This window comes from Callospermophilus lateralis, unplaced genomic scaffold (genome assembly GCF_048772815.1).
Source record: "Callospermophilus lateralis isolate mCalLat2 unplaced genomic scaffold, mCalLat2.hap1 Scaffold_63, whole genome shotgun sequence".
In the NCBI taxonomy this organism is placed as follows: domain Eukaryota; kingdom Metazoa; phylum Chordata; class Mammalia; order Rodentia; family Sciuridae; genus Callospermophilus; species Callospermophilus lateralis.
In genome coordinates, this window is record NW_027514713.1 from 7,438,589 (window position 1) to 7,582,767 (window position 144,179).

Consider the following 144,179-nt stretch of genomic DNA (forward strand, 5'->3'; position numbering starts at 1 on the left):
TCTCTTGAATATAGGCATTGTGTGAAACTGTTCAGTTTTAAGTTGTGCCAACAATGATCCTGGTAGAAACAATATCAAGTTGTGGAATGGGTAAAAATTTAATAAAAGAACTATTATGAGACAATTAAGCATGTGAGGAATAGCAAGAGCAAGGAAACAAAACTATTCCTAGCTTGAGGAAGAAAAGGGAAGGAGTTTATATAAGGAATCTCAAGTGAGTAGAAGCAGCTATAGGAGAGGATTACTGAACAGAGATCTAGCTATCAGTAGAACAGAGGTAACAACAGCTGAGTGAAAAAAAGGAGCTGATCTCACTAAGAACCCTGACCTGACTCTCTACCTTTCTGGTCTTTCCACAGTCTCTCACCGGCTGAACCCAGCTGGAAGCCAGGACTCAGGTTACCCACTTTTGGAGGCTATAAAGCTCAGCTTCCAAGAACACAAAACAGGACGAAGAAGGTTCAGACTAGAATCAGAGGGGTAAATGGGTATGTGCAAAATTTATATATTATACAATTCCATCTTGTTTTCCAAATTGTTTGTACCAATTTATACTTCCACCAGCAGTGTGCAAGAGATTAGACTGATTCAAATCCACGTCCATATTTGGCATCATTAGACTTGTGAATTCTGACAACAGCTGCAAATGATACCTCCTGTGGTCTTCCTTTGCATCCCTTCAATTAAAGGGTAAAGCTATTCTTCATGTTTACTAAACAGACACATTAACAAAGTTCCCAGTCACACATTATAGAACTTAAGTTTATTTTAAAACTTATATGGAAGAGCAAATACCCAAGCTAGTTCTGAAGGAGAAGGAAAAGGAGTGACTTTCTTTTAAGATATAAAGGTTTATTATAAGGCTATAATAATATATTGACCAAAGAACTAGAAAAAGTAGCCCCTCAAACAAACATACACATGTAGGGATTTATTTAAAAATTATAGAGTTAATGGGCCAGGTCACTGAGGAAAGGCACAGATGTCTACATAACAAGCTGAAAAGAATAACTATTCATCTATAAGTAAAAAGGAAAGCATATGGCTATTTCATACCATACAAAAAAAAAAACCTCTTCAGATGATTTAAGACCTTGAATTTTAGAAACAAAATCTTAGAATGGTGAGAATAAAATATCCATGAATACCCCTTCTGACCTCAACTAAAGAAGGGTTTCTTAAATATGATACAAAAAATATTAACCATGAAAGACTACACTGATGTGTTCAATTACTTTAATAAGACTTTTTCACTTAAAGAACAGGAAACAATTAACAAGGCCCTAAGCAACTTAGTGAAACCCTGTTTCAAAATAAAAACTAAAAAAGGGCTGGGGATGTGGGTCAATGGTTAAGTGCCTCTGTCTTCAATGTAAGAAATTACAGGGTATTATCAAGAAAATATGAAGATCTTTAAAAAACAAAACAAAACAAAACAAAAAATCTAATGGGAAAATGGACAACTTACCTTTCTTGTATATTGTTATGACCTCATTTCATGAATTATCACCAGCCCATAATTCTTGGAGGACTAGAATTATGTCTTAGTCATCTTTGTTTCCTTATCACCCAGCATTCTGCCTGGTAGAAAGAAAATGTTCAGTGTATGTTTTAGTAAACTTTTTCACTGATATGACCAAAAGACTTGACAAGAAAAATTTTAGAGGAAGAAAAGTTTGTTTTGGAGCTCATGGTTCACAGATCTCAGTCCATAGATGGCTGACTCCATTGCTCTGGGCCCCATATGAGGCAGAATATCAGGGCAAAAGGGCATGGTAGAGGAAAGCAGTACAGGAAATCAGAGAGAGACTAAACTAAACTCTCAAAATATAACCTCGAAGACACATCTCTAGTGACCAGCTATACCCTGTCTGCCTACATTCACCACCCAGTTAATCCCTCTCAGGTATTAGGTAAAGGCTCTTCATAACCTAATTATTTTTCTTTAAGCTTTCTTGCATTATCTCACACATGTGATTTGGAGGGACACCTCATATCTAAACCATAGCAGTGCATGTTTATCAAATAAACATTTCAACTTAAATACTTCACCTCTTATATTCACATTACTAACTTCTACCCACTCATCCTTGGAAGTCCTGCTTACTCTTTTACCTTGCACCATAAAAGTGTTTGCAACCCCTCACATTTATCAGTTATTTCTTTGGAAATATCAAATTGTATTACTCCATATTCCTACATCCTTTTCCTGATTCTTAACTGTTTGAGAGCATGGCCATACTATATACTACCTGGTAAAACTTTATGAGATGCTGAACCAATATTGAGGATTTGGCATAATATGTGGTATAAATTTCCAGCATCCATCATGTTTAAAAATTGCAGAATGATCTGAGAAATATTGGTTTCCTAGTCCATTTATAGCAGATAGCACAGGCTGGTCAATTTATAAATAGAAGTTTTTATGGTTCATGGTTCTGGATATTGAGAAGTTCAATAGCATGACACTGGAATTTGGAGAGGGCCTTCATCCTGTGTCATTCCTTTGTGGAAAGCAGAAGTCAAGCAAACATATGAGAAAGAAAGGGGGTCAAACTAGCCCTTTTATTGGGGACTCACTCTTGATAATGGCATTAAGCCATTCATGAGAGTGGAGCCCTATGATAGAATCACCAAAGTAATACTGTTTCAATGGAAATTATATTTCAACATGAGCATTAGAGGGAACATTCAAATCATAGCAATTGGTCACTACATTATGATCTTTCCTAGGTTAGGCAACTAAGATGAGGTTGAAAAGGTTGGGAATGTACTCTGTAAGATATACTCATTGCACAGAAGGAAAAATAGTTTTGAAGACTAACTGTTCAAGAACACACTCGATATCTGGAACAAAGCAGCAGACTTTGGGGCCATGGTATCAAATGTCTTGAAACCCAGCACCACTCTGAGTGAGTTACTTAGCTACTCTAAGTCTCTTGAATCAGATGGATGATAAAACTTAACTAAATGGTCACATACAGAGTAAAGGGTGCATAGGTCGTACTTGATTTTTTTTTTTTTTTACTTCTTTGCCCAGCTTAAAAATGATGCTATGATAGATAGATCTAGGAGAGTGTGTTTTGAAGATGGAACAATAACACCCTTCAATAAACACTCTTAACTTTGAGATACTTTTGCCAAATTGTTACTTGTTTCACATCATCCATACTGTTTTGAATAACATTCTTAGTTGGTGGAAGAGAAACAAATGGACACAAATTAAATCTGCTACCATTCACTTGAATAGTGTAATTTACACTAAAAAGTGGCTCAATAATTTATTAGATTTATTATGAATAATATCAAACGTAAAGAGTTAAAAATCATGTACCCACCACCTAGATTTAGCAACTTTTATAATTATCATGATAATGCTGAGGTTAATGATGACATCAATAGTATTTATGAATATGATTTTGTGAAGGCTTGAAGGTGTATGAAAACCACCAAGGGAATTCACCAAGAGTTTCTTCTCTGAATTCTCAACGAACATTATATTGGATTGCTCTGATGGTGAAGTATCAGAGACCACAAAGATTGAGCCACTTTTCTGCATAATGCCACCTCTCAGTTTGACACAGCTGGGCCTGGGCTTGCTCTCTTTTTCTTATGTGACAGATGCTAATTCTTGCTTCCTTTTATTCTTTCCAGATTTTCTATGTCATAGTAGTGTTGCCAGATTTAGCAAAGTAAAATATAGCATGTCTAGTTAAAATTGAATTTCAGATAAATAATTTTTAATATAAATGTATCCCAAGGATTGCACAGGGCATACTTATACTAATGAATAATTCATTGATTATCTGAAATTCAAATTAACTAGTCCTATTGTATTTTATCTGGCAACCTTATGAAATAGACAAGTCAAAAACTTCTGAGGAGGCTGTAGATAACTTTGGGGCTGTCAAGTTTCCAGGTCTGAAGGCAAAATGAAAAAGTAGGATAAAGAGAAAGGAAATATTTCTGTACCACAAATAAGAACATTTAGAATTACTTTTAAGAAAATATTTCTGTACCACAAATAAGAATATTTAGGATTACTTTTAACTTGTTGGAAGCTAGACATGAGTGTCTGTGGTGTATTTGTGTCGGATTTAGTAAGTACTCTAGGGACTCTGGGGAGATAGGGTGTGTGAACTTGAACAGGTTGAAGGCATTTTTTTAATTAGGGTTGTGTTTAACAGGGAGTACTGTACCTATTACCACATTAATGCTCTATACCAACAAATGATGAAATCTCAGAGTTGTAGCAAGGGTGTGGGCCTGTGGCTAAGTTGATCTTGGATGGTCTGGCTCCTATCTGGGGGTTTGGCTACTGAATGACCTAGGTTGGCTTCAGTTGTGAGTCCTGCTTTCTGTTGAACTACTCAACTATCCCAGAGATGTCTTTCTCAGTGTAACATTTAATGTATGTTGAAAACAAGCAGAAACACGCAAACCATTGAGTTAGTCTCAGAACCTGTACAGTGTCATTTTCATCTCATTCTATTAGGCATAAAACCAGCTTCTCTATGTGGGAGGAAATCAGCTTTACCTCTTTAAAGAGAGGAAATTCAAAGTCCCAGGGCAAAGTGTGTGGGTTGATGAATAAGAGAGAATTCTCTATGACAAGGGGTATGCAGGAATGTAAGTATAAATTGGGGTGTAGTTGCTTGTTTTGTAAATTTGTTTTCACATGGAGTACCTTTTTTTCTCTAAGTAATGTACTGGATTTTAAAAAGAATTTTTCTAGTTTGTGAAGTAGCAATACCAACATTCCTATAAAAATTACAACAATGTTCCACAATTCCTAAAATGCTACCAGAAAAGTCCCTTTGAGTGCATGGTGGCACTTTTTCTTGCATTAAGCAAAATGCATCCAAATCAAGAGTCTATGATAATAAGGATGGAGATTTGTAGAAGAGTCGGTAGCACTGAGAGAAAAGGAAGATTGAAGATCCAGAACAAGTAGGTTACTGTTTTGGTGTCCTTTGAAATACAGCACCATTTTCTTCACCATCATTTGCTACGTTTAGTCATTAGAAAGAGCAGACTGGAAATCAGATGTGGGATTCTGAGACTTGCCTGGTTGTGTAGCCTTTTTAAACCTGCAACGTCTTTGGGCAATTTTTTTTTGTTCCAAATGTGGATTGAATAAAAATTCTGTATAAACTCTAAAACACCAAATAAATGAGTAACTTTTATACCAAAGATAATCTCGAAGAAACCATTTTAATTATGGATCTTTATTGTGTCCTCTACTTGCAAGTTTCCTTTTATTGAAATTAATAGTAAAAATATGGGTTTGGTTCTTAGGTCTATTTATTCTAACAATTGTGGGTAGAAAATGAACTGGCATTAGACAATTTTATCAGTTAGGACTCTTAGTTTTCAGATACGATCAACTTTAAGACTTAAGAAAAAACTGGTCTCATTTTTGGGACTTAGATTGAGGAGCGGAGTGAGGCTTCTCCTGCCAATGCCTGGTGACCCAGGCCTGATCTGGCAGTACAAATTAGGTAAGATGTGAGGGAGGATCACTCCTCAGAACAATTCCTGTTCACTAATAGTATTAAAAACAAGTACATTTTAAAAGGGAATTGCATGTGAAACAATTTCTTGCAACCACCCCCATAGGTATGTTAATTCAAGTTGCAGAGAAAATAATTTGCCCAAGAATCCCAGGATTTACAAGTGGTAGACCAGAGATTTCAACTCAATATCTTGGCTTCAGCAAGTATTGTGTAGTGCTATAAGAAAAATAACAGGAGGACTGTTAACTGAAATATGAAGACTGTGGGGGCAAAATCTTTCAGAACCTTGTTGGAATAAAAGGCAAGTTGTTAGAATATCAGTGCATGACTCTATGTCAAGAAAACACACAAATGCAAATGTTTGTCCCAAACAAACCTGTGTACATATATTGGATATAAATGCATCTATCTAGGGATTCATATCAAAATATTAACAGCCATTATAATCAGAGAGGGATGTGAGATGATGGGGACAAAAAAAGAGTGTTTCATACTTTATTACATGTTACATATAAACTGTAATTTTAAACTGTTCTAAATAACCTCATTGAGGGAGGAAAGGCAAAACACAATGTCTAGATGCCAAAAATTAAATATGAAACTCAAAAAAGTTTGATTCTAGACCATTCCTGTTTCTCACTTTTACTGTGACTTGAGGAAATGATAGGTGAAAACTGTTCTCAAACTTCTCAAAGAATAGAGATGGTAACATATTCTAAAATGGTGTGGACAGGAAAACTTTTTAGATCATGTGTGTATTAATGCCTCATATCCTCCCAAGTCCCACATGACCTTTAAAACATTAAACTGCTTCTAGAATATACAGAACCTACAGTTGAAACAAACACTTGTTTTCACAGTTTATAAAATAAAATACAATTGATACCTCCTATAAATTTCATCTTTCTTTGTTGGTTCCTAAAGTAACCACTAGCAAATAAATGTGTGCATATTTTATTTTTTTCTATCTACACAGCCACAATATATGCCATTTAGCATATTTTATGCTTTATATAAATGGTATCATAAAACATACCTTTTCTGAGTTACTTTTAACTGTCTTTGCTGACCCATGACTCTAGCTTGTTGGCTCTGTTACACAAAAGCCTCTCATGGGAGTGTTTCCAATGTTGAACACTCATTAGGATCACCTTCTGTTGTATACAGGCTGCCATGAATGTTTTTGCAGATGTGTCCTTACACACACTCACAAGCAATTTTCTGAAGTGACAAGAGAACTTAGTTTACTAGATACAGTAAGACTGATTATTGTGCCACCAATAGTAAGAGTTCCCACTGCTTCATGTACTTAACACTTGATATTTTGAAACTTGCATTTTTTGCTAATTTGATGTAGCAATTTGTGTTTAGTTACTATTTCCCCAACATCAATGAAGAATATTTTTTTCTATTGGTTTATCAGCCTTTTAGATTTTCTTTGCATTTTTGTTTTATAAAATAACCCTTTATTTTGAAAATATCTTTTGGCGTTTTGACTTTGTAGTACTTAGTGTACATACAATTTCACATTTTAATGGACTTAAATTTATCGTATTTTTAAAATATCTTTATTTTTATGTGGTGCTGAGAATTGAATCCAGTGCCTCACGCATGTCAGGTGAGCGCACTACCATATAAGCCACATCCTTTGCCCCTGGTGTCTTTCTTTAATGGTTATGCCTTTTCATTTTATCTCAACATTTTTCTTCATATGCTCAGGTCTGAAAGTAGTGAATATGTTCTTTTTAAGTTTTAAAATATGACTTTTAAATGATAAATCTTTAACTCAAACATATGATTTTTTGAATTAGGGATCCAATTTTTTTCCCCAAGCAAATAACCAATTAGACAAACACAATTTTTCAAAAATTAACTCATTTTATCTACTGATTTACTTATGAGGGTCTCATTCCAAGTCTGATTCAGGGAAAAGAACAGCAAAATTTGGCCCTTCAGATGTCCTTGCCATGTATCAGGAGTGATGCTAAACATTTTATATGTTCAGTCCCTGGTTTTGCAGTAAGAATGTCAGGGCTTAAATGTGTACTCAGGAGCCCCAATGAATGGTAGACCATATAGTAATTGTTTGTTTATTGGCCAACAGAGATGTGTTTCATCAGGTGAGGCACACATATATGCTGATTGGCACAAATTACATTTTTAACAAAAGGCACCCCCAATATATAACTTGCTTTCATTAAATAGGAAAAAAAATCAGTACCTTTTAAAGAGTCACATATCCCAACAGCTTTTGTGAAAACCAACATAATGTCAGCTTGTTTGAACAAAGCTTTTAGAATGAGCAATTCTTTAAGCAGGGAAAAGACACCAAAAGGCTCTAGTCCCCAGGCTCTGTTTTGCTTTACCATTTTAGTATTCATGTAAATATATATTATTATTTAGAATATTAGCATGTGAATTAAATAATGACCTATTTTAATTAAAACCAGGATGTTTGGAACTTCCAAATAGTCTGAAGTTTTCCAATATGGACATAAACTATATATATATATATATATATATATATATATATATATATATATATATATATTACTTTATGTATTTATAAAATGCATTTCCATTAGGAAGGAGGGAGGGAGGTCTCGTATGTATGAGTGTGTGTAAAAAATTTCTGGAAATTCTTCAAATAACAAAAATAAAGAAAACTAGGTTTTAAAAAAATTGAAAGGAACCTGCAACCACTAGACAAATGGCTAGCCCCAAACAACAGGCACAGTTTTCCTGCTAAGTGCATATGTGATCGAGAGACTGATTAGGACTGCCCTTTCTTTCTTCATAAGTGAGATGGAATCCATGCAGATAGTGCATGTAGCAACAAAAGAGTGAAGCAAGTTTTGTTATCCTAGTTCTCATCCTGCCCTTTACCAACATGAAGGTAAAGGGCAGGATGAGAAGTCCATTAAACTGTTAACAGTTCCGAAGCAACTTCTTCATGGATCTTCAATATTTTGTTTGTGAGAACACAAAGGATTATCTAATTTTCATGTAATAAATTTAAAATAAATTCAATTATATGATTATTCATGCTTAAGAGTTTTACATGCTAATAGATACAGCAGTTGACAGCACATCAACTCTTTATCTTCTCATCCATGTAGCTAAAAGAAGGATGGAAATGAATTAAGACTTCCAGTGAAATACAAGTGAAACTGTTTTTGCTCTTTCCTGGAAATTCTTGTGGGAAGCTGCTGTTCATTAATAGCAATAACTACAACTGAAGTCACTGAACTAGAACAAGGTAAATTTCCTTTTGTATTTTCCCTTGGGCATTCTAATACATACCTCAGAAACCCAGACCAATATTGCCATACTTTAGAACCAAATGAAAAGGTATTGATATAAATGTACTATTGGTGAATAAAGATAGAAAACATCATTTATAACAGAAATACTGATGTAACATGAGGGAATGAATGAAAAAAATCTAGATTTCCAAGTTGCTTACTAGTTGACTATTAATCAATAAGATAAATACAATCCTTGAGAATTGATGACTAATATTTCAAAATATTTTTAATAAAGTAACTGAGGTAAATGTAAGATACCATATTGTCACCTAGTATGGGCTAACTATTTAAGAGACAAGATAACTACTAAAATGGGTCAGAAAATAATAGTTTTACTAGAAAATAACACCCACAAATAGAGATGATATAATCCACTCATTCCTATATTAAAGTGAGTTTGTACTTTTTCCATGACAATGTTTGGTTCATGGAATACAGGGTGGCCAAGACTGACCCAGGACATTATAACATACTGTGAAAAACAGTTATGAATCTAGTATGCAAACACCTTGTACAACAGAGTATTTGCACAGATATTTAATTGGCTTTAATATATTGAATCTAATCATACAAATCCAGGAAAGAGGATTTAAAAAAAATAATTCCAGACCCTTTAAATATCTTTTATAGCAAATGTGAATTTGGTCTACATGATTCCAGAGAGAGGAACAACAAAATTCAAAGGCACAGAGAGACAAAAGAAGTTGGTACTTAGTTTCTTAGTGTTCTTGGGTCAAGTCTCAGTAATGTCATTTAATGGATTTTCAACAGTGAATTTAAGAATAAGCTTTTTGTTTTACATAGACAAATCAGTATCTAAATTTGAAGTATATTCAAATACTGCTTATAATTATGAAATAATTATTCTTAAAAGGTTATTATAAATGCATAATGGGGACATTACCTGGTGGGTTTAAAGGTAGAGATTTAAAGATGGTCTAATAATGTTTCTCAGAGCTATGAAAAAATCTGCAGAAGGCTGGGGAAGAAATGAAGAAATTAAGCTTAAGCATTTGGATAAGGTGGACAAATACTGATGTATTTGGGACAGGAAAGAAAAAAGAGTGGAACTGCTATGGCAGAGAATCTGAGAGTTTGAATAAGGAGCCTCTGGGGTTCTAAAACTTCAGCGTCTGCTAGGTCAAAACTATACTAATAAGGCATTATCTGCCTTTTTGCTCTTACTTACTTGCACCTGACAATCAAGTTTATCAGAGGTACATGCTTTGTAATAGTCTGAGTGTAGGCTAGATATGAGAATCAAGCTATCTTTTGTTAAGTCAGATAAAAAGTATTTGGAAAAATGTAAACCAATTTTATTTTCTTAATATTTTTGTAAAAGTTATTTTTGATTTGGCTGGGGATGTGGCTCAAGCGGTAGCACACTCGCCTGGCATGTGCGGGACACTGGGTTCGATCCTCAGCACCACATAAAATAAATAAATAAATAAATAAATAAATAAAGATGTTGTGTCCACCGAAAACTAAAAAATAAATATTAAAAAATTCTCTCTTTTAAAAAATTATTTTTCATAAATTTATGAAAATGTATTTTTCCTAAATGTGCTATTATGATAATATAAAATTATTATTGTAATTTTAAGTGAATTTCTAAGTAAATATTTTAAGATTTTTCTCAGATATATCTAATATTATAAATATGGAATTAAATCACATACTACAACTCTTTGAGCTTTTATTAATTTTTTAGGAGTTTACAGGGAGGGATCCTTAGCTTGTGAACCCAAGATAGATCACAGGGAGGAGATGAACTTGGAGCAATGCTGGAGAGAGGGATGGAGTCTGAGGATAAGAAGCCTTGCTGTACATGGGAAAATATAATATGTCAAGTCAGGACCTAACATGGACTCAAAATAGGGTCCATAGGCTGGGGATATAGCTCAGTTGGTAGAGTACCTGCCTTGCTTGCATAAGGCCCTGGGTTCAATCCTCAGTACCACAAAAAAAAAAAATAGAGCCCATACCAAAGCAGACATAAGAAATGAAACAATGGAAGATATATTTGGTAGGAAATGTGGTAAGTGATAAGAAATAGTGGGTGACGGGTGGGGTTCTGGAGGACTAGCAACCAGTGTTGACATATATCCAGGGGGTAGGTGGTTCCTGTACAGTGGAGAAAATCACCGGGTGAGGTAACTCAGGGGAAAAGACAGATGAGAATATTTGTCACTGTACGCAGGAAGACTGGCTTGTCTGTGAGGGCAGGTAGACAGAAGAGAATACAGGTCAAAGCTGAGAAGAAGGATGAAAACTCTAGATCAAAGGTGAGAGTTTTCTTCTAAGAGGTACTTTAACCCATAGGAATCTGCTGCCCACTCCAAACCAATCCCTGATCAAACTAATATTCTACAGTTGGCATTTTATTTCTACAAAATAGTGTCATAAAGAAGACTGCAACCTATTCTTTTTCATCTAAGTTTAGACAACAGCAGCGTCTGTGCAATTATCAGCAGTTATCATTAGGCTGGTTATTATATAGTAAAAACTAATTATGCTATTTTAACATCTCTATTGAAGTATGAATATTATAAAATAAGAAACATATTTAAAATGTACTATTTGATGAGTTTTGACATTCATGTGAAACCATCATCATGATCAGGAAAACCAACATGTAGATCACCATCAAAAGTCTCTTTTAGTTTCTTTGTATTTCATTGCTAACACTTTCCCACCCTCATCCCTGAGTCCCCAGGCAAACACTAATCTGCTTTATATTGCTGTAGATTAGTGTCTGTTTTCTATAAATTTATTTAAATGGAATTATATGTCCTTTTTTTGCCTGGCATTGTTCAATCAGCACAATTATACTGGGATTCAATTTTATTTTACTCTGTAGCAATAGTTCATTCCTTTTCATCACTAAATGTTATTCCATTGCATGTGCATATATTGGTGGATATTTGGGCTGTGCACATGTTGGTGGATATTTGGGCTGCTTCTAGTTTTTGGACAGCCTTTAACATTTCATGCAGTGCCAGTGTACCAAAGATAAATCTTTCAACCTTTGCATGTCTGAAGAGTTCTTTTTCTTGCCTTCACATTCAGGAGATATTTTATGTACATTGAAAAATGTAACATACAAACTTGAACTGAGTCTAGGACCACCACGAGTTGACAGTGGATCTCCACTCCACTTCCCTCTTCTGGTATTTTCAAGATGTTACTCTTCACATTCTTTTTACCCAGACATCTTCATTTCTTTCTTTGTTCCTCTACGTGTAAGGTGTCTCTTTTTCACTGTCTGATTTTAGGAGTTCTCTCTTTATTACTCATTTGATCGATTTCATTAGATTATGCCTTGGGGTAGTTTCCTTCATGTTTTTCTGTTATTGGGATTCATTGAGCTTCTTCCATTTGTGAGTTTGTATAATTTCCACCAAATTATGAAAGGCATCATTCTTTGTCTCTTCCCCTCTCAAGGGAGTTGGATTACATATACAAAAGGCCATTTGTAGTTGCCTCACACACTCACTAATGTTCTGTTCACTTAAACTTTATTTTTTTCCTCTGAGTTTCACTATACATTGTTTCTATTACTATGACCTAAAGCTAACTATTTTTCTTTCCTTTAGTAAAATCTAATCCAATGTTAATTTCAAGTTTATTTTTCTTCTCACATATTATAGTTTTGATGTCTAGAAGTTCAATCTGGATTTTATTAAAAATATCTTCCATGTGTCAACTTTTGGGCACAAGTTAAGGAGTAGAGTTATAATAACTGCTTTAATATTCTCATTTGCTAAATCTAACAACTGTGTCATTTTTGGATGAGGTTAAATATATTGAATTTTCTCCTCATTATGAGTAGTGTTTTTCAGCTCTTTTTCATGCTTGGTAATTTTTTTTAATGGGTGCCAGACATTTATGAATTTTACCTTGTTGGGTACTGGATATTTCTGTATTCTAATAAATATTATTGAGTTTTGTTGTGGAAAGCAGTTAACTCACTTAGAAACAATTTGATCCTTTCAGATGTTCCTTTTTAAGATTTGTTAAGCAGAACCATAACACAGTTCAGTCCAGGGTTGATTATTTCCTACCACTAAGGCAAAATGCTTTTGAGTACTCACTCTATCCAGTGCCCTGTGAAATATGAGGTTTTCCAGTGTGGCTGAGGCTAGAGAATTAGGCAGTTCTGCCAGCCCTTCCTGAGCAAGAATTATTCTTTCTAATCTTTTGGGCTGATTCTTCCCAGCCCCCAAAGTTACTTTAAAGCAAGGTGCAGAACAGATCAGTTCTCAACAGCATTCTCAAGGGGAACATCCTAGAGACCTCTTTTGTTTTCTCTTTGCAGATTTCTCCTCTCTGGTATTCTGACCTGTGAACTCTAGGAAAGTTGATCTCCCTGAATGCTCAGCTCCACTCCTTAACTTGACCCAGCTCAACCTAGGTTTTACCATCTGAAGAATGTGGTTGGACTTTCTCAGGGTTGAACAGTCAAAGATAAGGCTAGGCTCATTTGTCTCCCAACTTTTCAGCCCCTGATGGCTAGTGATTCATAAATCATTGTTTCATAGACTTTGCCCAATTTTTTTTTGATGATTTTGAGGTATATACTTTTTCATGTGTCAAAGTGGGAGGAATAAATTAGGAGCCTTTTACTTTATCTTTGACCAATATCCCTCAACTTTATAATCTTACAACAACCCTTGAGTTGGCTATTATCATCTATATTTTACTTGTGAGTACATTGAGGCACACAAAGATGCAGCTTGTTCAAATTTACACATCCTGTAAGTGACACAGCTCTAATCTTTAAGCACTTGTTCTAAAGTTCTCACATATAGCCATGATGACATCCTGCCCCTAGAAGAAGTAAGAAAGTAGCCAAAGAAATATTCAACACTGAGAAAGTTTGTAAAATTGACCAGAGTTTTAACTTTGTTGGTTTAGAAACAGTCCTCCTGTGAAAGATGAATGAATAAATTATGAGTATTAAAAGTTACATAGAGTAACATATATAAGGCTTAAAGATTTTTTTAATAACTTTGGTCAACCACAAAGTTGGGAGTTTTCATTCCCTCCATAACAAAAGCAATATCTAGAAATCCGACCCAATGCCAAAAAGTCAGAGGCACTCAGTAACTTTTTAAATGACCTGATCTATCTCTGAGAAAGGTCCCTTTATGTTCAACTAAATAAACGTTTTTAAAATAATAAAATAAGTCTCTTCCTTTTAGCGTCTACCAACTCATGCAAAATATAAAAACAGCAAATGGCAGAACTCATAAAACATGCCATTCCATAGCAACACACTCACATCCTCCCCATTAAGATGGTCTGATGGAAGTTTTCTGATTACATTTCTGGTAATGTTCAATTCTTTTAATCTTAGAACATAATCAAATTTTCCTGGATCTTTTGGAAAAAAACACATTTAATGGTAAGATTCGTTATAACAAATAATGAAGAAATAAGATATTATAACTGATATAAAGTGTGTATAAATTCAGACTATGCCATATATGGGTTACAATTTTTGTAATGATTAAATATCACAAATGGCATTGAACAGTGAAATTATTATAATCATCACCTAATCAATTTTGAATCAATAAAATCATCAACTGCCTATTCAGGTTTACTCCAGATATGACTCTGCTCAGGACTGATACAGCCATTTCATGGTGCACATTATTTCTTTTTGGTTTGGAATACAAAACATGTTAACAATGGAAGTGGATCCTGCTATTCTTACTGAAAAGCTGGAAGTTAATTCTCACTTCTATTGACTTGGTGAGGAGTCTGGGCTTTAGATCCAGCTCACCTGCTTTGATTCCCACTACTCCACTTCAATGCTTCATACCAAAGTGGCCTAGGCAAGTTCCTTACCCTCCTTGGGCCTCAGATTACTGAGTTGTGAAAGAGAAATAATAGTGCTAATTCATAAGATTATACTGAAAATTAAATGTATTGACATATATATTTAGAACACTCTTAGGCATGTAGTGTTCAACCATTGTTAATTGCATTATTACTATTAAAATAAGGCATAGAAATAAATTCCAAGGTGTTTCCATTTTATGGTTCTCATGAGGTACCCCCCAAAAGCTCATGTGTGAAACAATGCAGGAATGTTCAGAGGTGAAATTATTAGATTATGAGATCTTAAAACCTAATCAACGAATTAATCCAATGATATGGATTAACTGGTAAATTTGGCAGGCAGGGTGTAGCTGGAGGAAGTAAATTCTTTGGGGCATGTCTTTGGGATTTATATTTTGTCCCTGCTTGGCAAATCTTTCTCTGCTTGCTTGCTATGTCCTGAGGCACTTCCCTCCGCCACACCCTTACACTGTGATGTTCTGCCTCACCTTGGGCCCAGAACTATAGACCTGAAGACAGAACCTCTGAAACTGTCAGCTAAAATAAACTTTTCTTCCTCTAAGTTGTTCTTGTCAGATCAGGTCTTTTGTTCATAGTTACAAAAAATTGACTAACACCCTGGTCACACAGATGTTTTTCTAACTAGATTTAAGGTCAGAATGTAGTTGTTTCTAGACTGCTGGTTATCAGAGGGACTGCAAGAACTGTAGCACCCACCTATCTTGCCATTTTGGCCTCAGTGCTGCCATTATATAAATGCTTCAAACAAGCAGTGGAGATCATGTATCTATTATATAAATGCTCCAAGCAAGGCAAAGGCTTCTTAAAAATCTTCTTGGATCTCCCATGGAGCAAACAACCTTACTCAATCCATCATACAGGAACAAAGCATAAGCTATATGAGCAGAGCAGCTACAGTGTTAGAAACACCCAAACCTCTAGAAAAGATTTTAGCCATAACTAGCAGTACTCTTGACTTTAAGTTGTTTCTCAGTTGCATACAAACCACTCGTTGTGTAAGTTACTTGAATTTATTCTACTTTATTCATAATGAAAGAGGAAGGTGTCTATATGTGATTTCTCATAAAATTTTCACAACGTCTAAGCCTGGGGTCTCACAATGTACCTAAAATATGAAATCCCTCAAGACCCCAACTAGAAGAAAAAGTAGGATCATGAGAAGACACCGCCTGGCTATTGTTTTAAAGAGAAATGAATGCACAGACATTAGAAATTCAAAATAAAAGCAAATATTTAATCATTATAAGCCAGTATAAACCAATAGCACAAGGTAGGAATTCAACTGTGAAAAGTTCATATGGAAGAATGTTGCCACTGGCATCTGTCAGAGTCAGACTGTATCAGCTGCATGCAGAGGCATGTGGCTGCATTTCATTGATGTCACATCATGTGCATGCAATTTGGGGGCATGAAATGGAAATCTGTCACACTTGATGGAAGTGTCCAGCTTCTGCTTAGAATAGGGCAGTGTATTCTGCCTTCACTTAAGATGTCTAAAACAATACTTACTGTAGTTACTTGTGTTTGATTGGTCATTTGAACAAATCACTCTAACAACCATTTCTCCTGGGAACATCTGTTTGTGGGGACATAATTTATTTCATTTATCCATATTTCACTTAACTAACTAGATTTAAAAAGCTAAAAAAATGTGAATGGTGCTTGTGAGTAGGTTATAGTCTTTCTTAATTAAATGCTGGCATGCCCTAATACATTAGCAAATATTGTTTTATATCCTTCTCCTTCCACCATATAATAATTATATATAGTAATATATACGTGTGTGTGTATATATATATATATATATATATATATATATATATATATATATATATAATAATCTATTCAGCTGGAAACATTTCTGAGTTTCTGTTTAAATTAACTATACAGTTTCATATTTAAAATAATTTCAAATATATATTTAAAAGAATAGGTAAAAATGTATTTTAAAATCTGCTTTCACTGCAAAGTATTCATTAATAAGATCCTAGTTAGGCTGGGGATGTGGCTCAAGCGGTAATGCACTTGCCTGGTATGCGCGGGGCGCTGGATTCGATCCTCAGCACCACACAAAATAAAATAAAGATTTTGTGTCCACTAAAAACTGAAAAATAAATATTTTTTAATTGAAAAATACATATTTTTTTTAAAAAAGATCCTAGTATGCGTTAAAAAATACTTTAATTTTCATAAGTTGTTTAAGTTGAAATTTTGAGCAGTGTGTAGTGGTATACACCCTGTGATTCCAGTGACTTGAGAGGCTGAGGCAGGAGGATTACAAGTTTGAGGTCAGTTTCAGCAACTTAGTGAGATGTTCAGCAACTTAGCAAAATTTTGTCTCAAAATAAAAATAAATAAATAAATAAAAGTACTGTATTGTAGTTATATAGTAAAGCAGCTCTGGTTTCAATCCCCAGTGTCAAAGTAAAATAATAGAAAAATAAATTAAAATAAAATAAAATTAGATTTTTGCTACACATAATCTAAAAAGTATTTTCACGTTAAATTTATCTCACCTCAAATTTGTGAGACCATCATCATTTCATTAGTTGTTTTAATTTAAATAGGAAAACCTGAAGCAAGTGATAAACTCATGCAAATATATAGTTTCTCAGCTATTCCACACATAAAAACATGAGAAATGTATTTCAATTCTGTGTCATAATACTCTGTATCATATTGCCATGCTCAGAACTTTTTACCCCATAGAAGTGATAAATTTCCTTCTTAGTTCATCAAACATGTAATTACTGGCATTACGTGGCTCTCAGTAAACCCAGATCACATCTTAAATCATGAAATATATGTTCAATGATTTCTTCAAAGGTCTCTATGATTGACTATGAGTCATTTTAAGACATCTGATTGCACCTGGCATCCTTGATTTTAAACCTAGTTCTTTCAAGCCATTAGAATCCTTAATAAACAGCTCAATAGCTCCCTCTAGCATCTTTTTATATACTACACCCAGAGGTCACATTTAATCAAAGGTTAAGGGCTACAGAAGACTACTTTTGACTCTCTTGGCTAAACTCCTGCTATATGGCTCATCCAGATATTTCACTAATCCAAACCAAAAATGCACAATGCCAAATGATTGTGGTGAAATATTAAGACAAAGAATATGTATTCTGAGTGCTAAATGACAGGAAGCAAAAATCAAATATGGTTTTAAGAGTAACCTCAAAATCTATAAATAACATTACCAAGAAAAAGCAAATGAAGACAAAAGAAAATCTATTTGCAACACATATGATTTATCCTCTTAGCATGGAATTTTTCATTGTTCATATAAGCTGCATATTTTATAAAACAAATGCAATCTAATTTTTTCACATTCAAAATAAAATGTGTGGTTAGGAACAAAAATAACTGTGGAAGAGCATGTGCCAAAATTATTTTCCACAATAGGCAAACGGAGCATACAGTATGAGTGCTTCATTTCACTATAAAATAAGAATATATTTGGATAGATAGAAAGATAGATTTGAATTATGAGACACTCTCCCACAAAAAAATTCAGCTAAAACTCAGATTTTGAACTTATTCCAGCTTGCCTTTTTATGACTAAAGTACCACTTGTATATGATTTTTTTTCAAAATAACATTAAGCCATGTTTTTAACATTAAATTTTAAAAGTTTGCTACCTTGGCCAAAAATTGATTTTAAACTTACATATCATTTTCTGCCAGTGTTTTTACTATTCAGCAGAAAGCTAGGATTATTTCCAAAATGAAACACCCTTTTTCACTACAGGTGATAACACATGTTAGATATGTTATATATCCTATATTTCTTCATGACATTCATTTCTGGGGTGTGTGTGTGGTGGGGGTGACTATCTACCTTTGTGATCTAAGTTGTTCCCAAATTTAGAGGGTAAATATTCATATACATCTCCAGCCACATAAAATAAAGTTTAGAGGATAAGCACTATAAAATTTCAAATTTGCAAATGAACTTAGTGTCAACTTAGTTCAGTATTCACTTTGTCAGATGAAGGGATTAAAGAAATTACTAGTCCAAGTAATTTAACAAGCTATATTAGTGCAAAACCTAGAGTTGAAACTCATGTTCTTTGACTTATATGCATTACAGGATCTTCCTAGCTATCTTGTCATTCCCACTGTTACATGGATGTGATTTTTTAAAATTCCTCTGTCATTGTAGGAAACAATTTGCAATTTCATCCCTCCTCTACAAATTAAAAACAAGAACAAGGATATAACAGACTTGGCCTAAATCATGTATTGAATCCTATCCCTGCTATAGAGAGGAAGTACTTGGGACATGAGCCAGTTAAAATAAACAGGCCCATTGAATCATAAAGACCTATTTATTTTCTATGGTATTAGAAAAGACGAACAGATTTCAACAAACCCAGACTTGTAATAGAAGGTGTTAACTAAACTTGACATTCTCTGATAGTAACAGATGACAAGACAAAATGTGAAAAATCACATTCCTGAACTAAACTGTCTAAGAAAAACCATGGGAAGAAAATGTACTGATGTTAGATAAGCATGGCTGAGTTTCAGTACATTACAATTTTTTAAAAAAATGAAAAACATACTAAAGTAAAAATCTCCCTAGACCAGTGGGTATGTCCTAACCTGATAGACTTTTTATGTAATTAGATGTTATGTCAACTACATCTGCATCAACATTTATTTTCTATTAAAAATAATGACACTGAAAAAGGATTGAGTATTTAAAGAGGTGAAGACAAGTTCTAAGTTCTGTATATACAAATACATATGTACATATGATATACATATATCAATTTAATTATCAAAACAACCTGATAAAACAAAGTACACTCAATAACCACATCTTACAGATATGTAAACTGAGAGTCACAGAATTAATTAATCTGCAAGTAAAAGGGATGGGATTAGAACCCATGCAGTCTAGTTTCCAGAATGTACTCTTTATTACTACACTTCTCATAATGAAAAATAAACTTTATATATATAATTTCATTCACAGATACTTAAATTGAAATGGAAAAGTTAAATGAAGAATAATTTTCTCCATTTGAAATACACATGCTGAAGGGTCAGAAAGCTTCCAAAGGAGCATGAAGAAATAAATCTTCCTCTTCTAACAGTGAATAAATTTGACTCATTGATTCAAACATTCCATGGATTTTGTTGTTGTTGTTGTTCTGAAAAAATTCCAAGTCATCATCTACCAATTGTCCTAAAATGGGTACATTTTGAATAGTTGGAGTAGGTCAGTGAGTAAAATGAATATTCAGTAATTGAATAATCCAGCTTCAGAGAAAAGAGTTATGCCTTTGAACAAGTACATTAAATGCTTCTTGTGTTAATAACTAAATATCATAAATAAGAAAACATAGTAACTTTAGATCTACCACTTTTAACTTGGCTCCAGAGATAGGAAAGCTGCATTGAACCCAACTTGATCCTTACTTGCTGGGGAGAAGAAACAAAAAGAAGAGCCAGCTATATAGAGAGGGGAAGATACTTGACCTGTGTTTTCTGTGGATTTTTCCGGGGCAGGGGGTGGGGATTGATCACTGGAGAAGTGTACCTCACCAGCACATGTGTACCTGCAAGGGTTTCTTGAATAACTCTAGATCTGGTAAGACCTGTCCAGACAACTCTGAATAGACAAAGGCATGGCCAAGTGGGGGTATGCAGGAGAAGCTGGAAAACCTCAGGACCATCAAGACATCTGATGCACATATTATAATTTTTGGCCCTTAAAAACATTTTAAACTTTCAGCATAGTTGGGATGTTTTGTTAAGCCTGCAGTCTTTCTGCAGATAAGAACCTTTATGAATTAGTCACACAGCTCCTGTTGTTGATCAGTAAATAAGGGTTACAGTGGAGAATTGAGGGTATCAGTCAGGAAAGTCCCTGAGACAGAAAGAGGTATGGTGTTACCATATTTCCATGAGCAAATAAAATAAAGCTTTTTTTTTTCTTTTTTCTTTTTGTAATCCTGGTGATTGAACCCCAGGGCTTTGCACATGCTAGGCAAGAGCACTATCATAGAGGTACGTCCCTAATCTGAAATAATGATATTTATTAAGCAAGTAGAGAACAAGTGATAAGAGAAAATAGTGTCTCAATATAAAACATTTTAAAATCTCTAAAGTATATGTTTATCTCTGAAATATCTCATGATCAATTACTGCCAAGTTTATATGCAATACAAAGCTATACCCCAAACAAGCAAGCTCTGATCTTCTGGGTAGATTCAGAGAAACCTGATGAAAGCCAAAAAATCCTAATCAATTATGAAAACATATTTTAAGAAAAAAAAATTATGAGATGGTTAACACTCACAATTCATAATATATTTCATAAAAGATCCATTTGGAATCCACAATCTCTCTTCTTCCTTTAATTAGGAATAACAGAATCAACTTTTACTTCATCAAGATTCCTTTGTGCAGAGCATTATCAACTTCATACTTTGATACATGCTTCATCCAGGTTTTCACCTGTTTTCATTTCAACCTCTAATTAGACATTAAATAATTTTCGTCACTGTGAATGTGTGCTGTTGTTTAAAAATCAATAATGTTCAATGTTGTTCTCAGAGTGAACATTAGACAAACTATCAAAGTTGATGGCAGTTGTTACTATTATTATGACATAGTCATGACAAAAACATTTGCAATTTCCAAAAAAAACCCCAGAATCATGAAAATCCCAGTGCAAAGTAACTATTTTAAAGATAAAATGATTTGTAGTTCTTTGTTAATAATTTAGCTGCTTCTGACCAATGAATACCTCTAATCAGACTGCTGTCCAATGACAGCAGTTTTTGACTTTTAGTTAATATTAGCAATATGAATCCCTTGCATCATGCTACTAATAAGACATTGGAAGAACCACTCCCCAAAAAAGGAGTCCAGTGATATATAAAAACATTTATCTACATAAGTATATACTGAAAACTTAATGCTTAAAGAGGCTTCCACTTAAAACACAGTTAGAGAAATGAATGAATATGTTCTAAAGTACTACTCTAACCCTTTCTGCTGTTAGAAATGTTCCTTTTTGTTTTTTTTAAATCACAAAGAATCCAAATACCCTCTTTCTCTATAACAGGCTTTCATAAGCATATCAACGTTTTTCTCCCACTCTGATAACTAAAAATTCTAAATGTTTATTGTTTTAAAAATCAGACAGGAAAGTGTTAACATGAATACCTCTATATAATGTCCCCAAGGGGAAAATACAGGGTTAAACCCCAAATCATAGAGATGAGAAGTATGGGGGTACCACAAATTGTTAAGTTGAGGGATGAATAAAACACTATAATTTTAGCAGTCAGCATAAAAAGCCTCTCTCAGAAGCTTTGTTCCAACTGTAATAACTTGGTGTACTTACCAGAAAAAAATTATGATCATATGGACTTCATGCATGATTGATACCGTTACTGTTTATTTTAAGACTGTCCTTGAGAATCAATCAAATAAAGCATTCCCACTGTGTATGTTTTGCAACCAAGAATGAGGAACACAATATAAGTGCCTCTTATGAAGAGGAAGTAATGGAATATTCTCTCCATTAGTGTTTTCCACCAAAAAGAAACATCTAATAAAAGTGAATCAGGCAGAAACTCATATCAGAAAACTTCCTGTCATCCTATGTTCTTTATAATATTTGGATATTTCTAGTAGCTATTTTAATAATGGAAAAAAAGTTATCAAAATACACACAAAAGCTTATCAATCCAACCAAGGAAGGGCCCAAGAGCTTAAAAAACTACTTGGGAATAATACAAACTATGCAACATAATCACCCATAAATCATTAGAATACTCCCTTTGTGTCAAGTAAGCTTTTTAAGGTCCCAGAGGGCACATGAATCTTATCTGTCATTCCTTAAATCTTTGCATTTGTAATAAACATGGGTGAAATAACAGAAATACTTTAAAATGGAAAAATAACTCTTCTCCACGAACCATTTTTTTTTCACATGCACCTTGAAAAGGAAGATATAGCTGGAATTAAAAATCATCATTTTTAGTAACATAACTTTTTTGTATAATAATATCTGATTGAGGATTACAATACAAAGAAACTCAATATATGTTTAGCCTCAGTAAGGAAACTTAATAATAATTAAGACAATGATGTTATTCCAATCTCAAAAGCAAATCAAAGACTTTGCCAGGGCAGGTAGACATCCATCTCTCCTTTCATTCCCATAGTGAGCAAGACACAACCTAGCACTTAAGTTGTAACCACCTCTCCCACGCCCCACCTCACCACCATCTCCAGCACCACCAACCTGACAATAAGCCCTTCTGTTTATAAATTATAAATAACAAATTGCCATTCTCATTCCTCCATTCTATGAACTAATTATTTCACTTCAACATTAAACTCTTGGTTTAAATTTTAGGTACACAAATCCATTTGTATCACACAACTCCAAAAGTTCAAATGTGTCATCAAGAAAAGTTTAGACTTTCAGCCCTTTTCCATTTCTCTTTCTCTCTCTCTTTTTTATACAAAACAAAACAAAAAACACAGTTTTTCAAAGGGTTAAAATCTTAGTTTTCAAATTTGTATTTTTGTGGAATATACTGATGCTTAACATCTGCAAATTTAACTAATGTATAATGACTATTACTCTTTAAAATACTTTGTTTCTGTACTATCACTTATTATGTGGAGTCCCAAGAACAGTTTATATAAACATAGTTATATTCAGAATGTGCCTCCACACCTGGCATTTATTATGCACACTTTGTGTATAAATCAGTTACATGAAGCATGTTCAAATACTGTGCAACAGGTCCTGCTATTGTGTAAACACATGCTTCCAACAAAATGACAGGAAGCTTTATTATATCAACAATATAAGGGAAAATCACATTATTCCTTGTAGATTTAACCATAATTCTTTGGAAAGTCAGAAGGTATCAGATCTAATCAAAAGGAGGAAATTTTACTAAAACCCCCTTGCTGGCTTTGCATCCTACCGAACATGTAATAAATTTGTGTCACAGCCCAGGTGTGTTCACGTTCCCAATGATTTATTGCACGTTGCTGGCTGGCTTTAGTGCTGAGTTGATGACAGGAAGAGTACTTTGGCAGAGGTCTGACAAATCCTTATCCTTAAGTTCCCTTTTGCTTTGTGCCTTCTGTTTCCAAAGCTATCACAGTAAAACAGATGACAGTCTAAGACCTCTCCGTTTTTGCCATGAGAGTGTGAAATAAAATTTAAAACACACCTCAGAACTATTACATGGGGCCTCGTTTATTTTCAATCGGCGGGGGAGGGGGAGAGAAGACACTTCAAAAGAGATGGATTTCACGTCCTCTGTGCAGCCAGATCTAGTAACAGTGTATTAACTTTTGTCTAAATGAGAAAAAGACTCTGTCTACTCAAGTGTTTTATCACAAAGTAATGTTATTAAACATATCAAGTATTCCCACGTTCTCCTTTAGATTCTTTTATTTTTAACCTCCTTTGTTAGGCACCAACCACTGGGAGGAAGGTTTCAGGAACAATAAAAAGGCAGCCCAGGATGCCAAGCAATCAATTTTGTTTCCCGAGCTGTTTATCCATCATAAACTCAAGCTTCCTGGTTAAGCCACACGTTTGCTATAAGTAGGGCTTCACCTCTTCCCCGGGTAAGAAGCATGGACCGGCTACAATTGTGTCTTTGAGCGCGCAGCATCATGCTTTGTGCTGCTGGGGATAAGGGATTCTCGGTCTCACATGCATCCATCACCTAAGGCACAGGGAAACTCAACAAGGGTTTCAGCGGCTAGAAGGGAAACAATATGTTGAGACCTGGCTGCTCTGAGCTACAAGGATCCAAAGAGTGAAGGAAATGTTTCTAGGATCAGTCCAGGCAGGGGAAGAGGAAGAAGCCCTTGTACTCTTACCTCCACATTGAAATACTGCTCCGTTCCGCAGACTGTAGCACATAAAATCCAAATCAAGGTTTGCAAGAAAAACACCCCCGAAAGATGCACGAAATCCGACCGTCTTCCAGTGCTGATTGTGAGTAAGATCATAGTGAACTGTGCTTCAATGGATGGACGAGCTCCCCTTCTTTTTCTCCCTCTTTCCCTCTCCCTCCCTCCCTCGTTTCCTTTCAAAAAAAAGTCCTCCGGGTGGGTTAGGAGCCTGCAGGTTCACCCACAGCCGGGCAAGGGGAGGAGAAAGGGGGCCCAGGCGCTCAGCAGCCGGGAGAAGGAGCGGCAGAGGCAGGGTCAGCAGCAGCTCGCGTTCACCATCCTCTGGGGTCCGTCACCTGGAACGTGGCGCCCAAGTTCACCGGCGGTTCCAACTCAAAGCTCCCAGTCGCAGCCGCAGCAGCAGCCGCCGCCGCCGCTGCCGCCGCCTCCAGTCCGTGCGTCCTCCACCTCCTCCTCCTTCTCCTCCTTCTCCACCGCCTACTCCGCCACCGCCGCCGCCACCGCCCCGAGCTCCTGCGGGAAGGGCCTCCGCCGCTCCTCGCTATCTAGCCTCTGCTTCTCCTTCCCTCCTCTCCTCCCTCCCCACCAGAATGTTCATCCGTAATCTACATAACTCCTCCTTCCTGGCTCTCAGGGCCCCAGGCGCGCGCGCGCACACACACACACACACACAGTCCAACACACACACACACAAACACAAGGCATACACAGCCCGAATCACACGTACACGCGCTTCTTAAAGGAGACGGCTCGTAAAGGCTTCCCGGCTACTGGATGGCGCCTTGGGGGTATCCATCCTGTGAGAAGGGCCCGGGTTTGAGGAGAGCTATCAGTTTTACCCACCCCTCGTCCCCCGGCAGACACTTAGGAACCTGGGCGGCTCCATCCTTTGATCTAGTATCATGATCGCGCATCTAGAAGCAAGTGCGCCCCTCTCCAGCCCGGGTTTGGGTGGGGCTCAGGCTGTGTGCCCTGGTGGAGCCTGAGAAGAGGCTCAGGCCTGGTCCAGAAGAACGATCTGCATCCTCAGTGGAGCGGCTCTGGAAGATTAGGGACGCTCGGAATCAGAGAGGGAGAGGGAGAGAGAGAGAGAGAGAGAGAGAGAGAGAGAGAGAGAGAGAGAGAGAGAGAGAGAGAGAGAGAGAGAGATCGCCCCGGTTACTGTGCACTCCTTGGGGACTTGGGTCAGTTGCCAGGCTGACCAAGTTTGGGAGGCTTGAGATGGCAAGTCCTGAACGTCCAAAACTTTACTGGGGTCCTCCGATCCAGTGTCCTGTTGTCTCCCTGAATTCTGTCTACCATCGTGGCATTCCGCCTTCCAAGCTAGGGGAGTAGGCACTGGGTTTTGGTGGGGTACTCATCAGATAACAAAAGCGGGAATGAGAATTCGCTTTTCCAGGAGAACGGTGGACAGACACACACTGGCACTGGTGGTCCTGAGTGTTAACAAAACATCCGACCAAAGGGGTGGGGGCGTTGGAAAGAAACCGGCTGCGGGAGGTGGAGGAAGAGCTGGGTAAAGAAAAAGAGGGAGCAGCCTGAGGAAAGGCGAGTAAAGCAGCTGGCAAGGGCGGGAGGAAGAGGCTGCGCGCAGACGGAGCTGGGGAGAAGCTGGCGGGAGCGAGGAAACCTGCAGGCGAGAGGGGGAGGTTTCTGGCAAGAGGCGCAGGCGAACACGGGCAGGGGAACTTCAGAAGAGGCTGCCAAAAAGGACTGGAGCTGCAGCAATGTGAGGCAGTGGACAGGGGAGGCAGCAACCACCAGCCCTTGGCAGGTGATGGTTTGGCTGGAACAGAAAGGGGGAAGGGAGAGAGGCAGGCATCTGTTTGGGGGCAATGCCAATAAATGTGCTTCTCCTTGGCAGCCAGCAGAGGGGAAGAGGAGCCCACGGAAAAGAAAAGCAGGGAGGCGAGGTTAAGAATAAAGCGTGTTCCAGGTATGACAGCTACCTCGGTGGGGTTGAAGAGAGGATTGACAAGGTATAGTTCATGTTTTAGTTGGTAAAGCAGGAAGTAGGACTATAAGAGGTCATGATTGATAAGCAGATGGAAAACGCTGAAAAATAGTTTGCCAAAAATGTATTGGATGGTAATAATTTGTATCCTAAAGAGAAAAATGAAAAATGTGAGGAATGAGACTTTACAGCTGTTGCTAAAATTAGAAAAGAGATTATATATATATATATATATATATATATATATATATATATATATATATATATATAATCTCCAACTGGACCCAAGACTCTCAGGTGTCTTTTCTGATAGTTTTCCCTGTACACAGCATGAGCCACCCACAAAATTATTTTGATGATGTAATAAAAAGCTATACATTATATTGCATAACATTAAAATTTGCAGAATATTTCTAGACATAGTATTTCATTTAATTTCTACAACATCCCTGAAGGTTTTGTTTTCAACTTCCAGATGAAGACAATGATGGAAATAAAAGATAACTTTCCACCTCATCATACAAGTGACAGAGCTCAGGTGTTTTCTGACTTCCAATCATTGTATTTCTTACTATGTTCCACTGACTTTCTACATAAAAAAAAAAATCATTCCTGATCTTGATTTGTGCACACAGGTTGAGATGATTCATATAAAAGAAATAGAAAACAACATGAAAACAAGGTCATTTTGTAGAAATTGTCCAGTGTTCTGTGCCAATGTAAAGTAACAAAATGTGATGTGGCATATTTGTCAATAAGTCAAGAAATTATTTTTTGTGTGTATTATATCTAGCAAGGTGCAAAATTAGAAAAGAGAATGCCAAAAAATGTTGAAATTCTGTTCCAGTCCTTGAGACAGTATCAAAGAGGAAGTGAAATAAATTTATACAAGATATACATGAGAAATCAATTATAAACAATTATAAATGGCGAAGTCCTTGCTAAATGAGCCAGTATATAAGACTTCATTAAGGAAGTGTGACACAGACTGAGTATTGCTAGGCTGTCAACAAGAAGGGATTTCTCACTGTAAGAAACTTGTCAAAAATTAAACACAAGGGCTGGGTTTGTGGCTCAGTGGCAGAGAGCTTGCCTGGCACATGTGAGGCACTGGGTTCAATCCTCAGCACCACATAAAAATAGATAAACAAAATAAAGATATTGTGTCCATGTATAACTAAAAAAATTCTTTTAATAATAAGTAAATACAAAACATAGATGCATTAACAGTACATGTGGAGTACAAAGTGAGAGGGGGGCTTGCAATAAAATATTAAGTTAAACCTTGTTGCAATAGGCAAACAAGGGTTACTAAACCATTTAAGACATCTATTGAATAGGTATCTAGTGAATATTATCTTCAAAATTATGCATGGGATTGTCTAGGAGAAGGAATTGGGAACAAAGAGATAATGAGATTTTTATCCAGCCACAAAACCATTAGACCTACACTAGGGTGATGTCTTTGGACACCTATGCTTTTAAATGGCATTCCTATGAAGAAAAACTCCATTGAAAACAGGAAATTCTAAATTCAAAAGATAATGTCAAATTTGTGATTAGTAAGAAAGATAAAATTTTTAACTTATTTACAATCATTTTGTAAAACTTACCACTGGACATTCACTGATGAGCAAAGAACGAGTAAGTATTCAAGGTTCTAGAAGTAAAATACTGTTTTACTTCAATGATGGGGCTCAGAAGGATTCATAGTCCAATGAGGGAGACAGACATGTAATAATTTTTATAATGCTGTAGGACTCAGGCACTTGGACTCAGGCACTTATCTTATGGAAGAAGTAGTTGATTTTCCATGAGGTCCTTGGAGAAAGTATCACAAAATAAGTGATTCTTTGAGTAGAATCTTGAATAATGAGTGGAAATTTATTGAGGTAGTGGAGGAATAAATATGCAAAAGTGCACTTGTGGAACTACAAATCGTTTGTCAAGCTAAAGGCTAGGGTATGTTTAAATCAAGGTCAAGCTCAGAGGTTGCCTGGATGAGTGTGCAAGCATAAGATCAGCTAAGGTCTTTTGTGCCATATTTCTGGCTTTAGACTTTACCTTGAAGGAAATTTTAGGAGGAAATAAATTTTCCTCCTAAATATTGTTGAATATTTGCTGACTTCTGGGGAACAGTTGCCTTCTAGAAGTTCTCATGTGTTTTGCCTCATTTGTTACACTAAGTGTTTAGTATCTGTGGTCAGTGTAGATCTTTTATCTGTGTTTGTCTAATAAACCTGATGCAACATTGCCCCACATGGACTTAGCTGGTTACCTACAGAAATGTGATCACTTTCTTTGTTGGGTGACTTTGCTCTTCCATCACTCATCTGTTATCTATGCTTACCTCTTAACAGGCCCAGAATTATCAGGAAGTTCCTAGTCTCATCTCAGCAATTGTGAGCTTTTCCTACCCATGTAAGTTAAAATATAAAGTATCATCCTTCCCTTTAGGGTGTTAATGAAATCTTTCCTCACAAATCTTGCCTCTTGCTGTGTGTGCTTTTGATACGATACCTTTTCTCTTCTCAGAATTTTTAAAGATAATGAACAATCTCAGAATTACATGTGACTAGAGAAAACTGAACCCAAAAGAGAAAAGGAATTAAAAAAATGGAGTAATTTCCCAAGGCAAAGGTTAATGGCAAGTCAATAAAATATTACAGGGGGGATAAAGGGATCTGAGGAAGTAAATGATACCTGTACCTCTCAAAGGGCAAATGACAGATACTTAAAAGTGAGTATTCTGGGATATGAGAATGATTATAGCTACCTAAAATACATTAGAGGCAAAATTATGTATTATAACTATCATTGAAACAGATTTCTCAGTAAACTAGAACCTTCTAAATGAATTCCATAGTGTGGGAAGTTACATAAATTGCTCATTCCTCCATCATATCAATTTATGTGCTATCTTCCCTATTTGCATCAGTTGAAACTGCAGTGCTCTTTTATTTATTTTTTTTCAATTCAGAGAATATTGAATTAGTGCCAAGCCATTGGCATCCTTTCTTCCTACAGGGGGACCGTATATATAGATAAGGTCCCTAGAGTCTTGTTATTTAAGATGTGTTGTCTGAGAGGATCTTAAGTCCTGGGAGTTTATAAGAAATGCAGAATCTTTGATTCCCTGTTGATTCATTTGCATGGGAATATTGAGATGCACTGTTGTAGAATATGCACACAGTAGAGCTACTTCTATTGTATCCACTACCTTAAGGTTATGCTGTAACAAAAGTTGCTGGCCCATTTCAATCAGGAGAATCTATGGTACTGAAATATTGTATCCTCAAAAATATCATTTCATGGCCTGAATTTATTGACATTATTTCTAATTTGGTGTGAAATGATGTTTCTTGACAATTTATTTTGTCCAAAAACTCTCCTGCTTGATAAATAATAAAAATAGTTTGCTATGATTAGTGGCAATGAAGATAGCATGATTTTTTTTAAAGATAGAGAAAGAGAGAGAGAGAGAGAATTTTTAAATATTTATTTTTCAGTTTTCGGTGGACACAACATCTTTATTTTATTTTTATGTGGTGCTGAGGATCGAACCTGTGCCCTGCGCATGCCAGGCGAGCGCATTACCGCTTGAGCCACATCCCCAGCCCCAATAGCATGATTTTTTTCTTCCTTTTTAAAAATTGATTTACAGTCTCTTTTCACCTCCAAAATTATGAGTATTTCCCCAAATTTATTCTCCTGCTGGTTGGTTTATTCATTTATTCTTCCACCAAACATTCATTAACAAGTATAAAATACCAAGCAACTGAAGATGTAACAAGAAACATGTGAAGTGAGTTAAGATAGACTAACTTAGTATGGTCAAGTTCTAAGATAGATGAGAATGAAGTCTTGGACTAAAAGTTGTTTGCACTTGGAATTACTATTGAAATAAACAAGAGCTAGCAGCACAAAAGAGAAAAACATTATTTTGATAACAGTGGCTGGTAATGGCCTCTAGTTCATCATTGTTTTCATCACAGAGCACTTGAAGTTTGGAAGTCCAAGATGGCTGAGATGTATGAGGAACCCCCCAGAGAAGAAAAAGAACAATAGGCTTATAACCTTATAACATTAGGCCAGAGGTGGAGTCTTGCATGTGCCCATAGTTATGTCCATCCATCAGATGGACTGATAGCACTTCAGAAACCACCTTCTTCCCAGTGACCAGGCTCTTTATAGCACATGCTGGGATTTGTGGAAGCTCAAACTCTAACTTGACATTTCTCCTGCTCCACTATCTTCCTAAGAGAGATTGTTCTGTCTTAAGTTTTAATATTTACTTCTACTCTGTTGACTTTCAGATCTGCATCCCCAGGCTTAAATTCAGTTCTATGATCTACAATTATGATTCTCACCTTTACCTAAAACTCAGCATGTCCGGAATCAAGTTCATCACTTTTCACCTTAGATGTTATATTCCTCAGTTTCCCCCATTTATTAAAGACCCTCTATTCTACCAAGACTTGAATAGCTTTAACTCTAATATTAAGTTGTGCTCAGTATTCATTCAGTCACCAGTGGTTGTTTTGTCTCTTCGTCCAGCACCACTCTGATTTATTCCATTACCCGCATTGCAGTTAATCACTATCCTTTATAAATTCATACATTTGTCATTTAGTGGCTAACTGCTGCAGTTGTGTATCCTTATATTTAATTTTTATCCAATTAATCTTCAGAGCACTCCATTGAAATCTCCTCCTTTTAATTTCTTACATATTTTCAACATAGATATTGTATTTATAATTGGAAAGATATTTTAGGTTCTTCTTCATCAAACTCTCTATTCAGAAAAATAAGTGGAGGTTCACAAAGATTAAGTAAGTCATATGACTAATTGGTAAAGTTTTAAAAACTCACATATAGCTTGATTTACAGTTGATTGCTTCCCTAAAGGAAAGAGATTTATTGTAAACTATTTTACACTTGGAAGAAAACACAATGAACAAACAGTGTAGTTTAAGAACTGGTTTCATTGCTATTTTATTAGTTCCATGTAAATAACTGTGTTAAGCTAAAATCAAATAGTTATCTGGGTTATTGGTTATGTCATGGTTTGCCAAAGGGATTAAAAATCTAATGAAAAAAGACATTCCATTAGTTGACAGGTAAAATGGAGAAGAGTATCCCATAAGACACTTCCAAAGCATTAGGAAACTCATTCTTTTTTTTTTTCATCCTCTTCATCTTTACAATGAAGTTTCATATTCTTTGAATAGTTGTGAAGATTAACTGAGATATAATATGTGGAAGCTTCTGGAAATTTGTAAATGCTGAGCAACTTACTGTAGAATGTGGCTATTGCATACTATCAAACAAAAGCAGGCAACAAAGACTCAAGGCACTCTGATTAACATTCAGAGTGAAGACTCTCTCAGAACATTCCTCACGAGTTATGTTGGGAAGTACTAGCTCAGTACTAGCTATGTGTCTAACTATTATTAATAGAAATGATAAAGTATTTCATTTTGTAGCAAAAGAAAAGTAGCTACAGAATGACAGACTTTACCATTGTTATCAAAATATAATTAGCCCCTTTTGAACTACTGCAATGTATAAAATTTGCTTTTTATTACTTCTCAGGCAAAAAAAAATTGGAAGACAGAATGGAAATTATATTAGTATTCATTAAAATCCATAAGATCACAATGAAAATATATTTTCTAAAAGTGAATATTTTATATTCAATTAGAAACATTAAATTGGAATCAAAACATATAGAGTTTGGGAAAACTTTTATGAGCTAATTTCCAAGGGTAATGAGAAAACAAAAATTCAAGTGAAATGTCCTTTTTTCTACATATTAGAACAAAAGTAAAAGTTAATTAACCCATTCAGTACAGTGATCATTAGAGGAAGAACAGTGTTTTAGTTAGCTTTTTCACTGTGTGACTAAATGGACCCAACCAGAACAATTGCAGAGGAGGAAAAGTCTATTTGAAAACTCTATGGTTTCAGAGGTCTTAGTTCATAAAAGGCTGGCTCCATTCCTCAAGGCTCAAGGTGAGGCAGAACATCATGGAAGAAAAGTATGGCAGAGGGAAGCAGCTCATATGATAATCAGGAAGCAGAGAGGTTTCCACTTGCCAGATACAATATGCCCCAAAAGCTGGGCCCCAGTTCCCAGCTCCTTGAGCCACACCCTACCACTTCAGTTACCACTCAGTGAATTTCTATCAGGGGAATAATTCACTAATTGGGTTAAGACTCCTACAACCCAATCATTTCTCTTTTGAACTTTCCTGCATTATATCACACATGAGCTTTTGGGGAACACCTCACATCCAAACCATAACAGACAATATTAAAATGATAAAATGTCAGATAATTAGTTCCAGTATATTTTGTGTTTTCATTGTATATATCATCATTTTGAAAGTATTTAATCTCAAATTTAATTCCTTCAATGCTGGAATAGGCAGAATTGTCTTATGTTGATGCTTAAGAAACTTAACATGTTAATGAAAGTTAATTTCCTTTTATATCCTTCACTATCCAATAGTTTCTCCATTTGTTGAGGGGTGGGATGTTCTAATAGCCCAAGAGTCCAGTAAAGAGTTACTCATACATAGGTATAAAATACCCCCACTATAATCAACTTCTGTATCATATGTGTTAGACTTTGTCATTGTTGTATAATATCGTTAAGACGTATGTTTCTGTTTACATTGGATGGTTGTGCTTTTATGTCATCATTCACAAAGCCATTGTAAATTACAAAGTAACCAATGTCTACAAATCCAGATGTTTATGTTCTAAGAATGTATTTCTTTAAAATTATGAAAGTCATTTTAAATGAGCTAGGATTTGAAAAAATTTTGTTCATATAATCAAAAGGGAACTAGTGTAATTTTAATAAAGGATTGTATTTAAGTGTCAACAAATTCTAACTTGACAATGGTCATTATTTATTTAAATCTTTTATTAAAATGCTATTTGTAAGATTAAAACTCACCAATATTAACAAAAATTAAAAAGGTGTCTAAAAATGAGTTAGAAAAATTTGTCACATGTATTTAAACACAAGATCAGTATCACATATCAATATATATTTCAAAGTAAAAGCATCATCACATTAGCCAGAGAAACCAGAAAAATATGATAGGCTTTTACAATCTTATAGTTTCTATAGGACAGTCAAATATACTACAGATTGTCCACAGATACAACTTAAGTGTTACTGTAAAAATATTCTGCAACTGGAATATATGCACATGATAATGCTTTTGGCATTTTAATTTATCCTTAATAAAGGTACATCTGTACTTAGTCATTTTTTATTATTTTTACATTTTAAGAATTCTTACTATGGTTATATAAAAGTTATACTTTACTTTCTACCTTTAAAGATCTTGCTAAGATTACTTTTATTTTATAAGAAAATGAATTAAATTGGAAATTGTTTAAATGAAATTTCCCCTCAAGTTCATGGAGACCAGACATATGGCTGTGAAGACACAAATGTTATTCCAAAAATTATAGAAATAACTAATTGTGGGGTGGAAAGGCTGCAGATGCCTCACTTCATGCTTTTACCCAGTGAAAACGTCTCATTCTGTTCTAGTCAGTTTGGTCTGCTGTAATAAGAATGCCATAGACTGTGTGGTTTCAACAGTAGATCCTATTTCTGACAGTCTGGAGGCTGTGAGGTTCAAGTTCAAGACACTGGCAGACCCAGTGTCTGTCACGACCTGCTTCCTGCCTGTAGATAGCCACCTTTTTTCTTCATTTTCACATGCAGAACAAAGAGATAAATAATCTCCGTAGTGTCTCTTCTTATAAGAAGGGTACTGATCTCATTTATGACCTCATGACCTAATTACATCACAGAGGCCCTGCCTCCACGCACGTCCTGTTGAGAATTTAGGCTTCAATATATGAAATTGGTGGTGGGGAGGGGAGATGCACAAACTTAGTCCATATCATTATTTCTAAAAAGGTGGTAATTCTGCTACTTCTTAAGGAAACCAGAAATGAAAATTTGATGTTACAAGGCCAAATATTCAGGCTGAGAGTTTCCAAATACATGTGACCTTTAATTAATTTGTTCATATTGAGATTATATACTGTTTTCATAGCTGTATGTGTGTATCAGTTATTTTAAAAGCTTCAATTCACATATGTATGAAAATTTAATTCTTATCATATTCTGTATGTTATTTCTCAGCCAGTTATTTTATAGTTCGAGACAATATTATTGTCCCTAACATTATCAGCAGAGTTATTCAAGTATCTCCATTATAATGTGAAATTAAAAACATGAAAACTTAAGATTTGGGATAGCAGGAGAAGAAAGATATATTTTAAACCTGCTTGCTACCCTAAAATTGGTATAAATAAAATAATGCATAAATACAGTTGCTATAAAATGTTGAATCTCAAGGTTTCTGGAGTTTGTTCTAAAGATTAACTACTCCATTTTCCTTTCCTTTTTTTTAATTAAAAAATTCCATTGTTAGTTCACAATTATTTAGATATTTATGAACTCTAACTAAAATTCCATATTGGAATTAAATGTAAAATGTTCTCTATGAGGTGGAATCTATATTTTCAAAGTATTATGTGGTGATATTACTTGGTCCTTTGTTGAAACATAATCCTTATGGCTATTAAATTCTATTTGGAATTATAAGTTTTATTTGTCATTGATATACGTACTTAGTTGTACCCTAACATTAATCATAATTTAGAACCTTATTTCTTGCCTTTTATTAGGTTGAATGTATTCCACAGAGAATAAGATTAACACCCTTCTTCAAGAAAGTTATTATAGAACTTCCTTAATAAGTACTAAGTCTCTATACACAACTACAAATTCCTGCTGTTTTTGCCTCTTGTAGTAAATTGAAGGACCTTTCAGTAAGGAGACACTACTGAATGTTGGAAGTTGCATTGAAACCATAGTCTGGAGACTTTCATTTCTGGCTCTGTCAGTATATAGCTGATTGACTTGGCACACGCCTGTCAACCATCCTAGGCTCTATGTATTTCTCTTGCAAACTGAAGAATTTGAATCAGATGAATTCTGAAGTATTGGGAAGTTCTCAAACTGTGTGTATGTATAAATTGACGTTAACTCAAAAGTCATAATCTACACCTGTATTGCTAAGAGGTCTGAATTTAAAATATTGGGTTAGATATAAATTTAAGTTAACCTAAAAATGCTTCCATTAGTTCAGTAAGTTTCAATATCTTGCCTGTACTAGGAAAATGACAGCATTTTCTTAGGTTATCCTGAATTAAATTCAGATGATATCAGTCGTTGGTAAGTTTTGATGTGCACATTTGGCTTCCTGATTAAAAGCTGTTCCCAGTGTATATTTGGGTGTCTGCAATGTGTGGCACTTTTTGCCTGGCTTTCCCACTAGGGGTCATTGTACTGTGTGTGACTGAAAGGAAGAAAGCTTTCCATAAGGTCTATGCTTTTAATTTTTATTTTGGATAGGCACAGAGCTATGCGATAATCAGATTTTATTTATTTTTTCATGAATTAAACAACTTAAAAGTGAAATTTTATGTAAAAATAGCTTTTTATATTAATAAACACGTGAAATTGTCCTAAGATTTTTTCTGCTAAGAGAATTCAGCTCCCGGTTCTCATCACAAATTTCTTAGTTTTACTTCTATATTAGCAATTGTTAGATAAAATGCCCAAGTATTTTTTAAAAGTCAGTGTATTGATTGATGTATAGTGGAATGAAAATAGGTAGTTTTATGGTGACAAATCATAAGTCAACCATTTGATCACATTTTAATTCGCAATTTCTCGTCATAGTAAATGCTGCTCAGCATCACCTTGGTGGACAATTAACAGCATTTTATTATTTAAAATTCTAAAATGATAGTTAATACTGCTTATTTGAAAAACAATTACTTACCATTCCTGTAAAAATTTACTCACTTTAGGTTGCCAGATTAGCAAATGAAATCAGAGGTTTATTATTATATAATCACAGTTAAATTTGAGTTTCAGATAAACCACAAATGCCTTTTTAGTATAAAATATCCAAGGCAATATTTGGGACATATACTAAGGAATTATCTGTTGCTTATCTGAAAATCAAATTTAATCATGTTTTATATGGTAAAAATGTTTTATATGGTATACATATAAACTATAGGTAATCTATTCCTTAGCAATAGGAAGAAAGATAGGTATAGATTGATAGATGATATGGCCTCATCTCTGTTATCTAAAAGTCAGACTCTAGACTTCCTTAAGGTCAAAGAATGAGATTACAAGCAGAATTACTGAAAGATGCAGAGGTAAGAATGTGAACACGGGAGGGAAAAAACGAAAAAGAAAATCGTAAATGCCTCTGGCACTGTAAAAGTGACCTGTGAACATCTAGGGACTGTGAAAATAGCCAAGCACAAGAAGGATTCAGCTCGATGCTCTGAAATTGGTATATTTCCCACAAGGTGAAAAGCAACACTCCCATAAGCAAGCAATTGCACAAAAACTGAGAACAGTATGGGAGAAAGACCAGGAAAACAAAAAGAACAAAAGAATGATGGGGAAGATAAAAGAGAATCACAGAGAGCCAAAGTAATGAGAATAGGAGTCGAAGTCTTAACAGAAAAGGAGATGTGGAGACTTTCATCAGTTCTGCTCTATAGTAAGATAATGGAGAGGATCAGTCCTCTATTCTCAGGAACAACCAAGAGTATCAGGGTGCCATGTTAAAGCCACGTTATCATTAGGCAATCTCTATACATGCAACAAATAGAAATTAGGAATGTCATGGCAAAACCAATTTTGGTTCAAGTATTAAACCATTTTGACTCAGTAAGAACCCAAATAGGCCTTGCAGCAAATCTGTAAATTTCAATGATATGAGAGAAGTTAGTTAACTTGCCAAAAGTCACAGCATTAGTAGAGGTGTAGGGTTAGGACTCAACCCCATATTTTAAACCAATAAAGTCCCTATTTATCTCATTTAGCAATATTGCCACAGCAACCAGCAGATTTATTTATTTATTTATTTATTTGTTTGTTTGTTTGTTTGTTTATTACAAGGAGAGTCACTATGATAGAGATGAGTTGAAACATAGTGTAGTGTGGGTACATGACTTAACTGGTAGTAAGTTCATGGAGAGCAAAACAAAGTTAATGGTCTTTGTTAACTAGCAAAGCCAGAATACCCTTTTTGGGATTTCACTCTAAAGAAAAAGACAAAAACTTTTTTTTTTGAAAGTACTTAGTAATGAGTCATGTGACATTTCAAACTAAAAGGAAGATTAGCTCTAAGTGATGAGAAACTACTCCCAACCTGTAACAGTGCTCCTAAGAAGAGTTCAGGAAGAATTTAATGTAGAAAGTGCACATTGTTGATGAGTCAGGCCATTTCCACTTACGCTAATGCTGCAATCTGTATCCTCACCATACTGGTTACCTCCTTAAAAAAATAGTTTTTCTAAAAATTTATCCAAAATACTTTCCCACCCTATTCCTTTGTCCATTGCTGTGATCTCACTTGTCTACTTAGTGTTCTGTTTTCTTCTTCGTTTTTTAAGTTACTGTTTTATTCCCCAAACTATTCATTGCAAATGTATAAGCCCATGAGATCCAGGACTTCCTCCAAGCTGTTTGGTACTGTTTCACCAGGGCCCAGCATATTGCCTGGCTCAGAAACAAAGAATGCTAAATCTTTTCTTAAAGAATTAGAGAATGAAAGGTTGATCGTTGTATGAGTCAATCCAATGCATGTGTTATGGTTTGGATATGTGGTCTCCCTTGTTTTAGTCAGCTTTTCCCTGCTGTGACCAAAAGAGCTGACAAGAACAATTTTAAGGAGGAAATAAATTTATTTATTCGGGGGCTCACTATTTCGGAGGTCTTAGTTCATAGATGGATGATTCCATTTCTTGGGCAAGGTGAGGCAGAATGTAATATATACCCCAGAGGCACACCCTCAGGGATCCACCTCCTCCAGCCACAACCCACCTGATCACAATTACTACCCAGTTAATCCATATCTGGGGATTAACACACTGATTAGGTCAAGATTCATAATCCAATCAATTCACCTCTAAACTTCCCTGCACTGTCCTCCACATGAAATTTTGGTGGGTATCCAAACCATAACACCCCTGAAACTCATATATGTGAGAATGCAGCAATATTCAGAGGTAAAATTATTATGGGAACTGTAAACTAATCAGTGGCCTAATATACATGGTGGATTAATCATTTGAAAGGCTACTGTATTGGCTGAGAACTGTAGGCATGTAGGGTGTGGCTGGAGGAAGTAGGTCACTGGCGTGTGTCCTTGAGATTTATATATTGTCACTGGCTCTTTGCCCTAGTCCTGCTTCCTGGCTTCCTGTCCTGAGATGTTTTCCTCCAGCACACTCTTCTGCCATGATGTGCTGCCTCACCTCTGGCCTAAAGCCATGAAGTCAGCTGACCATGGACTGAACCTCTGAGACTGTGAACCAAAATAAACTTTTCTTCCTCAGACTACCATTGTAAGGTATTTTAGGCATAACAACAAAAAGTTGACTAAAACAGAATGTAACAAAATATAATTTTTCTTAGTCTTATGCTCTGAATTTTATCATAGACTAGTTGTTTTGAGATGCATTCATGGTTCTTATAGTCTCTGATTTCTTTTGGCTTTTAAAATTCGTCTCCTGCTTTTGATGAGCAACAAAATGACTTAGTATAAAATTGATACATCACTCTTTCTCAAAAATAAAAAGGTTTTCTAGGTCTGGTATGTGATTATTTAATGTGATTTGGATTTTGAAAGACTACTGACAAAAGTCAATTTCCGTAGCATGTGTTACCCTGGCTTAATCTGGTAAAATTCAAGGGTATCATTATTTTAATAAATTTTCTTTTGTCAAATATGAATGATTTACATGTTAATTTATTTCCTCTGTATTTCACAATACACACATAATGGGTTTCCTTTATCTTCCATACATAATACTTTTAATAATTCTCAACAATTTGTTGCTTTCCATTTTAATTTTCCTCAGTTTTTGAAAATTTAAAGCCTATCTTCTGTAGTATCATGATATTCATTCTCTTTTAAAATGATTATAATATGACATCTATTGGTAAGAGGGTCATTTTCATTTTTTGTTAAGTAGGCAAATGAGAGTAAATTAAACTATTCCTAAATAAAATATGGAATATATGTGTCCTATTCTTCATAAAATTATGTAGGTATTCTATTTTTAAAAGCTATTTCCCATACTTATTACAAGTTAAACATGTCACAATGTTCTGGATTATGTGTCCAATCAATTTTTTTTTTGAAAGTACTTAGTAATGAGTCATGTGACATTTCAAACTAAAAGGAAGATTAGCTCTAAGTGATGAGAAACTACTCCCAACCTGTAACAGTGCTCCTAAGAAGAGTTCAGGAAGAATTTAATGTAGAAAGTGCACATTGTTGATGAGTCAGGCCATTTCCACTTACGCTAATGCTGCAATCTGTATCCTCACCATACTGGTTACCTCCTTAAAAAAATAGTTTTTCTAAAAATTTATCCAAAATACTTTCATTGTAGTTTGTAACTAACAATAAGTAAACTACTATGGAGTACCAGTTTTGAGGAGAAAGCACTGTTTTAATGCTCAAAAATTGTGTTAATGTGTAATTTTTGTGAAGCAACTCTTCCCACTCCATATAGAACATTAAATCACTAGTACAATTAAATATAAGAAGATTGTAATAGTACTTGTTAGGTCTCTTATCTACACATGTTATTACATAGTAAATATGCATTAACATACCAGACAGAATTTAAGGCCCTCTGAACATCCTTTCAATGTCACTGACATATATCAAGCAGAAAATTTCAAGCTTCTCTTGAAACTCTCCTGCACACATACAATGCCCCATGATTTGTTTACATCCTTTCTCATTCAAGAAGCATTTTAGCACTATTTCTGAGATCACATAGTTGCTGGGGAACCATGATGCTACTAGCTAATCAGAGGAATGGAAAAAAGTATTTCAACTTCAATAAAATATTGTGCACATTTAGGGTTGATTGTATGAAATTAATACATGAAACACTGAATCATTCATTTTAACTTTATAGATAATAAGACTGAATTGGTATGGGAAGCATTTGTTCATTATGAAACAGGTTCTTAACTCCACTTCTCTAAAACGACCTGTGATTTTTTTTAAGTGAAAACTCTGTTTAGTGATAATTTTATATTACTATTATGTTGAGACAATTTTCAGTAGGTTTCTTCTGTGTATGCATGTCTTGTGAGTGAGGCATTGGCTAATCTTTGTTCTAGACTCTTTTTTTCAAGAATATTTGCATAACAACCAAATTTGGAAGATAGAGTGTTTAATTCTGAAGCAAAGAGTAGGTTTCCTTGCTTCCTGGCATAATAAAGAAAAGGACTCCAATGAAAGAAATGCTTACTTTCTCTTACAAGAGATTTAATTTCCCATGCTTAAAGTTCCTCTTCTGCAACCCATTATATTTACAGGGGTCCTCTGGGCTGAGAAGTGAAGGAAGTCCATTTGATCTATGAAGTCTATTTGATCTGGCTAATTTTACAGCCATGAAAAATAGTGTTCTTTATCTGAACCTAGGATTCTAGTGTCTCCTTCTAGCATTCACGAATCTGTGGCAGGCTAACTTATTGTCTTGCAAGTTAGGTAAAAATTTCAGATTCTATGTAGTTATTCAAAGATATTTTGGCAACAAATGTAGGACATAGACAAAGATAAGGATTTCTGGGAGTATGAGAGTCACAGAGGCTGATAACACAATTTAAGGGAAGTCTCTGAGATTGGTAGTAGTAAGCATGTCAATCAGATTGTTTGGTCATCAGGAGATAAACTGTATGGTTAGCCAGAATGTAAGTGGACCTTCACTATATTGTCTATTAATAAGAAGAAATTGGGGAGGTGGCTGCATGCTCACAACCAGAAAGTAGGTTCAAAGACCACAGTCTCTACATTGTGCCATAGCTGCTCATCCTCCAGGTATGGGCTGGACCAGGGACACATCAGAAAGGATGGAAGGAGAGTTCCTCACCAGTGTGGGGAGGAACCTGAGGTCCACTCAATTGAAACAACCGGTACTGAGACTTGTTCTGGAATGGAAGAAGAAATTCTACTTGCTTCTTTTCACATAGCAGTTAAAGGGATGAGAGTATATACAAGCATGAAAAGAGTAAAATTCACAAGAGGATGGGCAGAAAGCAGGTGCATCTTAAAAACTTTTGGTTAGTTCACTTTGGAAAAAAGAGAAGTGGACTGTAATTCTCACTGGGAAGAATGAAAATAATAGCTGTTTTATAGTTCTGTTCACCCATGCTGATCTCACGTTGATTCAAAGAATATACTAGAACATCTGAGTTTTTTCTTTGTTATTGTTTTCTTATAAAGGGTCCTTATATGCTATAAGGTATTTTTGATTCTTTGGAGAAAAATTCTCTGAGAAAAAGCTCTTGTAGAAAACCATAGATGAGTCATTGACTAAAATTAAGGCTCTTACTGCTTCATATAATTTACAAAGCTGACAATGATGTCTCATTGGAGAGTGAAGAACAAAAAAAATTTAGATAAATCCTTGTGAAACAAATATAGACAAAGTATTGTGATCAGGTGCAACACCTCCTGAAATCTGAAACAAATGGACTTTTCCTTTTGATGTGCAGCTCTTCTCTCTCTCAGTCCCCACTGATCTCTGCTTTTCTGTTATGCCAACCTCAGCAGCTTTAAAGGGAAAGGTTATTAATGGTGGGTGCAGATCTTCTTGTCTCTGAGAGGGAGCAAAGGCCATAAATACAAGCATCTTTGAGAACTGTGGGGAGAAGAGGGATACAAAATGTATGGTTCTTTGGATGGTTATCCAAGTAACCATCTTAGTTGGTCCCATGGAATGAGAAATACCCAAGAATAACAGATGGTTTTTGGACAGTGTTCATTGTGGGAAGGGAGATCTAAGTGATTTTATGGGTGTGGTCTATTACGTCAATTCAATGTACTGTTGTTGTGGCTTCTACTATGAAAAATATATTTAATTGTAGTGATAGTTTACATGCTTGTAGTGTGAATGATCATAAGTGTTAGAGGGAATTCTCTTGGGTGGGATGAGTCCCTCATAAGGCAATGGCAATAGAGGGCTGCATATCCCTGAGATCTCATTTGAACCACAAGTGTTAATGGCTGATGATTTTCTACAGGAGCCTCTGACAATGAGAAGCAGCCTCCACATTATGGTTCCCTCTGGGACTTCCCATGACATAGCTATGAGGTGTATCCTTTTGTGAAACAGCTATTAATTTGTCTCTTATTGAAAATGAATCCCTGAACCATGGAGACATGTGTCTCTCCATCATGATATACCTATTTTGAGGTGGGTCACTTCAAACTCAACAAACAACAAGATAAGGGAATTTAACATGCCATGTTTGTCCAATGGAAGATATCCAAAACTATATCAGGCAAGACCCCACAGCATCCCAGAGAGACATAAAGAAAATAGCAGCTATGTTTTAGAAGAAACTTAATCTCTTCTCTGCCTCCAGAATCAAAACAATTTTAGGAGGGTCCTCATTTCTGAGAGATTTCTCCAATTTTTTTTTATTCTCAGTCCTGGTTACTGATGTTTTAGTTGAGCCAACACTTGATGGTGCCCACTGGACTATTTATTCAGTGCCAGCTATGAAGAATTTAAAATTCTTAAATTATATTTACTTTCCAATGTTTATATTGATAACTTTATCTAATGAAATTTAAAAATAATAATCCTGGACTTTGTTTTAAGTTTCTAACTTTTAAAATTACATTGCATTCCCCATAATCCATCTGTTTAAAATTCCATCTGTTTCCCAGTATGCAAAATTTGGTTATGTTCAATAAAATAGCATTGTTCCACAATATATGATAATGTTCTCTTTTGTAAGGAATCAGAAGTTAATATACAACACGTAAAGGTTAATTCCAAAATATTTCCAAATTATAAAACAAAAGAGAACACTTTCATGACACAAGAATGTCACAATGGATTATAGGGATTTAGATAAAAAAAGTAATTTTACCACTTTGGTAAAAATCACTTAGACTCCATGAATAAAGCAAAAGTTGTTGTCAGATTTAAAGACAGGTAATACTTTATTATCAAATATACGGTAAGAGGACATCTTTATGTATCCATTTCTTTCTCTGTTTACTGAACACATGTCAAGAATGGTACAATGTATAAGAAACAAAACATTTAATTTATTTACTTCCACCATGAAAATGAAGATGAAATAAAAATAAAATCTTAAATTTAACATGTTCTATGTGAACAAAGGAAGACAACTCTAAAAAAGGTATCACTTAAGAATGAGTAAAATTTTCACCATGGAGAATTTGAGATGGGATCATAGAAAAGACAGTTATCCGGTTTAACATGAAAATACTTGATAATAATATAATAATAATATATGTTATATATGGAAAAAGAATAGAGAAGAAGAAAGAAGGGGAGGGACAGAAGAACTATCTATGGAACATTCTTATAAGGCTATTTCCACATTCAATCCTTTTTAGAAGCTGGGGCTATTGCATTTTATAAATAAAAGTAGTTTTATTATAGAAAACATTATATAAAATTTTTAATATAAAAATGACTTAGAAAATATATTGGGGTTCATGCCTTGGAGCAATCTGAAATAAACAAAATCAATCAACTAATTTTAAGAATTTAAATTAAATTTATTTCGTGATTGTAACTACTGAAGACATATTACCCAAATTTGAATTTCAACACCCCTATTTCCTGAGATTTTTGACCAAGATATTTAACCTCTTAGTGTCTCAATCTTCTAACCTTTAATAGATAAAGCAATCATGAAATTCATATGGAAAAATAAAAGACCCAGAATAGCAAAAACAACTCTAAGCAGGAAGTGTGAATCAGGCGGCATAGCGATACCAGAATTCAAACTATACTACAGAGCAATAATAACAAAAACAGCATGATACTGGTACCAAAACAGGCAGGTGGACCAATGGTACAGAATAGAGGACACAGAGACTAATCCAGAAAGTTACAACTATCTTATATTTGATAAAGGGGCTAAAAGCATGCAATGGAGGAAGGATAGCATCTTCAACAAATGGTGCTGGGAAAACTGGAAATCCATATGCAACAAAATGAAACTGAATCCCCTTCTCTCGCCATGCACAAAATTTAACTCAAAATGGATCAAGGAGCTTGATAGTAAATCAGAGACTCTGCGTCTGATAGAAGAAAAAGTTGGCTCCGATCTACATACTGTGGGGTCAGGCTCCAAATTCCTTAATAGGACACCCATAGCACAAGAGTTAATAACTAGAATCAACAAATGAGACTTACTTAAACTAAAAAGTTTTTTTCTCAGCAAGAGAAACAACAAGAGGGGTAAATAGGGAGCCTACATCATGGGAACAAATTTTACTCCTCACACTTCAGATAAAGCCCTAATATCCAAAGTATACAAAGAACTCAAAAATTAAACAATAAGATAACAAATAACCCAATCAACAAATGGGCCAAGGACCTGAACAAACACTTCTCAGAGGAGGACATACAATCAATCAACAAGTACATGAAAAAATGCTCACCATCTCTAGCAGTCAGAGAAATGCAAATCAAAACCACCCTAAGATACCATCTCACTCCAGTAAGATTGGCAGCCATTAGGAAGTCAAACAACAACAAGTGCTGGCGAGGATGTGGGGAAAAGGGTACTCTTGTACATTGCTGGTGGGACTGCAAATTGGTGTGGCCAATTTGGAAAGAAGTATGGAGATTCCTGGGAAAGCTGGGAATGGAACCACCATTTGACCCAGCTATTTCCCTTCTTGGACTATTCCCTGAAGACCTTAAAAGAGCGTACTACAGGAATACTGCCACATCGATGTTCATAGCAGCACAATTCACAATAGCTAGACTGTGGAACCAACCCAGGTGCCCCTCAATAGATGAATGGATTAAAAAAACGTGGCATTTATACACAATGGAGTATTACTATGCACTAAAAAATGACAAAATCATGGAATTTGCAGGGAAATGGATGGCATTAGAGCAGATTATGCTAAGTGAAGCTAGCCAATCCCTAAAAAACAAATACCAAATGTCTTCTTTGATATAATGAGAGCAACTAAGAACTGAGCAGGGAGAAAGAGTAGGAGGAAAAGATTAACATTAAACAGAGACATGAGGTGGGAGGGAAAGGGAGAGAAAAGGGAAATTGCATGGAAATAGAAGGAGACCCTCATTGCTAATCTTTAAATAGGGAACAATAGAACCTACCTCATAAAGTGATAGTTAAGTACAAGATACACACAACATTACTTGAAGCAAACTCTACACACACATTGTAACTTCATTTTTATTACATTATAAATTTTTAAATTACATTTTTAAACCAAGAGAATGGCATAATAAGAGCTACCTTTTACAAAGATTAATCTAACAATGTTGAATCTAAATGAGGAATAAGGATATATTAAAGTATGGATGTCAGTGAAAAACATAAAGTGGTTCAGGAAAAATAAGATAAAAGTAACCACTATGAGAGAATAGAGAGGAATGTTAAAAAATACTTTCTGGTATCCTCAGTAATATTCACACACTTACATTAGAATAAAAACATTGGTTCTCTTGCCAGTGAATATGATGTTTGCTGTGGGTATTTCATAGATGCCACTCATTAGCTTGAGGAAGTTCTTTTTGTTCTAAGTTTTCTGAGATTTTTTTAATCAAGTATAGATTTTGAACTTTGCCAAATACTTTTTTAAATATATTGAGATGAACGTACTTTTTTCTTTTGCAATCCGTTAAAATGGTGACTTAAATATTGATTATTTTAAAAGTATTAAATCAGCCTTATAGTACTGGGAAAACCCACACCTAGTCATCATATAGTGTCCATTTAGTATATTACTGGGATCACATTGATAACATTTTGGAGAGAATTTGGGCAAATATATCATGAAGGATATCTATCTGAACTACTGTGTGTTTGTAGTATGTCCTGTTGGTTTTGTTTCAAAGTATTGGTAGCTTCATAGAAAAAATGGTAAAGCAATCCCCCCTCCTCACTTTTATGAAGGATTTTGTATGTGAATCATTTTTTTTCATAAATATTTGGTAGAATTCACCAATAAAGTCATCTGAAACTGTAATTTTCCCTGTGGCAAAGTTTTTAACTAAAAATTCTGTCTTATTTTTAGACATACAATTATCTATTTCTAAATGAGTGTGTTTGATATTTTGGACCTTTAAAGACAGATTGTCTAATTTTTAAAAATTTATAAGCATAAGTTCATACTGTTTTGTTATTATTCTTTCAGATAATAGAATTCTGTAGAATCCAGATGATGTTGCCTCCTCCAGTCCCAATATTAGTAATTCAGATCCTGTGCCTTAAAAGTTGCCACCTCTTTCCTCTCTTCTTCAGGAACTTCAGTTGTAAACACGGTGGGATCTTCCAACAGTCAACAATACTATTTTGTTTCCTTGTTTTGGATTTTGGGTGCTGCTGCTATTGTCTGTATTTCTCTTTTCTGTTTCATTTGGATAATTTCTAATCCTTTGTCCTTAAGTTTATTAGTTGCTTATTTTCATTGTTGTCTAATGTATTAATTCCATTCAGTGATTTTTCAAATCAGACATTATATATTGCATCTCTAAAACTCTGAGAAGAAACATATTTTCTACAAGTTTCTACTTCACATAACTATTTTTTCTTCTCTCTACACAAATATATATAAAATGCAGACAAGAAAAACAATTACATAATCAAGTTAGTGTCTATGGGTTAACTTTCTCTTCACTAAAGGCCATGTTCATCTCCACGCCTGCTAATTTTTGATGGATTTCAGACATTGTAAATTCTATATTGGGAGGTACTAGATATTTTTGTATTCTCAAAAATACAGAAATACAATTGATTTTTTTTTTAGTGACAAGGCTATGCCTGGCTCAGTTGACCTATTTTAATGGGATGTAATTAAGTTACTTAGAGATGGTTTGATCCTTTCCACACTTCCCTGTTAGTCAGAAGCAGAGTAGGAATAGTTTAGGATTAATTTTGCCCTGTTACTGAGGCAATCACTTTTACTGTTCTACCTGATATCTTCCAAATTATGAAGATTTCCAGACAGTTAAGGGATATATACAACATTTCCTGTCCAAGTGTGAGCCTCAAGGATAATTCCCTTTTCCTTTGTCAGAGAATCTTCTTCCTGGCCTCTCATAGTTACATCGAATGTATTCCTGATCAGTACTTGAATGAAGAACCAAGGAGACCTTCTGAAATATTCATTAATTTTCTATCATTGCATCTCTCTTACAATCTTCTTTGTAAATTCTTGCCTCTTTTGCTTTCTCCGATTCCTAGCTCTTTTTCTTCAACTTAGAAAGTTTATTGGGCTCAGCCAGGGTGCACAGCTTTATAGTGCAACCTGGTAGTTCACTACAAGCCATCAGTGGTATCATTCATAAGGCGATATCATTTGTTTTTCTCTTTCAAGTCTTAAATTATCCAAAGTCCAATATCTGAAAAGCATTGCTTGTATTTTTCCATTTTTAATTGTATTCAGTGGCCCAGTAACATTTATTCCCCGTTGTTCCATTTTGTCTGGTGTTTTGTGACCACATAGCACTTGCATTCATAATTTTCTCTAGGAAATTAATTTTAGGACTTTAATAACCCCTCTCATGAAATATGAATTTGTCTTCTGTTTTTTTATTCTTCTTGTCACTTAGTAGCGATTTCTTTTGTTTTGTTTCTGTGGCTCTGAGGATAAAACCCAGGCCTAGCTCATGCTAAACAAATGTTTTACCACTGAGCTCTACCCTAGCCTTTAGCCATGATTTCTGATAAATAGAAAAGAGGATGTACTTTTTACTTTGCCAGTTTTAAACCTGAAGTTTGAGGAGGGATGTTCTTATTTTGCTTATGTTTGTGCCCCTGGTAGGCACAAACAAACATGCTCTTTTAATACAAATTTATATTAAACCCCTTTTCATTAATGGAACATAATAAATAACATCAATTTCTCTTAATTTGTAAGGGGAATTTGATAATTCCTGGATTCTGTCAATTCTAAAGTATCTAGTCTACATGGTGCATACATTAAATTATTGGTCAGTCCAAAACACAATATCAAAATAAGAGGTATAGTACTTCTGGAAGATTATGAAGGTGAAATGGAGATACAGGAAGTTATGGACAATACAGAATTGCTGATTTAAGATTATATTATATTAATTGTTATCTATTGCTGCTTTTTTATTTTTTATAAACTGACACATTAAAAATTGAACACATTTATGGGGTACCCTGTAGTATTTGGGTGCATGTATACATTATATAATGCTCAAATATAGGTAAGCATATTTATTTCTCAAACATTTATAATTTCTTTGTAGTGAAAACATTAAAAAATCTTTTTCTAGCTTTTTATTTGAAATACACAGTGCATTATTGTTACATCTAGTTACTCTACTTTGCAATAGAACAGCAGAAATTATTTTTCCTCCCTTAACTATATCCCTTCTCCAGTGGGGCTTTAAATACTGTGTGTCTTTCAAGGAATTTATGCATTTCATCTTGTCAAAATTAAAACATCCCAAATGTTTTCTTATTGTCCTTCTAATATCTGTCTGTAAATCTTCATCAATTCCTCTTCTATCATTTTCAATATTTGTAATATTGAAAATAGATTCCATTACTCCCAATATTTTTTAAAAAATTGTTGTCAATGGACATTTATTTATTTATTTATTTATTTATTTATTTATTTATTTATATGTAAGGCTGAGAACTGAACCCAGTGCATCACAGATGCGAGGCAAATGCTCTACCTTTGAGCCACAACCCCAGCCCCTTTTGTGTTTCTCTTTGTCATAATCAGGTCACATATCATTTTATCAACTTTGTTCATCTTGATAAATGTTTCATACACACCTGAAATAAATAGGCATTTTGTTTTTGTTGGGTAGAGGGTTCTACAAATAAGCTGATAGTGTTCAGTCTCTCTCTTGTATCAATTAAAGGAAGAAAAACATTGTAATCACCTACTAAATGTGTATTTCTCTATTCTCTATTCTCCTTATGAGTCTATCAATTTTTGCTTCCTGAATTTTGAAGCTCATTCTAGGTACATACACATTAGAAACATATATTCTTGAAAACTTGATTTCTTTATCACGGCAAATGCGCCTGCATTGTGTCCGATAAATATTCCTTCTTCGGAATTCCATTTCTCTCATTAATATCACCCATTTACCTTTCTCATGATGAGTATTAGCATGCTAAATTATCTCCATGATTTTATTTTAGCCTATGTATGTCTTTTAATTTAAAATGGGTTTTGTACATACAAAATATACTTGTGTTTTGGTTTTTCATCCATTTAATATTTTCTGCCACTCAATTGGATTGTTTAAATCATTTATATTTTCTGTAATTATTTATATGGTTGGGCTTAATTAAATCATCATTTAAACTTCCTATTCATTTCATCTGTTCAGTTTTGTGAAGCAATCTTACAAGATATAACTCACATAGCAAACACATTGAATTAAATGGAGTAATTCAATGAATGGCTTTTAGTATATTCACAGAGTTGCATATCCATTACCACAATCATTTTTAGAATGATTCCATTACTCCCAAAGAAACCAGGCTTCTTATTCCACCCCTCATCCACCTCCCTCAACACTAAGCAAACAGTAGTCTATCTTCCATTTCCATGGATTTGCTTATTCTGGACATCTCTTATAAACGGAATCATTCAGTATGTACTCCTTTTGTAATTGTTTTATTTCATTTAGCATAATATTTTCAAGATTCATTCAGATGGTAGAATGCCTCCGTATTCCATTTTATTTATTGCTAAATAGTATTTCATTATTTATATATAGCATCAGTTGACAGACATTTGGGCTGCTTCCACTTTTTGACTTATGAATACTGCTGCCATAAACATTTGTGTACAAGTTTTTGCATGCACATATGTTTTAATTTCTCTTCATGTATATTTAGGAGCAGAAGTGGTAAATCTTATGGTATTTCCATGCTACACCACTTGAGAAACTGCTACAGTATTTTGCAAAGCAGTTGTGGAAGGCTCCCGTTTCTCTACATTCATTCCAACAGTTGCTGTTATCTATTCTTTTCCTGGGAATAACCATCCTAGTGGTAGGAAGGGGTATCTAATTTTGGTTTTGATTTGCATTTCCCTGATGGCTAATGATGTTGAACAATTTTCAGTGTGATTTTTAGTCATGTATATATCTTTGGAGAAATGCCTCTTTGGATTTTTTGCCCATTTTAGACTGGAAATTTCCCTTCTTACACTGAGCCATCTGTTATTTATTCCCTTTTCTACTTTTCTCATTAATGAGTTGAATAGGCATGTAGAATCCATCTTCACTGTTGGATTGTTAATCATACATTAGACAAATGTAACTCATCACTCTTCCTCCAAATATCAAACCAGCCATATATTGCATAAGAACATAGACACAGTATATTTCTCATTTCTCTCTCATTTGCTTTTGTTATTTTATCATGTTTTAATCTACATATGTCACAGATCCTACATTTTTAAACTGGTTTTTAAAAGTAATGAGAACTTTTTAAGAAATTCATCACATTCACCCATATATTTATCATATCTTGTGGATTTTATTTCTTTGTTGAGTACAATTTAATCTGGTATCATTCTCAGAGTTCCTGAAGATCTCCCTTATAGGAAAAGATTTCCAACTCTGAATTCTTTTAGACATTTTTATCAAAAACAATCTTTCCATGGCTTTCTATATATTTGGCTTTATTATTCTATATTTTCTAGAAATTTAAATATGCAATTTCAATGGCTTCTGTTCCCATGGCTCTGACAAGAAGACTTCTCTCACTACTGTCTGTCCTGCATGTTGGCTGCTTCTACTATTTTCATTCAACTTCTGGCTTAATTTTATTTGCATTTTGTTTGTTTAGTTGATTTTTGTATTGTTCTGTTTTTTTCCTTTGGTGAATGGTGGTCCTTTCATCCAGGAATTTGTAGATATTAAATTTGGAAAAATTTAAACATTATTTATTCAAATATTTTCTGCTCCCTCTTCTACCTTCTCTTTGTAGATCTCTATAAATACCTAAGTTAGACCATTTGCCATTTTTTTCTGTGCTTTACTGAGGTGCTATTTATCCTTTTTTCCTTCAATTTCTTTGTACTTCATTTTTAATTGCTTATATTGCCGTGTCTTCAAGTTAACTTAACTTTTCTACAGTGTTTAAATTGTAATAACCTTCTTCCTATGTATTTTTCATTTCACATATCTTTCATCAATGAAATTTCCATTTGGATCTTTATTAGTATGTTTCATTTCTCATTATTCTGTTCATTTTACTTTCAATATATTTTAGCATTTATAACAGTTATTTTAACATTCTTTATAATTAATATCTTCCATTTCTGTATCTATGTCTATTGATTTTTTTTCTTCCAGTTAATTTTTCTCCTATATTTTCCTGAATGTTCACATAGCTGGTACCTTTTCCTTGGCTACTGCCATGGTTGTGTGTTTTGTTTTGTTTAATTTTTTTTTAAATAAAATGTAGGATTTTTCTCTGGTTCATATTTGAATCTTTAAAAGCTTTCCTTTAACTTTGTTAGATGGGTTAAAAGCAGCTTTTATTCTGGAACTAATTTGAGAAACATACTATTGCCTAGGCATTCTGATGGCAATAATGAATGCCTAGTAAATTTTAGCTCCTTTCATTCTAGCTAGTGGACATGAGCTGTCACCATCATTGTGGGAGCACAGAGAATTATACCTTTCTTTCCAGTAGTTCTTTAATTAATCCTCAGTTTTGGTGATGTTTATTTCTGCACAAACACAAAATTACTTTGCCTGAGCATCACAGAAACTCCTAAGACTTTTTTTCGACCCCCACCTTGAGCACGCGTGCATGTGTGTGTGTGTGTGTGTGTGTGTGTGTGTGTGTATGTGTGTGTGTGTGTACAATCTGTCTCCCTCCACTCTAATCTCCCTTCTTTCTTCCTTTCCTACTCTGGCCTATATATTATTGCTGCCTCAGCCACAGGGAACTCCAATCTCTATTATCTTAAATCAGTAAGGACTTTTGGCTCTCCTTTGGATCCGTCTCTCTGCTTTCAAATTATTTCTTTTTCTTTTTAAACTTCTCTTAGAGATAATTGTTCTGCACTATCTGTCCTCCAATATACAAAGCAGTACTTTCACATATTTCATCTGTGTAACAAAGCAATTTCTGCTGCAGTTCAACTCTTATGAATGATAGTGAAGACCAATATATTAATTTTAAGTCGACCTCCTCCAAAAGCCCCCACCTTTATGTTTCCCCTTTTCATTTTCCCAGTTTAAATCTCCATTACTACTCAGCTACATTCTATTCATTTTCAGGAGATCTGACGCTGCCAGTCTTATCCTTATATTAGTAACTTCCATACTGCTTCTAGAATTATCTTTTCAGTATGAAAATCTTGAAAGTTAATTTTTTTTCCAACCACTTGTTAATAACATCTTTGAGGACTATGTCTAGCAATTAATAAGAAGGATGATGAAAAAATAAGCTCTCAGGGAAAAACAAAAATCCATATATCCAATCTCCTCATTACTGTGGTGTAAATAGTCCTATCACAACTTCTTGCAAATTGCTAATATAATGTTAGTGAACATAGTCGTGTGCACAGACGAACACATTCAGCTTTCGTGAGACAGAATAATTCAGTTCCAGGACATTTAGTATATTTTCTTCTGTAGATTCTTTATACATGTTTCTTGAATTAAAAACTTATTACTGCTGGGCATGGTGGTGCATACCTGTAATTCAAGTCAAGGGATGCCAAAGCAAGGGATCACAAGTTCAAGGCCAGCCTCAGCAACTTAGTGAGGCCCTAAAAAACTTAGCAAGAACCTGTCTTAAAATAAAATAAATAAGAAAGGCTGAGAATGTGGCTCAATGACTGAGCACCCATGCGTTCGATACCTAGTACAAAACAAAAACAAAAACAAAACCCAAACAACAAAGAACCTTTTTATATGTGCTAATGTATAAGAACATAAGGAGAATTAGGGACAACGTACTAACCAATTCATTTATCCTCCCCAAACACTAATAATATGTATGTATCTAATTAATTAGGCAGAGAAGTTCTAATAAAAGAATATAAACATATTAATAATTTGCATGTTTTAATATGATTCTTAGTTGAAATTATGCAGAACCTTTTTGAAAAGTATGAAAACAAAAACTAACTGCATCACTTTGGGATAATTATTCTATATTATCAATGAGAATTTGAGGCATTTTATAAAATTACCATCATTGTGGGAGCACAGAGAATTATATCTTAAATGAGACTGTGCATGTATGACTCTACTTTCCCATTCATGGCATTTCATAGCTAGAAGGCATTCAAAGCAAAAAGCATTAGGTCTGAGAATGATAAACCCCTTACTAATAAATATATAATACAACACATAATATAGTAGTAATGTTGTAAGATGGTGTACATTAAGAATCTAAGATAACCAAAGCTACAAAGTTGAGTTGAAAACTATAATTGCAAGATAATGAAGATGCATAAGCAAATTATCTGCACTCACAAGTCTTTCTAATTTTGATTATTAACATTATTAACATTATATGGTCCCATTTTACCTCACTCACTCAATTCCATAGTATTCTTATTACAAGTATCTATTGATTTAGGTGTGTGGTAACTGAGACCCCCTGAGAAGTACATACATTTTGTTATATACTATACATATTAAGTTTCTGCATTTGGTTTCCACATATATAGAAAAATTCTTGAATATGCCAATAGATAATACTCATAATCTCAACAAGAAAGTAAACAGGAAATAGTTCTGATTGGGGAGAGCATGATGTATATGGGTCCAGAGACAATGGTTAGAGACCTAATCCAATATCTAACCAGGCAACCTTACCTAAAAGAGGGAATATAATCAGCAAAAAGTTCAACGAGAGTCCTAAAAGCATGATTCACCTTTTCTGTGTACTTCCTTTTAGTTTGCTTTTTGTTGAAACCAATTATGAATGCAGTTATATATTCAATGCTTACTTTATATAATAGTAGAGAAGTGAGAAAAAGAGAACAGGTAATATACAATATGTAGCTTAAATCACATTGATATCATTTTAAAATATGAATACCCTATCTTCCATCTAGTATCCAGAAGGCATCCATTAAGAGTTGTGTGGGGTATGATGTCAGTACCAGTTACAGAGGCAAGCCCCTACTGCATTGCATGAGTGCTGAATATGAGTAGTATCCTACTCCAAATCTTTATCTATGACATAGGTTAATACTTTGTTGTCACACAACTGTTTTTAGAAAACAAATAATATTATTATCTTTTAGAGAATGCCATTTCGATGCTATTTTATACTCATGTGGAATGCAGCAGCATAGATCTGGTCTCCTCAAATAGAGGTCATGGTCAATCTCCATGGGATTTTAGATTTTGGAATTGCTTTGCAATAAAAACTATTTAGAATTTTTTTCTATTTCTATTGTCACTGTTTTTTTAATTCCTTATTTTTTACTTAGAAAAGTATGCAGTAAGTGAATAATATACATTTTTCTTGACACTGTATTATCAGCTCATTTATTACTTAGTTCTCCAAATTGACTACCTCTCCTAAGAGAAATAAAAGAAGTGCATTGACCATAGTATTATATTTAAAGTATTATAGAATAACTAATAACATTGTAAAAAGGGAATTGAAGAAGAATTTGGTAAAAAAAATAGGTATGACAATTTTCTTTATGTTAATAGAATAAAAATGCTTGGATGTCAGCAACATAGGACCACATGAGAGTATACATAAATGTGTGACAGGTGAAGAGGGGTAGGGATGGGATTTCATTTTTAGGTAAATAACTTATTTAATTGCTGCAATTTAAACAGATTTTATTTTAAAAGTACAGAATGGTTGAAGTATAGCTTCCTTCTTATGCAAGGTAGACACAGCTGAGGTTCACAATTAAAGTTGCATGGAAGGCCTATATGGCAGAGCCAGAAATGCACCTCCTTTTCATTTATTGTTATTTAATGAGCATATGCTTGCATATCCTCTCTAATGCTACTCTCACATAGTAAATATTTTCAACTTTTTACTTTTGAATTATCTCAGTTTTATTCCACCTTTGTTTTAGATAGCTTTTCATCACTATGACCAAAATAACTAACAAGAACAGCTTAAAGGAGGAATTTTATTTGGGGCTCATAATCTCAGAGGTCTCAGTTCATAGGGTCTACTTCATTGCTCTGCACCCAAGTGGTGGAGCACATCATGGGGGAAGGATTCAGTGGAGGACAGCTGCTCAGGTCATGGCAAGGTCAGAAGCAGAGACAGAGATGGGAAATAGCCTCAGGGAAGATGCAACCTTCTTCAGGGCATGCTCCCAGAGGACCTACCTCCTCCAGCTACCCCCCACGTGCCTATAGTAACCATGCAGTTAGTGCTTTTGTGGTAGGATGGACTGATTAGGTTGAAGCTCTCATACTCCAATCATTTTGCTTCTGAATCTCCCTGCATTAACTGGAATTTTTGGGAGATACCTTATACCCAAACCATAGCAACATTGATGTTTCTCAAATTCTCCTACATAAAACAAAAGACCTAAAGTACTTGTTCAAAATGTACATTCTGAGCCACTTGCATCAGAATTGCTGGGAGTAGGTTCAGATATTTTAACAAGCACCTGTTATGAATCTTATAGACATTTGGATTCTAAAATTGCCAATATTGGTCTTTGGATGAATCAGCAATAATCCCAACATCCTCCACATTGTGAGTTAAACTTGTTCTGGGAAAAAAATTATAATAATAATAAGAAGAAAATAAGCAACAAATGAATTGGAATATGACAATTGGCTCACAATAAACTGCTCTAAAATCTGGCAAGGTCAAGATGTGTGGGAGACCCCTGGGTTTGTAAAAATGTTAAGATCATCTCTTATTTTCTCTGTTTGATATGAAGCAAGAAAATTAACTGAAGATATATTTTTTTTCTCAAACAGGATCAAGACATTTTATAATTTTTACAGAAATCGTGTTTAGTGTAAATTCTATGAATCATGTGAAATTTCCCAAAGTTCACTGAATTTTTTTCTACTTTTAAAATGATGATTAAAACATATTGGAAAGCAGATTGTGCCCTTTAAGCTACCTGAGACGGGAAACCTACAAAAAAGAAAGAAGAAAGAAAAGAACAAAGGAAGATGAAAGTGGGGTGGGGGAAGGGCAGGCAGGAAGGAAGGGGAAAGGGATAAAAGTAGAAAATGGGAAAATAATATTTACAAAGTTAATTATGTTCCTTTTCAAATGTTTTTTCATTCAATAGTTTCTCCTTATTTATGGTGGACCATCCTTTCATAATATTTCATTATTTTAATCTTAAAAGTTTTTTGAACCACAACCTATTTTAGAACATGAATCAAAATGATCAGGTTCAGACTACAAACTGAGAAACAAAATAAGCCCACATTTATTTAAAAACACAATCTCCATAATTTCTATGAAAAAGCAAATGGAAAAACATATTTCTGTTTCAAACAAAAATTGTACCAAAGTTACAAGAAAGACTCTTCAGCATTACTGTAATAGGGGAAAGTGATTAAACTCAAATCTGTTGAAATAAAAGATGGGAGACTTTTTATGCATGGAGGTAAGCTAGTGCAAAATCAATGGAGGAAGTTACTGAGGGTCTGTTTGTTAATTTTGTGTTTGCTGATTTGCATTTGAAGAAGGCTGGTGCTTTACCTTCCTACAGAGACTGGGATATAGGGGCACTATTTTTCCTGATGATAACATTTCAAAAGGATGGTTCCTAATCTTTCAGAAAAGACATGACTGAGCTTGGACAATGGCTGGTGTCTGGGAGAGGATTTAAATCTTAAGAGACAGAAAAATTAATCATTCCAAGTGATCTAAATGAAATATTCCAAGGAAAGGGAGGTTAGGGATTTATTATCAGGAAGACACCTGTCTACAGTGTAGCCAAGCTGAGAGGACTCTAAAGCCATCCTGTCAGTTGCCTTTGTTTAATCCTTTCAAATGCTGAAGAGTTTTCATCTGTATTATTCATGTGCTATAGTTATTTTAGACATTTAAAACACAGTACTCAAACCTTTGTATGGATATTATAGACTAATCATCATTTATTCTAAGATTGGCCTAACATTCCTATTTATTTATAAATAAAAGTTATATCAAAGTACTTATATTAGTTGCTTGTTTTTTGATTTAAGCAAATTGCCACTTTAAAAAATATTTTAGTTTGATTTTTGGTGATGCATAGCAGTTGGCAAGCATTCCTCAGCACAATAACCTCTTCTACTTTTTTATGACAGTTTCCAAGAAAACACTGAAAAGATGGAAACACACTACTATTCATGTTAGGAGAAGGGGAAAAAAATCTACCCACTGATAGACTCTGGCAGAAATTGGTGAAAACAGTTAGTGTTCTTTCCTTGTGTCCCCTAGTTGGTTTACAGCAACTGAGAGAGGATTAAATGTGTTACAACCTTACCTTGCTCATTGTCATTGGCCCTCAAACCCAGATTCTGTGGGGAAAAAAATCAATAGTTTTTATTCTCTTGGAGAAGTACTGCTTTTAAAGAGAAATGTTTCTCCATCCCGTTCTCTCACCTCACACACAGCCATTCCTATCCTCCAAAGCTCAAAAAGTCACTGGGAAGGAAACAAGGGCAACTGCTGGTAGCACTTTGCATTCTAGTGTGTGGGCTCCACAGCTGAATTGTTGTCCAAAGGCCTGGAGTGGGGAAATATTTGGAAGTAGCAAATAAGCACTTAAATCTAACCTAAGTGAGAACATGCAGTATTTCTCTGTGTTTGGCTTATTTCACTTAGCATAATATTCTCCAGATCCATCTATGTTGTAAATACAGAATTTCCTTCTTTTTCAAGGATACATCAAATTCTATTGTGTGGATAAACCACATTTTCTTTACTCATTCATCCATTGATGGACTCTGAGATTGATTTCATATCTTGGCTATTTTGAATGCTGCTGCAATGCACCTGGGAATGAGACATCTACTTAATATACTCATTTCAAACCTCCTAGGGAAATACCAAGAGGTGGGACAGTTAGATCATATGGTCATGCTATTTTTAATTTTTTGAGGAACCCCCATACTGTTTTTCATAATGACTGTACCAATTTACATTCCCAGTTTACCAGATTCCTTTCTCTCCACATCTTCATCTGCTCTGTTAATACTTTGTCATGTTGATAAAGGCCATTCTAGCAAGCATATAGTGATATTGCAGTTTGGACTTGCATTTTTCTGATGATCAGTGACGTTGAACATTTTTTATCTATCTCTTGCTCATTGGGATGTCTTCTTTTGAAATGCATCTGTTTGGGTCCCTAGTCCATTTTTAATCAGACTGTTTTGTTTCTATAGTTATCTGAGCTTCTTACCTATTCTGAATATTAACTCCAAATGAGATATATGACCGAATATTATTTTCTTCGAATTCATAGGTTGTTTCTTCACTCTATCAATTATTTTATTTGTGGTACAAAATATTTTTTGTTTGATATAATCTCATTTGTCTATTTTTGCTATGGTAACTTGCACTTAATGAAGTCAAAAAAAATTAAATAAATAATTGCTTAGACTAATGTGTAACTTTTCTCCTTTTTTCTTCTAATAATTTTACAATTTAAGGTCTTATATTTGAGTTGATTTTGACATGTGGTGTGAGATAATGATCTAATTTTATTCTTATGCATGTGGAATTCAGTTTTCCCAAAATATTGAAAGGTTCAGCATCTTCTCACTGTGTATTCTGGTAATTTCTGTCCCTCTGTATTCTGTATTTTAGAATCAACTTTGAAAAAATATAACATCCTATATTAATTTGGAATATCTTTCATTTCCTTCTTAAAATCACATTGCCCAACTATTTGCCTTATCTCCTACATTTTTGGATAGTTCTTGCATATTATCTTTCATTTTCTTACAGTTTTTCAGGTTTGTACTTATATGCTTTATTTTAAAAAACTCTTTCTTGTCTCTTCTTATGAAATCTCTGTAAAGATACCAATGTGACTGTTGCTTAATTAATACTATTTCTGATATATTTTTAGTTTCTTCTGGGAAATTCTACTCTACTTTTTTAAAAAAAATATTTTATGTTGATTCTTGGGTGACTATTGATTCTTTGATTATTTATTCACATCTTAATTTAAGGCAATAAAGAAGATCTCATGTACCTAGGTAAATACAGTCAATTGGTCTTTGCTGTAAGGGCACAGGATGAGTTCCTATTCATTACCCTGGAGAGCCCCTAAATGTCAAAAAGAATATAGCTTCAATCTGACATGATGAAACTTGCAGTGTCAGCTTTAACTTTACAGGTCATTCTTATTTATAGAGACTAACCCCCGATATTTTTACCTAGCTTAAGCACCTGTCTGAAAAATTTCTTCTCTCTGCATAGTGTGTAGAGGCAAGGCACAGGCAAACCCATGGTTCCACTTATACACCTTCACTTGGTGCCTCTGCTTTCAACCACCCCCTCTGTCTATCCCTGAATTTGCTGCTCAAGTTGCCCTCTTCCCCCAGTGCCATATTCCAGTGCATTCTGGACTGTGATGTCCTCTGCTCCCCCTGAACAATCTATAATGGTTATTTTCTTTTGTTTTTCAAAAATGTGGGGAAAATATCCAATAGTGGAGTATCCTTATGTTTTTTTTTTGTTTGTTTTAATTATTTTCACATTTTTTTTTTACCGGGTATTGAGCAAGGAAAGCAAGAAAGAGAATAAGTTACAATCTACCATATTGAAAGGGGACACATTCAACAAAACTTTTATTCAGCACCTACTTTGTGGCACCATGCTGCCAATTTTTATGAACAGAACAAAATGGTTTGGGGCCTTATTAATTTTTAACTTTTAGTGACAATGACTGACAATTGATAGGAAAACAAATAACAAAAATATAATTAGGAATCATAGGAGGACAGTATCTTATGAGTGGGAATAACAAAACTGTCCAAAAACTTCAGATTTGTTGTTTAGGAAACCGACAGCAACCACTGACTAGAAAACAAAATGCAAGTTCAAGGCCAGCCTTAGCAACTCAGTGAGATTCTGTCCTAAACAAACAAACAAAAAAACAGAATAGACTGACAAGATAGCTCAGTGTTAAAGCATCCTGGGTTCAATCGCCTGTATTCATGCTCTCCCTTTTCCCAATAAAAGAGAGTTTAGAGATAGAGGTATAGAATGTATTATTCAGGGCAGTATAAGCTACAATAGAGTACCAATGTTATTTTTGGGACTTTGAAATGTTTGATGGAATAATTTATATTTTAAGCAGAGCATCTTGCTGTTTTGAGGAGAGTAGGTTGAAGAAAAATGGTGAAAAGATAAAAACTGGTAGCTTATGTTAGTGATTTGGAAGAAAGATCATGGTGGCTTGAGTTCAGATGGTAGCAGGAAAAAAGCGAGACAATGGATTCTGTATGAATGAGAAGATTGAGGTGCTGAGACTTATTGATGGACTGCTTAGGGAGGCAAGAGAAAAGGCGAGAATTCAGGAGACTCAGACAAAGCTGTCTGTCCTATGGAGTTTTTTATTGAAGTGGAGAAGACTGGGCAAGAAAGGAATAAAGAATTTAATTTTAGAGTCATTAAGTTTAAAACATCCAAATACAAATGCCAAGAGGAATTGGTGAGAATGAGGATTTAAATTTTATTTTATTGATACATATGTGGTAATGAAAACCAAGTGACTGGTGAAAATGTCTAAGTAGAAAGAAAAAGTGGGAAAAAACTCAGTTCTCAGATCAAGTAGACTCAAAAGAGCCAACAAAGAAGATGAGGAGCAATATACTTAAAAAGACATGGGAACGTGCCAGGAAACTGTATCACAGAAGTCAAGGGAAAGAGAGATCAGAGAAGGAAGGCTTTAAATGAGAAGCAACATTATGCATTAAATTTGTTAAAACAAGATCATGGTGACTTTGATGATGGAAGTTTCAGAGAAGAAGGAAGACAATTTAAACTGTAGTATTTTTAAAGAAAAATGAGAGATTACTGGTTAGAAAAAAAATGTATTTAAAATCACTTTGAGAATTTTAAATGTGAAAATCAGCAAGGAACAGAGTGAATATATTGGATCAGGATGGTTCTCTAAAAATTTTCTTGTTTGTATTATTAGAAAAGATAATGCATTTTATTATGTAAACCATCCTACATCAATGGTCAGGCCCACTGTTGTGTCTCAGTGCTTTGGCTAGTCTGAGACAAGGGGAGAGTTTTATTCCCCTCTTTGAATAGCCACATGTGCTTTCCCTAGTGTGACCTACAAGTGTCATAAGTTTATCTGTTTAAAATGGTATGAAACATGTGGAGCTGTGATTTCTAGAATATAGAAATCATCCAGTAGAAAGAGAAATGATCAAAGAGGTAGAGTCATAGAGAAGGTAGTTATGTGGAATCATGAAAGACATGGTACCAACAAATCCCACCTCAATTTTTTTCAGGAAGAAAGGAAAGGAGAAGTTCCTAGAGGATGTAGAGTATTTGCAGAGCAAGGATGAGAGGTAGAATACTTATCACAAAGACCAAGAACAAGGTTACTTAGTAGAATGGCTGTATGCCATTTGAGGTGCTATTATTTCCCCCTGATCAAATAATTTACAACATTTATAAATGTAGTATATAACTACCTGTGTATATTGTTTAAATTATAGTAAACTATGTGTCTAAACTCCTAGAGGCAGAGACACTTGCCTCCCTTGGGGTATCATCATTGACACTCTGTGCAAATTTAGCACACAATATGCATTGTTGAATTAATAAATGAAGAAATGTATGATAATCCTGAAGCACAGGATTTCATAAGATTAAGAGATTGTTCAATAAACTGCAACATTGAATTTTGGGGAAAGAGCTGCCTTTTCTACAATTGTTTATCTTATCCCCTTCTTCCTTCTTGGTATTTTATTCTCATCCAAATAAAACACAACCACTTTCAGCCAAACCCTTTTTAAAAATATTGCTTCCTAATGTAAAGGTTGATTTTCAGCCAAAATGCCTATAACTGATTTAATTGGACAAATATTAGAACAAATTAAAAATTTAATCATAAATCCTCTCAGTAAGAATCATCTTTCTAGCATAATATTTCCATCCTGGATGGTCTCTTCACACCGAATGCCAAAGTCAGCTCTTTTCCATGAATCCTGTACTATCAGATTTAAGCTATAGCTTATCTTGATTGACTCCACTTTCTTTTCTGCTTCAAGGAAACATGTTGCCTCTGTTGGCATATTTACTGCTGCCCTTGCAGATATATGAACTATCCCAAGCATAATGTGACCACAGATGGTAGAAAGCTCACTTTAATCAGTCTCTTGCTGTGCTTCTGGAACTGCCACTGGCAGCCCCAGCTTCTCAGCTGATTGTCAGCCCAGCCTATGCACACTGGTTGCAGGGAGCACTAATCTATTTAATTTTAACAGAGCACAATGTAGCATCTTCATCTTGCAGTTTTCAAGAGAGTAAATATTTATTGCTCACCACTCTCCAGCTATTTCAAGGATGACTACTCTGTCTGAGCTAAGGGATTTCAGTGTTTTGAATCTTTCTGTTAACAACAAGTAGGCAGATGATGTGAAATGTTTTGATCTTCCCCAGTGACTATAACGTTATTTCAAGCAGTCTTTTGCTTCCTTTTACCAATAGAAAAGGGCATTGCTTGCTATACTAGCCAAATAGATATCATTGTTATCTCTTTCTGGGGAGACTAACTTGAGTTTGGCTTGCCAAAATCAAGTAGAAAGTCTGTATGCTCTCCTGGTTCAGATTTTAGTCAAGAACAGACTTTCATCTTCACAACTCTAACACCTGTTTATGAAATTGAACTGTAGTTTTGGAAGAGATTTTTTTTTCATTTGGTAGCTGTAGAGTAAATGCAGCATTTCTAGCTACTCTTAACACCTTGGATAGAATATCAAGAAAACTAAAGGAAACACATGATAAAACATGGCAAAAAGGAATGTTCTGATGAGATTGAATTAGCTTCCTGTACTTATTGGTCAACCACAGAGGTAGATTAAAAATAGTCTTGGGGCTGGGTGCGATGGTGCATGCCTGTAATCCCAGCAACTTGGGAGGCTGAGGCAGGAGGATCACAAGTTCAAAGCCAGCCTCAGCAAAAGCAAGGCTCTAAGCAACTCAGTGAGACCCTGTCTCTAAATAAAATACAAAAAAGGGCTGGAGATGTGGCTCAGTGATTGAGTGCCCCTGAGTTCAATCACAGTACCCACCCTGCCAAAAAAAAAATTGTCTTGGATTGCCATACAACCCTAGCACAATGAAAATCATAGACCCTATTGACAAAGAGGGAAAATGAGGTCTGATTGTATCCTCATTTGTTGTACACATTCTCTTTTCTTTTATCAAATTAATACAGTTATTCTGAAATGTGATCTTCAAATATCACATGAATTGAAAAATTTCTCTATAAGGTCTTTCCTGTTTATAAAGAAACTACTCACATTATAACTGTTCCCCAGAAATGGATGTAAACATTACCAAATTCTGCATTTGTTTGTTTTAATTTAATTTTAATATTTGCATTACTTTTAATTATTATTGATTGGTGAAATCAAACATATAAATAACCCAAACAATTTTAAAAAGTATCATTTTTCGGTGGGGTATCCAAGTAACATCTACCACTAGGAGAATCAATATGGAATGATTAGGTTGCATCTCCACTGATCAAAATGTCCTTTCTGATTCGGGGGTGTTAGATTTCATAACCATACAGACCATAGAGCAGAGCATAGGACAAACACAGTGCAATCAAAATATCTGGAAATCTATGAGTTGTATTAATGCCAAGGATGATCACTAGAATTATTATGTATTTGTTGCTGGATTTATGAAGAAGGTTGGATATTAATTAATCAAATGCTATCATTATTCCAATTGTAAATAAAGAAAACATCTGCCAAATTAATTCAAGAAATACTGGAATATAATTTAAATATAGTTATATATGTATATATATATATATATACAAATTTATATATAAAATTTTAATTGTTACCTTAATTCTAATTTTAGAGCACTTCAGATGCTGTTAAAATACTACATGTTTTGTAGAATTTAAAATATCATTGTTGAGGTTTTTTTAAAAGATAAAAAACTGCTAATTCAGAGCTTGTGTGAAAAGGATCACCTTGTATCGTTTTATTGTACTTTCAGACAGGAATGTATTCAGATTGTATTTAAACTTTCATGATTCTGGTCCCTCAAGACTTTGTTATTTTTGACATGTTATCCATCACTAGACTGAGAAATATCATTTCCACATCTTTTTGATTACACAGCAAAAAGTCATTCAAACATACTAAGATTCTCATTAATTTTTTCAGAGGAAAAAAAAACTCTCTCAAGAACATTCTTTATAAAGTGAAATAGAAATTATTGTATTTGTCACCTCTTTCAAATCTATTCCAACCTTTTCCCCCTACCCCAAATTACCTTCTTTTGGTTTCAGATTTCCTTATTTGACCTGTTGGTGTAAAGGTAACTCTCATCCTTCTTGTTATAATGATTGGCATATCTTTCTTGGACTAAGCCAATCAATACATGACATACTTCTAGCTACCAAGAATGACTGGTATATGAGCAAGTTATTCAGTTCATGTCAAAACTTGCATTAGCACGTTTCACCAGACTTATAAAGAGAGAAAAGACATTTCTTCTGTCTCTTACATTGTGGTATGAGAGTGTGAACCATAGATTTAAAAGAGTTTTTTCTTCCAATAATCTGCCCAATAAAGCCACATGACAGAGGACACAGTGGAAAAAATTTTCACAAATACAACAAAGCACAAAAGGCATTGACATCAGTCAGTCCTCAAGATTACCTTCCTCCTAGTCCTCTAATTACATGAGCCAATAAATTCCTTAAAATTAGATCCAGTTTGTTTTATATTTTACATGTACATGAACAAATTCTAACATACAAATGACCATTATTACTATTGACTGATCAAGGTTTTGTATAAAGGATGAGAAATATGTTCCATTTATTATCTCAGCTAATATTCTTATGAATATGAAGTATAATTAGAAGTTACATTTTAAAGATGGAATTGAGAATCACACAGGTGATAAGTGGTCAAGTGAGAATTTGAGCCAAAATCTGTTTGACCCCATATTATGAAAGGTTATTTTGTCTCAAAACTATTCAGTGATTCACATATGAATACCTTTTCAGTAAATTCAAAAAGGTCTATGTGACAACTTTTTGAACATGAGAAATTTAAAGTACAACTTCAGTTGCACCTCAGTCCTTACTGTCTGGCAGAGAAAAGAGCATTTCTGTAATTCTAATTGATACTAAAATACAACTCTGCTTCAACACCAGAGGATACTTTCAGTCACAGCATGGAAAAGTAGTACATTCACTCAGAGCCCTTTGAGCTAAAGTATTTATGTAAACCATATTACTGAGACAGTTGGAGTGCCTTAAGCAAAGAGAAAATGCTCAGAAGAGAATCAGGACTGCCCTTGTATTGACAAATCTGGGCTCTTGCAATTTCTGTGGTCAAACAGGAATAAGGTGATGCATATAATCTATGCAAAATAATGTCATGCAGAAAGTATGAAGTGCTTTCTTTTTATTGGCTACCAGAATGAATCAGAGACCAGTTAAATGAGACCTGGAGACCTTTGAGGTCACACCACTTTACACAGAAAGATAAAAGGATTTCCTCTGAAAGATAAAACCTGTCCTTTTTATTTTAATCTGTATGTTTTATATCATGTAATTATACTAATTTTGTATAATTCCTGGTGGAATTTTAGTTACTACCTCTGTCATTTGTTTCTATAGAATGTTGAGTATACCCGGGATACAGAAACATTTCTTCTTCCAAATGGAAAGATCTAGTCAGAACTAAGTAATAAATAAGATCCTCATTCTTGCAATTGTCTTTAGGGCCAGCTGTACTAAAAAATAACAAAAGCTACTAAAAATATCCTATCTTAATAGGATAAAGGAGAAGGCATATCTTTATTTATGGAAACAATTGGGGAGATCCAGTAAAGTAGCGAGGCTAAGAGCTTGGGTTATGGAAGACTGCCAGGGGCTGAACTCCACATATGCTCTGCCAATGAAGAGGCTGGGTAATCCTCAACAAACCTCTTCTCTTGTATCACTTCTCCTCCTCTTCTTTTTTTCCTCCTCTTAATCCTGTTAAAAATACTATCAACATTTTTTTGGTAGTATTGAAGTGAATTTACATATTAAATAGTTAAATCTATGTAATGACAGGTAATAAGCACTAATATTGTCTACTAGCAATAGAAATTTTCATGATCACAGAAATAAAAATTAAATGGTTTCCAAATTCAGAAGACTTGGGAAAGCTGAGCTGTAAACTCAGATCTGCCTGGTGACAAGATTATGCTGCTGTTCACAACCCCAGGGTATTTTCTTTGATGTGTTCTTATTTGAGTTAAAATAGACTACTCAGTCTAGTATAAGGAGGCATAGATTTCATTTATTCACATAAAAACAAATATTCCACATCCTTTGAACATAATATATTTCTTAAAATGGAACTTGCTCATTGAGGAAGTGAATTAATGACAGCATCATTTTTAGGAAACTATACAACCATCTCTATGATTTAAATGGTGTCAGGAAAAATGACAGGCAGTATCAGTCTATTCCAACAGCTTGCATACATATGATTATAAGGATGGGTAAGTACAGAAAGGCAAACTTGCATCTGAGTTTCCAAACCATTAAAGTGACAGGACCAATAAAAAAACAACATTTTACTGAACACCGAAAGCAGGTAAAATTGCCAAAATTTATACTTAAAATATTATAGATAAGGACAGCATGCAGTAAAAATATAATCATGATGGGCATTTAAAGAAATCATTTCTTATTTGTACTATGTGTTAATATATCCTTACATTAAAAATCTAGATGATATCTGTACCAATCCCATCAACTTACCTACATCAATTCTATGTAATTCTCATTTTAATGGTAGACAAGTCCATGGTCTTGTTAGGTTAACCCCTCCATCTATGCCCTGGATTCCACTTCTTCTTTCTTTTTTTTTTCTCTCAAGGATATTGCTTCTGCAATTGCATTTTCTTTCAGTAATATCAGCAATTTTTTTCTCTCTCTCTCTTGGATCATTCCAATTGGCATGCAACATGCCTAAATATGATTCTCCCCCTTTAAATAAAAAATCATTACATAACTCCACATTCCTCTAGTCACACCCCAGTTTCTCATTCCCTTTACAAGAAAAACTATCATAAAAGTCTTGTCTATTTTTATTGCTCTTTGTTTTTCCTATCTTATGATTCTCTCTTCAACTTACAATTAGAACTTTCTCCATGAAAGTCCAATGGAAAAGTTCTTTTCAAGATTATAAATATTCAAAACTAGTGGCCAGTTCACTGTCCTGTTTTACTTGACTGCTAGCAACATCTGACTTGAGTGAGCACCATTTTTTTCCCTGAAGCACACCTCCTTTCTTGCTTTCCCGTATACTCAAGATGCATGATATTCTTCCTGGGTCCTTATTCTCCTTTCAAAGTCTCCTTTATTGACTCCTCCTCCACAAAACATGTAAATATCCTACTTCTCAGACATTTTGCTCTTCTTGGCATAATTTCTAACTAGACAATCTCATTTCATGAGGTTACAACCTACACCTGGATGACATTCAAATGGATCTTTTTTCCTGGAACTCATTATCCAAATCTAGACATTTCAGATTTAAGTGATCAAAACTACTTTCCCAAGCCTTCCTTTTATCAATAAATACCATTCTACTGAATCCTCAAATACAGGATTGTCATTCATCTTCATGTCCCCTCATAAGAGACACTCCATCCATTAGCAAATACGCTTAAATTCACCTCCAAAATATTTCTGCAATCCAACCATTAGTGTTACACCAAAATCAATACTACCGTCATTTTTTCACCAAAAGTTTCCTAGTGCCCCCTTCTCCTCTGTTCTTGCCCCACTGTGTCCTACCACTTACAAAGCAGCCAGATTCTACTTTCAAAAGCATAAATCAGACTATTTCACTCCACCTTTCAAATCCCTCAATGGCCAGGGCTTATTCTTGGGGAAACAAAGAAAACCTTATCATAACCTTCAAGACCACACATAACATGGTGTTTGGAGACCTCTTTTTGGAATAACTTGCTCACTCTGCTGTAGACTCTGCTTTCTTCACATGAAGATATGCTTATTTCCTAAAGTGCCCTTCCCTTTTTTCCTTGGATGACTACATTCTTCAAGAAATTCATTTCTTAAACATGCCACATATGCAGATTATTTTCCTCACGCTCTATTCTGAAGCAGCTCACCTTATCACTTTGAATGCCTTCACCTTGCCTCGTTTTGCTCTTAGTGCTTATTATGATCTGAAATTAGTCTTGAGTTTGCCTCTTCGTATATATGAGTATGTTGACTTAGCAACTGTACCAATCTGAGACACAGCTCCTGGACTATAAGTCTCAAGATGATGAAGAGCTCATTCCATCATATACAAGGGAAAACTCCTGCTTCTCTGAAACCATTAGGGTAGAAAGGTAATATACGGGGAATAATGAAGGGTGAAATAAAAATGGAATGTCACTTTTCCAAAAAAGATGATAGGTATATAACTATAAAACTTAAAACTCTCAGTGTCTGTGTGTGCCTATGAGTCTTTCCGTATGAGTGCAGATAAAGAGTTATCATTGCTGGCTCACTGTGATGAGATGCAGCAGTGTTTTAACACAAAAAAACAAGTCACCAGGGTAAGAGTATTGCCAGAATCACAAAAAGGATGAAGCACAGAGGAGACAGATGGGGTCTAGCCGTATTCTTCTTTGGGCCTTCTCCTTTAAGTAGCTTCCTGATAGTACTTTTGTCTTGCAGTTTTTCTTGTTCTTTTTCCTTTGTATTCCTCTATTGTCTTCACCATCCTCATCAGCCAAGAACACATTTTAAAATTCCAATAGCTGCTAAAGTCCAGATAAAAGGATATTGGGCCTGGCACCATGGAGCATTTGTAATGCTCAGCTCGAGAGGGTGAGACAGGAGGATGGCACGTTCGAAGCCAGCTTCAGCAATTTAGATAGGCCCTAAGCAACCCGGTGAGGCCCTGACTCTAAATAAAATATACAAAAAAGTGATGGGGGTGTAGCTCAGTGGTAAAGTACCCCTGAGTTCCATCCCCAGTACCAAAATAAAAAGATATTGGTTATTTCATCTATTCTTATATATATGAAAGTTAACATGGATCTTAGGACCTAATAGGTATGAAACTATTTTAGAAAGTTTATTCAGCACAACATTGTGCTATCGCCTCATAAAAGCAATGTACCATAGAATCTCTGGTTTTATTTCTTTTCCTCAAATTTTTTTGGGGGAGGTGTTGAATTTTTTTTTATTTTTAAAAATTTTGTTTTAATCAGTTATACATGACCAAAATATGCATTTTGACACATTGTACACAAATGGGACACAACATCTTCTTCCTCTGGCTAAACATGATGTAGAATAATATCAGTAGTAAAATCATATATGTACATAGGGTAATAATGTTCGTCTTATGCCACTTTTCTTCCCATCCCCACATCCTCATTCTCCTCTGCACAATCCAAAATTTCTTCATTCTCTCCCCTCCATGATGATTAGCATCCTCTTATCAGAGATAACATTCAGTTTTGCTTTTTGGGGTTTGGTTTATTCAGCTTAACATGATATTCTCCAGCTCCTTCCATTTACCTACAAATGCCATAATTTCATTTTTCTTTATGGCTGAGTAATATTCCATTGTGTACATCTACCACATGCTCTTTATTCATTCATCTGTTGAAGGGCATCTAGGTTAGTTCCATAGTTTAGCTATTGGGAATTAATCTACTATAAACATTGATGTGGTCATGTCACTAAGTCCTTTGTGTATGTGCTCAGAAGTGGAATAACTGGGTCAAATGGTGTTTCCATTCCAAGTTTTCTGAGGAATCTCCATAGTGGTTGCCCCAGTTTGTATTCCCACCAGCAATGTATCAGTGTATCTTTCTCCCCACATCCTCGCCAAATCTTACTGCTTCTTGTGTTCTTGATGATTGCCAATCTTACAGGAGTGAAATAAAAATCTTAAGAGTAGTTTTGGTTTGCATTTCTCCAGTTTCTGGAGATGATGAACATTTTTTTCATATATTTGTTGTTTTCATATATTTGTTATTTGATATATTTGTTATTCGATTTTATTTCTTCTTCTGTGAAGTGTCTTTTCAGTTCCTTAGCCCATTTATTGATTAGCTTATTTGTTTTTTTGGTGTTAAGTTTTTCTACTTCTTTACATATCCTGGAGATTAGTGCTCTATCTGAGGTGCACGTGGCAAAGGTTTTCTCCCATTCTATAGGCTTTCTCTTCACATTATTGATTGTTTCCTTTGCTGAGAAGAAGCTTTTGAGTTTGAATCCATCCCATTTGTTGATTCTCGATTTTAATTCTTGTGCTTTAGGAGTCTGGTTAAGAAAGTCAGTTCCTTAGCTCACATGGTGGAGGGTTTGGTCCTATTTTTTCTTCTATTAGGCACAGGGTCTCTATTCTAGAGCCTAAATATTTGATCCATTTTGAGTTTTTTATTGGTTCTTTTTAGTTATACATAACATTAGGATTCATTTTGACACAATAATAAAAATATGGAATATTTTTTTGCTCTAATGCAGTACTCAGCACTTTCCCTTTCTCTTCCCTCCTCCCTCCCTCTGTTTCCATTCCTCTACCCCACTGAACTTTCTGCTATCTACCTATAGTTTTGTTTTTCTAATCAGTGTCTAATGATTTCACTCTAGATAGACTGGCAATTATCATAATATAAATAATAATATATGTTGGTGAGGATGTAGGGGCAAAGGTACACTCATAAATTATTGGGATGACTGCAAATTAGTGCAACCACTCTGGAAAGCAGTATGAAGATTTCTCAAAACACTAAGAATGGAACCAGCATATGATTGACCTACTCCACTCCTCAGTACGTATCAGAAAGATCTAAAATCAGTGTACTACAGTGATGCAGCCATGTCAATTTTTTTAGCAGCACAATTCACAATAGCTTGGCTATGGAATCAACCTAGATGCCCTTCAACAGATGAATGAATAAAGAAAAAAGTGGTATGCATAATAATGGGGTATTACTTAGCCATAAAGAAGAGTAAAATTATGACATTTGCTGGAAAATGGATGGATCTGGTTTTCTTTTTTAACTGAGATTATGTGTAGCAAGAAAACTGAAGCATAAAAAATTTTAATTTGCCCAAAAAAATGACCATCCTTGGAATGAAGTGAATGGGAGTCCAATCAATTTGGTATGGTTCAAATATTTTATCCTTTTAACCACTAACACAATAATTTGAGAGTGTACAAAAGAATCACCTGGATTACTTCTTAGAAAGGCTAAATCCCAAATTTTTAATCTCAAAATATACTCAAATGTCTTGGGTAAAGTCAATGAATCTTCACCTTGGCTAACATAGCAGTGATTCCATTGCAAGAGCAAAGAGGAATAGCATAATAACTTACACTGTAACGTAGACATACTGCAGGCATTTAGTAATACATACCAATTAGGGAATAATTTGGAAAAATGGAGCTTTCTCCATGGGGTCACTTTTAAATTAAAAATATTTATCAGAGATGCTCTTGAATATTCTCATATTATATGTAGTATGTTAAGAGTGCTTCAAATGTACAAGAGCAGGGAAATTAAAATCAATCCTTCGAGAACGTTGTTTCTTTCAAAAAAAATCACACTTTCATTCAAAACCATCGTGATGGAATCTTGTGAACCACAAACCCTCAGAAATTGAACGTTAGTCTCTATAGGAGCATGCTGCTATTATCTTTCCATATAATCTTGAAACTGAGCACATGCTTCTCTTTGGGTGCCCTTTAAATCAAATAGTTGTAATGATGCAGAGTTCTCAAGTAAGCAATATTCTTTTAAAATTAAAGTGTATAAAATTTTGGTTATATTCATGTTAACTGTCACTATCCTTATTTCACAAAGTAGGAGGCCTCTTTGCTCATCTTTAAAATCTTTTCACTACTGAAAGTATATTTATTATTCAAGTAAGAAAAAGGCATGGGGGTGCACACTTGTCATGCCAGTGGCTCGGGAGGATTAGGCAGGAGGATTGCAAGTTCAAAGCCAGCCTCAGCAAAATAAAATATAAAAAGTTCTGAGGATGTGACTTAGTAGATAAATGTTCCTGGGTTCAATTCCCCCTACCAAAGGCGGAAAAACAAAACGAACAAACAAACCAAAAAACAACAATAAACAATGATAATGTGTAACACATGAACACAATTTAAATTGATATCATTTTTTAGGTATTTATCTTGATGAAAAAGAAGGCTACAGTTTTTCTTTTATACCACTTAAAGCTAGAAAGAGATTGTAATAAACTCTTGAAATTTTGTATGGTCATTAGGGAAGGTGAGGATATTAAATTTTAATGTTATTTATTAAGGTCTATGGGAGACAGAGGCAGGTGCACTCATTGAAATGATGGTCAATGTTGGGCAAAAACCATAGTGTTATCATTGTAGAGAGCAAAGGCATTAAACATGCTTCCAAAACAAATATAAAAGTAATACATATAAGGGTACAAGGATGCAGGATGGGGGTTGTAGCTCAGTGGTAGAGTGCTTGTTTAGTATGTGGGAGAGGTCCTGGGTCCAATCCCAACACTATTAAATACATATACACAATTATGCAATCATACTGTTTATAAATAAATTTGCATTAGCAAACTTATAAAGGTCAATTTTAAGCAAAGCCCTTTGCATTGTCATAGGAGAAAAGCAAATAGATTCATAACTTGTTCATTTAATAGATACCTATTATAGAAAATACAAAAAATTCCTTTCCCTCTTGTTCTTTTTGCATTTATGATAAACATATAATAAATAGAGCAGTAAAAAGTATTTAATTCTCTATTCCTGAGGAGAATCCATCTGTAATTCTTCAAATTACCAATCAACTAATAAAAAATGTCAGCAAAGAATCGAATGTGCTGTTTTTTATTTCAGAAAACATCAAACAGCATAAAATAATCTCCTATTATTCAATAGCCTAAAGATTGATTGAGGAACTTTACTTTTATACATTTCATGTTTTAATTAGGGTCAAGTCAGAAAAATGACAATAACATGATAGGTAGATGGGATAAATAGGTCACCTAGATTGGTCATTTCCTCTTGAAGCATATAGCACTACAGACCAATATGGAAAGACTGATTTTGATCATTTGAAAAATGGAAACAGGAAATTCTAAGTGAACAAAAATAAGGGTGAAGACACTAGAAGAATATAGAATAACTACATCATAAAAGAAAATTGACTATATTTGCAAAAGGTGAATTCAGGAAAATAGAAATAAAATCTCCATTTCCATTCATTTACCAGCAAATGCCATAATTTCATTTTTCTTTATGGCTAAATAGTATTCCATTGTGTGTATGTGCCACATTTTCTTTATCATCTGTTGAAGGGCATCTACTTTGGTTCCATAGCTTAGCTATAGTGAATTGAGCTCCTATAAACATTGAAGTGGCTGCATCACTATAGTTTGCTGATTTTAATTCCTTTGGGTATATGCTGAGGAGTGGGATAACTGGGTCAAATGATGTTTCCAAGTTTTCCCTGGAATCTTCATATTGCTTTTGAGAGTGGTTGCACCAATTTGCAGTTCCATCAACAATGTATGAGTGAACCTTTTCCCCCACATCCTTGCCAACATTTATTGTTTCTTATATTCTTGATGATTGCAATTCTGACTGGAATGAGATGAAATTTCAGTGTAGTTTTAATTTGTATTTCTCTTATTTCTACAGATGTTGAACATTTTTTTCATATATTTGTTGACCAATTGCATTTCCTCTTCTGTGAACATCTGTTCAGTTCCTTTGCCCATTTATTGATTGGGCTATTTGGTATTTTGGTGTTTTTTTTTGAGTTTTTTATTCTGGAGATTAATGCTCTAAGATGCAGGTTGCAAAGATTTTCTTCTATTATTTTTAGTCTATGTCTTCATGTTCTTGATTGTTTCCTTTGCTATGAAGTATCTTTTTAGTTTGATTCCAACCCATTTATTGATTCTTGATCTTACTTGTTGAGAAATCTTTAAATCTAGAAATCTTGTTGAGGAATTCAGTTCCTAAACTGACATGATGGAGAGTTGGACTTACATTTTTTTTTCTAGAAGGAACAGGGTTCTCTGATCTCATGCCTAGGTCCTTTTTCCAATTTGAGTTGATTTTGTGCAGGATGAGAGATGGGGTTTTAATTTTATTTTGCTATATATGGATTTTTAGTTTTCCCAGCACCCTTTGTTGAAGAGGCAATCTTTTCTACCTGCCAAATGAAATAAGGCAATCCCAAAAAACAAAGGCCAAATGTTCTCTCTGATATGTGGATGCTAACACAGAATAACAGGCAGGTGTAGAATTTCAGTGGGTTACACAAAGGGGAATTATGGGAAGGGTGAGACACTTAGAATAGCAAGATAGTAGAAGTAATCTGAAATAAATCTGACATAACTTTCCTATGTTCACATATGAATACATGACCAGTGTAACTCCATATCACATATAGCCACAAAAATGGGAAGTTATACTCCATGTATGTATGTATGGTATGTCGAAATACACTCTACTGTGATGTTTATCTAAAAAGAATAAATTTTAAAAAAGAAATAAAATCTCAAGAAAAAAGGTGAAAACCTAAGAGTTCTGATTGTTATCATCATAAGAATTTGAGAATGGCAGAAAATAAGGAAGGATTTTGATGCTACAATTACATTTTAAATGTATGATTTGGAACCAATGTAGTAAAACTGTGGAAGAGCATGGTAGAAAGAAAATTCGGATAAAATGAAATTATAGATTGCAGTAGTAATCAGACAACATGATTGTTATTGAAGATAATTGGAAAAATAGCCTAAAATGGTACAAAACGTTAGGGACTGGCCACTTAAGAGTTTTTTGAAAAATTTCATCAGTATGGAGGACACTTGTTCACATTTGGAATTTGAACTGTTGATGGCAGAGAAGTGGAACAGAATGGAGAGGATGAGGGATGGGGAGGGGGAGATGATCAGTAGGTGCTAAATTACAAGAAGATAAGAAAGACATTTTGGTGTGCCATGCACAGTATGGGGACTATAGATAACAACCATGTACTGCACATATCAAAAAGCTAGAAGGATTTTAAAAAGTTTTTACCATAAAGAAATGGTAAGTGTATGGGGAGCTAGTCATGTTTATAAATAATTTAAGCATTATACAATGTATGCATGTAATCAAAACATACAGTACCCCATTAATATACACTTCATGTTTGTATAAATATGTCAAAATATACTCTAATGTCATGTTTATCTAAAAAGAACAAATAATTTTTTAAAAAATACAGCTGGCTCAAAGTTTGAAAAAGAAGAGAAAAAAATATGCACTTTTTGTTTTATGTGCCTGTTAAAAATAAATTTGATTTTCAGAAAAAAGAAAAAAGAAAATCTCTGAGGTCTTTACCTGAGAGATATGCTGCAAACCTTCAATAGAATTAATGAGAAACAGTTGACTAATCCGTTAGCTTTGGTGTCTAGCCTTTGTTATTTTTAGACATTTAGGTCCTCCAAAATAAATTAGAGAGAAAACATGTCCTTTTTATCCTTATAATACAAAAAGAGGTTAAAATATATTTCACTATTATTCAAATATTCTCCCCAAAGAAGAATAATAACAAAAGGTGAAACATGGTTGTATTTGCTGAGGATCATCTATAAATCTTAGAACACCTCCTTGTGATCTACTCTCTTCACAAAGGAAGCTGTTATTTTAGTTCTGTGGACTGAACAAATTAATAGTCTTCTTTCAGACAAAGAGCTACAAGTCATGGTGGTAATTCCTAGAACTTTGACGGGCATTTCACTTGATAGGGATTAAAGGGCATGTGAACCCCTTGAGAAATCTGCTAGTTGGTGTGCTAAATGTTCTATCTCATTAAGAAAAGCAATCAATCTGTCCTAAATTTGGAAGTCATCCCCATATTTGGCAGATCTTAAGATACCTAGTGAATGCATTTTTTAAAAAAGAATTTGTTATGAAATTAGAATACTTAAAAACAGGTGCTATTATAGGGTTGAGTGGCTGAGGGAAAAGCAATGACATCAGGAAAAATGACAAATTGTGAATAGACACTAATGAGTTCATTGTGGGTATTTTGAATGTGAGATGATCGGGGAATATAAACATGCTAAGGAGTAGAGAGAATTTAAAAGACATGGAACTTGATGTTAGCAAAAAGATCTTGAGATAAAAATGTTGAGTAGTACATAAGATGGCTTAAAAATCACATAACTAGAGAAAACTTGGAGGAAAAAAATATAAGAAGCCAAAAACTAAGCCTTGACGACTTTTTACATATAAAGTTTAAAAAGTTTTTTTAATTAAGAGAAAGGGAAAGTCATACCTGGATGCAAGAGGAGAATAAAAAAATCATATAACTGAAGTCTGATCAGTATATATCTATCTCTTATTGATGTAAAGCTAACATTTTCTTTGCCATCTTCTAAAACTTTCAGCAATACAGATGCTTAAAAGCAACACAAAACCATGGTACACACAAATATATTACAGATTTCAGTATGAATGTGTAATGTAAACCAATTGGTGAAGCAAGTATCTGTATTACTTCCATAGTCTTATGCTCAAAATTTGCTCCTTTGGCCACACAGCATCCATCAATTTGTAAAGTAATTTGTCCTAGTCCACTTGTTGCAACTCAGTGTTAATGGGACAGATAAGATTCATTTTTTCCTTGCCTCAATACCTCAATATAAAAAACCAATCAATCTGTCCTAAAAATTTGGAAGTCATCCCCATATTTGGCAGATCTTAAGATACCTAGCAGGTCTTAAGATATACCTAGGCAGGTCTTAACTATATTAAGACAAAGTTCCATGGGAATGATATTGTGATGTAGGGGTAGTAAGCCAGGTTGGTAGGAAGAAAGAATAATGGAAGTCCACTAAAAACCACAGGGAGGCTTATCTGACAGGTACCTGGAAGATGGGATCTGATATGTCAAACCTCTGCCAGCCATGATTAATTGATCCCCTTAAGAAAACCTTTACCTCTTGTAATGGAGTCACCATGTCCCTCTCTGGTCACCAAAACTATGTCACAACCTCCAATCACCCTGGCAGGCCAAATGTAAGACCTTCACAAATAAAGATTGCTGACGACTGTACAAAGGGTAATTAACTGATTAAGGGAACAGGAATTGAGGCAAAAACAGCAGCACTCGATTTCCTTAAAATCTCCAATTCTGAGAGCACCACATCCTCCTCTCTTCCAGGTGGTCCATGCAGTTCCTATGCTGTTCCTTACCCTTGCTTCTTACTCCATTCAACATTTGCTTCCTACTTTGTTTTGCTTGAATTCCTTCCAGTGGAATCACAAGAACCAGCACCCTAAGACTGCTGTGGATGCCCTGGCTCCATACCTTGGTCCTATGACAACAATATCTGGAAACTAGGTTGCTGTTAGCTCTGGAGAAAGCAACATTTTGAACAGAATTCTCAATTTATTTAACCCTGAGAGTTTCACTGAAAGCGTCGTCCATGCTACACTGTGAGGGTGAGGCCAAGTCTTAAAACTCATAGAAAGTCAAATCCAGACCCCCTAAGCACACACACAAAACTAATTTTCCTACCTAGCTGCATGTTTCTGGTTGTTGTGGTTTTAGCAAAATGTACACTCAAGATTCCTGTTTCATATGACATGGGAAAGTAAATATTAAGTTTTGGAGAATCCCCAATCTGCTTGTACACAGATTAGTTTTTCTTTGGCCCTATGAGATGACTTGATGATTGGCACTTCACCAAAGGAACATGTGACCTCATCAATAAAGAGGATGTCATTTGAAGAATATTCTACCTTTCCATTTAGCTCTGAAAATTTCAGTAGGGGCTGTATCCTTGTATCTTTTCAGACTCTGTCAAGACCTTCTATAGGTGCCATGGATAAAGCTTAATGCCAACCATTTAGGCAAGACAGTAAGGTGAGTTACTCCTGGCTTATAGCATACATGCCTTCATTTTCTGGGGCCTTGCAGAATGGGTATACAAATTTGATTCATGGTTTCCTCATAAATATTTTAGCACCCCATCATTGGTCTTTTTTAGATGTAACCTTTTTATTTCTAGATGTACTACTTCTATTTCATCTCTTTGTACTGATGGTAAATAAAATTTCACTCAGGAAGTTTGTTGTGCATTAAATAATTCTTGCACTGAGTTATAAACCTATATCCAGAAACTCCACAAATAAAGCTGAGAAGTATATTGGTGTCTGTAATTTAGTATATTTTAATATTCACATTTATATCCATAAGTAACAAGTTTTTGCAATGTTTAAGTATTTCAGAATGACCCTGGATCAAATGATCCCAGGCATATAAAGCCAGTTCTACAGAGCTAACTCATAAGACACAACTCAAAGGTTAATTGATGTACTGCATACATATGTAAAAATTAATCAATCTTAAAAACAGTTTACAAAATATTTGTATTTTATTTAAATAAATAAATATCTCATCGTATCATAATGTATATATGGATTATAAAGGTATCCTTTTAGCCAAAGCAGGGTATTCTTCATAGTACTCTCTAAATTTATTGCTTCAATAATTATCAGCAAACTAAGAGTCATCTAATGTCACATAAAGAGAAATTTCATCATTTCCTGTCTCATTCTCATAGGTGATAACTATAGCAGGAAAATACACGCTATATAATTTGGATATAATTTGAATGTGTCCCCATACCTTCATGTATTAAAATGAAATCTTCACTGTAAAGTACAAAGTGGAAACTTAATCCAACTTTGGTGTTTAGAGGTGCCTTTGGAAGGTGATGGGATTTGAGGTCATTAGGGTGGAGTCCTCTTGATGATTGGATCCTGATGGCCTTATAGGATGAGGGAGAGAGAGACACACACACATACACACATGAGCTCCTTGTCTCTTCCCATGTGATGCTCAGTACTACCTAAGGACTATGCCAGGAAAAAACTATCACCAGATGCAGGCCTCAGTTTTAGAGCTCTGGGCTTCAGCTCCTTTCTGTAGAACTTGCTTAGTCAGGGCTGGGGTTGTAGCTCAGTGGTAGAGCACTGACTTAGCATGTGTGAAGCACTGGGTTCCAATCTCAGCATCGCATATAAATAAATAAATGTCCATTGACAACTAAAAAAGTTTTTTAAAATTTACTTGGTAGTATTGTGCTATTGGTTAAAAAAAAAAAAAGACCAATACTGTAGACTAAAGATTTCATCATCGCAGCTTCATTTGCACCTTGATAGCCCATCTAACTACACAAAAAGAAAATTAATTCTGCTTGATGTCTACTCTCTAATAAAATATACAAAGAGAATATTTTATTATTCTATGTCACTAGTCCTGGTGATGTCAAATAACATGTAGTTCCACATAAAAAGTATTTAAAACCTAAGCTGAGCCATGAATGAAAGACATATTCCTTTTGCAGTGATCCTGGCCACCTACAGTAGGTCACCTATCAGTAAAAGATGGTCAGTACAACATGATGGTATTGGTGAGGGTAGAGAAAAAAAAATTAGTTTCAGGTTTTGTACTTGTATGCCCAATGTTAGACTCTAAGACAATATTTTTCAAAGAATATTAAAGAGCAATGACTATAAATATCTTATTTGTAAAATAGGATAGCAAAATAAGAGAGAAAAAATATCCTTCAATAAAGTTTGTCAGCCCTTTCATTTTCCAAAGCTATAACAGCTGTAAGTCTGTGAGATATAAGAAGGAGCTAACTATTGCTATGTCTTTGTTTTTTATTTATTTGTCTTCTTGAATGGGGGAAAAAAAGAAAACTATTTCCTAGAATCATTATGGCAGATACCAGCATTCCCTGAATTAATTACCTTATGCTCACAGAACTGGAAATAAAATCATAGTCTTTTATTGCCAAAAGCCTGCTCCACATCCATAAGATAAATTTATTTTTTTCTTGAAAAATATTTTAATACTTCATGTCCTGACACAAATGATAATACTATAATGAAATGTATGCATTCTTGAAAAGATTTGCTTTATGAAAAATCAGGCACTAAAAATATTGGGGTTCATGACAAAATGAAAATTGTGTATATTATTTAAACATATACTTTATAACCAGAGCCAAGACTCAAACAAGAACAGTACCAATTTAAAATGCCAACACAGATCAAAAGGCATGACAAATACATCATAAAAAAAGAGTATGCCACGCTCCTGCAGCATTAGCACCACCTAGATAGTTGATACAAATGCACATACTTAGGCCCACCTTGTTGGAAATTCTGGGGCAGGCCATGCATGGTAGCACATACCTGTAATCTCAACAGCTCAGGAGGCTGAGGCAGGAGGATTTCAAGTCCAATACAGCCTCAGCAATTTAGCAAGGCTAGGCAACTCAAGAAGACCCTGTCTCTAAATAAAGGATTAAAAAAAGACCTGGAGGTGTGGCTCAGTGGTTGAGTGCCCTGGGTTCAATCCCTGATAGCAAAAAAGAAAAAAGAAAAAAAAAGAAATTCTGGAGCAGGATGAAGTCATCCATGATTTATCAAGTTTTCAGGTGCTTGTAGGATTTTGAAAAGTTTTTACTATAAAGAAAGGATTCTGGCCTGTGAATCGCGCCCGCCGGAGGGTCTCACAGCGAAATACAAAAGCAGCTGGGAAGCAGCTGCGAGGCGAGTTCCCAGCGCCGGGCAGAGCGCCCGGACAGAGCCCCGCAGCGCCCCGCGGCCGCGATGGGGCTCAGGCGCCCAAAGCCCGGGAGCCAACAAGCTGCCGGGCCCGCCTCGCCGCCCCGACCCGGGCGCCGGGGCTCGGCTTGAAGCGGCGGCGGCGGCACCAGCGCCGCCGCGGGAGCATAGGGAGGAGGATGCGGAGCGCCGCCGCCACCGCGGGACTCTGGCTGCTGGCGCTGGGCTCGCTGCTAGCGCTGTGGGGCGGGCTCCTGCAGCCGCAGACTGAGCTGCCAGACTCCCGGCCACCCGAAGACGGACTCCCCCAGCGTCCGGCCCGGAGAGGCGGCCCGGCGCCCGTGCCTCGCTTCCCTCTGCCCCCGCCCCTGGCGTGGGACGCCCGCGGCGGCTCCCTGAAAACTTTCAGGGCGCTGCTCACCCTGGCGGCCTGCGCTGACGGCCCGCCCCGGCGGCACCCTGGCGAGCGCAGGCGGCACGTGCCCGCTGGGCGGCCCGGGCTGGCGGAGCGCGCGGCGGTGCACGAGGGTGTCTTCTGGAGCCGTGGCCTGGAGGAGCAGGTGCCCCGGGGCTTTTCCGAGGCCCAAGCGGCGGCGTGGCTGGAGATTGCGCGCGGCGACCGGGTGGTGGCCCTGGAGCGCGGGGGCTGCGGACGCAGTTCGAACAGACTGGCCCGTTTTGCCGACCCTGCGTGCGCTATGGCATAAACCCCGAGCAGATCCAGGGCGAGGCCCTGTCCTACTACCTGGCGCGCCTTCTGGGCCTCCAGTGCCACCGCTGGCACTAGCTCGGGTGGAGGCTCGGGGCGCTCAGTGGGCGCAGGTGCAGGAGGAACTGCGCGCCGCGCACTGGACGGAGGGCAGCGTGGTGAGCCTGATGCGCTGGCTGCCCAACCTCACAGACGTGGTGGTGCCAGCGCCCTGGCGATCAGAGGACGGCCGTCTGCGGCCCCTGCTCGACACAGGGGGCGAGCTAGCCAACCTCAGCCAAGCGGAGCTGGTGGACCTGGTGCAATGGACCGACCTGATCCTCTTCGACTACCTGACCGGCCAACTTCGACCGACTTGTAAGCAACCTCTTCAGCCTGCAATGGGACCCACGCGTTATGCAGCGCGCCAGGAGCAACCTGCACCGCGGTCCCGGAGGGGCGCTGGTCTTTCTGGACAATGAGGCGGGCTTAGTACATGGCTACCGGGTGGCAGGCATGTGGGACAAGTATAACAAACCGCTGTTGCAGTCGGTGTGTGTGTTCCGCGAGCGGACCGCGAGGCGCGTCCTGGAGCTGCACCGCGGTCAGGACGCGGCGGCCCGGCTACTGCGCCTCTACCGGCGCCACGAGCCTCGCTTCCCGGAGCTGGCCACGCTTGCCGATCCCCACGCTCAGCTACTGCAGCGCCGCCTCGACTTCCTCGCCAAGCACATTTTGCACTGCAAGGCCAAGTACGGCGGCCGGCCGGGGACTTAGCGTCACCCTGAGGAAGAGAGGAAGAACCGGGACTGGGGTGTGGATGAATGGGGGAAGGGCTGTCGCCCCTGCCACCGCCTGGGACCCGCTGGGCCAACGCCCAGACAGTGACCTGAGCGCAAAGGTGTTTAAAAACTAATGCTTCACCCACCTGCCCTCTTTTTTTTTTTTTTTTTTTTTTTTTAATCTCTCGCTTTTTCCTTTCAAAGTTCTAAGAGGGCGAACTCACCGAGTCGAGAAGTGTAACATTCCCTCCACCCAGCTTATAAAAGGATTCTTTCCTGTGCCGGAGCGGAGACTGGATCCGAAGAAACTGGCTGCTGGGGTTTGTTACCAGGGTGACGGTCTCTGTGGGAGATGAACCCCATTCTTGGACATCCTCCCCCTCCCTTTCCAAAAAAGGAAAACTTCCGTTTGAGCGGTTGAGCTAATTCTGCAATTTCCTACCAAACGCTGTGCTGGTGGCCCCAGAGCAAGGCTGTGACATTGGCTGGTGGAGCCCCCTTCCTGTGTTCTGCCTTTGTTCCAGCGCAGCGATGGTGAGATCACTGTTCAGAGAAGGGGGACAGCTCCCTCCCTATAGGACAAAGAGAGCAAGACCTCCACACCCTGGGGAGTCCTGGAGACCCTGACAATTTGTCTGACTCATTTCTGAACTCTGTTTTGGCCTGAAGGCTATGAATGCACTGAGTCAAATACGAATTGCTTCTTCCTGCCCCTCCCAACTGACCAAAATTTTGACAATGACGATGTTCACCAGAAGAAAAACCAGTTCCATGCACTTTACTTTGTTTTATTTTAATTTTTTATTAAGAAAAACTTTTTTTATTTCATAGAATTTGCCTTCTATGTATATTTGTGCATAAATTGTGGTGTAAATATACTAAACAAACTTATATTTCAATAAAAGGGAGTTTAAAATTTAAAAAAAAAAAGGATTCTGTCCAACTGTGGGCAGAGTGGCTACAAATGGACTACTTCCAGGCTTTTATGTCAAACTGTGGCTACCAAAGCTGCCAAGTTGTGTCACACCCTAAGCCCACAGCCCAAGATCAGCAAAATACCAGATTAGGAGCCAAGGCCCACCCTGCTATGAGTTGCTACAGTGGACTCATGGCCCATGACTGCTACAACCAGCTGCAGATGACACTAGCTAGAATACAAATCTAGCAGAATGGGGCTGAATGTCTTCCCCTGGCACTGGAATCGTTCCAGAGGCTGCATCTCCAGGCAGGCCAAAGAATGAATACTCTTAAGATCTTCCCATTATTAGATTGCACTAAGTTCCAGGGCAGTGTCCTGATTACTCCCATATTCCATCACCTCTCAGGAAGTGGTATGCCCCAGGCTGACTAATTGTTATGATGTTATGATGGAAATTTGATTGTATTCTGCTGGTGCATAGGTCTTTGTCTGTCAATGTAGCCAGTCTAGAGGCTCTGTGAGCTCTGGCCTACATATAGGGACTACAGTTTCTATTGGGTGCTTGATTTCACCATGGTAGGACTGGCACAGGCCTCCAAGTCAAACCTAGTGCTAGCTTTTCTGCTCTGCTCTCCACTAGGTTAGTCTTGCTGCCCAGTATGCTGCTGGAAGTGGTTGAATTGGTGATGGAGGTCCATTAGCTACCTAGCAATTTCAGTGGCTCAGTCAGTGGGAATTAGCCTGGTGTTAGGGGTTGTGGGCTTTTGCCCAGCACTAGGTTTCACCACAGTGGTCAGGGTACTGGATTTTAAGTCTAGGGTCTGGATTCAATTCTCTCTGTTAGCCCTAAATGGGAAGTATCTTCCCCTATCCCAGCTTAGGTGCTTAGGGTTAAGGGAAGAGAAAGGAGGGCAACTCTTTACTTCTTGCCTTCTCTAACACTGATCACTTTAGCTCTTGTAAAGGTAGCTTGGTGCATGAGGGTTCAAGTTGGTGTGTCTGTGGGAATTGCCAAGGATCATACTCAGCTACTATCTCACTTCATCAAGTTAAACTTATTTTAGAAAGAAATTATAAAATTCACATAATATCTTGTGGCATAAGTACAGTCAGTCTTAACTTAAACGTGAGCTGTGAAGCTTATATTGAGTCATTACAATAGATATTAATTAATAAATTTAAAAAACCTAATAACTAAAAATAGTTGTACTATTTACTTTGTTGACTAAAATCAATATTCAAAGAATAATATTGGGGGTGTAGTTTAAAAAATTAAATAACAAAAATAAAACACATAACATTTATCTTTTTTGACAAAACCATAAGTTAAAATTGGGAAATTTAATTTTAAAATAAAGCATTTTTTTCTGAACTACACATAATTACCAGGCCTAATAAAATCCTGGAGCTGGGGTTGTGGCTCAGGGGGCTATGGTTGTGGCTCAGTAGTAGAGCACTCACCTAGCACACATGAGGCCCTGGGTTCAATATTCAGCAACACATAAAAATCAACAAATAAAATAAAGATATTGTGTCCAACTACAACTAAAAAAGTAAAAATTAGAAAAAATAAAAATAAAATCTTTATTTAAATGAATTATGTAACTCATCTATATGGTAAACTTAAAAGCATAATATTTCCACCACTTTAGACAGACACATATGATTACTAACAAATTTAACAAGTACATCAAAACATCATCATCTGATACATTTTCTGGAATAGAGGTAGTATGTATACTGGGTTAATTTTTAAAAGTTAATTTTTAGAAGTCCCTCTTTTAACTCCTGTTAAAAAATCTTGGATTTTAGAAAGTTATTGAAAAAGTTAATTAAACTTCTGTATTTTAATTCATGTCAATCTGCTTGATTTAAAATTTCATACTTGAATTGTAAATAAAACTTTCCATTTATTTTTCAAGGGTCAGGTAAAAATGGGCAAATGTATTATAACTTATAAAGATGTTTTTTGTAGTCCTTCAATATACAGATTAATTCCTGTAATTGCAAAATAATTTTTTAAATGAATGCATTTGGACAGACAACTGTTCAAACCCAGTTGTGATGCTTGTGAACCACACATTTAAAATTATGACTGAGATCACAAAATAGACACTTTCTGTGACTGCCTAACTTTACACAACTTAACTCATTTCTCAGTTAATCATTACTCTTTTCATGCTTGCCAGTGCTCCAGAGTTGTCCACCTTATGATCTTACACTGCTCAATTACATCCTTTAAATCTCTCTATATATACAGTCCAAGTCACCCCTGATGAAGATTTCTCAAAGAACCTAATGACTCATAGACTTAATAGTTAAATTAGCCTCTAAACTTGGCTGTGTTTGTTCCAGTATCAGAGAGAATATTTTTTGTCACTTGAAAGGAAGAATATAGTTTTAAAAGGAACAAGATAAGGGAAAAGGAACCCATGACCTTTGCTGCCTGAGTCAATCTTGTACATGGGCTGCCTCAGACGGTCACAGAAGTTAAAGGAGAAATTGGCCTTTCACATTCCAAACTGTCTGTTTCCTATTAAGTTTCTGCCTCTTCATCTCCTTTTTTTGTTTATGCCTCTGAAGTTTCTTCTTGGAAGCTATTGATGTGGTGGTAAGAGTAAAAACTTGCTTTAAGCACTCATCATACAAATTAAATTTTGAGTAAAAGCAATTGGTATTGCTGCTGAGTAAGTTCTTCATGTAGATTGCTCAGACACTCTGCAAAATTGCCTGCTGACCTGCTCCATGGGCCAGAGATGCCAGTGGCCTGATAGCCAATAGTATCTATCATAGGTGACATTTATAGTGGAGAGCTCTATGCAGTTGTGCCAAACGTACACAGCAACTGCAAACAGGCTATTTGGGATGAGATGATATATTAAATTATATGCTGCACCTTCAATTGAAAAATGAGCATCCTGGAGAAATAAAACACTCTTGAAAACCATGCTGGAAAAAAAAAATTAAAGGTAACAAAATACTTTTATTTAGATGAACTGAGTATGCAAAAATGCATAAAGATGGCCTGTGGACATTTATGAGATGTAAAGTGCACCATCCTTTTAGTTCTCAGCTTAACGTTGTGATATATGTGGTATCATCTCCATTTTACAGATGAGGAAATTGAGTTTTAGATCTATTAAATGATTCAGAGTTAAAACTATTAACTACTAAAAAGGATCCCCATGCATGCACAAAACACGCACATATTCAGAGCCTAATGTTAATTTCTTTTCTTTTGTCACATTTTATATCATAATAAGTATTGCTTAATTCCAAATAATCTTGTTTATGAATTAGTCCCTGGAGGAGAAATTGACTAAACATATTGAATAATTTCATGGTGACAAGAAAGTTTCTAATACCCCAAAGCACCCATTAATTGGGATTCTTTATCTAGAGATTAGATATAAATGACCCAGGACATTTACATTTTATAACATATATCTTAGATTGGGTCCTGAAATACTGAAAGTGCAACTGACCAGATCATTCATCTAGTTCTGCTCCATCTTTTTACCTAGGATGGTTTAAGACCAAAAGAAATCATATTTTTATATAAGCTCACTTATAATTTTATTTAGACTGAAAGATAGAAAACTAGTTCTTAAATTTCAGTGCTTATCTTTTTCCTGTATCACTTTGTGTTAATTATAGATAATTTATAATCTTATACCAGGTGCCTATATATAGAGACTTTGGCAAATTCATTAATGCTGTCTAAGAATTTTCTAGTCCTGACCTAGAAGTTCAGTAACAGTCTTTGTGATAGATATAATGAAGTATGTAGACATATGAATGAGTATAAGCAGGTTAGCTGGAGTAATTTGTTCACATTTTTTTATTAGAGCTTTAGAGTTAAACATAGTTGTTGGGTTCATCCCAACAACCCATAAACGTATAGAATTCAATTTCCGTTCATGATCCTTTCTTTCCCTTTTCCTTCCATCTTTTTTTCCCTTCTCCCATTCTCATTCCTCTACTCTATCAGACTTCCTTTCACTAATTTATTAATTTATATTTGATTGGTTCTTTCTACCCATGCATAAAGGTGAGGTTCCCTGTGGTATATTTAAATATGCATATAACATGATTTTCTAAGAATTCATTCTGCATTGCTTCCCTTACCCATCCCTCTACTTTGCCTCTTGATCTCCTTTTTCTATAATAACTGATTTCCCTTTTATGTTTTCCTGTACTTCCCTCTCCCTTCCCTTTATTTTACTCTAGCTTTCAAGTTTTTAAATTTAACTTTGACTCTGCCTCGGAACTGCATTTCAGGGAAAAGCTAAAATACTTACATATTTTAGAGCTGCAGTTGTGCCTCTGTTTAAGGTATCATTGATGAAAAATGAATATACTCATGACTAGAACATCATAATATATAATTAATTTCCTTTGTATATCTTCTGAAATATATTTAGGTTTGTTTGCTTTTACTCTCCAAAGAGGAGATTCAGATTAATTTCAGATTAAGTTAAGCATTTTTTCTGTTCTCATCTAGGTTTTGAATATAATAGACATATTATAGTTTGACAATAGAAAATATAATAATTCAAAATTAACTCTTTGGAAATCACATTTATGGCTTAGAAGAGATATTCATTGGGGATATTAATGCAATCATGAATTGCTGAACCTCCCTCTTAAATTTTCTCTGCACCAAATGCTCAAATTCACATTTGAAACTTATATTCACCTGAGAGCTTTTTGAATTCTGGATAAAATTCTATTCCCTGTGTTTCTAGACATAAGCCAAAGAATGTGTGGAGGAAAATGAAATCAATACATGTCCACTTGTGTTATATGGATTCTTCCCACAACAACCACCCCAAATATTTAGGGTAGGTTTGTGGGCACATGACTCTCAGACAGAACTACATCTAACCCATGTAGTTGGAAAGAAGCACTCAAGCAATTACAGGGCTGATCCCTCCCCTTCACACCTCAACAGTAGACTTATTAGCTTATTAGCTCATTAAACTTATTAGCTTATTAGACTATTAGCTCATAACAGTAGATTATTAGCAAATAAACTAAGACTAAAATGGTTAGAATCTTTTATTTTATCTAGAATGATATGACTGAGTTGTGTCAAAAGATCTGACTGAATGATGCTGAAGAAATACCAAATCATTAATTCCTAAAGGTGAATTATAACATATGTGAGGGAACTCTGTAACATAAGGAAAGAATACCAACATAAATAGAATTGTTGGCTTCTAGAATGATAAAACTGGAAAGAAGAAAATGAAGATTATTTAAGTCATGAGAATCTCAAGGAGGCTCAATGAAACTGGGGGAAACTCATCTCTGAATGAAAAAACAAGACAAAAAAATGATTTTCAAGTTTTAAAGTTCACAAGAATTTCACTTTTAGCAATTTGGAAGGATACCTATGAAGAATTTGAAAATACTGCCACAAAACCACCTTGAAATTCTAGAGAAAATGTTAAATGAATAAATAAACAACAACTCCAAAAGCAAGATGTTAAATCTGTGAATTTTCATAGTCTATGATCTAGCAAGTCCCATTTTAGGCTTATGTTAATTGAAGCAAGAATTGCCAATTGATATTAAAGCTGTTGTAATCATCATCTATCATTGTATTCTATAAAGCTTCCACATCCCTGTTTCATTCTCTGTCTTACATCATGGTCGATGAAATGATTAACATAACCTCTAAGCAGTCTTTCTATGCAGTTGATTTATTAAATACTACAAAACATGTCCATGTGAAATGCTTTTGAAATACAATTCACGTTTATTTCCAATATGAGTAAGAAAGTTCAGGAAGTGCTTCCATGAAATAAACCAGAATACATTTAAAGCCAATGAAATAGAAAAGCAAATAAAAGTAATTTAAAAGTTTTACATAATTCTGTCAATATTAGCTGACTAAATTTAATTTTTTTAGACTTTTAGATTTGTTACTTGATAACAATGGTATTTGAATATTTTCAGGGTGTAAAGTCAAATTCATATCAACCCAAGCTAAGAATTTTCATAGGGTTTTCAGCATCTAAATGAAAATTAAAAGCTTCAAATTTATATCTTAACTGGGTCCTTGGACAAAGTTCCATCATAAAATTGTAAAAATAAAATAAAATAAAAATTTAAAACCCACAAAAATCCATGGTGGCAGGCCTTTTGACTTCACATATAAAGGGTGGCAGGAGAAAATGCAGCATGGATGAATGAAAATGAAGTTGGAAAACAAATTGTTGCATTCTAGTCACTCCATTCCCCCGTCAGTGCCTGGTAACAGTAAGAGTTTCCTAAAGCTCTTGCTCAGATGTTCTCAGGAATAAAGGTAGGAAAGTGGTAAAGCCCTGTGTCCAAGAGGATCTTGAAGACAACCTAAACCTGAACAGTTGCCCTCCTCTAGTCCTCCAAACACCAGGTCTTATGCTAAGGTTTGGGTAAGTGTCCCCTAAAAGGCCTGTGTGGTATAGACTTGCCTGGAGACTGGGCATTATTGGGAGGTGATGGAACTTTTGAAGGGTAGGGCCTGGTGGGATGTCTTCTGGTCATTGGGGCATACTCTTCAAGGAAGTTATGGTACACAAGCCCCTTTCTGTCTTTTTTTCTTCCTCCTGGTGAGGTGAGTGTTCTTGCTTTCCTACATACTTCTCACCACAACCTCCCAAAGAATGGGACCAATCATTCATGGACTGAAGCTGCCAAAACTATGAGTCAAACCAAACCTTTTTTTCTGAACAAGTCAATCATCTCAGGTATTTGTTTTAATGATGGTAAGCTAACCTGCTTTCTCCTATGTAGGAGTGTTACAAATCCCTATCCTAGGAACTTGTTTGTTCATTCCCTAAACTTTTGGGAACTAACTTGGTCCAACCTTCACTGTCTCACAGTGCTGATACTCCTAGCAGAAACGTGACCTCAGAGGCCCATAAGATATTAGAGAAGTAAAATTTTTATCAAGATAACACATGCAAAAAAATATGCAAAGTTGTATGGATTGTATCATGAATATAAGCATAAATATTAAAACAAACCAATTTAAGAATTTGAAATTTACTTTAGAAATGTATCTAAAAGGATAAGTATTACAAATGTGAAAACCAGTGAGAAACCATAGGTAAAACAAGATTATTAAATATATTGGTGCAAAGTACATAATCCATGACAAGAATAAAGAGAAAATGAGTAAATTTATACCTACAGATAAAACTAAATTTGCAAGTCAGTTTTTTTTTTTTTTTACACACAAACATCTAGGTCCAGATGACATATTGGTAACCTTGTCAAATTTTTGAAAACTTATACTAAGCTTAAACTTTTATGAAGCCAAGAAGGAATAATTCACAATTAATTTTATCAGGTCAGTATAGTCTTAGTTGCAAAACATAGCTTTGATATTATATTTAATGATGCAATATTTACTACTTTCCCCTAAGATAGGAAAGAAGGCAAAAATTGTCTTCACAAACCACTTCTACGTTGAACTAGAGGTTCAAAATAATAGAGGGAAACAAAATAAGCAACAAAAAAGATAAAAAGCTTGGAAGAAAAAAAGTAAAACTGCTTATTTACAAATTATACAATTGTGTAAAAAGAAAATCACAGAAGCTATGAAAAATAACTAGTAGAATGTATAATAGATGTGTTGTGCTCTCAGGATACAAGGTCAATATATAAGAATCAATATATTTCTGTATATTGAGAAAAATAGGATTAAAATATCATGTTATAATAATATTTTAAACATGGAATATTTGGAATAAATTCACAAAGTCTGTTTATAACGTTATCATGAGAACTATAAAACATTATTATAGATATGAAAGAAGACTTTAACAGGGATATATACCATATTCACAGATTAGATCACTGAATATCATTAATATGTCAATTTTTTAAAAAATTGATAGTTTCATGTAATCCTATTCAAAATATTTGTTTGCTTATTGTAAAAACTGATAAGCTAATTCTAAAATATGGCTACCCTTTAAATATTCTTTTATGAATTTAAAAATGGTCTGTTCTATGAACCAGCAATTTTCTACTCCTAGGCATTTTTCCAAAAGAAAGGAAAGCATGTCTCCACAAACAATTCCAAAATACATTTATAATAGTTTTATCCAAAACTATTCAAATGTCCAAGTGTTGGTTTTAGATTTATTGCCTATTGGTCCAAATCACCTTTTGGACTATTTTATAAAAATGGGTCTGGGCCCTTTAAATATTTTTGCTTAATCCAAATTGGACTGCATTTCAGGTGAAAAAGTGCAAAAAGAGACTTTGCAGGAGAAAAGAGAGTATGGCTTACTTGTCTCAGTGGGTTCTCCCTGCTGGCTGCTGTGGTCTATAAGTTTTCCTTAGAACACAGTTTCTATAGCCAGTGGCACTCAGCCTCCCCCAGCACACAGTTTGGGTGATTTTGTAGCTAATTGTGTCTGGTGACATTCTTTAATATGAACAGCTTTCTCCAGCTTCCTGGCTCTAGAGGTCATATATCTAGTAAAATTTGGAACATTTATTTCCAGCAAGTTCAGGTGCCACAGGGCTTTTCTGCCTTGACTGTCTTCTTCCAACAAGATCTTGCATCTCAGTCTAGAAGGAATGTCTTCGCAAGTACTCCACCTCAAACCTAAGAACAGCAGTTGCTACATGTAGCTGCCATTTCCATATTCTTTAAAGTTCTATTTATTTTGTACTAGCCAATTCCATGTTTGAAACTCCTATTTGGAATTAATTATTCTTAATATTAAATCTTGCTTAAATTACTATGTGGTTTCACTTTCCCTATTGTACCCAAATTATTTTATTCTACAATAGGAAAAGGGACAGGTGGTGGTACATTATACCATGGACTGCTTTATTCAATGTTTTTACTGCTGTGAACAAAAAAATCTGACAAAAAACATTTTTAGTGGAAAAATAGTTTGGTCCTCACGGTTTCAAAGGTCTCAGTTCATAGATGGCCAAATCCTTTGCTCTATGCCTGAGATGAGGCAGAACATCATGGTGGTGGTATGTGGAGAAGGACAGCAGCATGGGACATGACAACAAGAAGTGGAGAGCTCCCACCAGGGGCAAAATATGTATTCCAAAGGCGTACCCTAGTGACCCACCTCTTCCACACACTCCACCTGACTGCAGTTACCAATCAGTTTATCCCTATCAGTGGATTAATGCACTGATTAGGTTAAGGATCACATAACCCAATTTTCATTAAATACATTTGCATTTCTAACACATGAGCTTTCAGATGACATATCATATCTAAACCAAAACAGACAATAAAAGGAACAAAATACTGATAAACAAAACAGCAAAGATAGGTGCAAAAACTGTTGAGGAAAAATCTGCAGAAATAAAAGTGGTCAGATTGTGTGATTCTATTTGCCTGGTGTTTTATGTAAATGAAGTTTATTTATAGCTATAGGAATAAAAGTATTAATCATATTTCAGTGCACTAGATTTGCTGGATAGAGGTACAAAGGAATCTTCTGATTTGATGAAAATATTTACTATTTTTATAGTGATGCTGGTTTAAATGGATATATGTATTTGCCCAAATGCACAAAACTAAACAAATATTAGCATGTGAATTTAAAAAGCTACTGGGAAAGAAAATCTTTAGACTTTTTTTTAAGCAATACTTTATTACCCTGCAATTATTACTGAGTATAAAATGAATACCTGAATGAGAACTATATTTTAACTTTAGGAAATAACTATATAGAGAAAAGTCTAACTTATAGGACCTTCACAGAAGAGGGAAAAATCTGACAATATTTATAATATATATGTAGTGAAAAGTATAAACTTTATAAGAGCTATATGACAAACTAAATAAATTATTTATGGATAGACACTTATTATTTAGTAATGACTATTATGCAACATTTGGTATTTGGATCCACAGAAATTCTAAACAAAATCCAGAAAGTTTAAGTAAAATTTGATGTGGCTAATTTTCAAAAAATGGCCATTGCAATATTTCTGATCACATATGATTATAAGAACCTATACTTTCTGATGAATTTATGAAGATTATTTCCTCTCTCCTTATAGTATGGTGACAAATCATGATCATTTTTGTAATTGTCTTGAAAAGTAGAATTCGGCAGAAATAATGGCTCATCTGAGACTAATTGATTAAGGACGACAAATTCAACCTCACTCCTCTCTCACTCCCCACCTCCCTACTTTCTCTACCTCTCACCCTCTTCCTTCATCTCCTCCCTCTCAGAACATTTTTTTCAGATGAAAATTAATAGCAAACTAAAACTATGATTTGTGTTCATTCATAATTTCTACTTTAGTAACTTGTTAGAATTAAAAAAGTCAACTTGTGAATAACTTGTTCATCTCATTTCTACATTTCTAAAATGCTTGTATTAGTTCATTATAATTAAGCATAATAGTTGGGTTCATTTGACATAGTCATACATGCATGGAATTTAATTTGCTCCATTTTAGTCTCCAGTGCTTCCTCTTCACCTCCCCTTTTCCCTCCCTGTATTCCCTTTTCTCTGCTCTACTGGTTGGTCTTCTTGGTGCTTTAAAGAATAGTCATGAAGGTGGAATTCACTGTGGTATATTTATATAATTACATAGCCTAATTTTGTCAAAATTCATTCAGCATTTCCTCACTTCTCTTATCCTTCATCCCCCCTTGCTCCCCCTCAATCTATTTCCTCTACTCCACTCATCTTCCTTCTGTTTTTGTGAGATCCAACCCCTCCTTTTTTTTTCTTTATTTTTCTCTGGCTTCAGCATATGGGAGAAAACATTCGACCCCTGACTTTTGGAGTCTGGCTTATTTTACTTAGCATACTTGTCTCCAAAAAATCCCATAATCATTCTTTATGGCTAAGCAAAACTCCATTATGTATATATGCTTCATTTTCTTAATCCATTCATCTGTTGATGGGCACTTGGGATGGTTCCATAACTTGGCTATTGAGAATTGTGCTGTTATAAACGTTGATGTGCCTGTATCACAATAGTATGCTAATTTTAACTCTTTTGGATAAATACTGAGGAATGGGACAGCTGGGTCTTTTGGTGGGTCTATGTACTATAATTCTATAGTAACAAAAAACAGCATGGCACTGGCATAAAAATTGAAATGAAGAAAGAATAGAAGAAACAGTGACAAACACCTATAATTATAATCATCTGACACTTGAGAAAGGTGCTAAAGTATATGTTTAATTAATGCTGCTGAGAAAACTAAATATCCATATGCAGGGAAATGAAACTAGATCACTATCTCTTACCCTTCACAAAAGTCAGATCAAAAATTGAGAATAAAGACCCCAAACCCCAAAACTACTAGAAGAAAACATAGGGTCAACATTCCAACATATTGGCACAGGCACCGACTCCTTTACAAGACCCTTAAAGCTCTAGAAATGAAACTAAAAATCAATAAGAGGGACATCATCAAATTAAACAGCTTCTGCACAGCAAAAGAAACAATTATGAGCATGAAAAGAAGCCTACAGAATGGGAAAAAAGTCTTTGCCAGCTATTCTTCTAACAGAATCTATAAAGAACTCAAAGACCGATGTGATTCTGCAATCTGTATACACGGTAAAAATGGGAGTCCATAACCCACTTGAATCAAATGTATGAAATATGATATGTACAAAATAAAGAACTCAAAGAACAAATAACTCAATCAATAAATGGGCAAAAGAACTAAACAGCCATTTCTCAACAAAAGAAATACAAATGGCCAAAAAATATACTAAAAAACTGTTCACCATAACTGGCAATCAGGGAAAAAATACACAAAAAAACAACATTGAGATTCAACCTCACTTCAGTCTGCATGGCAATCATCAAGAATACAACATGCTGGTGAGGAAGTAGGGGGAAAGACACACTCATACACTGCTGATGGGACTGCAAATTAGTACAACTTCTTTGGGAATCAGTTCAGAGATTCCTCATTTCTATATTTTTAAAGGGTACTTTGAATAGTTCTCAATATACTGATGTGACTCGATATTTGATCTTTTGGAAAATGTCTTCTTTCTGCTTATTCTTATGTAAGCAAAAATATGTTTTAATTTTCTATTTTCTGGCCCAATTTGTTTTCTTTGTTTCAGGTCCAGACTTCTTTATCCAATTATATACCAGACATTAAGATAACCCATGTAATTTCACAGAAAACATACTGTCTCATTAGTACTTTTCAGTAATATATCTCACACTCCTCTTCCAAAGTACCTGACAGATATAAGGAGGTGAATACATATCTACTGAGTGAATGAATACCTTAAATTTAGCTACCTATGTTCATCTTATTATATTCCTTGCATATATATGCTCATCTTCCTTATTCTGTATTAATGAAGCTACATCCACCAAAGAATGCAATCCAGTAACCCTTACATTTCCACTCCATCACCTACTATTGAGTAGAATCTTTTGAAGGACAGAGAAATGCAACCCAACATATGATTTTTTTTTTTTTGGTACTTGGGATTAAACCCAGGGGTACACTACCATTGAGCTATATCCTTAATCCTTTTTACTTTGAGACAGAGTCTTGCTAAGTTGATGAGGCTGGCCTCCAACTTAAGATCCTCCTGATTCAGCTTTTCAAGTGGCTGGAATGATAGTCATGTGCCTGGCTAACCATACCTGGCGAAATTTGATATTTAACTGAAATTTACTATGAAAATCAGATTATTTACAATCATTTATCTTATTATTTTTCTGGAAAGTAAAAAAGAGATATATTTGACATATTTGAAACTTATATACTTGTTTGAACACTTAAACATCTCTAAAACATTTCATTTGTCTATGTAACTCTTAATATTGTTCCTCGGTAATTTTCTTCTTTAGCATCCCTTATTGCCCACTTTAGGCTTTAGGGTCATATCTAGATTCTCTCCAAAGACGTACAAGATGTAAATTACTTGACCTCTACTGATGTTTGCAAAATTTACTTCTGTTATTTTTCCCCCTCACACACTAACCTCCATTGGTCTGACTTCAGTATTCTGAACAATCAATGTGATTATTATTGCTATGATATTTCTCCAAATCATTCTCCTATTTTCTTAATCTAGGTGTAGGTTCGATCTTTATTCTGACTGTCCTAAAGCCCCTAACTGGCCTATTCTACACATGATTATGCCTATAATTGGGTGATAAAATAGAAACCCTCAGACAAGTATTTCATCAGTTTGTCATCATCAAAATTTTAAATTTAGCTGTATCTGGAAAGCTCCTTATTTTACCCTCCTAGTAAAATCTAAAATGACTCTTCTCATCTTGGATCAATTATGTACTAGATGCAGTCCCCTAAATTCTGTAGTACTGGTTACCTGTCTGGTCCATCTTATAGCCATTAATACCCAAGTCTGTCCCACATTGAAACAAAAGTTGTGTCTCAATCCTTTTTTACCTTTCTTAGTGAAATTTCATAAAAAAACTATGTTCATGCTCAATTCTTTTTTCTCCTTACTCATTAACCCTAAACTACATTGTACACCACTATTTCATCAATAGTATTGTTATTAAGGTCAGTGAAGACTTTCAGTGAATTATTTTCAGTTCTCAGCATTCAACATATTTGGTCACTTTCTCCTTAAGTCAAGTTCTGTCCTTGATTTCTATTACCTCCCATTCACTTGGTTTAACATATCCTCTCTGACTGATCCTTTTCCTTTCTCTATAAAACATTAAGTCCTGAATTACCTGAGAACTCTCTCCTGCATTTGTTTTTTATTGCTTAATTATTGTTTCTTCTGGTAACTTTATAAATTCCTTAGTGATGTTACCAATTCATTGACCAAATTGTCCAACTATGTTTATATTCTTATTATATTCTTATTTTAGCTAGACAGTCAAACTTTTTAAAACCTACTTACATAGTCATGTAAAATTAAATTTCCTTGGTCTTTGATACAGCTAGATAATAAACAAAAGAAAGGGACATGTCTGTCTTTGAAAACTGAATCATCAGCAGCAAATGCAATTTCTGAAATAAAGCCAGAGGCAAGGTAGGTAAATAGTAATTGACCCATTTAGAAATGAGTAAATACTGAAAAAATAATTAACATATTTTCCAAAATTTAATAAGTAATTTTCCCCTATTTTGGTGATAGAAAACACTTGCCCAACATTCCTTGTGGTAACTAAAAATCTAGCTACAAAAGGGCTGTTTTTTCAATTGCTGAATCTAGAAATAACACAGGCAATATTAGCCATGTCTCAAGGTATGTTCAGCTTCTTCATATTTTTTGGTCTGAATGTTGTATATATAATGCATGTATGCCCCCCAAAATAAAATTTATTAAAGCCTTCTAGTGATGATATTACCTAACTGCTATCTATGCAATATCACTAGGCTAAGTGCATTGAAAAAATTTTACATTCCATTCTCACAACAGTTTTGTAAGGAAGATGTAATTGTGATTACCCTATTTTTATCCATTAATCTATCTCCATGTGGGAGCTACTCCCATAGAAACTTTTGTAACACACTTTCATTGTTTGTCTGAATCCATTCAAATTTAAAATGCCCCAACTGGAAAAGATTTGCTCCTTGAAAAGGGAATGAGATTGTAAAATATCATTTGCAGTGTACAGAAATTATTGGTGTTTGTATTCTTTGAGTCTTAAGAACAAATAAAAAGTAGAACTCGTCTTGAAATGAAAAATATTTAAAGACTGGAATCTCATAAGTAAACCTGAGAAGAAGTGGAAATGTAAAGACAACATAGAGTTCAGCCAAATATTTTATATACTCTGCTTTTGAAAAGAATAGATGGAAAACTATCTTTCACCCACTGCACAGTAGCCTGCATATGTTCCTTTGTGCATTCAACACTAAGGCATGGCACAGAAGAGTTATAAAAGTAGAGAAATTTAAAAATTACATTTCATAGAAAAGTAAAGGTATAAGAACATCTATAGTAAATGACCTTTAAAAAGAACCCAATGTAATTTCCTTCTCCAAAGGAATAAATATTACAGTTTGGGGGTATGTTTACCTTAAATTACATATTCAGTGTTCTTTATGGAAATGAAGACATTTAATATAGGCATTTAATTATATAAATGTCTACAGAGAAAAATATACAAGTATTCAATAATAAAGTAAAAAATATCAAAATGGGGAAGAATATTTTAGAATACTTTCAGATTTACTGCAAGTTGTGAAAATGGTAGACAGTTCCATATATTTCACCCCCAAGTTCTCCTACCGCTATATCTGGTCTGCCACCTGATGTGTATGGCATTATTATGATGTGCTTCTCACTACTAATAAACCAATACTCAAGTGTTATTATTAACTAAAGATAATACTTTAATCATATATCTCTAGCGTTCTCCTAATAACCTTCCTTTTTAGTTCCAGGATCTCATGAAGTCTACCCATGTCTCATTAGTATTCTGTAGACTTTGATGATTTCCCAGACAACCCGGTGTTTGATGATCTGGCAGTTTTGAGAAATATTAGTTAAGTCTTTTCTAGGCTGCCTTTCCGTTTCAGTTTGTGTGATGTTTGTCTCAAGGTTCTAAAGAGTTTATGGATTGTGAGGAGGAAGATCACAGAGAAAAAGTCTCATTTTCCTCATATAATTACAAAAGTACATGATATCAGCAAGTTTCTATACAGCACTCTTGGAAAGAATTGTTTTGTGAAATTCTCACTTAAGGGCTGGAGAGTTATATTTCATTAAAAGAAAAACTACATAAATTATGTTGAGCTCTTCTTCATGATAGCTTGTGTATTCATTTATGTATTTTTAATAACTTATTTATGTGAGTGTGGAGTTGATGATAATAATAACATGCCTCAGATTACAATTTAGTACTACATTTTATTTCCTGTGCAAATTGTTTCAGCTTTGGTTAAGAAACTTCTTTTCAGTTTTTTCCATTTACTGTGTACTTAACACTTCTTCTTCTTCTTTTCCTTCTCCTTCTCCTTCTCCTTCTTCTTTTCTTCTTCTTCTTCTTCTTCTTTTTTTTTTTTTTTTTTTTGAAACTACAAGGTGCTGCAACTTTGTCTTGTATCTTCCTAGTTCCAGTCATGGAGTTCAACTCCAAAATGCAAAGTTGAAAACAGCCTCAGGTTGGAATGTTATTGTGTATTTGTCAATAATATATTAATCTTAGTTAAATATTTTCGAGGGGAAATTATACATAAAAAGTGAAGAAAGCTCAAAAAATGTTCTTTGTATATTCTGTATCTTTGTATATTTGAGTTCTTTGTATATTCTGGATATTAGGGCTCTATCTGAAGTGTGAGGAGTAAATATTTGTTCCCATGGAGTAGGCTCCCTATTTACCTCTTTTACTGTTTCTCTTGCTGTGAAAAAAACTTTTTAGTTTAAGCAAGTCCCATTTGTTGATTCTTGCTATTAACTCTTGTGCTATGGGTGTCCTATTAAGGAATTTGGAGCCCGACCCCACTATATGTAGATGGGAGCCAACTTTTTCTTCTATCAGAGGCAGAGTCTCTGATTTGATATCAGGTCCTTGATCCATTTTGAGTTAACTTTTGTGCATGGTGAGAGGAGGGGGTTCAGTTTCATTTTGTTGCATATGGATTTCCAGTTTTCCCAACACCATTTGTTGAAGATGCTATCCTTCTTCCATTGCATGCTTTTAGCCCCTTTATCAAATATAAGATAGTTGTAACTTTGTGGATTGGTCTCTGTGTCCTCTATTCTGTACCATTGGTCCACCCGCCTGGTTTGGTACCAGTACCATGCTGTTTTTGTTACTATTGCTCTGTAATATAGTTTGAAATCTGGTATCGCTATACCGCCTGATTCACCCTTCCTGCTTAGAATTGCTTTTGCTATTCTGGGTCTTTTATTTTTCCATATGAATTTCATGATTGCTTTATCTATTTCTACAAGTAATGCCTTTGGGATTTTGATTGGCATTGCACTAAACCTATAGAGGACTTTTGGTAATATCGCCATTTTGATGATGTTAGTTCTGCCTATCCATGAACATGGTATATTTTTCCATCTTCTAAGATATTCTTCTACTTCTCTCTTTAGGGTTCTGTAGTTTTCATTGTATAAATCTTTCACCTCTTTTGTTAGGTTGATTCCCAAGTATTTTATTTTTGGGGGGGATATTGTGAACGGAGTGTTTTTCCTCATTTCTGTTTCAGAAGTTTTGTCACTGATGTACAGGAATGCCTTTCATTTATGGGTATGGATTTTATATCCTGCCACTTTGCTGAATTCATTTATTAGTTTTAGTAGTTTTTTTGTAGATCCTTTTGGGTCTTCTAGGTATAGAATCATGTCATCTGCAAATAGTGATAGTTTAAGTTTTTCTTTTACAATTTTTATGCCTTTAATTTCTTTCGTCTGTCTAATTGCTCTGGCCAGTGTTTCGAGAACTATATTGAATAGAAGTGGTGATAGAGGGCATCCCTGTCTTGTTCCAGATTTTAGAGGGAATGGCTTCAATTTTTCTCCATTCAGAATGACGCTAGCCTGAGGCTTAGCATAGATAGCTTTTACAATGTCAAGGTAATTTCCTGTTATCCCTAGTTTTTCTAATGTTTTGAACATAAAGGGATGCTGTACTTTGTCGAATGCTTTTTCTGCATCTATCGAGATGATCATATGGTTCTTATCTTTAAGTCTATTGATGTGGTGAATAACATTTATTGATTTCTGTATATTGAAACATCCTTGCATCCCAGGGATGAATCCTACTTGATCATGGTGCACAATTTTTTTGATGTGCCTTTGTATCCGATTCGCCAGAATTTTATTAAGGATTTTTGCATGAAGGTTCATCAGGGATATTGGTCTGTAGTTTTCTTTCTTTGAGGTGTCTTTGTCTGGTTTCGGAATCAACGTGATGTTGGCCTCATAGAATGAATTTGGAAGAGCTCCCTCTTTTTCTATTTCCTGAAATAACTTGAAAAGTATTGGTATTAATTCTTCTTTAAAGGTTTTGTAAAACTCCGCTGTATACCCATCCGGTCCTGGGCTTTTCTTGGTTGGTAGTCTTTTGATTGCTTCTTCAATTTCATCCATTGATATTGGTCTGTTCAAATTGTGTGTATCCTCCTGACTCAGTCTAGGCAGATCGTATGTCTTAAGAAATTTATCGATGTCTTCACTATCTTCTATTTTATTGGAGTATAGGTTTTAAAAATAATTTCTAATTGTCTTCTGTATTTCTGTAGCATGTGTTGTGATATTGCCTTTTTCATCCCGTATGTTAGTAATTTGAGTTCTCTCTCTTCTTCTCTTCGTTAGCATGGCTAAGGGTCTGTCAATCTTATTTATTTTTTTGAAGAACCAACTTTTAGTTAATTTTTTCAATGGTTTCTTTTGTTTCAATTTCGTTGATTTCCGCTCTGATTTTAATTATTTCTTGCCTTCTGCTGCATTTGCTGTTGTTTTGTTCTTCCTTTTCTAGGGCTTTGAGATGAAGTGTGAGCTCATTTATTTGTTGGTTTTTCTTTTTTTTGAGGAATGACCTCCAGGCGATGAATTTCCCTCTTAAAACTGTTTTCATTGTGTCCCATAGATTCCTATAAGTTGTGTCTGTATTTTCATTTATCTCTAAGAATTTTTTGATTTCCTCCTTTATGTCTTCTGTAACCCCTTGATCATTTAGTAACATATTGTTCATTTTCCATGTGATATAGAATTTTCCCATCCTTCTTATATCATTGATTTCCAGTTTCATACCATTATGATCAGATAAACTGCATGGTATTATCTCCACCCCTTTATATTTACTGAGGTTTGCCCTATGGCATAATATATGGTCTATTTTTGAGAAGGATCCATGTTCTGCTGAGAAAAAAGTATATCCACTTGATGATGTTTGATATATTCTATATATGTCAGTTAAGTCTAGGTTATTGATTGTGATATTGAGTTCTATAGTTTCTTTATTCAACTTTTGTTTGGAGGATCTGTCCAATGGTGAGAGAGGTGTGTTGAAGTCACCCATAATTATTGTGTCTATTTGATTCTTGAACTTGAGGAGAATTTGTTTTATGAACATCGCAGCACCATTATTTGGTGCATAAATATTGATAATTGTTATATCTTGTTGGGGAATGGTTCCTTTTAACAGAATATAATGTCCTTCCTTATCCCTTTGGATTAACTTAGTCTTGAAGTCGATTTTATTCGATATGAGGATGGCCACCCCTGCTTGCTTACGAGGACCGTGTGCGTGGTATATTTTTTCCCAACCTTTCACCTTCAGCCTGTGTATGTCTTTTCCAGTCAGATGTGTCTCCTGGAGGCAGCATATTGTTGGATTTGTTTTTTTAATCCATGTTACCAGTCTATGTCGCTTTATTGGAGAGTTTAAACCATTAACTTTAGAGTTACTATTGCTGTATAGTTTGTACTTCCAGCCATGTTTGATTATTTGTCTCTCTCTTTTTAAATTTAGTTTGTTTCTCCATGATTAGCTTTCCCCCCTCCGTCTGTCTTTACTGAGGTACTTCCCACTGTTGGCTTTGGTTATTGTTTTTCATTTCTTCCTCGTGTAGTGTGTTGCTCAAGATGCTTTGCAATGCTGGTTTTCTGGCTGCAAATTCTTTTAGCTTTTGTTTATCATGAAAGATTTTTATTTCGTTGTCATACCTGAAGCTTAATTTTGCTGGATACAGAATTCTTGGTTGGCATTCATTGTCTTTCAGTGTTTGAAATACGTTGTTCCAGGATCTTCTCGCTTTCAGCGTCTGCGATGAAAAATCCATTGTTAACCTTATTGGCTTACCCCTGAATGTAATCTGCCTCCTTTCTCTTGTAGCTTTTAATATTTTCTCTTTGTTCTGTATATTGGATACCTTCATAACAATGTGTCTTGGCGTTGGTCTACTTTGATTTTGTATGCTCGGTGTCCTGTATGCATCTACAATTTGTATATCTGTTTCTTTTTTTATTTCTGGAAAGTTTTCTGTAATTATTTCATGTAGCAGGTTACTCATTCCCTTGGTTTGAATCTCTGTACCTTCTTCTATCCCGATGACTCTTAAATTTGGTTTTTTAATGTTATCACATATCTCTTGGATGTTTCTCTCATGATTTTTTTTAATTAATTTTTATTGTAGGTTGTTCAAAACATTACATAGTTCTTGATATATCATATTTCACACTTTGATTCAAGTGGGATATGCGCTCCCATTTTTACCCCATATACAGATTGCAGAATCACATCAGTTGCACAACCATTGATTTACATATTGCCATTCTGGTGTCTGTTGTATTCTGCTGCCTTTCCTATCCTCTACTATCCCCCCTCCCCCCTCCCCTCCCCTCTTCTCTCTCTACCCCCTCTACTGTAATTCATTTCTCCCCCTTATATTTTTTCTCCTTTCCCCTCACTTCCTCTTGTATGTAATTTTGTATACCCCTGAGGGTCTCCTTCCATTTACATGCAATTTCCCTTCTCTCTCCCTTTCCCTCCCACCTCTCATTCCTGTTTAATGTTAATCTTCTTCTCATGCTCTTTGTCCCTACTCTGTTCTTAGCTACTCTCCTTATTTCAAAGAAGACATTTGGCATTTGTTTTTAAGGGATTGGCTGGCTTCACTTAGCATAATCTGCTCTAATGCCATCCATTTCCCTCCAAATTCTATGATTTTGTCATTTCTTAATGCAGAGTAATACTCCATTGTGTATAAATGCCACACTTTTTTTATCCATTCGTCTATTGAAGGGCATCTAGGTTGGTTCCACAGTCTTGCTATTGTGAATTGTGCTGCTATGAACATGGATGTAGCAGTGTCCCTATAGTGTGCTCTTTTTAGGTCTTTAGGGAATAGACCGAGTAGGGGAATAGCTGGATCAAATGGTGGTTCCATTCCGAGCTTTCCAAGAAATCTCCATACTGCTTTCCAAATTGGCCGCACCAATTTGCAGTCCCACCAGCAATGTACAAGAGTACCCTTTTCCCCACATCCTCGCCAGCACTTGTTGCTGTTTGACTTCCTAATGGCTGCCAATCTTACTGGAGTGAGATGGTATCTCAGGGTGGTTTTGATTTGCATTTCTCTGACTGCTAGAGATGGTGAGCATTTTTTCATATACTTGTTGATTGATTGTATGTCCTCCTCTGAGAAATTTCTGTTCAGGTCCTTGGCCCATTTGTTGATTGGGTTAATCGTTATCTCATTGTCTAATTTTTTTAGTTCTTTGTATATTCTGGATATTAGGGCTCTGTCTGAAGTGTGAGGAGTATAGATTTGTTCCCAGGACGTAGGCTCCCTATTTACCTCTCTTATTGTTTCTTTTGGTGAGAAAAAACTTTTTAGTTTGAGTAAGTCCCATTTGTTGATTCTAGTTATTAACTGTTGTGCTATGGGTGTCCTATTGAGGAATTTGGAGCCCGACCCCACAGTATGTAGATCATAGTCAACTTTTTCTTCTATCAGACGCCATGTCTCTGATTTGATATCAAGTTCCTTGATCCACTTTGAGTTAACTTTTGTGCATGGCGAGAGAAAGGGATTCAGTTTCATTTTGTTGCAAATGGATTTCCAGTTTTCCCAACACCATTTGTTGAAGATGCTATCCTTCTTCCATTGCATGCTTTTAGCCCCTTTATCGAATATAAGATAGTTGTAGTTTTGTGGATTGGTTTCTGTGTCCTCTATTCTGTACCATTGGTCCACCCGCCTGTTTTGGTACCAGTACCATGCTGTTTTTGTTACTATTGCTCTGTAGTATAGTTTGAAGTCTGGTATAGCTATACCGCCTGATTCACACTTCCTGCTTAGCATTGTTTTTGCTATTCTGGGTCTTTTATTTTTCCATATGAATTTCATGATTGCTTTCTCTATTTCTACAAGAAATGCCGTTGGGATTTTGATTGGCATTGCATTAAACCTATAGAGAACTTTTGGTAATATCGCCATTTTGATGATGTTACTTCTACCTATCCATGAACAGGGTATATTTTTCCATCTTCTAAGATCTTCTTCTATTTCTCTCTTTAGGGTTCTGTAGTTTTCATTGTATAAGTCTTTCACCTCTTTTGTTAGGTTGATTCCCAAGTATTTTATTTTTTTTGAGGATATTGTGAATGGGGTGGTTGTCCTCATTTCCATTTCAGAGGATTTGTCGCTGATATACAGGAATGCCTTTGATTTATGCGTGTTGATTTTATAGCCTGCCACTTTGCTGAATTCATTTATTAGCTCTAATAGTTTCTTTGTAGACCCTTTTGGGTCTGCTAGGTATAGAATCATGTCATCTGCAAATAGTGATGATTTGAGTTCTTCTTTTCCTATTTTTATGCCTTTAATTTCTTTCGTCTGTCTAATTGCTCTGGCCAGTGATTCGAGAACTATGTTGAACAGAAGTGGTGAGAGAGGGCATCCCTGTCTTGTTCCAGATTTTAGAGGGAATGCCTTCAGTTTTTCTCCATTCAGAATGATGCTAGCCTGAGGCTTGGCATAGATTGCTTTTACAATATTGAGGTATGTTCCTGTTATCCCTATTTTTTCTAGAGTTTTGAACTTAAAGGGATGCTGTACTTTGTCGAATGCTTTTTCTGCATCTATCGAGATGATCATATGGTTCTTATTTTTAAGCCTATTGATGTGGTGAATAACATTTATTGATTTCCGTATATTGAACCAGCCTTGCATCCCAGGGATAAATCCTACCTGATCATGGTGCACAATTTTTTGGATATGTTTTTGTATCCGGTTCGCCAGAAGTTTATTGAGGATTTTTGCATCTAGGTTCATTAGAGATATTGGTCTGTAGTTTTCTTTCTTTGAAGTGTCTTTGTCTGGTTTAGGAATCAGGGTGATGTTGGCCTCATAGAATGAATTTGGAAGTTCTCCCTCTTTTTCTATTTCCTGAAATAGCTTGAAAAGTATTGGTATTAGTTCCTCTTTAAAGGTTTTGTAAAACTCTGCTGTATACCCATCCGGTCCTGGGCTTTTCTTAGTTGGTAGTCTTTTGATGGTATCTTCTATTTCCTCAATTGATATTGGTCTGTTTAGGTTGTCAATATCCTCCTGACTCAATCTGGGCATTCATATGACTTAAGAAATTTATCGATGCCTTCACTATCTTCTATTTTATTGGAGTATAAGGATTCAAAATAGTTTCTGATAATCTTCTGTATTTCTGAAGTGTCTGTTGTGATATTGCCTTTTTCATCCCATATGCTGGTAATTTGAGTTCTCTCTCTTCTTCTCTTCGTTAGCGTGGCTAAGGGTCTGTCGATTTTATTTATTTTTTCAAAGAACCAACTTTTAGTTTTGTCAATTTTTTCAATTGTTTCTTTCGTTTCGATTTCATTAATTTCAGCTCTGATTTTAATTATTTCTTGTCTTCTACTTCTTTTGCTGTTGTTTTGCTCTTCTTTTTCTAGGATTTTGAGTTGAAGTATTAGATCATTTATTTGTTGGTTTTTTCTTTTTCTAAGGAATGAACTCCAAGCAATAAATTTTCCTCTTAGAACTGCTTTCAATGTGTCCCATAGATTCCGATATGTTGTGTCTGTGTTTTCATTTATCTCTAAGAATTTTTTAATTTCCTCCTTGATGTCTTCTATAACCCATTGATCATTCAGTAACCTATTGTTCATTCTCCAAGTGATGCATGATTTTTCCTTACTTCTTTTATCGTTAATTTTCAATTTCATTCCATTATGGTCAGATAAGATGCATGGTATTATCTCTACTCCTTTATATTGTCTAAGAGTTGCCCTGTGACATAATATATGATCTATTTTTGAGAAGGATCCATGTGCTGCTGAGAAAAAAGTGTAACTGCTTGATGTTGGGTGGTATATTCTATATATGTCAATTAAGTCTAGGTTATTAATTGTGTTATTGAGCTCTATAGTTTCCTTATTCAACTTTTGTTTGGAAGATCTGTCCAGTGGTGAGAGAGGTGTGTTGAAGTCTCCCATGATTATTGTATGGTGGTCTATTAGACTCTTGAACTTGAGAAGAGTTTGTTTGATGAACATAGCTGCACCATTGTTTGGGGCATATATATTTATGATTGTTATGTCTTGTTGGTGTATGGTTCCCTTGAGAAGTATGTAGTGTCCCTCTTCATCCCTTTTGATTAACTTTGGCTTGAAATCTATTTTATTTGATATGAGTATGGACACTCCTGCTTGTTTCCGAAGTCCATATGAGTGATATGATTTTTTCCAACCTTTCACCTTCAGTCTATGTATGTCTTTTCCTATCAAATGCGTCTCCTGAAGGCAGCATATTGTTGGGTCTTGTTTTGTGATCCATTCTACTAGCCTGTGTCTCTTAATTGGTGAGTTTAAGCCATTAACATTTAGGGTTATTATTGAGATATGGGTTGTTCTTCCAGCCATATTTGTTTATTTATGTTACTAAACATGGTTTGTTTTCCTCTTTGATTATTCCCCCCCCTTTACTGTACTACCTCCCGCTGTTGGTTTTCATTGATATTTTCCATTTCCTCTTCCTGTAATATTTTGCCGAGGATGTTTTGAAGACATGGTTTTCTAGCTGCAAATTCTTTTAACTTTTTTGTTTATCATGGAAGGTTTTAATTTCATCTTCCATCCTGAAGCTTAATTTCGCGGGATACACAATTCTTGGTTGGAACCCCTTTTCTTTCAGTGTTTGAAATATGTTATTCCAGGATCTTCTAGCTTTGAGAGTCTGTGTTGAAAGATCAGCTGTTATCCTGATTGGTTTACCCCTAAATGTAATCTACTTCCTTTCTCTTGTAGCTTTTAAAATTCTCTCCTTATTCTGTATGTTGGGCATCTTCATTATAATGTGTCTAGGTGTGGATCTCTTATGATTTTGCACATTCGGCGTCCTGTAGGCTTCTAGGATTTGGGATTCTGTCTCATTCTTCAAGTCTGGGAAGTTTTCTCGTATTATTTCGTTGAATAGATTGCTCATTCCTTTGGTTTGGACCTAAGTACCTTCCTGTATCCCAATGACTCTTAAGTTTGGTCTCTTTATGTTATCCCATATTACTTGAATGTTCTGCTCATGGTTTCTTAACAGCTTTGCTGAGCTGTCTATGTTCTTCTCCAGTTGAAATACTTTGTCTTCATTGTCTGATGTTCTATCTTCTAAGTGTTCTACTCTGCTGGTAGTATTCTCAATTGAGTTTTTAAGTTGGTTTATTGTTTCCTGCATTTCCAGGATTTCTGTTTGTTTGTTTTTTATAACCTCTATCTCCCTGTATAATTGATCTTTTGCTTCTTGGATTTGTTTATGTAATTGATTGTCCAAGTGGTCGAAGTGGTCTTTCATTGTCTGATTTTGCTGTCTAATGTCTTCCTTGAGACTCCAGATCATCTGAAGCATGTATATCCTGAATTCTTTATCTGACATTCCATCTGCTGCAGATATTACCTCTTCTAAAGTTGAGTTGACCTGCATTGCTTGTGGTCCTTTCTTTCCTTGTCTTTTCATATTGATCGCGTTTCTTTCTGCTTGGTGAAACTGTTGTGTTATTGATTTTTCCCCCTATATATTTATATTGCTCTTGTATAGCTGCAAAGTCTCCCTCGCAGGCTTTGGCGGTGGTTCTGCCCCTCCTCCAATTGAGGCAATGTGCCTACCACGCCGGGAGGCCGCTGTGCCTGTACTTTCGATGGGCCTGTTCTTTCGGTGGTCACAGGTCCGCCTACCTTGCAGGCGTAAGCAGCGGCTTTGCCCCTCCGCTGGCCACTAGGCCTGTTCTGTCTGTTGGTTGCAGGTCTGTCTACCTAAAAGGCGCTGGTGGCGGCGCTGCCCCTCCCCCAACCGGGGCGATGTATCTGGCGGGCCACTGGGCCTGTTTTGTCAGTGGTCACGGTTCCGCCTACCTTGCACGTGCGTGGAGCAGCTGTGTCCCTCCGAGAGTTGCTGGGCCTAACCTGCCGGTGGGTGGCAAGTGCGCCTATCTTGCAGGCCCGGGGGTAGCTCTGCCGCTCCGCGGGTTGCTGGGCCTGATATGCTGGTGAGACGCAGGTTTGCCTACCTTGCAGGCGCCTGGCAGCTCTGCCCCTCCCCCAACTGGGGCGGGGCGATGTGTCTGGCTGTCCTCTGAGCCTGTTCTGTTGGTGGTCAGGGTACTGCCTACCTAGCAGGCTCATGGGGCAGCTGTGCCCCTCCGCAGTTTGTTGGGCCTGACCTGCCGGTGGGTGGCAAATGCCCCTACCTTGCAGGCCCGGGGGTGGCTCTGCCGCTCCACGGTTGCTGGGTCTGATCAGCTGGTGATTCGCAGGTCTGCCTAACTTGCAGGCGCCCGGTGGCTCTGCCCCTCCCCCAACCGGGGCGGGGCGATGTGTCTGGCCGGCCGCTGGGCCTGTTCTGTCGATGGTCAGGGTTCTGCCTACCTAGCAGGCTCGTGGGGCAGCTGTGCCCCTCCGCAGTTTGTTGGGCCTGACCTGCCGGTGGGTGGCAAATGGACCTAGCTTGCAGGCCCAGGGGTGGCTCTGCTGCTCCGTGGTTGCTGGGCCTGATCTGCTGGTGAGTCGCAGGTCTGCCTGCCTTGCAGGCGCCCGGCAGCTCTGCCCCTCCCCCAAGCGGGGCGGGGCGATGTGTCTGGCTGGCCTCTGGGCCTGCTCTGTCGGTCATCAGGGTTCTGCCTACCTAGCAGGCTCGTGGGGCAGCTGTGCCCCTCCGCAGATTGTTGGGCCTGACCTGCCGGTGAGCCTGTTTTGTCTGTGGTCACAGTTCCGCCTACCTTGCACACGCGTGGAGCAGCTGTTTCATTAGTGCCTGGGCACACACTCCTTGTTTGCCTCCCTCAGGCCCTAAGTTTGTAGAGCTTGGGGCTGAGAACCCCCAGCAAATTTGCTTACCTTCTGGTAGCCACGCCCCCGTATCTGATGCAAGAGACCTCAGTTGTCAGCACTGGTGGGAGCGGTAGCTGGGAGTCCCGAGCCGCGCGGTTCCCGCCGGCTCCTGTGCCAGCGCCGCCGCGGCTCCCACCGGCTCCCGCGCCGCTGCTGCGGCTCCCGCCGGTTCCGGCCGGCTCCCTCGCCGCAGCCGCGGCTGCCGCCGGCTCCCTCGCCGCAGCCGCGGCTCCCGCTGGCTCCCATGCCGCCTTCGGTCTGGCTATTGCGCTCACAGGAGAGCTGGGAGGGGCCCTTAAGTTTTCCCCGCTGATCTATAGCTGAAAGAGCTGTGATCAGTCAAAAAAAAAAACAAAAAACAGAGATGATGACGTCAGCTCTCCAAGATGGTGGCCGCTGGCTTCCTCTGTGGTCTGACCGATGCGGAGAACCGAATTGGATGGCTTCCTTCCCCGTCTCAAGCCCAGAATTCAGCTCTGAGTACAGTATTTGCACAGCTGGCGGGAGCCTGGAGAATCCGTAGCGCTGTATCTTTGCATTGTTATCTTACCGTCGTTTCCCAGCGAGCGCCGCAGACTCTGGCCATGGGGCGATTTGCTGCATACACAGTGTGACCCTTCTCTCGTGATTTTTAACCACCCTATCAGAGTTGGCTAGACTCTTTTCAAGATGATATATTTTGTCTTTATTATCTGACGTTCTGGCTTCTACTTGCTCCACTCTATTAGTGATGCTCTCGTTTGAGTTTTTAATTTGGTTTATGATTTCCTTCATTTCTAGGATTATTGTTTGGTTCTTTTTAATAATCTCTATCTCCTGATAAAGATGCTTAACTTCTTCTTTTATCTGTTTTTGTAGTTCATTCTCAATGTGTTCTTTCCCTGCTTGAATTTGCTGTCTCGTATCCTCTTTAAGGTTCCATTCCATCTGTCTAAGGTATTCCTTGAGTTCTTTATATGATCATTTTTCTGATGAATCTATATCCTCCTGAATATTTAGACTGTCCTGCATTGTTTGTACACCTTTTCTTCCTTGCTTTTTCATGTTGCTCATATTGCTTCTTGTTCTGTTTGGCTGCTGGGTTACTGTTTACTCCTATAAATTTATTTGATGTAATTCCCGGCAGGTCTCCTTTCAGCGGAATTTTGCTAGAAGTCCATCTGCAGGTCGCATGTAGGTGTATTAATGGGCCTCTCTGCTCCCGTTACTGCGGAGACATTGAAAGTGCTGCCTCCTCGCCGGCGGCCATGTTGGGTCCCCTCCAGTTGATTTTTTACAAGGTGCTAATGTCATTTGACAGAACAAAGAAAATCTTTTCTATAAATACTGCTGAAACGACTTGATATCTATATGGGATCTATACAATGAAACTTACATTACACCATCCCCAAGTTTATCAGAACTGTTCTAAGTGAAAAAAATTAAACTATAAAATTTCTTGAAGAAAACATGGGAAACAACCACAATAATGATTTTGCCTCAGTGGGACCTCTCTCAATGAAGTTTCCCTAAAGCAGTTATGAATAAACTGAATGAACTGAAAGTTTTCCATTTTCACCTGTAGAGACAGCTTTTATGTTAAATATTTTAAAGATCTCTCTTGTTTCATTCAGATATCTAATCAAATTTCACCATTTTCAATGATAATTTTTTGACTCTTCATCTAATATAGCATGCCTTCTCACCCTCTGAACTATTGTTTTACTTTTTCTTTTTGGCTCATTACATATTTATTCACTTTTTTCTGTCACTCTTCAACATGTTTCATGAAAGAAAGAAAATTATTTCATTTATGACAGTATTCCTAGTATTATGATGAGTGCCTGACCCTCAAAAAGTGCACATTTTTTTTCAAATGAATGACTATCCTGAGATATTTTGGCCAGAAAGAATTATATGCAGATGGAGCAGCTCATACTTCATTGCCTAATTGGGAAGAGAAAAGGGAATTTTATCAGGCTATAATTACCATGCTCACTAAATATATGTGAAGATAAAGAAAATTTTATTTTCTTTGTTGTACTCTTGCATCTACCACTTACAAAAATTAAATTTCCCTATATGTAAAATGAAAAAATAAAATAGTCACTAGGAATACTCCTTGACCTTTCAATTTTGCCAAAATCTTCTCTTTGGTGTCAGGTATAGATTTGACCTTTGGAAGGATTAATTGTTGCATGTTCATTTAAATACATTTCTGGTGTTTGTGAACTTACAGTAAACCTGATCAATAAATGTGTGAGCATCATATTAATCACCATTATTACTGGTCTAAATAAAGTATGTCATTCAGATTTATTGTTAAAATATGAATATTGACTATAACAGATGGATGAGCATTTTTGATAACTCCCAAATTAAACAAAAATCTTTTGTGTTTTATTTGTTGAGTTTCAATCAATTTTACATTTTTGCAAGAATGAATACATACAAAGAAATGGTAATCATCATATGAATAAGCTTAGAGTATCACTTTTTATTATTAAATTGCATTTAGCAATTTAAAAAACTAAAACTTTTAGAAATTTAAAAAACTAAAACTTTTTAAAAATTATTCTCATTCATGGTTACTAAATTAAAAGGGCAATGTCAATTTCTTGAAAAAGTAAAACTTCAAAACAATATTAAACAATATCCATGACAAATCATTTTGACCCATCAAATGAATCCACCTTTGATTCATTACATTTTAATTGGAATGTAAAGATTTATGTAGAGTGGGAAATAAGGTTAAAGAATCATTAGGACCCAGAAAACAATTCATTCCTCCACCTATCACAGTGGAAAATGAGCATTCATTGCCTGCTACTGTAAATGCAGGAGCAATCTAGAAACTGATAATGCCCAGAAACTATTGTTCTACAATATAATTTCATATGTTTGAATCTTGGTCACTAAAATATGGTATTGAATAAATACTTGTAATAGTTTTCTAGGAAACATTTCAGATTTATTCTTTCATTAAAGAGATACATTCCATGACTAGAACTCAGTATCTGTGTAAATCAGATATTGATTTTCATACTTAGCTCTTCAGTATTTGGCCAAAAATTACTACTTGCTGAGGATGAAGATCACATGATTGATCCACATATTGTGCCTGGTTAAGCAAGCACAGAGATAAGGTAACTGTGGTTGATGATTCAATTTGGGAAATGCAGAAGTGCATTAAAAACCATATAAAGCATTTTATCTCTCTCCTTCATTGTCTTTTCTAAAGTAACAATGGAGGATTATTTTCTAATCTTTGCTAGTAGTTTTTGTATAGAGAATACTTTATTATGTTTCAAAGAGAATGATAAAAAAATATTTTTCTTAAAGTTTAGTAAAAACAATAATTAAAAATGCTTCCAAAAATATAAACTTTAGGATCTTTATTTAAATTAACATGTATCAGAATGTAAAAAATGTACCTTTTATGAAAATTATTGTCATTCATAAAAAAAGGGCAACATTTCTTTAATTTTATCAGTTGGTATCAGAGTAGTTCATGCATGTGATACATGAACTATAGATTTTCTATTTCCAGCAATAGAATTAAATAATTATATATAAAGAATAAAGGATTATTAATAAAAACAGTGGAAAATATGTTTTCTCATAAAAGTTATAGTTTGGTTGGGTTTATACTTAAAATCATGAAAGATTGATGATATACATTTTTAATTTTCTAAATTTTCTCAGAAGGCATTCATTATTATTATACTGAATTCAAATTATTTTAGAAGTATAAGTACCCAAAAAAGAAACAGTAACTATGTTACTTTGGACTGAATTCATATCTCCCCCAAATTAACATTTTGAAGCCCTAACCCCTAATGTGACAATATTTGGATAAGGATCTTTAGGAGGTTATAAAGGTTACATGAGGTCATAAGTCTGGGGACAGGGGCTGGGGTTGTGGCTCGCCTAGCATACGCAGGGCCCTGGGTTCTGTCCTCAGCACCATATAAATCTAAATGTTTAGAATAAATGTATTGTGTTCAACTACAACTAAAAAAATAAATACTAAAAAAAAATAAGTCTGGGGACCTAGTGTCATAGAATTGGGAGCCTGATAAGAAGAGATGGATAAAGATCTCTTTCCTCTCCACATGTGAGATGACACAAAGTAAAGATGGCTGACTGCAAGCAAGGAAGAGAGCCCTAACCAGAAACCAAATGGGCCACAACCTTGATCTTGGACTTTAAACCTTTAGAACTGGGAGAAAGTAAACTTCTGTTGTGTGAGCCACCCAATCTGTGATTATGGAAGCCTGAGCCAACAAAGACGTATACATATTCATTTTTGCAATATTTTAGTAGGAAGAAACTAAGGATGTATTAAAAATGCCAAATGGCTTCAAAATATACAAATTTCAAAGAATGAAAGTATGTAGTCACTGAGCATTTTAAATCTTTTCAATAATTTTTCTAATACCGCTTCTTTAAAAAACAGTTTTACATTTTTTTAACCCAGTATAACACTCTGTTGTAATAAAACATGTGCTGAATGTTAAAGGTTATCTGTATATATTACATCTTATGTAAATAATTTGCAATTTTCAGGTATACCATCTGGAAAAAGAAATCTGCAGAACTTTAGAATGATTATTTTGGGGTTTTGCCAAAATACTACAAAATATTTGCTATTGTAGGACACTGCCTTTCTGTGACAATTAAGTAAACGTGAGGAAATTGAATAAGATTCTGCCCTGGTATCCATGTTTGGGATAAAATAAAAGTGAAAGATAAAGTGCATTTTATCTCAAGGAAAAGTGGTGATCTCCTGCACTTGGGCCCTTCAGAAAAATAATGATATTGGTTGGAGATGTACCACAAAGTTATTCTCTTTCCCACAGATTGTACTTAATGACCATTAGAAAAAGCAAGCTTACATTAATCAGTAAAAACAGCACCTTGTTGTTACGCATTTTAATTGGATAAATTTTCTATAGGAAACATAGGCTGCCCATTGAGAAATAGAGCTCCAATGTCAATGATAGTATTTTAAGAGTAAACTAACAGTGTTTTTTCTGCTAGAATAATCCAGAGCATTTGCTATAAATTTAATTCATTGGTATGAAATGAACAAACAAGTCTCATCATTTGTTTTTTTTTTTTAAGTGAGGTTGCAATAAAAAGGAAATTACAGATGCATCCCTCGTTATCCCTCTTACTGCTAAGTGTAACTATAAACCCAATTTTTGCAACTTCAAAATACAGAATACATATGTTAAAGAAAAAATATAAGTAGAAAGTGAAAGAAATACGAAAATATAAAATATTGGTAAAGATAAATACAATGAAGGAATCCTTTTTGGATTGGTTTTCCTCTATTTTAGCACTGTTTTGCTAAATGATTCCAGTGGGTGCTTATTAAATAATGCAGTGCCAATTGTGTTCTGGGCACAATACTAATAACTGAGGTATTGTGATAAACTAGGCATATTTCTTACTCTCATGTAGTTCATATTCTTTACAGAATATACCTAAGAATATTATTGCTATTCTTTCCTAGTGCCTCCCACCTTATTGTGAATTAGCATCACATATTAGTGAAAATATTTGGCCTTTGGTTTTGTGGGATTGGCTTCTTTAGCTTAGCATGATATGCTCCAACTCCAACCATTTACTGGCAAATGCCATAACTTCACTCTTCTTTAGAGATGAGTAATATTCCAATTGAGTATATATATACCACATTTTCTTTATCCCTTTATTTATTGAGGGACATCTAGGTTGGTTCCATAGTCAAGCTATTGTGAATTAAGCTGCTATAAATATTGATGTGGCTGCATCACTATATTATGCTGATTTTAAGTCCTTTGGGTATAAGCCAAGGAGTGGGATAGCTGGGTCAAATGGTAGTTCCATTCCCAATTTTCTGAGAAATTTCAGGAAGGGGAGGGAATGTGGAAAGATAGTACCATGAAAGAGACATTATTACTATATTTATATATGTGACTTCATGACCAATATGATTCTGCAACATGTACACTCAGAAAAATGAGAAATTATATCCTATCTATGTATGATATATCAAAGTGCCTAAATGCATTTTACTGTCATGTATAACTAATTAAAACAAATAAAAATAAAGAAAGAAAGAAAAAAGAATGCTATTGCATGAGTTGCTACAGTGTTTTACATAGTAGCTATGATAGAAAAATAACTATATTCTTGTTGTCTATTAATCATTCCTCAGTCGGAGTTCCTAAAACCCTTTCCTGAGTGATGGGTTTGATAGAAACACCTTACCTAGAGCTCCTAAATCCCTTGGAAATTTCTACATGATGGGAAAGTACTTTAATGAGAAGTACTTTAATGAGAAGACTCTCATGGGGCTCCTGGGTAGCTTGAGGCTGGGTTCTGATCTCCAGAAGGACCTTGCTGTGATGAGAAGGTTGGAATTTTTAGCTCTTCCTTCTCCTATTCTCTAGGAAGAGGAGAGGGCCAGGAGATTTGAGTTAGTAATCAACTATGCCTACATGATGAAGCCCCATAAAAATCCCAAACTACTGAATTTAAAGAGCTTCTGGGCTGGTGAACACGTTCTTGTGCTGAAAGAGTGGTACATCCTAACTCCATGGAGAAAGAAGTTCCTATGTTCTGAATCTTTCCCTGGAAAACTATTCATGGAACTGTTCATTTCTATTCTTTATGAAATTCTTTTTAGCAAACTGGTAAATGTAAGGAAAGTGTTTTCCTGAGTTCTGTGAGCCATAATATCAGATGATTGAACCTGAGGAGTGGATTACTGTAATTCCTCCATTTGTATCAATGGAGGAACAGTGTGAGTGCTCTTATCCACCAGAACTTGAAATCTAAAGTGATAACAATTGCATGAGACTAGCCCAATCTGTGTGTGGTCTGTGCTAACCCTAAGTACTTAGTGGCAGAATTGAATTAAATTGTAGGACACCCAGTTGGTGTCTGTAGAAATCTGGAGAGATGCTTAATTTGCAAAGCCTACATATTTGGTTCAGAGTTGTTGTGAGTAGAGAAACAATTTCTCTGCTAGCACTGTATATGACATTGTGTTCAATAAATATTTCACAATACTTAAAATAATAAAGTCTATAGAGTAATAAAAGGACACCCAGAGGAGCCATTCTTTGAAAGATATTTTTGACAAGTTAGTAACTGAAATCATGGAGCATCAGTAAGAACTCAACTCAGATTTGATGGTACAACTGTAATTTCAGAATGAAGTGGTACATAAAATTGCACATCCTGTGAACAAATTTTGTCATTTTCAAGTACTTTTTTTTGGAAAAACATTACACAGATTGTCATGTGACAGGCATTTTACTGGTCCATACTGTTAGGAAAAAGGAATGCTTTTGAATTTGCCATGACTTCTCCATGTTACATGAACCTCAAGACTTTTCTCACTAAGTAAACAAATGTAGTGCACTTCTCAGAAGGTCTAATTGTTTCATTATAAAAATGCCTGCAGGATCCACTTGAGGGGATGTTAATCAATAAATACTTTCTCTATTTTGTTTGAACTATTAGGGAAGTTTTCTTAAAAGGATGAAGTGAAGTCAGTTCTACATATTTACAATGATTACATTATAGACTGATAAGAAGGAAACTGGCCTAAAAGTAAATGAATTATGATACACTTACTATGAAAGCATGATAATAAGACAGAACTCAGGTCTAGTTCTGTAACTTTCATGTAATTTCTCATACAAAAAGTTCTTAATTTCTGAAGAATAGTACTTAGAGGAAGACAAATAGAAAGTAGCTCCATTGTTTTCCAAGTTTTTTTATACCTTTATTATATTTATTTTTATGTGGTACTGAGGATTGGACCCAGTGCCTCACACATACCAGGTGAATGCTCCACCACTGAGTCACAGCCCCAAACCAGAAAGTAGCTCCAATTTTGAGTTGGAAAATTGCATACTGATTTGCAGTTGATGCTTTCCTAATTAACTCCACTAAATAGTAAGTAGAAACTTTTGATAACCAAATAGTTTTGTCTAATTAATATTTTGTAATGTGTTTATAAGTATCACAAGGTATGTATGACAAACTAATGCATAGATTATCTGCATTAATCACAAAGATAAAATAATTTGATAAAATAATTTTATAAGTATCACTAGGTATGTATGACTCACTAGAGTTCAAAAGTATTTTTTGAGATAATTGTGTAAAATATACCTGCATTTGCAGGTAAATGGATGGTGTTGGAGAAAAATAATGCAAAGTGAGTTTAGCCATTCCCAAAAATACAAATGCCAAATGTTTTCTCTGCTATAAGGAGGCTGACTCATAGTGGGGTAGGGAGGTGTGGGAGGATTAGATGAATTCTAGATAGGGAAGAGGGATGGGAGGGAAAAGAAGGGGGCAGGGGATTAGCAAGGGTGGTGGAATGTGATGGACATCATTATCCAAAGTACATGTATGAAGACTTGAATTGTGAGGGAAGAGGGATGGGAGGGAAAAGAAGGGGGCAGGGGATTAGCAAGGGTGGTGGAATGTGATGGACATCATTATCCAAAGTACATGTATGAAGACTTGAATTGTGTGTCAACATACTTTATATATAACTAGAGAAATGAAAAATTGTGGTATATATGTGTAATAAGAATTGTAATGTGAAAAAAGCATGAATTGGCGTGAACATAACTCTATACAAAGATATGAAAAATTGTACTTCATATGTGTAATAAGAATTGTAATGCATTCCACTGTTTTGTATTTAAAAAAATAAAATCAATAAAACCAAAATAATAATAATAAATAAAATAGTATAAATCTGAAGTAGTATGAATCCTATGAATCCTATTGATAGACTGTTTTTTTCTTTCTTTCTTTTTTTTTTTTTTTTGTACTGGGGATTGAACCCAGGGGTGCATAACCACTAAATAACATAACAAACATTCCCTAGCCCTTTTTATTTATTTATTTTGAGACAGGGTGTCACTAAGTTACCTAGGACCTAAGTTGCTGAGGCTGACCTTGAATTTGCTATCTTCCTGCCTCTGTATCTTGAACTGCTGAGATTATTAGGTGGTGGGCCATTTCACCTGACCCTGGTTTCAGTATGTTGATAAATTTTTCCATCATTGAAATATATTTTTATTTAGCTCAAGTGTGTCAGTGATTTAAATACAGTATGCATTTTGAAATTTCAAGAGTTTTAATCACTACTGTTGGAACATACAATATTCTTTCTTGCTAATTTCTATGTTTTTATTGTTATTTATTTAAATGTTGGGTCTTCATTTCTCAGAAGAAAAGAGGCAGAGTAGAAGAAACAGTTTGATACTATGGGATAAGTCTCTAGGACTCACCTCCTTCTATTTGACTTTTCCTTAAAGATTGTTTAGAGCCCTCCACTGAGGGGAAAGATGGTCAGATGGATGGACAAGTCCTGTCAGTTTGATAGCCATCCAGGAGAAAAACGTTCCACTTCTCTTGTCCTTTCACATATCATGTCATTCTTTGAAGAAGGAAAGAGAGCCCAATGTCCTGTAATCCTTGGAACTCAGGAGGCTGAGGCAGGAGAATCGCAAGTTCAAAGCCAGCATTAGCAATTTAGGGACACCACTGAGACTTGATACAAGAAGCCCCTGACAACTCCTTTCCTGCCCATCACCCCCATTTTTCTTCATTAATGAGACGAATACCCAGTAGAAAAACACTGAGAACTTACTTTCCATCTTTAATACAATAATTTGCTAAGATCTTAACAGATACCTCATGTGCACGTACTTACATATTCTGACTTTTCAGTCTAAAAACCTTACATTTCATTTTAACTTAAATAAATATACATTAGAGTCCTCATAAAAGTATTCCTTCAGAACTAATTCACGGTACAGTTAGTTATCTTTCTAAACATATATTCTCACACTTACTAAAATTCCTAGTAATGAATAATTTCTTACTTTTAAGATCGTGGTTCATACTCTGAGTAACTTTGAGATCATAGTGTGGTACCCTGCTACTTTCATATGACTTGTATGCCTGATGTATAAGTGACAAGTTGATACCATAAGATCTCGTATAATGTCAAAAATCAAGAAAACTTAACTTCACAGTTATTGTGATTTCTGTAGCAGTTATAATGGAATTGTCAAAAACTCTGGTAAAATTCTAGTGGCATAATTATCTCAGTCAGTGAGCCTGTATTTCCATTTTCTTCATCCCATTCTACATTTCATTTTCTCTTTGTCCGAAATAAAATAAATTCAGTTTGCTGATTAATGAGCTCAGCCAGCTGCGTGCATCCAATTTTGTTCAATCTCTCCATCATGAGTACACTTACGTCTTGAATTTAATTTTATGTCGCTATTTCTCAGAAATTCCTTTTTTATTTCATTCTTGTTTTGGTGCATGGCAGAGTTAATTATCTATATTTGGCAATAGCCTTAGAATCTTAAATTTCTGTTGTCTATAATCTATCTTGTCTATGGCATCTTATTTCATAGCACCTAAAATTGACTAAGATGCTGAATTTAAATTATAAAGTTCCTTATTTTTCTTTAATAAATCACATTTAATTCCTGCATAATTTTTTTTCATATCCTATTGTGATTAGGTAAAATAGAGGGTATCTCCCAAAAAATCAAGTTTCGGTAAATATGTTATAAAAGTTCTAGATTTTAAAAGTTACCAAACCTAAACAACTTTACAAGACTTTGTTTAAAAAATAATAAAAGGGATGGGGATATGGCTAGGTGGCTAAGTGTCCCGGAGTTCAATCCCTGGTACCAACAACAAAAATATCAAGTTACCAAAACTGAGTGCTCTATTTGCAATTCACCAATATCTAATTAGCAGCAAATTAAAACCAATATCTTTCGCAAAATAAGAGTTTTTTTTCCTACAAATGAGTCACAAAATATGCTCCACTTTGAAGTTAGAAATTTTCAAATATTCAATACTTATTGTGCAAAATATTTGAAATATAAACCATAGACTTAATGTTACAAGTAATAATTAAGTTTTATCTCCATCTGCCCCACTTTATTGTAGACAATAAATATTGATGAGGATTGTTAAATGTGAAAAGTGTTAATCAAGGTGAAGTAGACAAATGCAATTATCCTTTTTTTTAGGAAATAAACAAACAGAGTGTAAAATATGTATTAACTAGCATGACATTTTTCAAATTATCTGGTGAATGGCAAAATTTTAAATTCATTTTGTCACAAAATTGAAAAAAATTTGTAAGGTTCTGTATGATAGTTGAGTTCAAGTAATTGAAATTTTAAGTGTCTGTGAGAGGTTCAGAAATACCTTCCTAGATAATAAAGTCTGTTTCCATATTAAATTGCTTTAAAAGTTGCCTGAACTTCATTTCTTTACTCTTCAGTGGTTTTTCTTTCCTACACATAGTGAATCAAATCTTAGATTAGTTCATCACATGTTACATTATCAGTTGGAAAATACATACTATAAATCACACACCTGACTCTACTCTGAATGCTCACAAACATGAAATTTAGAAGATTAAAAACAACACAACTCGAGTGCACATATTTTTAAAGTCAAGGAACATATAATTCTAGAGTAGGAAGACCATGGTTTTGTCCTAAAGGTACTATTATGGTTTGGATCTAGAATGTCCCCCAAAGACTGGTGGTAAAGCCTGGTCCCCAATGTAGTGATGTTCACAAGTGGGACTTTTGTTCACAAGTAGGAAGTTATTGGATCATGAAAGCTTTTACCTTATTACAGGATTAAGTCATTGATAGATTCATAACTGAATGGACAACTGTAGAAGAAACTGTAGCTGAAAAGAGTAGGACCTTGGGGAGAATCCATGATGACTATATCTTGTCCTTGGTCCTTTTTTCTCACTTTTTGCTTTATAGTCAACATGAGGTGAGTGGCTCTACTCCAACTCACTATCTCCTCTATGTGATGTTATGCCTCATAGAGGCTCATAGCAGTGAAGTATACAACAATATACTAAAAACCTCTGAAAGCATGAGCCCAAATACATCTTACCTCTTCTATGTTTGTTTTCTCACAGTTAGAGACAACTGACTAGCACATTTATTGAAACTTAAAGATAAAAAATGAATAAATAATTATTTTGAGAGTTTGTAAGCTAACTTACAAAAATAGTGAAAATAGAAATCAAAGAGATAGTCATTGTTAATCATTTGACCTATGATATTACAGATTACTATGATTAATTGGTAGCTGGTTTCACCAGTTCTTCTTGAGCAAAATTTTACAATAGTTTTAAGAGACAGTCTTCTATTTTGACACAATATGGTTGAGTATAAAATCATCAGCCTTTAATTAAATTTGCATAAAGATCTAATGTAAAATTGAGATGGTATTGAGAACACTTAGATATGCTGTTGAACACTAAGCTGTCTTTTTATCTATTCCCAACAGGATAAGAAAGTTAAATAGAGAGTACAGCTTATCTAGACACCAAAATTCCCAATACACAACCAAATATATCAAGATGGTTAAAGTTGTTAATCAGAATAAAATATTTTGACTACCATTAAAGATACATGAAAGGTTCCATATATGTTTCTCAGTAACATGAGGTATTATCTAAGTGATCATATATTGTATATTTAAAGTAGCAAAGACTCACAGTATCTGGGAATTGAAGGATGTGAACATATCAATTTTCAAACATTAACTGGGAATATTCAAATGGCTACTGATCTAGTATTTGAAATCTATCCATTAATATATTACTTAATGATTTTAGGGAAAGTACAATAATTTTAAAAATCACAGTTCTGAGGTTAACTAACTCAGATGTCTTGAAGATGATTTTGAAATATGGATGAATATTTAGCTTTTTGAAATATCATCATTTAAAATAAATACCAATGTTGCAAGAACATTTCTCTCTCTCTACCTCTAATCCTCTCACATAGTCAGCATTCTCATAAAATATTTATAATGTGTCCTCTCTCAATTTCTTCATCATTTGTTTTATTTTTTTTTAAATAACCAAGCTTTTGAAAATTGTTCCTATGTCTAATTGTTGTTTATACTTCTCATGAAAGAACTTGGGTTACACTACCAGTTTCACTTTCATAATTCTATTAAAACTCTTTCACCATGTTGTCAATAAACTTCTAATTGAAAAAATATAATGCACTCTTAATTTCTTTCATTGTTCATATGATATTATGTCTTCAATCTTTCACTTCCTATTTACTCCATCCATAGCCTCACCTTAAGCTTTTAAGTACTGGATATATGTTTACTGAATAAAAAATTAAAATCTCCATAGTTGTATTCATGAGGATCATATGATTCTCAATTTGAGACAAAATATAAAAATGTAAGCACTAGATTGAATAGGAAATATATATATATATATATAGTAACATAGTTGACATATCTGCTTCAGATATAATAATGCAAATAAAATAATAATTCTTGAAATTACTTATTCAGCAAATAATTCCTTTAACATTCACCTGAATCATATGTGATTGGTGACATCATTATTCCCATTCTATAAGCAGTCAAAAGATTCAGAAAGAGGCTAAGAATTTTGTCAAGATTACATCTGTAGTAATTGGTAGACCAAATAGATTGTGCAAACATTAAAAAAGAAATATGCAAATATTAAAAAAGCAATTTGTTTAATAATGAAGAGCATGAATACAATGACAATAGACTTTTAGGATATAAAATAACAGACCTAGCTCTGGATCTTTTTTGGTTGCCAAATTAGTAAGTAACTTTATAAGAATAGTGACCACAAATGGTTCTGAAACCTCATCACATTTCTTATGCTCAACTTTTATGCTCTTTAAATTTCATGTTCTTAAATTGGTGTTGCATGATATTCAGTAAAAAACAAAAAGAATTATGAAAGCAACCCATCATAATATGAAATTTAAAATAATTGAAAATAATGGGTAGCCTCTAGGTGTTCATTGTTAAATTTCACCACATTTTTATTTTTCTTTCCTCATGTGTATTTTGAATTTTAAGAAATTCACATTAAATATAAATTGCCAGACATTAAACATGTATATATTTGAATGGTCCAAATTACAATGAGTTGTCTTTTATTTTTACCCTAATTATTATAAAGCAGTTGGATTTTGGCATCAGGAGATAAGGAGAGGAAAGGGACATTTCTAAGTTAGTGGCATGTAGTTGTCATTTAGTACTATGACAATATCTGTTTCCCAGGTATAATATACAACGAGATAAAGAAAAATATCAAAGACAGAATCCTGGGAAGTCTCTGACATACAAGAAGGTAGCATAAAAGGAGAAAACTTTCATTCACATAGAAACAAAGAAACTGGAAACAAGAAAATTCTAGACCCAGTTTCCAAGTAAGTGAGAGGTTAACATTCAGTGCAAAGGGTCAACAGTAGCAAGTCCTGAAGAAAAACCAGTTAATATGGGGGACACAAAGTACTTTTTAAGTGAGTAAATAGACACATATCAATAGTCTTATGAATAGCATTCTCCATAGAATGGTACTTAGGGATCAGAGCAGAGGTAGAAACTATTAAGTGACTGTGAAATAAGAAAGAAGAGAAAGAGGATCAGGTATGAAATAGTAGGACTTCGAAACAGCAAGACATTTGTGATGGATGACACCACCACTGGCATATAAATCAATATAATTAAACAGTTTATTATGAGCTCCAGACAATTCTGAATTCATAATTATCATCTTAATTAATCTAACAAAAAACTAAAGACAAGAATAGAAACATTTTTATATACATAATTTATATTTTTCTCTATAGATCACCACACAAATTTCAACTCATACATTCAAAGTCTATGAATATTTTGTGATTAGGGAATTTCAGTTAATTATTATTAGGTTGATTGTCTTAGAATTATAACCAGCAAAACACATATTTACTTCTTCAATAGAATCTATTTTGAATGGAGGAAAAACATTCTTTATCTGGTTAGAATTGCTCTATAATTCTGTGCTCCAGTTTTTGGCAATAACAAAGAAAAGCTCTGTGAAAGCCTATGATTATAGGAGTTTCATAAGGACAAATGATGGCAGATAATTTGAGGTTATTAGGCCCTTTTCATCTTGATAATTATCAGGTATTTAATGCTTTGTGAACATGTCCAAATTAATCATTAATTAGCCCATTTTTGCAAGTCAGGCCAATTCTATTATATATTTGTTTAAAAAAAAAAAACATGCAAAGGCAAGATGAGAGGACTTTCCTACAACTCTCCAGTAGTGATAATGTTGTGGGGGTTATTTAACATGGAAGAATAAACTAGTATTGAAAACTGTGAAAACTTAATGCACTCCTCCCTGTAAGTAGTTTAAAACAATTCTGAAGAGTTTGTAGACTATTTCTAAATTTATTTAGAATAATATGAGTCCAAAACTATTTTTATAAAAACTATGAACTTAATCCTGCATATGTTTTTGTGAGGGGCTATAATAGTCATAAATAGGCTTAAATATAAATAGACTTATATAGTTATGGATGGAGAATTTATTTATTTATTTTAAAGACAATGCCAGGAAAATGGATATTATGCAAAGTTCAGGAAATGTTGAAATGCTAGTAATCCTGAAGCATTATTGATGGACAATTGGAATCTATACAGTGTGGTGGAATGATTCTTAGTACACAGGCATTTTAACTTGAATCATTGTTAAAATAAATTCTAAGTGGTTGTAAAATATGCAGTGTTTCATTTTCTCTCTTCTTTTCCTTTTACTCAGTGATAATATTCACACTCTTAGGTAACAAGATCAATAAAGCCCTCCCAGGCATGTCCTCTATCAGCATTCACATTTATTACTCTGGTTGTCAGCACTTTCTTTAATTTTGAAACATAAATTTTCTTTCTAGTGAACTTTATTCCATTTCTTAAGAGGATTGACAAAAGCATATATTTCATCTAGGATTTCTACGTGTCTCTAGGAGAAGGCTTTCAGATTTTGCTAGTCTGCCATATTGCTATAAGCAGAAACCAATATTTCCAAAGATGATAAATGGAATTTTTATAATCACTTAAGTATCTGAGATATATTCTAGTTTTAATGTATGCCCAGTTATTCCAATTACTTATTTTTTTTGAAAATTAAATATTTTCAATTTTTTTTGCTATCATAAAAAGGGCTATGATGAACAACTTTGGTCAATGCAAACTACTAAGAACTTTTCTTGTATGGAATCTGAGACTATTTAGTTACTAACTTACAAAGACATTTTTCTTCTAATAAAAATAAATTACATTGGGAGAGCATTATTGTTATTCTGTTATTATAGCATTATTGTTATTATTGTTAGTATGACAGGATCTATGTGCTATTTTCAAGTAACAGTTTGCATAATTGCAATGAAAAAGGAGAACTTATGAATGTGAATTATGAATCACCTTTGCTTAACTTACTGACATATGTGCTCATCTATTTTATTTCTAGAAAATAATAGAGGAAATTTTATCATGGTCCTAAAATAAGTTTTTGTTTATTTCTCAAGTTTAGATTAGAAGTCTTCAGAGTCTCAATTTATTACTGCTATTGTTTGATTATGGTTTGAGTATCCCCCAAAGGTTCATTTTGATTGAAGTCATGGTTTCCAGAGTGAATGATGGTATTGGGAAACACCACGGGGCTTTTAAGAGATGGGGTCTAGTGGGAGGTCCTTGAACTCTCAGAAGATAGTTGTCCTGAAACAGCTTGCTTTCTTAGAGATGGTTACTATAAAAGGAGCAAGCTTGACTCCTCCCAGCTCTCTCTGCTTCCTGGCTCTAGATATGATGCTTGCACCAACAAACACTTGCCCTTGCTACCATCTACCGTCTGCCAAAGAGCCCTCACCAAGATGAGAGGACTTTCTTAGAATGCAGCTGTTACAGCTTTGTAACACACCCCAAACTATGAGTTAATAAACCCTTTCTCATAGAGTAAATTGTCTTAAATACTTAATTATGGGAATGGACAAACAAGCAAAAAACTAATACAATTCCCTAGGTGGCCAAAAAATAAATAAAAGTGTATATTCTCACTCTCATATCTCTAGAAACTGATACATGACTGTCCTTAGAACATGGCAATGGTCTTGGGAGGATTCCTTACTGATCACCACCATTACAATTATGGATTCACTCAGTCTTCAGCAGGTGCCTAGAAGCCTCACCTTTAGGTCAATTCCAGCCTACTGTTTGCTTTGTAGGGGTCCTGAATTAAGAATAGTTACTTTAGTTTTAGAAGTTTGGAAGAAGTTTCAAAAGAAGAATGATATTTGATGAACTAGGGAATTTATATGAAACTCATGTTTTAGCATCTGTAATAAAATGTTTTTGGAACACATTCACACTCATTGGTTGGTGCATTGCCTGCTACAATACCAGAATTGAGCAGTTGCCACAGAAACCTTCCAGTCTGTAAAAAGAAAATATTTACTATCAGGCCATTCACTGAACTGCTCAGCAGTAACTCCTGAGTTCTGTTACTGTTTGTGTCCTTGAAGATTTCCACTAAGAGAGAAGGGCAATGATAATTGCCAGGAAGGAAAGGGTAAATGATCTCTAACTGCCTTCAGTCTCTCCCTACTGTTATGACAGTTTCAATCTCTATAAGCATTAGAATGCAGTATAGTATTGAAGAGATGTATGACAACATTTTGTCTTATAAATGTATTTTTGAACTTTATTGATAATTTTCTTGGCTTAACTTTATGTACACAAATAACTTTTAAACATTGTCTCATTTTTATTTGTCAAGAAAATGTCAATATTTATATGCAACTGCAGAGTTTAAAAGGGGTTGTTTTCCCACATTCACACCCAAATATATGAAGGTGTGTATATATGTGACTATGTATATATACACACATAAATATATATGTATGTACTCATGTGTATGCATACATATTCATATAAATGTGCATATGTGTATTTACATGTGTTCATGTATATATGGAGAGGTATGTATTCATTCCAATTCAAAACCTGAAAAACTTTATCATGTTTTAAATCTGTAATGTCAGCCTGAAATTGATTAACCATATAATAGGGTATTATTTTCTGACTGAGGGGAGTTGACAGAAAAAAAGTCATACTTATTCAGGTTGAATTAATAATTTCCATGAATATGTGCTTTGTGTTCTGACCTATGTAATGACAGTACATTCCATAATACCACTGATTTCTGTGCTTGAACATCAAAGTTACCAAATTAATGTGTGTTTGATTTTTAAAACTATATGTTTATGTATATATAATGTATAAATATATTTATATATAAATCTATTTTAATTCTTCTAGTCAGTTTTTAAATCATATTTTATCTTCACCTTTCTTATTTAATATTATTGTTAGTTTCATCGATTCTTATTTAATAAACAGCTGAGAAAAGCCATGTTATAATAAACTTCCTTTGGAAGTGATTTAGAAATTGGCCTGGGTCTACAAGTGAAACCTATTTGGCTGTTGTTTTTCAAAATTTACTCTTATAATCCCCTAAATTATTGTTTATCTGAATTAGAATCACCTTCAAAAGGTTTGAAAATAGAATCTGGGAATTTTCATTTTCAACAAGACACACAAGCAACTCATTTACACACGAATAATTGAGCATCGATGTAATTAGCATTTTATCATCATTATAACTAACAGTAGTTATAATTTATTGGGAGTTTTATGGTATTAGAGGATAATGTAACATTTGTTTATATATTTCTATAGGAAATTAAAATTAATTCCATATTTTTTGGCTGAATCATGTTATAAGTCAATAATTTCAAACATAGTTCTACAGAGCCTGGAGGTGCTTCTTGGGCAACCACTGGGGAGGAGCTGGGAGAGGATAAGGAGGCAGCTTGCTGCTAGTATTAATTAGCCTTAATTGGGGAAAACAATTCCATCTTGATATTTTAATATTCTTAAATATTCCTTATAGTTTTATAATTCGGATAAGAATCTCTTTGGAAACTGTTCTTCTATCAAGGGTAAGAAGTTTTAAAATCAGTGAAAAATCATGATAGTTTACAATCTATAAAGGCTATTCTTTTTCAAGGCAGAAAATTTATTCCTTGGTTTGAATTGGTAGAAGCAAACTCTACCTGAGCAGAAAAACACCACTATATCTAATACTTTTAGAAGTGTTTAGTTCAATCACTAGCCTTTGCATTTCAGAATCAGAATAAGTACACTGAAATCACCATGACAATCATAACTGCCTAGATATAAGTATGATTTAGGAGTGTGTCAGGATCTTGACTGATGTATTATCATGTGTCTTAAAAATTACACTGCAGATTCTCTCTTTATTCTCTTTCTCTATATATACAGTTATGGTTATTTTTTCTTGTTACAAGATACTTCTTATCCCTCATTAAGAATTTAGAATTTTTATAAAGCTAATCTTAACATATAAACATTATAAAAATAAAGTTAAGCTTTTATAATAATTCTTTCATCAGTTTGTATTATTATAAAAATAATTTTTTTTCAAATGTGTATGCATGCATTTCAAAAAGTACATTTTATATATTTCCTTTTATATGCTTTAATAAAAATTATGAATATAATCAGGCATGGTGGCACATATTTGACATCCCAGCCACTTGGGAGGCTGAAGCAGGAGGTTAGAAAGTTAGAGGCCAGCATCAGTAAGGTAGTGATATCTTATTCTTAAGATAAAAATAAAAAGTACTGAAGATGTAGTTCATTGGTAAAGCACACCTGGGTTTAATTGCCAATCATCCTCCACAAAAAATATTATGTGTATATTTTCTAAACCCATACTATACAAAGGTATTTTTATTTATATATTTAAAATAAGCATACCATCTTTACTAAGTAAAAATGCCATTATGTCTCATTTATGACATATTTTTTTCATTTAGCAAATATGTTTCTGTATAATAAGTTTTATTTAGTACATTATTTTTATAGGTTGCATTATTTTCCACTGTACTGATGGGTCTTGACTTATTAAAGTATTTATATCTTATTTGAAATTCACATTGTTTTCATTGCTTCTGATAATAAATATTGCTTTGATGCACGTGTATCTTATAGAAGTTTAAAATATTGTATTGAAATACATTAGTTAGAGTGGATTAATAGATGCAAAAGGAATCATACACTTTATATATCTTGGTATAAATTGTTGATTGAATCTTAGAAATCTTATACCATTTTCTACTTTAAATTCTACTTACATTAGGTTGACTATCCAAAATTTAGTAAAAACTGTTTGGATTAAGAAACTGATCACTCTTTAATAACAGAGAAAGAATTTTCTTTCAGGGTAAAATGATTTTTGATATTTTGCAGAAAGGTTATCTAAGTCAAAACTACTTAGAAAAGTTATCTAAGTAGCTTACTTAGATATTTTATTAGTTACATGTTAATTTTTTCAGTTACATGTAAACAATACAGAACAGAGTTATTTTTAATGGAGGTCAACTTTGTTGCTCATCAAAAAATGTAAATACAAAACACCCCTGTGCTATATATGTGTGGTAAAGAAACAAACAAAAAACTTCATGCCAAATAACTTCTTTCTTAAGTACCTTTCCCACTTTTAAAAACAGTTTCAGGTATGAAACACTTGTAGATTTGCAATTGTACCTTTTTATTGTTACACTACATCATGATAGCAAGAATTCTTGAGCTTTCTTGTTTCTAACTGGACAAAGGTACTAAAAAATTCTCTGATAGCAACAAAGGAATTTGTATACATTTTAACCAAAATATGTAGAAAATATCTTAGCAAGGCTATATTAGAATAGTAATTCTAAATAAGTTTCCTACCTAGGTACAATTGTGTCAAAAATTTCAGCAAGGAAGAGTCACTTCCTGCTAATTGTTGCTTCACTTTACAGTCTTTTTAAAGCAAATAACATTAAAGATGCTGGGAGCCATCAGCCAAGTAGGTATGACAATTTCCTTGCCAGCGTACCCCCATGTTTCTTTAGTGGAAGGACTCATGGAAATAGGACATTTTGCAGCTACATTGCATGTAAGGTGACCTTGCTCAAGGACCAGGGCGGATCCGTGTTTAGGGTGTTCCTGGTTTAGCATAATAGATTTAGATTAGGGTGTTCCCCATTTAGAATAGGGCGTATCCTGCTGCCTGAGTTCCTCTTGAGTTCTTAGGGTCAGACAGTATATATTTGGGAGACAGAAGCCCGTGAGGTGTGGATTTGGGCAGAGAACGTGGATTTCCCCAGAACGTGTTTGTAGACGGCCGGTATGAGTTCAGGAATAAAGAATTGCTGTTTGAATCTACAAGCTGTGTGGAGGCTCGTGATTTGTGCCCAGCCAGAGACTGCGGCATAAATCAATAGCACTACCGTGGTTGGTTTCTTTTTCACCCCATTTGTCAGTTTTAGATGACAGTGAATAGATAAAGAACATTTTATACAGTAGATATGATATATTAACTATCAGAACAAAGTGAATTTTACTAATTACTTGTTAAAAAATCTATTATATTAGCTTGGTATTTTTCAAGTATGAAATATATCAAGCATAAAGAAAATATTATCTTTTTATTTATTCTAAATTGTTATATAACAGCAGAATTCATTTCAATTCATATTACACATAGAGTACAATTTTTCATGCCTCTGGTTATATACAAAGTAGAGTCACACCATTCATGTCTTCATACATGTATTTAGGGTAATGATGTCCATCTCATTCCACCATCTTTCCTACCCCCATGCTCCTTCCCTTTCCCTCTCTCCTCTTTGCCCTATCTAAATTTCCTCCATTCCTCCTATGCCCCCCCCCCGTTATGAATTAGCATCCTCACATCAGAGAAAACATTCAGCATTTGGTTTTGGGGGATTGGCTTACTTCACTTAGCACAGTATTCTCCAACTCCATCCATTTACCTGCAAATGCCATGATTTTATTCTCTTCTAATGCTGAGTAATATTTCATTGTGTAAATATACCACATTTTCTTTATTCATTCATCTACTGAAGGGCATTTAGATTGGTTCCACAATTTTGCTATTGTGAATTTCGCTGCTATAAACATTGATGTAGCTGTGTCCCTGTAGTATGCTGTTTTTAAGTCCTTTGGGTATATATACCGAGGAGTGGGATAGCTGGGTCAAATGGTCCAGTCCTTACAAAGATATTCCTTTGTTCTGTCTTCAGGGGTATAATTTAGAGACAATTGCCATATTAATTTAGGAGAGAGACTAAGATGGTAATCAGGAGAAATGAATTTTGTTCTCATCACTTTAATACAGTGTAATTGGCAAATTTTGAAAAGCAAAATGAGATTCTGCAATTATGAGAAAACATAGTTACATTCCACATTGTTAACCTCATCAGAAATAGATATAATATATGCTTATATATATAAAAGATATAGTTTATGCTTACATATTATATGTTTATATGTTATGTTTATATGTTTTACATATATATTTAAAAGCACATGAATGAAGATTCTTATATTTGCAGACAAATTAAATACAAATTCTATAAGGTGGCTATGAGGTGGACACTGTTTTTTGGCTAAGGTCCCCAAGACTAGAAATCACTGACTGGAAAAACATAGAGACCTACTCATTAGTATTGACACTTCAATTACCTTTCTTAATTATGTAAAAGTAAGTTAATTATGTAAAAGAACTATTCTTAATTATGTAAAAGAATAATTTTCTCAGGATACACACACAAAATTTTTCTCACATATACACACAAAACATGGGTTTGTGTGTATATTTGCATATGTGTATTTTTGTTTCTTGGTCTATACTTCCTCATTTCTTGATATAGTCACAGGGGAAATATATATAGATATATAGATATAGATAGATAGATAGATAGATAGATAGATAATGGTGTACACCAATATTTCCCCCATTTTATCTGAGATACTATTAAAGTAGATCATGGTAGAAGAGAAAGATAATGAGTCCCTTGAAATGAAGTCAGTCCCAGAGATTCCAAAAAGTGCGTAAGAACCTAGGAATATAGGAGGAAAGGTGTAATGATGGTGGTAGGCTTCATTTTTATGGCAACTGACTAATCATGGAAATGTCTCCAGATCTGACAAAGTAGGTACAGAATATGTTCTTTGGGATAAATGATAAAATTTATTGAGAAAGAGCTTAAATAGTGATAAACCAGAGCACAAATTAGAGACAACTGCCAAACTTCTGAAGATGAGTCCTCAGGGGGAATTTAAAATTATAGCAATAAGCAGTGTGTATGTTTGCTAGTAGAGTTTGTATTATACTCACAGAAAAACTGAGACCTAGCCTAGGGATCTTAAAAAATTGAAACAGTTGGAGAAACCTAAGAGGAGAGCTAATGGCCTTTCTAATAGCAGGGCATGCAGGTCCCCATGACTCTATTGGTGAAGTTGATCATAGTGATTACAGAAGAAAATATAAATGAAGAATATTGTAATTAGTAGGTGATGGATTAATAACAACTGCCAAATAAAGGTTAACATATGAATAACATTACTTGGGAAATAATGAGAGATCTGACATTTAGGATCTGTCAACAAATCTGACAAGTCTCTTTTCATCAGTGTCTTGCCACAAAAAGTCAATCTCCACATGTGTTTCAATGTTAAACAAACTAATATCTTGAAGCAGAATTTCTTATGAGAACAGGTATATTCATCATATGGCTTTATGGGTCTCATGTTGCTGAGATAATCAATAAGGTCCTTTAAAGGAAGCACTGTGTTTTTGATTTTCTTACCATTTTCACAAGGAAATTTCACATCATGTCCTCTCATTAATTGTGGAAAAATAGAAACACACGTGAGTCATTAAACAGTATAAAATAGAAAATTCAAATTGTAGGATACAATATATGTCAAATAATCTGAATTTTTCCTAAAATGCCAGTTTTAATTAGAAAATTTAGATATATTTTTTCTACGTGAAATTGCAAATTGTGTTCATTTTCACTTAAAATTCAAATGTAACAAAACATAAATTATATGAAAAGACAAATCAAAGTGGGAAAGCAGGAGGTTCCAGCACTTATTCTTCACCCCTCACATCATCAATTTGGATAATCATCAATGCACAAAAATACCATCACAAAGGCTAAGGAATCCAAGTAAGAGATTAAAATACCTTAGCAGAACACAGGAAAAAAGACCTTTGAAAATGGTAGAAAGGATAGTTTAACATTATCCCTGTCACCCTTCTTCCAAACCAGTGCTTACCACAGTGGAGAGATACTTTCTGTGTGGGTGAAAGAGAATGAAGAAAGCACCAAACTTTGCCAGGATCCACAGGACCAGGCCTATCACAGTGAACCCAGGTGCCAGTCTGGTCATTGTGGGCTCAGGCTCCAGGATGCTCCTGTGCCAGGCTGGAACTCTCAGCCCCTAACCCTAGGACCACACTCTGGAAACATCCTCCAGGATCACCTCAGTACTAGGTCAACTCCTATAGATCCAGGCTCCAGGCTGGTTTCCACAGACCTAGTCTCCAGCCTAGTTACTGTGTACCTTGGCTCTGGGCCAAGCCAGCAACCAAAAGCTGTAGGCCTACCTTGGTACCAGTTAGGCACTGCAGTCCCAAGCTCTAGGCATTTCCCCATCTTCTAGGGACCAGCATAGTCCTTGTGCCAGGTTGGCTCACTGAACCCTAGATTCTAGTCCAGCCCTAGGATGGCCGGTTCCAGGTATGTTCCAGCCCCAGGTCAGTACCTGTAGCATCAAACAGCCCAACCTGTACAGACATATAACTTCTGAGATCACCCCAGCTCTAGTGAATATGCTGATTTTGCCCATGTACTAGGATAACCTACCCAAAGATTTTAGAAGCAAGTCACCTTGCAAAAACTTCTACTCTGACTTCCCAGAACATTTGGACAATCTAACAAGTGGACTATTTTCTCTAATAAAGCTAGTATGTAAAGAAGAAGTATCTACCTATTCAAAGGCACAGTCACTAACAAAAGACCACAGGGGATCACAAATAATGCAGAAATGTGGTACCACCAAAGGAATAAAATAAAGCATCAATAGCTGTTTTAAAGAAATGAATACATAAGAACTTTCTGAAAAATAATTCAACTAACAGTCTTAAAGGAGTTCAGTGAGCTTCAATAGAACTAAACAAAATTAGGATAGCAATACATGAACAAAATGAGAAATTGAGCAGAGAGGTAGAGACTTCAATAAGGAACTGAACAGAAATGCTAGAGCTAAAAAAGCAAAATGACTGAAACAAAAAGCTTCATTTAGAATTCAGAGGCAGAAAACAATAGTCTAGCTTGAAAATAAGTAATTTGAAATTAGTCAAAAGAACAAAAGGAATAATGAGTATAGAAAATCTACATGACCTATAAGTCACTTTCAATCAAACTAACATATGCATTATTGGAGTTCCATATTGTTTTAGTTGTCTTTCCCACTGCTGGAGCTAAAAGATCTGACCAAAACAATTGTAGGTGAGGAAAAATTTATTTGAGGGCTCATGGTTTCAGAAGTCTTAGTCTACAGAAGGCTGGCTCCATTCCTTGGGGCTCAAGGTGAGGCACAACATCATGGTGGAAAAATATGGCTGAGGGAAGTAGCTCACATGATGATCAGAAAACAAAGAAAGAAAAACTCCACTCTATATAACTTTTCATTATACTTAATATATTCCCCATAGCCATGCCCGCAGTGAACCACTTCCTCCAGCCACATCCCATTTGCCTCTAGTTACCACTCAGTTAATCCCATTAGAGATTAGTTCACTGATTATATTAAGGCTATAGCCCAATGTTTTCTCCTTCAAACCTTCTTGCATTGTCTCACACATGAGCTTTTGAGGGACACCACACAGCCAAACATTTACTGAAGTTATAAAATCTAGCAAGTTCCTCTTGGGAATGTGTAGTAGAATAGTTTATATAAGAGAAGGCACACATAAACAGTGATTAGGTGCTACTGCACAATGATTTCTTAATTTTAAGTAACATTTTATCACATCAATAACTCTGAAGAGTAAAATTAAGATCACTCACTTGCTGGGTATGGTGGTACATGCCTGTAATTCCAGCGGCTCTGGAGGCTAAGGCAGCAAGATTGTGAGTTTAAAGCCACCCTCAGCAATTTAGGGAGGCCCTAAGCAACTCAGGAAATACACAAAAGGGTTGGGGTTGTGGCTCAGTGGTTAATTGCCCCTGAGTTCAATCCCCCACTTTACCCCCCCCCAAAAAAAGGTCACTCAATAGATGGTAAAAAGGCATTTGATAAATACAAATTCCATTCTAAATTAAATATAAAAGTGAAATAGAAACACTGCTTTTTTGTCTAGGATACAAGGTATCTATCTTAAAATAATAAGTGATCTAAGACTATTACAATTAAATTTGGGAAATATTATAATGATATTTATGTTGTGCAGAGTGATCCCCTTATGATGAAATCTTTTCCTAATACATCATACACACAAGAAGAGGTAACACATATTGTAAAAGAAAATAGAAAGTTTTTACATTTGATATTTATAAAAGTAAAAGACACCAAAAATATTAGGACTTCTAAAAATAATTAGGTAGGTAAAGAGCCCAACACTACTCCAAGTACTCCTAAAATTAGAAAATATGATATAAAAAGAAGACTGCATATAATATCTTATTAAGAAGTGCTAAGTGTTTGTATAAATCGTCTAAAATTGCAAGAATGAATAAAAGAGGGTTTGGTATATTATTCTATTTGTTTATATTTTTCAAAGAAAGGACTCAATATTTCCAAGAAGTCAAATTTTATCTAGTTTTTATTTTTAATTCAATTGCAATAAAAATAAAACCATATTTTAATTAGCAAATTGGTTTTAAAATGTTCTTCTAGAATAAAATACAAATGAGAATAACTAAACCACAAACTTGTTCTTCCAAAAATCAAAGTTTATATAAAACTAAAAATGAAACATTTTGATCCTGGCACAGACGTAGACAGATAATTGGAACAGACCAGGAAGTCCAGAAAGCAGTTGGAAGACAAATGAATTATCTCAAATTATCAACTTACATGAGTGCAGATTGGGTAATTAGTGCTATGATGAGTATGAGTAAATAATAATAAATAGTAATAAACAAGCAAATAAAGTTTAGGACAGCATCTCACAACTCATATCAACATAATTTCTGGAAAATTAAGAAGTGGTTATACTAAATCTCTTTTTGATCTCAGATGCAGTTTGGTGAGATTCAAAACCCAGAAAATTGTGCAGGGAAACTTAGATGTTTTATGAAATTTAAAACTACCAAATGTCAGCCTAAAAGGAAGTAGGAAAATAAATGGTGATGAAAATACTTGGAATATATAGGTGAGGTAAAAATATTAGCTATCCTTAAAACGTAAGAAAAAATGATTAAAAGAAAAAGATGGACAATACATTAAAAGGAAATATAGTTTTCCATAAAAAATTTAAAAAACAATATTTATCCTCATTAGAAACCTAAAAAATTCACTCAGTAAGCTGTGCTTTGTTGTTTTACTTGATTATTCTGCTGTTTTTCTTTAATATTCTGGTGCAAATTTGCAAACTCATAATGGTTTTCCTAAGTAATTATAGCATTTTACTCTCTAAAATTACATTATAAAAAGAAAGCATTAAAGGAGGATCCAATGGTTGTCTTCATGAATGCAAGTACCTTCATCAGTATCTATATTACATTCCTTTAAGGATTATGTGACTCCAAATAAAAGTTAGATAATTGAACAAAACCCTTAAGCTGTCTATAGAAATGACACATATTGTTATTTAACAGAACTAAGAGATACTTTAAAATAAGTTAATATTGTGCCAAAATTTTTGCCAAAATAAAATTTGGGCAGCATCCTATTTTTATTAACTTAAAAGGACCTTCACATTTCCACATCTAATTAAAATGGAAGCATTTTATCACAATATATGTATAGATTTTGATGTCTTATTTCAGCTCTTTCTAGTTATGCTCAGTAACTCTACATGAGCATCTTAGCCTTGTAAACAGTAATTTGAAGTGCATTGTTTAGAAAACACAGGAGTGGCCAGGAGGCTAAATCAACACGCCTGCAGGGTCAAGTGTGATGACTGCTTCCACACCATTGCTCTCTTTTCTCAAAACTCACCTTGTTGCCCATTTCTTGCTAAGGCTTCCTCTTTATCCTTAATACCACAGAAATCAATTTCCACAGAAATCAAAATTCCTTCATTGGAAATCTTAGCCCATAATCTTTATGATTCACTATATGTGAACCATTCACCTTAATTTTTCCTCAGATTGTGTATATGCACATTTTCAATAACCCCCCTTTCACTTCACTGAAGTTCTTTCCTAGCAATACCCTGAATCTGGATATTATCAGCAACATTTCATCTCTGAAATTCGATGGTTTTCTTATCTCAGTAAAACATTCTGTCTTGCCTCCTCCTTCTTTTAATTGTTTTATACCTCTGTTTTGGATGACTTTCCTTTTATTCATCCATTTCAATTTCCCTTCCTGTCTGATTTTGATTCTGTGCTCATCATCCTTCTGGCAAAGCTAATGCTATATTAATCCAAGATTGAGGGAGCCTTATCTATACCTTGACTTGAGTTGTTGAGAAGAAATGTAGAGAATTATGAAATGTGCATACAGGTGTATCTATCAATTAAGTGTTTTGTTAAAAAAATCAAAAACCAATTTTAATTTAAATAGCACAGGAAAATACAGATGCTTTTTCACTTACAATGGGGATGTATCCTGACAAACACATCATTAGTGAAAATGTCATAAGTAATTTAATGTACCTAACCTGCTGAACATCACAGCTTAGCAAGCACAGTGCCCTGTAGCATATGGGATATTTCCCCTTGTGATTAAGTGGCTGACTGGGAGTTGTGGCTCATTAATGCTGTCCAGCATCAAAAGAGTATATCCTACTATATATTGTTAGTCCAGGGGAATATCCAAACTCAAAATTTGAAGTACACTTTCTGTTGAATATGTATCACTTTTTCACCATATTAAAGTCCAAAAATCATCATTTAAACCATTATAAGTTGGAGATGGTCTATACTAAAACATATCCTGTGACTCACATAATGTCTATGAGGACCTGAATTCCTGGCCATAAAATGTTGCTCATAGCCATGCTATTGAACCTGTCCTGTGAAGACAGTCACTTCTGCTGGTTTAAATGTTGCCACAGCAGCATTTGCACCACGGATGGTGAACAATGAGTCATGCTGACTCAACTGTCTTTGAAAAGTGAGTACAGGAATGGATTTCTAGAATTATATTAGACCCAGAAATTCTGAATCCTCTAGAAGATGTGGTTAAATTATAATTAACAGTATTAAAAGATTCTGAAGAAAGCCAGTACAATAAAGGAAGCTGATAAAATAGTTTTTTAGGAGTGTACTTCCCTTAACCACAAAATGGGGCAGGAGAACAAATTTAAATATAAAATTATATTTTGATGATTTTATACATTCAAAAAAGTAAGGATTGCCCTCAATTCTGCCCTTCTTTAAAAAATCATACCAAAATATTCATATAAAGTTAAAAAATAGCTGAGGACTGAGCTAAGTACTACCCTTAAGGCAAATTCAGACATAGTTATTTAGAGATTTAGGGATGAAAGCTTGTTCTTGTTCTGGTATTTTTAAATCCCACAGTGGAGAAGAAAACTTCCTTGCTGTGTATATCGGGATATATGACATAAAATAATAAAATCAACACAATATAATACATTAACAAAGCATACCAAATAGTATCGATTACTCTCATACCCACCAACTAGTTTAAGAAATGTAATATTGCCAAATTTTGTAAAGACCCTTTTGTGAACATTTATAATTCTACCTTTCTCCCTTCTTTCTCCTGGGCTTCAAGCCTGCTAATTTTTTCAAAATGTACCTCAAGACTATCCACTTCTCTTCATTGCTACTGATATTCCAGATTTCAATCATCTGTTTTATCAGTAGGCTAAACTCTGGTTTCTTTCCACCTCTGCCTGGTTCTACTGCAACCCATTTTTAATATTGTTGAATGACCATTTAAAAAACTGAGATGTCTTTTTTTTTTCTCCTTTGGAAAACCCTCAGTGGTTGCCTACTATCTTTAATAAAGTCAAAGATCTTTACTATGTCTTATAAATCCCTTCCTTTATACTCTGGCTCCACATTCATGTCCACTATCATCTCTGTTTGGTTGTCATCTTAGGTATAATTTCCCTTGTGGGTTTGCTGTAGGTTATTTTTTTATTAGCTTCTCAGCATTGATTTTATCCTTCTTTCATAAGACTAAAATATTCCTCCCGCATAGGTCAGGTGCTGTTAGGGTAACTCAGCACTAGGTTACACAGAATATCCCACTTTCTGGCCCTCATGATATTGTTTATGATAGACATATCACCCAATCCACCCAAGCCCATCCAATCAGAGAGGATCTCAGTGCTTTTGCTGCACTTGATTTGATGAAGCCAGAGTACAGAGACTGGGGCCCTCATATGCTCCTGGGTCCAGAATCAGTCATAATTGAATCCTGCCTCTACTGTGAATATTTCCTGCATAAGAGTTCATATATTTATTTTTGTTCTCATACACTGGTGTTGAGCTTTATGTTGATTGAAAAGGAAAGATGGTTCACAGAGTCCTGCAGTAATATTTGTGGAATGGATCATCCCTGCTCTGACAGCCATAGACCCTGCAGCATGCTCATGTTGAAATAGGTGCAACACATCTCTCACAGTATTCTGACTCTTCCTCCTCCTTGTTCAATTGTTATACCACCATTAGCCTCCTTGATGTTTCTCCAACAAGGACAACACAGCTCTTCTGGGCCTCTGTAATTGTTTTCTCTCTGCCTCAGAAACTCTCAAAGAGCTGCCTGGGTCATTCTCTACCAACAACAGTTTCTCAACCATTCATTCTAAAGAATCATTTCTTGGCCCTTCATTGAAAATTATAGAAATTCTGGAACTCATAGGTTTTTCTCTCCTTACCTACTTATAGCCATTAAATACACTATAAATAAGTACTTATTTATTAAATTATTGCTTATTATTTCTCCAACACAAATCTAAATGAAGTGATTTTTTTTTTGCCTAGTTTGTTCATTGTCATGTTATTGCTTACAATGGCGTCTGACACATGGTAAGTACTCAATACATTCTTTTGAACAAATGAATAAAACCATTTTGAACTTCACCTACACATCTGGCATGGTTTCACTTTCTACATCTTCACAAATTAATATCACTGATGCAGATCTCTTGCAGATAGTATATAGCCCAAACATAGCAGTAATAAACAATTATTAATTTATTTTTTAGCTCTACAAAATCCAAGGACATTGTCTTATTCATCGTTGTATCACTGCACTGAAAGTAGAACTGGGGGGCAAATATGGATTTTTTTTTAAAAATGGTTGAACAAATGGATAGACTTCCCATCAAGATACAATCAACATAGTTTATCAAGCCTGCATGACATGTCTAAGGTAACCTAAGCAAACTATAATAAATTATATTCTTACCCAAAATGGCAAATGTACCAAGTAATTTCTTCATTAGAAAGTTGTTGGGGCAAGACAATGAGATGACACATATGAAAATACTTAGGAAGACATGAAATACTATATAAACAAAATTATTATTACCAGTATTATTCTTATCTGGTAAATAAGATTCCTTTAGAGTTAATTACAAGTATTTACTGAGGTAATTTGAAGTTTCAGTTGTGAAAAATAACCTTATTATATTATACTAGACAATATGACAATATTTGTTAAAAGAAGATTTTTATGTGACATAAATATTTATTAACTATCGTAATTTTTGTATTTAACATCTGTCATAAACATCACGTACCTGCACAGTTGCTGTGCTGAGTTCATTTGAACTCTCTTAATATATTTAAAGTTCTAACCAAAATTCACGGGCTTGAAATTCATTCATTTAACAACCTAATGGTATTCACCAAGTACTCTATTGACAAGGTCTTGGTACTTCATATTATCTTAATTTCTTAACTAATTTAAATTTATGTGCTTTAATTAGTTGAGAATAAGCTACTTTATAAATAACAAATAAGAATTATTTCATTTCATATAGAAAGGATATTTTACACAAATGCTCAAATCATTCTGACTCTGGTCCTTCATCAAGAATACTGTTAAAGTAGCAGGGTGTGATGATGCATACTTGTAACCTCAGTGAATCAGGAGGCTAAGGAAGGAGGATGGCAAGTTTGAGGACATCCTGGACAAGTTAGGGAGCTTTAGTAATTTGATAAGATGCTAATTGTTTTAATCTAAAAAAAATGTTTTCTCATTTCTTATTCTACTTGACCACTCCTCATACTCAACACTCTTACTTTTAAAATAAAAAAGTGTGTATGAAAAAAGACTGCTTTGTATCCCAAAGATGACTTTTCAACTGCTTTAGATTTCATTCATGTCAAATTGCTTTATGTTAGCAAATATTTCTTAAAGGAGTTGACAATAATAGTGAATTTCTCAATGATTTATCCCTTTTATTTGATTGGTTACCTAGCATAAAAACAGTTTGTATGGGGAAAAAGTTGATGCACATTAAAGAAGAAGAACCAAGAGATGATGTGCTTTATAGGAAAATGTTGGTGAAAGGAATACTTGGGTGCTTACCATCCTCAGAGACATAAAAGTGGGAAAGATGTTAAAATAAAGAGGAAAGGCACTTCTTTGACTTTCAGAATAGCACAGAAGCAGAGACACTGAGTCTAAACAGACCTAGATTCTGAGCAGATCTGAAGCTGCGTGAAGAAGGCTGGAGGTACAGTAAGAAAACACGGGCTATCAAGAGGTAGGCATGTTTCTGCAAGGGGTGAGCAGCTGGCATCCTTTGTAAGTTCTCTCTGAAGCATTGATGGGAGGTGGGAATCTTGGGAAGAGTCTGTTGGCTTACATGGTCTCTTTAAATGGTCCAAAATGTCCTGGAGTTACAAAGTAATTAGGGCCTCCTTTGTTTCCAGGAATAATGATAAACACTCTTTTAAAATTTCTGTGATACTCTCTAGCTGCTTTTATATAATATTTTCGGACCTGTAATTATTGTCACAAATGGAATGGTATTTTTTGATTGGGGGTTTTACATGGTTGAAGTATAAATCAGACATTGGATTTCATTCATAGGTCTCTTCTAGATTTGAATCAACACACCCTACAAGCCAGGTTGGACATTGCACAAAGATGACAAGTACAAAATGTACTGAACGTGTGTCAAGCATTTAAAAAAAACCTGCAGCTGTGAAGCAGCACTGTAGTATGATTTATAGGATGCATTCTGCCTTCTTAAGTGTTTTGACGACTGGTGTAATTGCTTTACAAGTGAAAACTAACCTCTTCAGTTCTCAGACTTCTTGTAATCCAAGCATATTACAACTCCACATCTTTGCTTTGCTGTTCTCTCCATACCTGCTTTCTTTTCAGGTTGTTTGAGTTCCAGCTCAAATACTCCCTTGATGCTCTCAGTCAGTATGAATCACCTACTCCAATAGCACTTGTATCCATCTGTTGCTAATCATGGAACACAATTTTAATAAAGTTATTATTTTATACTAATTTGTATCTTCTAGTGGATGAGAGTA

General features: G+C 35.1%; 1 pseudogene; it reads left to right on the forward strand.

The window, feature by feature from the left end:
- Positions 1-25,998: 25,998 nt before the first annotated feature.
- LOC143389479 (four-jointed box protein 1-like) lies at positions 25,999-82,995 on the forward strand (annotated as a pseudogene).
- Positions 82,996-144,179: the final 61,184 nt, after the last annotated feature.